Genomic DNA, 144,179 nt, shown 5'->3' on the forward strand with positions numbered 1-144,179 from the left:
CTATCCTTTTCCACCATCACTCTTCGTGCAGGGGATGGCCATACTTCACAACTCCTTGGCTTATTGTTATACAACAAAATGACCTCCTCATAAACTCAGAGGTGAAAGACATGATGACTGAAGCAAAGACCACAATTTTAGGCCTTTATTCCACACTAACACTGGTTGCACACTGAAAACCTGCTTTATAAAGCTTGTTACCAAGCCTAAGGGAGCGTTAGTGATGCCACTAACTCATGTTACTAGTGAAGGGGCACCATTAGTGAAACTAAGGGAAGTTCAATGGGTCAAGCCAACGAATTGACTCACAAATATCTAGATATTTATCCCTAAATTTGCTCAAGAAAAGTAAGGAAACATCCAAAATCAAGATATTTGGAGGATTTCTAATCTAAGAAAAGAAGGCAAATGGGAAAGAGCTGAAAAGAAAAGCAAGTTCATTGCTTTTGCCCTAGTGATCCCTAGGAGGAGCTTCGAAACCCTAACTTGATTGCTATATAAGCAAAGTCAGGGTTATTGTGAAAGGGGTCAGAGTATTTGAAAGGATAGCCCACTACGCTGTTGTGAACTGTCATACACTTGAATAAGTGAGCTGAAAGAGAGAGAGAGAGAGAAGAAGAAGGGGCAAGGGAAGACTGATACAATGGATGGTTGTAATCACTCTTCCGTTATTAATACAAAACTACAGTTGTGTTCCCTGCTCCATGGTGTCGATAACATTGTTCATTGAGTTGTTCATTTTGATACTTGTTTAGATGAGTGGTTTAGTTGTATGCAAATAGATGTCCATTGGGCATTCTCATATTAGTTTTCAAGATTGTATGTTGTGATTTTGTTTTCCTTTCCTTTGTGCAGGAATTGATTTGGAGCCGGCATTGAGGGAGTTCTTCTTGGTTGCATAGCGATCTCCAAACAAATATAGAAGGAGACTTGAGGTAATCCTCTTTCCATACTTTGTTAACTTATATTTGATATATGAACATGTGTATAAATTGGTAGCTTTTGCAGATAATCTTACAATCTGTCAAAGGTCCCAGGAAAGCCTTTGAGGGTATTTTTCATTCTCCATACACCGTGTATTTTACCCCATAGCACTTACATCAGAGCTTCCCAGTCACATTTCCTGCAAGATGATCTGTATTAACATTAAAATCATTGATGCTCCTCTAGACCAGAACAACCTTTTGAGTTGTAATTATAGTTATGCCATGTCATTTGTCACATCCACGATGCATAGTAAGATGTGAATTCCCCAAAATGGAAAGATCATCATCGTTGATCAATTGATGTACTATGACCCCAAAGCCTAGACTTTACCTTAGTCCAAAATTTCCTCCATGGCTGAAAATATGAATGTCTCATCCTTCACTAATGTCTCTCTAGGAGTTTGAAAAGATTCCACTTTACTTAGGGCTTACTATGTTCCACCATCTACCCCTTCTGAGCCTAGATCATCCAATGTTTGCATGCTCCAAGCATCACAAACTTTCCACAAACGGTCTCGTATGCCTTCACAATAGACCACACCTCTATAACCTATCATTCCCAACTCAACCCAGTCTCCCAATGCTACTCTTAGAGGATCATTTTCTTTTGTTGGTGTTTCTCCTAATCCATTTCTACTTGGAACCATTCCCTGATGCCTTAAGCATATCAGATCAGTTCCTCCAGGGCATTATCCTTCTGTTAAGATATCGTTCTTATTTCCACCTCCTAAAGTTTATTCTATAACTACTGTAGCTACATTGAGTCTTCCAAACGTTGCCTTGGGGATCCCAATCTAGTACATTGATCCTCTTGTAAACACTACATCTAACTAACTCAAACCTTACTCTCCTTTGACCCTGATCTAACTTGTTTTTCCTACCCCTACCTTTGCTTCAGTTCCACAACCACCTCAACAAGAGCCTATTCCTGTTACAAAAGAATATGGCGAGGGGGGAAAGCCCAGAAAAAGGGAACTAAAGACAAGGTCCCCCCAATAAATTTAGCTCCTCCTAAGCTTCCAAAGCATATTCCTCCTTGTTCTTTGTGTGAAATTTACGTCATTCCACAATTAATTTTCCAAAACTCCCTCATGTTAAATATTTGGTCACTAATACCTTCTCTGATTCTAACGTTCCCGAGGTCCATGTCACCTTACCTGAGTCAGCCAAGAATAATAGATCGTTACACATAAACCACCCCTATTATTTGTGTGATAATTATGAACATTATTCTCATCATTTCCCATCTCAAATATTTTCATAATACACTTCAAGTGCTTTGTGAATTAAAGGCCGATTGTAGTTTATCCACCACCCCTCTACCTGCGGATTCTGGTCCCACTCCTACACCAAAATAGGAGGTCTCTAAAACATCCATTGTGATTGTTACAAATCCATTTGGGCACATCAACCCCAACTTACAGATCGATACTATTAGGGCCCATCAACCCTTAATGCAGTTGTTACATGCCCTAAAAAAATTAAACATCAGACTGCCTGACTTCCCAATAAGTTCCATCACTAAAAACATCTAGAAACTCCCTCTAAGAAGATCAGTGCAGGTTGACCTTCATTAGGGTGCACTGCAATGCAAACCATACACTTTCAGGATGCTATGCAGTGCACTTGGTCCCTCATTGGCCTGCGCTGGGCGAATTTGAGCGAATTTCTATGACGATTTGAAAAATTCCTTATCCATTGGATGCCTCTAGAATTTTCTCAAGGCTATCCACTCCTTTGAGTTCACATTTGGATGAGGAAGGGAGTTAAGGAACATCAATCCCCTTATCCCTTCTTCCATGGAACTAAATTCTAAATTTAGGAGGGAATTCATTATCACCATTCATGGCATAACTTCCTTCATTCACCTATAAAAAGACCACTCATCTAAGTGATCAGGGGGCTAGAAATTATTGAATTCTAGAGAGATGTTGTTGGTATGATATTTGAGTTGTTTACAAGTATTGTAATGATGTCAAAGTGTATTTCTTGTTGTGAGGAGAGGATCGGATTGAATTGGAGGAGTGATGCTAAATCAGGAAAATTGGGTTATAACTCTTCCTTTCACTAATAAAGTGTTCAAAGCTTTTTCCATGTGCTTGTATTTTCTTTTGATGCTTTCATATGCTTATCATGTACTTGCTTCCATGCTATGTTTAATCAATAGATCGATATCATATGCTTTGATGGGTTCTTGTTTCTGTCTGTGTGCAGGTACTTCTCAAGTCGCTTAAGTATGGAAAGGAGCAACATAATCAGTCAAGAGAGATAACGAACAAGAAAAAGCTACAAGTAGGTTATCTGTTCTCTTATTTTATCTATTGTTTATAGAAAAGGTAGAGAATTCTTTGTACTATTGTTTCTAGACTAAGCTACTAGTCTAGAGGGTTAGGCGTTTATCCAAGACCACTAAAACTTCCCAAAACAAATTGGTGACTCCGCTGGGGAGCGATAATCCATCTTAGTATCTTATCAGCCTCTTAAGACATTTCTACATACTGTACTTGTGGTCTTTGATTGAATTTCAGTCTTCTTTCATTGAAAATTGAGTCGAAAATGTGTCAAAATTGCCTTCAGAATGGATTACTGTCACCAACGCAATCCAATGAAGGACACAGTGCACTACAGTGCACTTCTCGCATAGATCTAGTGTGATTCAATGCACTATCTCTAACTACTACCTACGCTAATCCCTTGAGGGTCAGTTTCCCATCTAGGAACTGAAAGTTTTTGCCATTTTCTCTTGTTTGAATGAGTTTTTGAATGTCAATGATGTTTTGTCTCTGAAAATAGTTTTTCATCTCCTTAGCTGGCCCTAATCTGATTGGATTGATTAATGTTTCTTTAATGTTTTATTTTTCATTATCAGTCCATAGTCAAAGTTAGTTTTTGGTCGATTGAACTTTTTCGAAAGAAAGTGTCGTAAAGTCGTCTTTTCCTTCGAAAATTGAATTATCGTCAAATATTCATTCATGATATATCGATTGATTGATATGTGCATATGATTAGTCTTTTCTTTGAAATTTTCATAATTTCTCATTTCTTTGAAAATGAAAGTGTCGTAAAGTCTTCCTTTCCTTGAAAAGAAATTGTTGCAAAATTGTCATTTTTATGAAAAGAGTTTATTGATCAATTGTGCATTAGTTTTCCTTTTTGTTCATTCACATTAAGGGAAATTGAAAAGAAAAACATACATTGTGCATATTAAAGTTTGTGAATGCTTGGAAAGAATGGTTTAGGGAATTACATCTAGTTTGTGCTCTTTGTTGATTGAGCAAAAAGTACTTGTTTGAACTATCCCTAGTAGCTATGATTTTCATTGTTAAATTGAATGGAAAGAATGCTTATTATAGTATTTACATTTTAGGAATTGCAAACATACATCACGTGGTGAACCATTAAAGGCAAATTCTAAATAAGATCAACTTAAAATTTATTTGAATTTACCTAATGGAGCATTGTCACCTAACGAAAAAAATTTAGAGGTCTAGGCTAGAGACATGTTCTGACGTCGTAAAATTAAGCAGATATCACTAACTTGTCTAAAATACATCCCGAGTGTGATACCTCATTCCACGTATGTCAGTATATCGTAGCTCATCTACGTACATTTGGGTATATAAGGCAGTGTTACAGTATGTAAAGTAATATGGGAATGCTGTCACTGTGCGGTTTTGCATTAGACAGTGCTTATACGGGCTGGGCCTCCACGTACCTTTGGGTATATATGGGAGGATAACTCTAGGTTGCTATCCATCCTTAGGTAACTAAGTCAGCCGCCTTGTACACTATGATACATCGAACACAGCATTTGGGGAGATTGCCTACTTGTACTTCTCAGTTCGTCGGGAGGTGTTCTGCAGTTCATAGTTGCTTGGTCAAGCTTTTGCCTAGATTATCACTCTTTTGTTTTTGTTATGTTACTTTGATTAAAATAAATTAATTGACTGTGGATAACATCCTCCATGCTCACTCAGTTGATCTTAGGTTGAAAAATATGGTGAAAAATCTAGAGTCTACCGATCAAGGAATTCCTTTTGATGGGAAGCCTAGTCCTTTTCCTCCTTTCAGAAATATTGGTGCTCCCTATATCGCTACATTTTCCCTTCCAATATTTACCATTGGCTTTCCAGTATGGTTGTTTTCAACCTCCTTGGTTCAAAATGTCATGATTTCTCCGCAATCAAGTACTCCTCCAACTCGACAAAGTCAACCTCCATTTTATCCTAAAGTTGACCCTTTGCCTTCTTCCTTCGTTGTTTCTTCCTCCCCTTCTTCCTCTTCACTTGGTGAAAGTATTGGTACTAGTAACTATGTGGCTAAGAAGAAGAAGAAAGGGAAGAAGAAGAAGAAGAAGAAGAAGCAAATTCAACGAAGGGGCAACCAAGAAACCATTGCTTTGAATGCAACATCTAATGAGAAATCATCCATCAAGCCTCACAAAGTTCGATATCCATGCAAACTTTGTGTAGGATACCATCTTCTTCGAAATTGTCTTGATATTCCTCAGATCTTAGAAGAATGGTCTTCCCGCTCACATTATCCTGTGTCATCAAATTCTGGAGATCATGGTGGTGACACACCATCAACTAGTGGTAGTAAAGTTCATGGAAACAAGGGTAAAGATAAGTTTCCTGTAGGTTATGTGAAGGGAATCACCCCATTCACCTTTGTCCCTATCTGGATGAAGCCAAAAGAGTGTTGGATACCCATCCTGCTTCACCGCAGTGACTTCCATCTGGTTACAAGAAACTCTCTGTAAATCCTTCACTAGTTGATGAATTAACTGACTCAAATCAATCATCGGTCAAACTCACTGTCTCTGAAAGTGAATCCTATAAGTCTATACTCGACCCAAATAAACAGGTCAAGGTAACACTTGACCCTATTTCACCTTCAGTAAATTGTACCTTTCCCGAAGAGAGTGAATATGCTACCACTCAGGATCTTTTTGTTTCTTCAGATTCTAATGAGCTTGGGGGTAGTCCTCCTGTTCCATCAAGACTGGAGGAAAATCCTCCAGTTCTCGTAACTCAAGGGGTTAATTCTCCCATTTCTATGGTGCCCCTTCCAAGTAGTCTAGTCACTTCCTTTGATTGGAATCGACTAGCAAGATTCTACCTTCCTTCTTATGTACCTTTCTAGATCATAGTACAGGTTTGTAATATGATTGTATCTGGCACTATTATAGATGAAGGTGCATTAGTGAGTATCTTTTCCTCAACTGCTTGGCATGCACTTGGTTTGCCACCGCTTGTGCCTATTACATAGAATCTCTAGGGTTTTAACAGAGGAACTAGTCAACCATTAGGGATCCTCCCTTAGTTACATATTACTTTTGGAGGAAAAATTGTTTATCTGAACATGATGGTAGTTCCATGCCCTTTAGATTTCAATTTACTTCTTGGGCATGACTATGTTTATGGCATGAGAGCTATTGTTTCCACACTATTTCGAGTGATGTATTTCCCGCATGAAGGCAGAATTGTCACCATTGACTAGCTTTCATTTCCTAGTCCAAATATGGCTCCCAATCAACCGTCTTCCCTAAGTGGTCCTTTTATACCAATGGTATCATCCCAACCACAAGTTAATTATGTGGCAACCTCTTACATACCTACACCAACTAACGATCATTTCAATGATGTTGTACATCATGTACTGGGGGCATTGGAACTGGGTCTCTCCTTCATGACCTCTTATGGGTTGTGATCGAATATGCAGATAGTTCTTTCACTGTGTCAACCTTGTTAAAAGAATGAAACAAACCCACGAGGATAGTTCTTGGTCTTATGTCAACCTCATTAAAAAATGAAACCAAGGATATGAGAATAGTTCCTTGTCTTGTGTCAAGCTCATTAAAAAATGAAACAAGGTCCCAAGTTCCAAGTCGAGTCTTTGAGTAGATCTCATAAATTCCCAGTCGAGTATTTCACTTGAGCTCGTAAATTAACCTTTATTCCATCCACCTAATAGCCACGAGTAGTCTACTTAGGTGAATGTAATGAAGCTTTGGGTGAATGCACCTAGTGGTAAAGTTAAGTTTCCCTGTAGGTTATGTGAAAAGAATCACCCCATTCACCTTTGTCCCTATCTGGAAAAAGCCAAAACAATGTTGGATAACCATCCTGCTTCACCGTAGTGACTTCCATTTGGTATAGGAGACTCTACCTTTCATCATGCTAGGGGCATGTAAACCAATCTCAAGCATAGTTTTTCATTTCAAGCTTCTGTAAAAATGAAACTGAATCCAAGCATAGTTTTTCGTTTCGAGATTGTGTAAACATGAAACAAATCCAAGCATAGTTCCCTATGGTTCAAGCTTGTGTAAACATGAACCCATTTCCATTTTAACCCTTTTGATTTCCATTCTATAAGCCTTTTCTATCAGATGAGCCTTGGTTGTTTCATTCCATCACCACCATCTTTTTGGCCAATTATACACTTTCACTTGGTTGTTTACCCTTTTTGAGGAACAGTTGCAATGAGTGGTCTTATTAGCTAGCCTCTTCACATAAATCAACATGTTTTGAGAAGTTCCAACATCACCAGAACCAGTTGCTACCCTAGACACCACTCATTCCTGAAAATGGAGTCCTCTTTAAGCTCTTTTCAGACTCTCTAAATATGAAAAGATTGTTGAGCGCTTGTCCTTTCCAGCTCGTTAAAGGATAGAAAACGATATCTCTCTTGTATTATTTTATGCTTTTTCAGACTTGAGATATTATTTTACTAAAAAGAACTTGTGGAGTTTCCTTCTCGTCCCTTTTCAAACTCTCTAAACATGAAAATGACCGAGTTTTCTTTTTCATTAAACTCATTAAAAGCATCAAATAGCGACAAACTTGTCCATTTAGACAAGATCGAGTTTCACCTTCACTAGACTCGTTAAAGCATCAAATAGCAATGGATTCACCCGAAAGGTGAAATTATACAACAAGAATATGTTATCCTCCTCAAGCTTGATAAAAAATAGAGAGGTATTAGTCAGCAATGACTGGGAAAATGGGAAAAAGCTGAGAAAACTTTATGGTAGCAAGTCACTCTTGAACATGAAACTTTCACCTAATCATCATCACTACGTGAGTTGGGTCATTCAGCTTGATGGTTATCACACCGTTGGTCTACCATACCATCCATTAATTTGTTGTGGGTCAATGCTACCAATTCATCTTAGTGTCACCAACATGTTCAAGAGAAGTGATTAAGTTGAAAACTTCATCCTTTGCAATATCGTAAACCTTCATTTTCATGACCGCCATTCCTGAACCTTGTGTTGTCAGTCGATTCTCATCTCCAAAATCATTTACCTCATTTCGTGTCGTTGATGTGGGATACATCAAGGCCCTCCTGCGATGAGTCGCTTCTTGTCGATATCAACACATTATCCAAGAAGTTGACTTAGAAACACCCCTTCAGTACCTTGAGGCTTGCATACATCAATGGCAGGTTTCTCGCTTCCAGCGATAGGTTGACATCACTAGCCTTTTACCGAAAGACTTTGTTTTGTGTTTGACATCAAATCATTTATTCACACCATACGAAATGTATTGTACTACCTTGAGGGTCATTAACATTATCGATGATTCCTCTTACGTCAGTTAACGACTTACATCATTGGTTGGTAATTGGATGATGTCTTCCCGTGTTTGACTTCAGAACATCTATTCACATGGTTAGACTTGTACTCGAGTGAAATATTGGACGAGATTGAATACCCAGATCTAGTTTCATCCATCCGAGCTGCGACATATTAAGGAGTACTAAATCAAATGTACAATGGCCTTACATTCATGGTCAACCATTGATGGGTCTATATCTAAAGATGACTATATTTGCACATGTAATGAAAGTTTATAAGATGAGCATGGGTATGCCTTCCCTCAGCTAGTTCATGAGAAAAATCAAATTATCATGATATATGTATTGTAATTGATGCAGGTCACCTTCCGTTTCGAAACCTCCTCTCTTCGTGATAAATAATTTCACTTGACATATATATTTACGACTTCATGCTTTAGGGGGAAACTGTTACAGATCCATTTGGGCACATCAAGCCCAACTAACATATCGATACTATTAGGGCCCATCAACCCCTAATGCAGTTGTTACATGCCCTAAAGAAATTAAACATCAGAATTCCTCATTTCCCAGGAAGTTCCATCACTAAAAACATCGAGAAACGGCCTATAAGAAGATCAACGTAGGTAGGCCTTCATTAGGGTGTGCTGCAATGCAAACCATACACTATCAGGATGTTATGCAGCACACTTGGTCCCTCTTTGGCCTGCTCTAGGTGAATTTGAGCGAATTTCCATGAGGATTTGAAAGATTCCTTATCCATTGGATTCCTTTAGAAGTTTCTCAAGGTTATCCACTCCTTTGAGTTCACATTTGGATGAGGAAGGGAGTTAAGGAACATCAATCCCCTTATCCCTTCTTCCATGGAACTGAATTCTAAATTTAGGAGGGCATTCATTATCACCATTTATGGCATAGCTTCTTTCATTCACCTATAAAAAGACCACTCATCTAAGTGATCAGGGGGCTGGAAATTATTGAATTGTAGAGAGATGTTGTTGGTATTAGATTTGAGTTGATTGTAAGTATTGTAATGATGTCAAAGTGTCTTTCTTGTTGTGAGGAGAGGATGGGATTGAACTAGAGGAGTGATGCTGAATCAGGCAAATTGGGTTGTAACTCTTCCTTTCACTAATAAAGTGTTCAAAGTTTTTTCCATGTGCTTGTATTGTCTTTTGATGCTTTCATATGTTTATCATGTACTTGATTCCATGCTATGTTTAATCAATAGATCATTATCATATGCTTTGATGGGTTCTTGTTTCTGTCTGTGCACAGGTGCTTCTCAAGCGGCTTAAGTACAGGAAGGATCAATAGAATCGGTCAAGGGGAGATAAGGAACAAGTGGAAGCTACAAGTAGGTTCTCTGTTCTCTTATTTTATCTATTGTTTATAGAAAAGGTAGAGACTACTTTATACTATTGTTTCTAGACTAATCTACTAGTCTAGAGGGTTAGGTGTTTATCCAATAACACTAAAGTTTCCCAAAACAGTGATACCTCCCCCTAATGTCAAGATGATGGATATTACTACTCCTATTATCTACATGTTGTCATCCATGAGATCAATGCACTGAAACTCCCTTGATGTCTCCTATTGTGATTTTGTTGAACCTTCTTTGACGAACACCTTGGTCTCAACATTGGTAGATATTCCATCTAATTTTCATATGTCTCCCAACCTTCACGATGCATATGTGAACCTTGTCTCTCATGAATATGCTTCAGGTAGCTCTTTCCCATAATGTGGTCTTTCTTCCTCGAGTCCACCCATCTTCCATTCTATTGAAAACATCATGGAAGTTTGACCACCCTTGATTATTCTTAGGATGATATGCACCATCCTGCATACTTCCTTCCACAACAAACCCATGATCCATATGTTGTGGAGTCCAAATACTTTATTCATAGTGAAGTTGATTAGTTTAAAAATGCCATTCCTACACCTAATGCTTTTGAAGAAGGAAATATGGCTAACATTTCCCTTACCATCAAAATTAACATTTTGAATAAGTTGGGGATCGAATAAAACATTATCCCAGGGGCACAATGCACCCAAGAATAAATTAATTCTTATACCAATTTATTCAAGTAATTTCATGATTTTTTCTCCTCGTCTTATTTTGAGATTCTTGGACTTGATCCTGCCATTGTTGAACATCATATCGACACTTGGCTCGATGTCATACCAGTTCACCAAAAATAAAGTCCTATCCATCCTTCCAAATGAGAAGCTATCAAATATGAAATCGATAAGCTCAAGGAGGATTGTTTCATTTATCGCATTGAATACACCACCTCGTTGTCCAATCATATTCCTATTCTCAAGAAACAAGGCACCATCCGTGTCTACACTGATTTCCACAATCTGAAAAACTATTGTCCCAAAGACAAATTTCCCATACCCTTCATTTACTAGTTCATTGATGAGTCTGAGGGGCATTAGGTTCTATCATTTATGGATGGATTCTCCAGATATAACTAGATACATGTATGTTATGTCCATCAACTTCAAACCACTTTCACTAGTCCATGCTGAACTTTCACTTACAAGGTCATGCCTTTAGTTTTAAAAAATGTTGGGGCCACTTTTCAACATGCCATGTCCTACTGCTTTCACAACTTGGCCCATATTATCCTTGCATAACTCGATTATCTAACCTCTCGTTCCAAACTTCACTCACAAAACCTTCATGATCTGTGTACCATGTTTCTACGATATTATAAGTATGACATTTTCCTCAATCCCCTTAACTGCATCTTTTGCAGTCCTGCTGGTCAAATTTTGGGCTTCTTTGTATCCAAATATGGTATCACTCTTTACCTACTCAAAGTTCAAGCCATCCTTGAACTTCCTTCTCCTCATACCCTTCAACAGTTACAAAGCCTCCAAGGAAAAGCTAACTTTCCTCACCATTTTGTTCCTAACTCTACCACCACAGCTGATGGATTTCATATACTCCTTTGATCTAGAATTCCATTTGTTTGGGATGACCAAGATCAATAGTATTTTGATGCCCTTAGACATGCTCTCACTTCTACTCCCTTGATTAGTCCACCTAACTTTGAGAGGGATTTCATCTTGTACATCTTTGCATCCACATATTCAGTTGTGGGGTCCTCATACAAGAAGATTTTGTAGGCACTGAGAATGTCATGTAATATGTTAATAAGATCCTTAATGGTACCCCTATGTCCTATTCCCACTGACAGTCGTGGTCTGTGTTCGAAAGCTTCGTCATTATATCCTTAGGCATACCACCAAAGTTGTGACCAATTCCAACCCCATGGATTTCCTGTTGAGTCGACAAATCATTAGCGGGAAGTACGCCCATTGGATCATTATCCTTCAAGAATTTGATCAGTAATTTGTTACACCCAAGAGTAATAAAGGCTTGGCCCTCACTCGACTCATTTCCAAATTTCCCACCGGTGCCCTTGATCCATCGGTTGATGACAATCTTATGGATGAGCACTTTTTCACCATTACCTCAGATGATCCATGGTATGGTGACATCCTTAGTTATTTGTGAACTAATAAATCCCCCCTGCCTCACTTGTGATGATCGATGACATATTTGACATCAAGCCCCTTGCTACCTCATCCGTGATGATCTTTATCATCACAATGTTGACATTATCCTTCATCGTTGTCTCACCCATGTTGAAGCTGAGAAAGTGCTCAATTCCTACCATGGTGGTGCTTGTGGTGGTCGCTTCTATGGAATGGCCACTGCCCAAAACATCATGTCCACCAGGTACTTATGGCCTTATATCTTTAGTGATGGTATTGGCCTAGTCAAACAATATCCCAATTTCTAGTTATACACCCTTAAGGCACGAGCTCCACCTGCTCTCCTCCATCTAGTTTTCACAGCTTGTCCTTTAGGTAAATGAGATATTGGCTTTATGTAGTGTTGACCGCCATATTCTAATAACCGTAAGTATATATCATTGTCACTGACTATTTCACCTAGTGGGCTAAAGCCATGTCAACGTTTAATAACACCATGGCTATCGCAACCCTCTTCTTCTTTAACCATGTTATTTCTTGATTTTGGGTTCCTAAACAATTGGTCTTTGACTATGGCCACCACTTTGAAGATGAGATATGGTGTAACCTATCTTATCTGTTGGGCTTCAAAAATCAATATTCGTCATCTTATTACCCCCAAGGAAATGACCAAGTTGAAGTTGTCAACAAGATCCTTAAGACTATGCTTCAGTAGACGGTGAATAAGCATAAGACCAACTAGCATTTAACTATTTACCCTTCTTGTGGGCCTATAGAAATGTTAAGGCCTCCATTGGGTTCACTCATTTCCACCTTATTTTTGGAGAGGAGGTTGTTTTACCAATCGAGTACGAATTCCCTTCCCTTCACCTTGCCACCGCACTTCTCTTGGACAACCAACCTTTAGAAAAATGGCTCATCATGCTTGAGCATGCCATTGAATACCATCGTGTTGCATTGCAAACCATTGAAGCGGCCAAAAACCACACCAAAGCTCAGTATGATTGCAAAGTCCACACTCGAACCTTCCATGAAGGTGACCTTGCTCTTGTGTATGACCAAGCCCATGATGTCCTAGGGCATGGGAGGTTTGAACCATTATGGATAGCGCCTTATATCATCCATAAGTGTTTGGGCAAGGGGGAATATTTGTTAGAGGATTCAGAAGGAGAAATCGTTCCCAAACTAGAAATGCACTCTACTGCAAGAAATTTTACCCACAACATTTCCCATTGAAATGTGTGTATAAATTTATTTATTTTTACATTTAGTTAGTTCGCATCCCCCACATTCTTACAAATTCTCTTCTTGCCTCTTTTAGATGGATACATCATCCACACCATATATATTTTTTTTCCAATGGTGTGAGTCGCTTCACCAGGAATCTAGCCTCGATAGCTTGGGCCATTTTCACTCCCTTGCATTCATTAGTCCACTCCAACGACATTTGATTTGGATATGCCACCAATAACTAGATAAAATATGATGATGTGATAGGTTTTTTAGCTAATGCCCTTGACCATCACATCCTTCACCTTTATGTTTTTCTCAATTCCTTGTTACTTGTCATACAATTGAACGGTATTTATCGTTTGCATAATCATGTCATATTTAGAAAATATCTATGAGTTAATATTTAAGTGCACGAATTTGAATCCATTTCATTCACTCATGTTCCTAGAGCATAGAATCACTATGTATATACTATTGCAAATAAAAGTCTAAATTGGAATTTATCACATGTAAGAAGACGTCCATAAACAAATGGTGAACCACAATCATCAGAAAAAGATGCATACTCATCAATATGTATCGTAATACAGTGTTTTGAATCCACTAATCTAAATACATCCAACATGCTCATTTGCATGTTATCATAAAACAAAAATGGAGACCCACATGTCCCTATGGCTAATCACTATCATCTAGAAGCTCCTAAACCAATGGCTCCTTGCCCCCAACCCATGTATCTTGGACTGCCTGACTGGCCATCGCAATGCACCACATGATTCCTCGCCACTCTAAGGGAAGACCCATGAACTCATATGCATATCGATCTTCTAGCTAATGCCACCCACTCTCTGTCACCCCGATCATTAGTACATCACATCTACCTTAGATATCCTCCATTAAAGCATCACCACCTGGTCTCTGTTGTGATGAGGTACCACCATGATCTACAACCCCTGGCGTTGTAGCTTGTCCCGTGTATCCTACTAGCCTCACCGGTGCTATATCTACATACCAAAATTTTTAGAAATGAATACCACATACATATATTTCTTAAACTATCAATTCATAAAATGTATAACAACTTTCACTTACCATATAAGCCCCATGCTCATCCTGTTGGAACTAGTAAGTTGGGATCCCCCTGATAGTTCATGCCAATGTATGTATAATCGTCTATGTATAGTGGCATTTTGTCCCAATGAGAAAAAACTTAGGTCAAAACACTCATCTGACTCCCCCTCCTCCACCCCATCTCAATAGATTCCCCTAGCGGCGCATCGTGGGCTACTATGGCCCCCCACCATGGATTTGAACATGTGTTCAAATAGTTGGGATCTTCTCAAAGAAGAGTGAGAATAAAAATATCCCAAATGAATAGTTATCATTGGTCCTTCATCTGCATAATGTCAACTTTCATTTCAATGACGACAACATCATCTGGGCCCACCCAGAGTAGGTCCCTCCCAAAACACTCTCCACCTGAATCATCTGCCATTCAGTGATATGGTGGAAGGCATGACTACCACAGTTCTATAACACTGTTGTGGTTGTATCTCGTGTCTCTAGCCTCTATAAGTGATTGATCTATATGGTTGTGACCTTTACACAACCCCCTGGTACACATTGACAATCAACAAAATCATTTATATGCCTCCCATTAGGTAGTAAGGGATGTATCTCCCCTACCATTTCCAAGGGAGGAAATCCTTTCAGAAAATATATGTCTTAGATCATGATATCGATCTTGTGCCCTTGTACTACAATGACCTCCTAATCTGGGTCCTAGTAACTCAATATCCTCGATAGCAAGGGCTCACCAACCCTCATCATAGGGTTCTCTAAGAACTTTAGCACGCCATATCGTGCCAACACCAATCTCATTGCTTGATTCCCCTGAATCTCAGCATGGAGGGACTCCAAATCTCGTTCTAGCTACGTTACCTTCAACTTTGCCATACCAGAAAAATACCAATATTTTTCTTCATTCAAGAGTCAAAGGAATCCATGTCCAATACTTAGCTTCAACTTTCAGCAAACCACGAGTCTTGCCCATCCTCTCAGCCTAGAAATCAATATTTTCCCTCAAAATTGTGTTGGACAAACTTGTGGGCCCCATTCTTGTCCTCTAAAGCACAGATCAGGCCCCAAAAATTGTGTTGCGACCATGAATATGAGTAAGAGTCCCTCGCAGAGAGCTAAAGCACTAATCTGAAATTCTAATCCACCAAAAATGGTGAGTAAGGTTAGGCCACCTACCTCCAACTTGCAAATCTTGATTTCGACAGTCAGTTTTTCCACTACAATCTCCACAAGATTTAGGTCCTTCTCTTCCTCTCCATATTCTCCACAACTCACTATGAAAATGAATTGGATTTGGAGGTAATAAGCCCTTTTTATAGGAAAAACCCTAGTTTTTACATCTCCCATTGTGACCAAACCGTAGCTCCATTTGATGAACCGTCAGCAATGATGGAAATATCTCACCAATTTCTATAATGGGTCTCTCTTTATTTTTCGTAATTTGACACTTCAACACGAAGTGATTTTGTCCATAAGGTCTCACTTTGCCACCTCTTCAAACCAAATTTCTTCATTTGATCCACTCATGCTTTGGTACCACTTTACCTTTGCACCGGTGGAATCGTGTGTCAATTTTTTTCATGAGTAACCATCATTTACTCATGTTTTCATGGTCCCCTCCGAGCCTCTCCATTGTGCCAACATCATCAAGTAACCCTTGAATTTAGGAATTTGTGGCACATCCCCTTGTGTCCTGTTATAGTGTTTCATACATCATTGTGTCACATCCCTCCAATTTTACTCCAATTTTGCCTCCATCTCTATTGCTCCATCTTTTCCAAACCCCCATTTAAGACATTGACCATCCCCTCAAGAATCGAGTTGGTCGCTACCAAGTCAATCATCCTTATTATGCTCTGACAAGCGAAGTTGTTAGTCCACCACCCATATTCTTTCTTTCCATCATCATCCCTAGTGTCATTCCATCAATCACTCTATTATGATCCCTCATGCTTTTGTTGAATATTCCTTATTTTCTTAACTTTGGTGGGCCTTCTCCTATCAACCTTGGCACATTTATTCTAGTATAATGGTCTCGAGGGAGTTGTACCATCGTTATAGCTTCCATCTCCGTTCGATTCCTTGGATAAAGAAAATGGAATAATTATTTCTCTTTGACTGAGTTGTTTCTCATGTGCTCAACATCAACTTCTTATCACACGAATGATATTCATACACTTGACAGTTTACTGATCTGGCCAATTGTGCTAGTTATTTTGAGGTGTGCGTGAGATGTTCCAGACCTCATGAAGGGGTGGCCCTTCAGGTAGTCCCCCACATGCCTGAATGCCCACAAATGTTGATCCAACCTCAGATGTAGTCCTATAGATGTGATGGGTTTGGTTTCCACTACTTGTAGCACCCACAGAGCGCATGTCTCCTTCAAACAGTCCATTTAGATCTTTAGATCCCTTTCCTGTTCAGCAGGGCTTCCTTGGTTGTGAGCCCCCCTCACCATGTCATCTCGAGGGGAATTATATCTCATGTACTCAAATGTTATTTTATTCAATCTTGGCCTATGTTTTTCCAAGCGCATTATGGATATGGGATATGTTTTATTATTTTATGGCCCATTGATGCTAGTCTATCATGTACTTTGTAGCTCAGTTCCACATTGTGGGGATCACCATTATTATTTTTACAGTGTTATCTTGGCAAGTATGGGTATGCCTCCCCCACCTCATTTGAGATCATGTATTTCCACAAAAAAGATATTTCTCTCAGTTTAGTAGGTCTCGGCCCCTCCATTATTCGTCCATCCTTGCATTGCTTCAGTTCTCTCTCTCTCTCTCTCTCTCTCTCTCTCTCTCTCTCTCTCTCTCTTTGACTGCCCTTTGGTGTCTGGTTGAAGTGTAATATACAACATATTTTTGTCATACAATTTGTTCCTAACACTCATATGTGTGGGGGAAATCTGTTATCACCACAAAATGATCACCTAGACATTTCTAACTAGGTGGATCGAAATGCACCATGTAGATTTAATTTTACCCTAGTAAAATAACTTTCATTGTGGAAAATAATTTAGTAAACCATTTTTATTAATTTATTTTCTTATTTAAATAAAAAACCTGTGAGAGTAATTAGATAAATTGTTATTTATTTAATTCTCTCTAGGAATAGTTATTAAATCATTATTTAAATACTTGTTCCTTGTCACATTTGACTAAATCCCTTAGGAATAATTAAATAAATCACTATTTATTTAACTCTCCTTACTTCTTTTATTTGAAAAATTGTTAAATCATTATTTAATAATTATTTCAATTTCACACCATTCTTAATTCTCGCGAAATAATTAATAAATCATTTTATTTGTTAATTATTTATAAATAAATATATTTAACCATTTTAAATATGTTTTCCCTCTCCAATAAATATAATAAAATATTCAAAGCTATTAGATCTTGTTTTGGTTAATATTATTTTATTATGCTCCATTTTCGAGATTAACTCAATACTTTGTTAAAAATGGGAGGTGTTTTCATTCATTCTTCACCATGGTCATAATAATTGTCACCATTATCATCTTTTTTCTTTTGAGCTCCCTTTCAAGTTCTCTACATTATGTCTAGGTTTTTCACATTTTGAGAGAGAAGATTAGTTTTCGAAGCATCAAGTACATCAAAGGACCCATCCCATGGAGGGGGACTTATAGACCGATGTATGGATCTCCTTCCATATGTGTTTTTAATCAAATATTTATTCAATTAAAGTCTTTCCATTTGGGTTATTGCATTGGATATTTTCATTCTTTCTTTCTATTCTAGATCATCTATACTTTTATTGCAGGTTTTCCATTTTTATAGTAGATCTGAATCGCAAGAAGCCATCAAATTTTTGTTAGGGTCACTTGTCACCTAGTGAATTAAGTGAAGTGTTTTTGGTAAACCTTCCAAGAAATTTCAGACTAACACAAGGGATGTCGGAAACATGGAGGAAGAAAATAAAAAGTTGAGAGAAGAGATGGAACTACTAATATTTTATGAACCAATAGAAGGGATAACTTGGTAAGAGAAATAAAGAAACTAAAGGCCCAATTACAGCAAACACAAAGATTGTTGTAGGAGAAATAGACTCAAATTGCAACCCTAGAGACAAACTTGAGTACCATGGAACATCTTTCTTTGGAAGAAGTGAATTACATGGAATAATCCAAAACCTACTCCTTGTTTCTCAAGGAGTAGTGCCAATTTAAAATAAAAATTATTGCACAAAAAAGATCTCTCCCTCTATAATATGTTAAGAAATTCATTAACTTTTTCCTTCAGTGTAGCACAAAAGAAAATGACATGTTTGTTGAGTTTTACATTCACAACCTTTTCTTTCTTATTATAACCATAGGGGACCCAAATCCATGTTTGGGAGATACACAAATTATGGACCTAACATCTTTGGAATGGAATGAAGAGGCCAGAGTAGAATAAGTAAAAATATGCTTAGAAATAAAGATGAGAGAACCACTTTGGATCAAACCATTCATCCTCACTTCTACCCATGAAATCATAATAGAGGATTTTGTAGTGATGAAGGTTTACAAAAAAAATGTGGGTAGACTCCATCTACCACCTTGAGGATACCTATGACTATTAGGAAAAGAATTTTCATAGACTTTCCATTGGAGATGACAAGAAATAGCGTACAACATGAAGAGCAGGGAATATGATTCCCTTGATAAGTTGCAGGTCACACTGTAAAATGCCTCTTTATATAAAAGAATCATTCTTGAAACCCAATGAATTGGAATCATGTTTAATCCTCCTTTGCTGTTGGGACTTAAAGAATGTCAAATTCAAGATGAAGAGCCAAGATAATGGCATTACATTAAGAAAAATGTAGGATTTTATCCGATAGGTACAACCACCTCTAACACATAATTGGATGCTAAATAGGTCATGAGAGAAATTATTGACGAAAAGAAGTGAAATGAGGAAGAATAGGTTTCTTAAAGGATGAGTAGTAGTCTTACTAGGGGGGTATGTTGGCCCCCCCAATTAGGTAAAACATTAGGCTTGCCTAACCTTGCTTGGGCACATAAAGGTTGTGTTAAACATTTCCTTTTGCACTTAAGAATGTTTTCTTATATTAAATAAGTTCTTAGGAAAATCCCCTATTGTAAAAAAATCAAACTCAACTGGATTGAAGCACTAATTACTCTTCCCTATAGGTGCAAGGTCACTTAGGGTGCATGACCTTGCTTTTTAGAGAGTTTTGGAGGGAAATAAATCAAAATATGCTAGAAGTAGACAAGTTAGAGGAAGTAATATTTTAGTGATTTTTCAATTCTACAACTTTTCATGTACAAGCAATTTTTTCAATTAATGAAAAACATATTTGGCTTAGACTATTTATGTTGGAACAAGGTCCCCTGGGGTCAATTTTGTAATAGTTCTTGTTATTTTTGAAAAGTATCCACATATTGAGGAGAGAAGCACGAAGGTTGTTATAAGGAAAAGGGGCTTTAGGAAGGTCAAATCCCCTTAGTTTGTTAGAAGGTAAGTCATTTTGTGACCCGCCCATACTTCTGGGAACATGGTATTGTAAAACGAAGATGCTATAAAATGGATTCATAGAGAGTGATAAGAGGAGTCAATCAATGGAAGATCTATGTATGGGTAAGTAATATAAAGCAGAAGAGTTTGTTTTCTGTACTTAGGGGAAGGGGATGGTTCATGCAGTTGTGTGCACAGATACCTTACTAAGACCGCATCTGAGTGCGCAGGCCCCTGCAACTATGTGTGTAGGGAACAAAGATTCTGTGGCAGAAGGATTGAACATAATCAAGACTATTTTGGAGCAATATCTATTTATCTACATGTTTATGTTTACTTCTGCATTTACTGTGAATTCTCTCTATTTGTTTATACTTATCATAAGAAACACTTAATAGCTATGTGAAAGTGGTAGATCTCTTAGATTACTTAATTTTATGAATGTTTAAAGCAATCGACATGGAGTTAGATCTATTTTCTGGAAGTTACTGTAATTCATGCGTTTTAAGGATTAGGGTTCACGAAGGTCGGTATAAAGCCTTAGGAGTAACAAAAACCCATCACACAAACCTCTGGATGTAGAAACCTATTTCTATCATCCCCCAATACTACCTCGGGTGAGACTACAACCTACGCTACATAGGTTGTTTCTGAAAGTGTCAACAGTGTAGGGTTTTTCTTTTTAGCACCACTAACTCTTAACCTGGGTCCATACCTCCTCAAACCAACAAATGGTTCTATTTCCGGGACCGGGATCTATCTAAGGAATGTGTGATGTCAAATAAATGGTTTCCAACTAAGAAGGAGATTGAGAAGTGGACATATCAGAAGTTGCATGAGTTTGCAGCCCAGGAAAACAAGAATTTGTGCCTGTCGAAGGAAGAGTGGTTGAAAAGATACCTATTTATAGACAAACACAAAATTTTATTCTGCTCTTTTTTGTGCAAATTACACTAGTGGTTGTCTAAATTGGCAGGCAGTCAAGGTATGTGGAAGTTGGATAACCCTATTATGTGGACTCCAAAGTTGGTAAGTCACCTGGAAGGTTCAGACAAGAAGATTGTGAGGGTTGTCGATTACTGGATTGATATAATTTTTGGTTTCATTACCGAGTCGCGATCGATACATATATCAGTTATAGTGAAGCAGAACGCTGGTTTTTCAAAAGACCAAGAGGTAAGTATCTAAAGTCCCTGAAAACATGGATTAAAATTCCATTGTGAGAGAAAAGGGTTATGTCCTTGAATTAATGTTTAGAAGAGATTTGATGGGAACTACGCGAAGTGGAAAGACATTCAAAAGAGATATAGATTCAGGTGATGAGTACAACCCTCTGTTGGGAGCGTACGATAATGATGAAGAAAGTAGTAGTCTGAAAACACCTCTAGGTGCACTATAGGCAGTAAATGAGGGTGTCGCGAGAATACCACATCCATCCATTGCACCTCCGCCATCAACTCCACCTCACACACCTACACCTGCACCTCTACCTCCACCTCCACCTCAACTATTCAACATGGAGAACACTACGAAGATGCCCATATTCATAGGTCTGGGAGCAGAAGAACCTGAACAATTTTTGTTTGTAGTGGATGTTGTGTGGAAGTCACAACATATTGCAGATGATGACCTAAAGAAAGCGCAACTAGTTACAACACTACAAGATAGAGCACTAAGCTAGGATATTAAGTATTGTTTGGCTCATCAACATGAAACACTGGAAGAAACAAAGAAAGAACTCAATAATGAATTCAAGAAACCTAAGTTGCAAGCCCAATGAGTGATAGAGGTCAAGGAGATTCAGAAGAAGGTAAATTAGTCCACGTGGGACTTTGGTTAGAGGTTGAAATGTTTGCTCCAGCAGGCTAATATGCAGATCACAGATGACCAACACAAGGACTGGTACATTGCTTTACTATTTCCCCATTTGAGATTGCCACTATCACAACAGAAGATTGGAATGCAAGTGGATTCTCTAGAGATTGCTATGAAACTAGAAGCCTCATATATTCTGGATATGTATCTGGGAGTGCAGCTGATTCAATCACAGATGGATAACTTGCATATGGAGTTGTAGAGCCTCAAAAAGGGAAAAGAAGTCTAGAATGAAGTCTGCATGGAAGTATGGTGTTTGAAATGTAAGGGCCATGGTCACAACAAGGACCATTACCCAGTGTATCAGAATTTCCTTTTTTGAGGAGGACTTCCCCCCTAGAGCAAGAAAAAATCACTAGGCCAAGTACAGGAGTGATACCCTGGTGCACTATTTGTCAAATTAGAGGAAAACACATGACAAACAATTGTTATTTTTTGCAAAAGTTTGTGTAGACTCCCCAACAATCGTTTTGTAATTTCTATAAGTTCGTGGGTCATGATGAGCGTAACTGCCAGAGTTATGAATTGATGATGGAGATAACACTAACATATAGAGCACATATGGAAGCTCATCCTTAGGATCAAGGTGTAACTGCAATGCATGGGGGTTTTCAGGGATGAGGAAGAGGAAAAGGAGGAGGAGTTGGAAGGGGTCATGGCCAAATCATTTGTTATAATTATGGAGAACCAGGTCACTTCGCATGAGATTGTCAACATCCAACGCACCACTCATGCCAATATTATCAACTGTTTTATCATGTCATAGTAGATTGTCCCGTGATCATCACGAATATGAAAGAAAAGAAGACTTAGACTCAGTAGCCTACCTAAAATATCCAAATGATGAGATCAGAACTACATGAAGAGGGTCTTAGTGTTAATATTGTCAAGCGAAGTGGAATAGCTACCAGGGAGGATAAAGGGAAGAAACTAGAGGAAAACATATGGGTTCACAAGGCTGCTAACATTGAGGGTGAATTGAATGTGAATAAAGTAAAGGAAAAATTTATGGAGGCAAAGAGGAGCTTCGTAGATGCAGGAGTTTCTACATCAATGCCTCAAAGTATGCAGACAAAGAAACACGAAGAAGCGAGTAAGGTGCAAGAAACATATCCCTCCTTGTTAGTATCTTTCTTACAAACCTGCATGAAGCTCCCGAGGGACAAAAAATCAATAGAGGGACTGGAAGAATTGATATATAATTGCACCGGAAGGAACAAGCCACTGTCGAAAGAATGCGTAGTACATAAGGTGGGAAAAAGTAAGAAAATGCCTAGTCGCGAAAGGAGATTTACTACCCATATTGGAGGATTCAAAATGGACAAAGTAATTCTTGATTTGGGGTTGGATGCAAATGTTCTACTGAAGAAAACTTGGGAAATAATGATAAGAACAATAGTAAAATGGTCCTTGATCTAGCTGAGAATGACGAATCAAAAAATTATTATGCCTATGGGGCACCCACATGCGGTAACTATGGATATTGAAGGGGCATGCACCATAGCCAATTTTGAAGTGATTGAAGTAGTGGACGATAGTAACTCATACCTAGCACTACTTAGAATTGATTGGGCATTTGATAGAAGCCGAGTATGACATTTGAAAATAAGGAACTAAGGGTTATTGCTCCAATGGATCCACCCGAGGGTGCGAGGTACACTGAACCAGTCTGTGATTATGATGAGGAAGAGGATATTGAGAAAATATATAAGCTTACCAGGGAAATTTATAAGGATGGAAAATTATCTTGAAGTTTAAAAACATTGGTGAATCTCACTAGTCCCTAATATGCAAACTATAAATTTTTTATTGATGTATTTGTAAAATTATTCAAATTTGTAATGATTTTATATATAATCTCTATATAATGTTCAAGATATTTAAGGTAAAGTAATTTTATATTGTAAATTTTGGGAAAATTATTCTTATAAAAAATGGAAATTGGTGAATCTTTTTTTGGAAACATCATGGAAAATTAGCCCACCTACGAATATTGGCCCTTACATGATGAAGATTGGATCAACCCTATGACGGATGGGCGAATTACATGGGAGAAGGACAACTCCTACAATTTAGATTTAGATGTGGAGATCGAACAATGGAAAAACAAGTTGCATGAGGTATCGTTGCTACGATATGAGATACTTATAAATTCACTCTTATGTATATCCATTGAGGTATGCAACTTACTGTATTATGATGGTTTAGAAGATGTCAATTTATTTCTAGATAAATTTGAAAGGGATCCACTAGAGGATTATTGGTTCCAGGTATTAGACATCGCGCTAAGAGCTATGCTTACAAGATGGTGGGGTACACATATGAACAACTTTGCAGATTTGAAGGAATATCAATAGATGATGAAGCTATGGTTTGGGTATGCCAACACCCACGTTACGGAGAAAAATACAAGGAAGGATGATCCATGCAAGCATCTGGCTCGATGGATGAAAGCATGGGAAAAGGAACCACAACCAGAATGGGTTCTTATATTCTACCACACTTTGGATACAATTTCGATGAACTGGTATCTAGAAACAAAGATACAATATGGCACCACTTAATGGGATTTTCTGAAGGAAAGTTTTCTCCTCACATTTAGCTTTGAAGATGGATTTGAATGTATTGACGAAGCATTACAAGAGATGAAAGTTGCAATATTCAGAATTCCCAAAGAACCTATTGCATGTGTACAACCAGATTGGAGTATGTAGCCGTGCCATGCACTCAAATGTTACAGTGAGGAAGGAAAAGAAGATCCTAGGAACATCAATATTCCTGAGTCAGAGGGACAATGTGAAGTCACAGAGACTAAGGCAGGAGTCCTTGATATCTCACAATCCTTAAAGACCAAGTAGGTGAATATTGAATCAGAAGCATAGCTAAAGTTCGCAAACCGAAGCGACTATTGGGATGAAGATATGGTGGAAAAAGTCACAGAGTTATTGCGAGAGTATCAAGACTAATTTCTAACCAAGTTGTCTTATCTGAAAGGGATAGTAGGGGATCTGGGCATCATGAAGATGACTCTAAATTCAGATGTGAAGCCATTGAAGCAACGCTCCTACTTCTTTAATCCTAAGTATAAGGAAAAAGTACGTGAATAATTAAATAAGATGTTTGTAGCCAGGATTATTGAACCTGTCCAGGAATCAGACTAGGTTAGTCCCATGGTGGTTCAGGAAATGAAGACGTAGGGTAAGATTTGGATATGTGTCGACTTAAGAATGTTAAATGATGCTTGTTTCCATGATCCATTTTTGATGCCATTCAAAGATGAAGTGTAAGGAAATGTTGGAGGTTAGGAAGCTTATTCATTTACTAATGGGTTCTCAGGGTACCATCATATCAAGATTGCGCCGAAGGATAGGAGTAAGACTACCTTTGCTTCTGAATGGGCCTGTTTTCAATATAAAGTTATGCCTTTTGGACTTAAGAACGCCCCTCCAGTCTTCTCTATGGTGGTAGTGGCAACCTTCAAGGAGTTTATTCACACATCGTTCACTTTAATGATTGGATTGTGTTTGGGTTAGTTAAGAGACATGTTTCCAGTATTCGCCTCATGATGGATACTTGTCGAAGGTATTAGATATTCCTTAATATGAAGAAATGCATATTCTACATACCATATGGGATATTCTTAGGCCATGTAGTCTGTAAGGAAGGGTTGATGGTGGACCCCTCCAAAATTGCAGAGATTATTAATCTAGAGCTTCCAAAGAATGTGAAACAACTGTGCGCGACATTGGACCATCTAGGATATTACAGGAAATTTATCAAATCATATGCATAGTTCACTGCACCAATGGAAACATTTCTAAAAAAGGATGTGACGTTTTGTTGGGACGATGATTTCCAGAAGAGTTTGGATGTTTTGAAGGAAAAAATGGTTACCGCGCCATTTCAGTGTTCCCCGATTGGAAGAAGGAGTTCCAGGTCCATGTAGATGTATCTTGGATAGCACTAGGAGTTTTACTAACCCAACCAGGTAGGTGATATTGACCATCTGATAGCGTTTGTGAGTAGAAAGTTATCAAAGGCATAAAAGAATTATTCAACCACAGAGTGTGAAGGATTAGAAATGGTGTATGCGCTCCAGAAATTCAGGAACTATCTGTTCATTGCACACTTCAAGATGTACATAAACTGTTATTCTTTGACTTACCTAGTAAAAAAGATTGTGTTGGGGGGGCGGATATGTAGATGGTTGTTGCTCTTTCAAGAATATGAATTTGAAGTAATTGTGAAGCTAGGGAAACTTAATGATGGACCAGATCACCTCCTGCGGATTGAGAATGGTGACGAACCTACAAATTTGGAGGAAGGATTGGCTGATGCACAACACTTTGCTATATGCATCGTAGATGACCATTTTGCAGAAATAATCTAGTTCTTGTCTACAAGTACAACTCCGAAAGGGTATACAACACAACAAAAGAAGGAATTGGTGGTTCAGGTTGCCAATGTATTTGTCATCAGAGGAAACTTATATAAAATGGGGTTCGATGAAATATTATGGAGGTATGTTTCGGAGTATGAGTGACAAAGAATCCTCAGTAAAGCACATGGAGGTGTTGCAGGAGGAAATTTTTAGGGAAGAGCAACAACTCAAAAGATTCTATGAGAAAGACTCTGGTGGCCAACTATGTATAAGGATTCCAAGGCTTATTGCAGGGCATGTGATATCTTCCAGAGAACAGGGAGACTGTCACGAAGGGATGAATTTCCCTTAAACCCGAAGGTGTCATTACAAGTAGTTGATAAGAGGGTGATAGACTTTGTGGGGCCAATTCAGCCACTAGGAAAGAAGACAAGGGCTATACACATCATTACAATGACCAAATATTTAACTAGGTCAGTTGAGTCGCAACCTGTAAAGGATTGTAGCGCAACAACAGCTACAAAGTTCATTTTTGAATATATGCTGTCTCGGCTCAGTCATCCTAAGATCTTGAGGAATTATAAAGGTTCAAACTTCTTAAAGGAAACAATTGTTTCTTTGCTCGAAGAATTCCAAATGTATCGCAAAAGATTTTTTCATATCATCCTCAAATGAATGAAACAATGTAAGAATTTAACAAAATTCTAGAAAACCCCTTAACAAATATTTGCAATGCGAAGCGCAAAGACTAGAATTTTCGCATACCAGTTTTTCTATGGGCATATAGAACTACCTACAACAAGTTGACAGGACAAACGTCGTTCAAACTAGTTTATGGAGAAGAAGTTGTAATGTCAATGGAGTACATCGTGCCAAGTTTGCAGATTTTTGTAGTTATAGACATGCCCAATTGAGATACCACGGAATAACTCCTCGTGTAGTTAGTTGAGTTAGAAGAAGATCGCTTCCTGGAAGGTTTTTAGCAATAGGTGCAGAAGGATGGCAAAAAGGCATGGCACAATTGCCATATTAGACAACACACCTTTAAGAATGGATATTTGGTATTACTATATGACAATAAGTTCACAAAGTTTCCAGGAAAGTTCCAAATGCATTGGGTGGGGTCATACATTATTAAGGCGATTATGGATGGAGGCACAATCCATCTCGTGAAGCTGAATGGGGAATTGTTTCCGAGAAAGGTTAATGGGAGTTGATTAAAGTTGTAGAGGGGTGATCTCGCCAATGCGCAACGACTATATGGATGTGGGGTCGTCTTAGTACTCCAGGCAGCTGCAAGGGAGTGTAGGACTATAAAATACATTGCGAGAAGGATGGTTGTGTGAAGTGATTGGGTTATATGACCAATCAAGGGAAGGCACAAAGGAGAGCTGTGATGAAGGAGTTGTGCTAGGTTGGTGGGCCCTAGCAACCTAGCTAAAAGTTGACTATTCAAAGCATTATAGCTGATTGGATGGTGATATTTACATTAAAGGGAGAGGGGAGGGAGCATTTATGGAGCATATATTTGGAAATATTCCACCCAAGATGCATTAGTGAGAGGAATTTGGAGGGAAAGGATGGGTTTGAATTCAAATTGAGCTATACATACAACATGCCACTCCCCATTCAAACACTTTTCTTCCTGAGAATTTAAATTAAGCTATTGTGCTTTCATTTGTTTCAAGAGAAGTGTTGTATGTCTAATAGGGATTGCAAAAAAAATAAGGAGAAAATTTCACAGCCAGGATTCACCAATTTAACCAATTGGCAGTGCGATCTATTCATCAAGAGAATGACTGCAACTCGACCTGAGATGGAGTCGGCCCAACCTGTACCTACAGAATTGCTACTACAATGCCTAGGTCACCAAGACCTAAGCCATCTACTTCCACGACGGGAGATAAGAAGCAGAAGAAGCCTCTGCAAGCACCAGTGTGGTAATTTTCACACAAAAACCCAATATAGATCTGATAGAAGGGAAAGATGGATCGATCCAGACAACCAACAGAGCCCCTAAACTTAGATGAGGAAGAACTAGCTGAGGGTATTAAGGAAATTGATGCAGAGGAGGTTGAGCCAATAACTTGGCTACTGCCATTTATACCAAAAATAAAATCCATGGCTAACGTGCCCAAGGAACCGAATTTAGCAAAGTTCATGGTCTCCACACCTTTGCTATCGAAGAATGTGTAGTTTTATGGAAATTTGTTAGCATGGGTACCATACTTAAGAATGGAGGATTGGGACGTAGGGGAGGATGCAAAATTCCCATAGTTGGAGCCAAGAAAGTACTTGAGGAAGGTATACTATGAAGATTCGTATTCCACATGACTTGAGACAATGAAATGGGTAGTTGTAGTTGGGTGCACAGGGCTACTGAATATGTTGAGAGTGCCACACTTTACACGTAACACTATAGACACAGTTAGTGTGCATCAACTTTTGATAGTGGTGCATGACGGATGCCTCTAGTTGGGAGGGCCCATCCTGATCACTAATATGCTAATCCATAGACCCACTTTGTTGTTGTATCAAGGGGTGGACCCTGCAGAGGCTTTCGTGGGAAAGTCGTAGGAGAAGAAATTGGTAGATCGAATGAAGAGAAACTTCAAGATGATAAAGAAGTCATGCAGTTATGCTATAAGTTCAATATCAGATGGTGCAGTACAATTCGTTGCACAAATCTTGGTTGGAAAGATCATGAGGAAGCGTCATGATGATGAAGTGTCGATGCCATTATTCTCTTTACTTACGGAGTGCACCAAAAGAGTCTAATGGAATTGGGATCAATACTTGTGTCATAATTTTTTTGAGGATTGCAGGGAGGCCTAGGATGTGGGAAAATTGTTACACTATGAGTGGTTATTATTGTTGATTGCGTTGGTGACCTGGAGGATGCCCGATGAGATTCATTTCCCTTAGTAGGACTTAGATCTACCTGAGGCCACAAATTTAACTTTGATGTGGGCCACTAAAGACCCCTAGCGCGTCATGGAGAGGAAAATATTTTGGGTTTTATTTGAGTCCAAGCTGAGGATGGTGATTAACCAACAGCCAAGGTTATCACCAATTTTTCCCACACAGTACGTCAATGTAGCAAATTTCAAGGGATATTTCCATAATCTACACATCCACACAAAGAAAGACGCCATGCTCACATGGCACAAGTGGCCATACTTGGTCACCAAAGATGATATTCTAGAAGTCGTCGGTAAATGGCCGAGTGACAAGGTGACCCCCTCTGATGTCTGCATGGGAACTAGTAAGGTAGCTGAAGGTGAAGCAGCACAGGCCACAACAACAACAACAACAACAACAAAGGAAAATAAGAAGTAAGCACAGAAGGATTCCGCTAAAGTGAATCCTACAACTAAAGAAAAGGCCACACAATAGAAATAAGTTGCTACAAAGGAGAAAGAAGAAACAAAAGAAAGGGTCTCGACCAAAGATATTGATGTGCCAAAGGAGAATATTGCCACTACTTCATAGGCCACCATTGACCTTGGCAAGTCAAAAAAAGGTGAACTAATGTCAAAGTTGAAATAGAGGATGAAGAAGAAGGGGGTGCAGTCTTGGAGTTCTCCTTCATTGTAAAAAAGAAGCAGAAGAGGAGTTCCAAAGGGTCACATAATAAGCATAAATCGGACAAATCAGCAAGCGCAATGCCTTTGGTCCTCACAGAAGGGGACCTAGATGATATTGGGGATGTGGTCTGCGATGCAATGATGGATCTTTGGGGAAACATTGAAGAACGGTACCACCAAACGTTGCATAAAGTGTGACAAGGCCTGTGGGAAGTGCAACAGGGCCTGTGGGAATTGCAAGTCCGAATAGGTATTATTCAAGCAAGCGTAGGATAGGTGAGCTTGAAGCAAGCGAGCCTAAAACAAGAAAGTAGGTCGAACTTAGTAGAAGAAATCAACATGGATGTCTAAAAAGTATATCTACCAGAAGGGTCCCTGCGTGTCGACTCAACAGAAGGCAGGGCACGCCTCTTACAAATGAAGGACTTGAGTCTAAATCGGGTGGCACTTCATATTCAAACACTGCATGAGTTGAATCAAAGGGTGTCATATGAGCTTAGAATTTAGGAACAATGCACATTGTTGATCATCAACTTCGTCAAAACCAATAATCACTAAATGTTCGAGGAAAAGTCGCAAATCCTCAAGGAAAGGGAGGAAGTGATGGTGTGAAGTCAACAACTAGAAGTAGCAATTGCACAGGTCTACAATGAACTTCCTAAGGTACAGATTCTAGTAGAAATGGCCGCTGCGGAGAAGATTCAGAATCTAACTACCACAGTCAAGGAGTCAGAGAAAATCGGCAAAGCGATATTTGAGTTGCAGCTATAGATCTCTGAGGTCCAACTCAGGCTACAAATGACCACTCCTCCAAAAGTCAAAGAGCAGTGCGAGGCTTCTATTAAAGGAGAAATGGCTACCTTAGAAGTTGCAGTCAAAGGTTGCAATCAGTTGTTCGAGAAAGCCATGGAATTATGGACCTCATTGTAGGAGGATCCAACTCTACAAAAAAATGAACTAGATATCTTGGACAAGCATAGGCAATTCGATGAGATAAGGTCTACAGCGTGAACCTTAGTACCAGGGAAAAGGTTCATGAGACTACAAGAAGGCAAGCTCATCTACTGTGAAATTTATGAGCTACATCGAAAGGAAGCAATAATATCTTCAAGGACGCATCCCTCGGTGGATGAGGCAAGTTAGTTGATGTTTTCAGTCCAGAGCAAGCTGAAGGCAATGCAACAGATGTAGAGAACCATGGGCCCTACAGTCAAAGGCCCAGCCACAAAAAAATTGGTTAAGGATGTCCGTCAGGCCACATCGTAGTGAACAACAAAACTGCAAGTGTTAGATATTTATTTAATGAGTTGTGGGTGAATATCGAGGCACCACCAGCAGAATGAATCAAGGATGAGTCAAGACTTTGTGTTGGGGGCCTGTTGGGACAGAGTTCCTTAGGGTCAATTTTGTAATAGTTTTTGAGATTTTTGTAAAGTCTCTGCATTTTGAGGAGTGAATCAAAAAGGTGATTAGAAGTCAAAGGCACTTTAGGAAGGTCAAAGCCCCTTATTTTGTTTGATGTTAAGTTGTTTTGTGACTTGCCCATGGTTCGCAGACCATGGTATTGTAAAAATAAGATGCTATAAAAAAGAGTCATAGAGAGTCATAAGAGGAGTCATCCAATGGAAGATCTATGTATGGGCAAGTGATCTAAGGAAAAAGAGTCGGTTTCATGTACTTAGGTGAAGTGGAAGGCTCTTGCAGTTGTGTGCATGGAGACCTTGGTAAGTCCACATTTTAGTGTGCGGGCCCCTGCAGCTGTGTGCATGGGCCCTTATAACTGTGTGCGCAAGGAAGAAAGTGTCTATAACAGAAGGATTGAATATAGTAAATACTATTTTGGAGCAATATCTCTTTATCTCCGTGTTTATGTTTAATTCTACAATTTATTCTGAATTCACTCCGCTTATTTGTAATTATCATAATAAACACTTAATAGATGCGCAAAAATGGTAGATCTGTTAGAATGCTTGATTTTATGAATGTTTAAATAAATCGGCACAAGGTTAGATATGTTTTATGTAAGTTACTGTAATTCCTGCATTTTAAGGATTAGGGTTTGTGAAGGTCATTATAAAGCCCTAGGAGTAACAGAAACCCATAACACATACCTCTGGATGCAGAAACCTGGTTCTCTCATCCCTCAATACTGCCTTGGGTGAGACTACAACGTGCATTACACAAGTTGTTGCTGAAAGGGTCGACACTGTAGGGTTTTGTTGTTTGGCACAACTCACTTTGAAATTGGATCTAGAGACCCTCAAGCCAACAATATCTCCTTTAGTGATATGAGTTTCCTTGGGACAGGTACCACCCCTAGTGCTCATGACCCCTTCTCTATGATTACCTTTCATGTGGTTCTTCATTCCTTCAATTTTCACTGTTGAGTATTATTTTATGCATGGTTAATCAATTAGCTTGTTTACGGTCTTTTATTACATAATAATTTTAGGAACTATATGGTAGTTTTAATTATTTATCTTACTTATCTCACATCTCTTTTCATGGATTAAGTTCACTTGGGTTGTTGATTTTTAATTATTGTTTATCATTTCTTTTGTGTTATAATTGTACAGACCCTATTTTGCAGAGCTATAGGAGACTCTATTGTCACCTATTTGGGCACAACACGTATGGTTTTCCTTAAGTTATAGAAACTTCTCTAGGATGTTAACTAGCACACAATGATGAAATCAACAACCTCACTAGTTGTAGGATCTATTGCTAGGATGATAATCTTTGGGTGACAGTTTTATCCCCATGATGATGCCTGTAGGTTAAGGAAAGTAAAATGCGAAGGCCAAACCACTAAATTTACCTAGGTAAATCATGTGATCGAGGGAGTTCAACATCTAATTAACTTTTTCAACAAAAACAATTCATAAATCTATGATTTTTCCTGTGGTAATCATAGGGTGCAGAGATTGTAAATAACAAGAAAATCAATCATTTTAGTTGTGCACATTTAATAAATATATTGATTGGCTCTAGAACCGACAATCATCATCATAATCATCATATATATATATATATATATATATATATATATATATATGAATCATTTTTACATTGTTCTAGGATAGGTGGTACTAAAATATTCACAAGTGGTCAGAGCTAATGAGATTGCATGGTTGAATATTCAGTGATCTAAGAAAATATGGTTTAAGGATATGATGAGTTAAATTGACTATGTAATTTTGGTGCCATGCGAGCTAGTGAAGGTGTGTATGTTCTCGTATAATGCTTAATTAGTTATTGTAGATTATTTGAAGTTGGTATTTCCTCTATTGAGAAAAATGACATAGTATTTTATTTTTTACCTTTTTTCTTTGATCGATCAATGGAATTGATTCATTACTAGAATGGTTGTGGATTACATTGATTATATTTAGTCCTGAATTTGTAATTGTTAAACCCATTGAAGGATTACAGGGGCAAGTGCATTTTCTTCTTTGGTTCCAGCACCAAACTAGATCAATATTTTTAGTTCTTTTGCATAACACTAGTATTGATATAATTACTGAATTTAAATATGATGAATCAATGGTGTATTCATAATGATAAAATATTTGAACTGAACCAATGAATAGATCATAGAAACTAGATTACACAAATCTTGTCCTCTCATTGAATAAACACATTGATTTTTCTAAATGGCCGATTTGTTGAGCCTATAGAAAATGACTAGACTAAGGACAGAGTATGCGCCATTGTTATATCAAATTTGTTTCTTTAGAAGTAAACATTCCATAACATCAATTAATGTGTGGTCCCTAGTGTGAATTAGTTTTATAGTTAATTGTATAAGTGATTATATGTTGATGGTAGTGATGCAATCTTGAAGCAAGTTAAACACTTGGGTTAGACAGTGAATGCAGATATATGTCAATAATGTAGGAAATATAGTGAATTGATATAGGGGTTGTCATTATTAATTTGAAATGGGTGGATTAGTTGCAATAAAAAAATCGTTGTGTGCATATATCAATGCCTTGTTTGTAGCAAACAAATCTAGAATATGGGAAAAGGGATAATTTTTTATATGACAAACTTTTGGTTGTAGATGCTTGACTCTTTTGTAGAATAATTCTATATTGTTGTAACACTATTGTATTTACAAGTAGAAACCTATGAGTTTGATGCCCTTATATTGATTCAAGGTGTGTTATGATCATGCTACCTTGTGTTAGTTGTTTCTCGTCATTTGATGTGCTCATATCATGTAGAGAGATTGTATCCAAGAAATATGTTCTTATTGATTGGTGTACTCTTTGAGTTGATTGGTGAACATAGTGGTTACTGAAGACAGGGATCGGTTTTCTATTAAGTTGATGTTGTTGATCTTGGTTTAATTTTGTATTAGTGAACAAAGGTTCTACGTCCTATTGAGATAGAAATTCCAAATGGGTTTATTTTGAAAATTAGATGAAATGTTGGCTATAGGATTTGAATTCATTGCAAGTGGATCTAATGTGAAATATTTTGAAATGGGGTCCACAAGAAGTCAAATGGTTGAAGCACTCAGTAAGCGAGAAGTGGCTTCCTTCAATTAGTACTAGAGAAATAATAGGAGGTAGTAGACTCCAACAAGTAGGAGCATGCACAATGGTAAAAGCTGACATCTGTGTAACATGTAAAATAATATCTTCTAAATATTAGTAAAATAAGATGAATACAACAATAGTGGTGGTTTTTCCTAGTTGGGTTTTCCACCTAAAATCTAATGTATTTATGTGATGATGTGTATATTGACTTATTGATGTGTTGCACTTACATGGATCATATGCATTTATGATTATATGTTTCCTATGGTATACATGTATTATATAATTTTGATTAGATGCTATGATAGTTAAATTAAGATTCAATTAACATTGTAAAGAAGAGTGAAAATTGGGTCAAAATTCAATTATCATGCAATATTGATTCACCCTCCCTTCTCAATATTTATAACACTCAGTAATTAGATCTCATCTTAGTGTTTTCATTCGAGTCAAAAAGGAAAAATATAAGTACATGTTTCACACATAGTGAAAAACCATCTTAAGTTTATACGAACCTTGAGTTCACAATTAATGTTGAGACCCTTGGGGATTGTAATATCCTTGTTGTGATATTGAGGGCCATCAATACATTGAATACATGGTAGCCACTTATGTAAGAAAGGGAATTATATGGTACTCCTAGCACCCACCATGTGCAAAGAAAACAATAAGTGGGAGAATGTAGGATATGTGTTATATTATTTGCATGACTACCCCAATGTGGTTTACATTTCACTAGGTGTAATATGTAGCTAGTAGGGGACTTGTGTCGAGGTCACGAGGAAATGACCTTGAAAAATATTTGTTGGGTGGTTTTTCTCATATGCATTTGGTGATTTTTCAAACATAGTTTTTTATTTTATTGTTTTTTTGACACGGTTGTTTATCCCATGGTTTTATAGTTTCATGTAAGGAGATATGATTGTATGCTAATATAAGGTAAGTGGATTGGTTTCTTATGGATGCCAACACACACACACACACACACACACACACACACACACACACACACACACACACACACATATATATATATATATATGGTAATGCTATAAAAAAATTATATACTATAAAAATATTTTTGGTTTTCCCAGTGTGGGTTTTCACAGTAAAATGTTTCTGTTAATATGTGTGTTTTCTATTGCATATTTTCCATTTTATTAAGACTATGTTTGAAAAAATTAGCACTAGAGGGTTAAAACCAGCATTTTATACATCATAGCACTTCTTTCAAAGATAAACAAAGATAAATGATTTATCATGTTAGTTGTAAAAGTGATCCCACAAAAAAAATATTTGGTGCATTGGTTTTGGTAATGAGATCGTGAATATTATCAATTCAAATGACTTTAATGATAACACAACAAAAACAGAATTCAAGGTACACATTATGACATTGTAAACTAGATTCTTAGTTATAATTTGAATTCCATTTATTTATTTTATTATGATTAATTTATATATTACTATTAATATTCACAGATCAATACCATTAAAGTATTAAGATATATATAATGTTACAATATACATAGTGCATTAAAAACAAAATATTGTAACATAATGTAACTAGAATCATATGGAATATACAAGGTTGGAGAAATAAACTATTGAAAGTGGAAAGAGAGACATATAATGAATTTTGTTACAATATTATGAGTTAAAGTTTTGAATGTTATTCATAACCGAGTTTTTTTCTCATGTGTTTTAAAGGAGATGATAAGAAAGATCACAATTGTGGGTAAAGATCTAAAAGAGGACAAATTTGAGATTGGTCTTTACTTAAGTTTTGTTTTCTTTAGTATGTTCATCCTATTAGTTTATTTATTATTCACATTATTCATCATTAAATAGTGTCACTTATTCTATTTGTGTTTATCGTCATGAGTCATTTGAAATGAACTTCTTGGTACTACTCTGAAGATTTTAACATTGCAATTCATGTAAAACATATACAATAATGATGATCATCTAAAAGTTTGAGGTGGTTTGTCGTGACTAGAAACAATCTAGATCCATATTAACTATACATTTTTCAATTGCTAAGAGATATGAAATCCCTCAAGGTGAAATCATTTCATCAATTTTTGCACTCAAAACAATCACTACAAGAAAAAAGGTCATTGGTGATGGTCATCTCTGTGACGGACCTTTAAGGTCCATCACCAATGTCACATATGGTGATGGTCTTTTAAAAAGCGTTATTGTATGTATATATAGTGATGGTCCTTTAAGGTTTGTCACCAAATCCATTTTCAGTGAAACTTTTAATGAGGGTCGTTAAAGGCCCGTCACTAATTCTCTCTTTGGTGACACTTTTGGTGAGGATCATTAAACGCCCATCACTAATTCTCTCTTTGGTGACACATCTAGTGACGATATTTTATTGAACCTCGCCAATGCTCTTTTTGGTTACTTTTGGTGACTGTAAAAAAATGTTCATCATCATTGATCATTGTAATGAGTTTTTGATGACACTTCATGCTTGTGACAGACCTTTAAGGTCTCTCACCAATGGCACATATGGTGACGGTATTTAAGAAAATGTTGTTGTAAGTGTATATAGTGATGGTCCTTTAAGGTTTGTGACCAAATCAATTTTCAATGGCACTTTTGGTGAGGGTTGTTAAATTCCTATCACTAATTCTCTCTTTTTTGACACTTTTGGTGAGGGTCATTAAATGCCCATCACTAATTCTCTCTTTGGTCACACTTCTAGTGAAGATATTTTATTGACCTTCACCAATGCTCTTTTTGGTTACTTTTGGTGACGATAAAAACATGTTCGTCATCATTGATCATTCCAATCAGTTTTTGATGATGCTATGTACCTGTTACTATATTTTTTGTCAAAAGATAACAATTTAAGACCACTGTTGTGGAGTCGTTTTAATTATGTTTCCAAGGTCATAGTGGTTATAGTCAGTCAATTTGTTAAGAAGTAATTAGTGTGTATCATTTCCCTCAAGTCATAAGAATATAGTTTTCCTATGAGTCAACACATGATTCATCTCTATTAGGTTTATTATCTAGAAAATTCCCTTTAAATAAAGTTCCACTAGTGTGTGTAGGAACTATATTATTTAATACATAATCAAGCTCTGTTAATTCTATTAATGAGAGAGACCTAACACTCCTCAACATTCATGGCACACCTTAACATGCTTTGGAATAGTACACTAACATTCCTTGTCACCTCACATGTCTTGGAACATCCTTGTACCTGGAACATCTTTGTACTTAGAACATCTTGCCATGAGTAGGATGCCCAAGGACCTATTGGCATGCCCTAGCATAGCATAGCACTCCCCTATCATGTGTTGGCATGCCCTAGCATAGCATAGCACTACCCTATCATGTGTTTCATGCCCTGTAGTCCCTAGCATGCCCTGGAACACCTTCGCATAATATTGCATTGAAAAACATTAGCACTTGGCACACATTGGCACTTGGCATGTATTGGATTAATATATTATTAGTGTGCACAAAATGCCCCTTTTGAAAAAGATAAAGTCCCAACTTATTAACCCTATTATGTGTTCATTTCCATACATTTTATCTCGGTTATTCCTTTTGTTGCCTTGAAACTCCTTAATGCATATTGGCATACTTTGGCACCCTGCACAGCCTAGCATGTCTTAGCACTTGGCATGCCTTGGCACTATTTGGCACATGTTAGCACAGCTCGAAACTACCTAGCACACTCTTGAACTTCTTGACATGCCCTGATATTCCCTGGCATGGCTTACCCATGCTTAGCATACCTTGTCACTCCCTCCTTGGCATAACAATTAACACTCATTAACACTCTTGGACACACCCTCATATTCATTCACTTCCATGCATTTTGAGCTTGTGCTCCATTGTGTTTTCCTAGTACTACCTAACACTCCTCAGCATGCATTGGCACTCTCTAGCACACCTTATCACTCTTCGATATTCTATGCCACTTCATAGCATGCATCACACTCCCTGATGCACATTGGCACTTGGAAAGTCTTAGCATGTTTGGCATGCGTTGAGATGAATTGGTATGCTTTAGCATGGTTTAATATGAAACTTATTTGAGATCAATTATTGGAAACTAGATGAGAAGAAATGGAGGAATATTTGGCACTTAGAATGCATTAACACTTGGCACTTGGCACCTAGTGTTGGTGTGCCTAGCATGCCCCTCATGGAAAAGGTAAATTTATTACTTATTAACCCTATTATGTGCTCATTTCCTTGTAGTTTAACTTGTTCCTCCCTTTTGCTGCCTTGACAGTCCTTAGCATGCATTGTCACACCCTTGTACATCTTGCCATGCCTTACCACAAGGCACATCTTATCTTGCCTTGACAATTCCTGGAATGCATTGTCACACCCTTGTACATCTTGGCATGCCTTAGCACTTGCCACACCTTATCATGTTTGAAATGTCTTTGTACTATCTGGCACATGTTAGCATGCCCTAGCATTCCCTAACGCACCTTGGCAGTCATGATGTCACAACTAGCATTATATTTTTCCATGACTTGGGAACCTTACATTCACTAGAACACCTTGGCACTCCCTAGTTGTCATGCCCTCTGTTATCCTCCACAATGTCCCAGGCTGATGAGGAGATCGACAGAGGTAACCACATACCAAGCTTTTAGTTTGGTAGCTAGCCCTACCAAACGAAAGAGGGCTCTCTCTATGAAATCACAACCAAGATATGATTCGAATGTAAAGGATTTTAGGCTAGATAGCTAGGCTCAGGTGGGTTTTGGAAAATTTAGGGTTTTGTTGTTGGATAAGGGAGAAAAACTAGGTATCTAGGTCAGAGGATCAAAGGGTTACAACAACAAAGATATAAAGGAGCAAGGTAGCATTACTTTTGTGATGGATCTTAGGGTTTGTCGGTGTAGTCAGCTGGATCTGTTTCTTCAACTTGTCCTGATGATGAACCACACTTGTTGGTTCGAAACGCGTCGACAAATGATTTTCCATGTGATTTTCGTCGAAGAATCTCTCTCTAAATTGATATGGATCACAAAAGCCTGAACTCTATTAGAATAAAAAGGTCTTAATGAGCATGAAACATGAATTCATTAAGCAAGAAAGAAAGTAACACATAATGATTTTTCCATCAAAACGGACCTTTATGAAAATAATTATGTTTATAAACTTGTTGTGGCCTCATAATTCTGTCACCAAAACATGGGGGATGACCACCCGGTCTGGACCTTAAGACAACTCCTTTTCTGTTTAAAGTGGTGGCTCTGACTAGGGATAATGGGACCAATTTCTTAGTGTGGGTTTTAAGATGAGAGTGGGTAGTTTATGAGTTCTTTGCAACAGAATAATGATAATGTAAGTGACCTATTCTACAATGAAATTTCTCTAACTAACTTATCCTAATATAAACCTGATTGTTCTTGTGTGATATGCGATCTACAAGGATATATATTTAGCATGTGATAGTAAATATTGAACACAACTAAACAAAAATGATAACATAAAAGACAATTTCTTTGAATAAATAGTTAGCCAAAGGAATTTATAAAATATATCGCATATATGATGAGTTATATATGAAAATCAAAATTTCAGCTAGGCATCATACAAAATTGTAATTAACGGTTAACATAAATAATAAATCTCGCATATAATCCATGAAATAAAGTTTTGCCACTAATTAAATGTAAACAGAATCAATCATACATAGTAATAGTACCATATGTGTGAAGTCCTGCTCATTTGACAAATGACATAGACCACCTTCTTTCTTCAAATCAAATTGTCTCCCAAGAATACAAAAGTGCATGAACAAAGAAAGTAATCTGATATCTAAAATAAACAATCATGTTCCATCATTTCACCAAAGCATTCATAAACTTACAATAGTGCATTCTTTGCAAATGTTTTTGATAAAATTCTGGACCCTTCTCTAAGTGCATGAGAAGGGTATAAATACTACTCTAACTAAATGTGCAAAAATGTATTACACAAAATTTGAGGAGGTTTCAAACAACCTTCCTCCTAACTAGGTAACTAACTCCAAAAATAAACAGAGGCTAAATAAACAAAACTAAGAGGATGACTTGATGTGTGCTAGCTTGTCCTTTAAATTGCAAATATCAGTCATTGGTTGAAGTTTAGGAGGTGGTCCGAAATGAGTCCTGAGCTATCCTATGAAGATCGCATCAATGAGTGGTGGCAACATCCTTTGAGTCGTGTGAACGGAACAATTGAGAGTCATAATCTGGCTATGTGGCTTAACTAGATACTACCAATACCTCCCAGTTGGTCGTGGTCAGTTTCGTAATTGCCTCTCTCTTGACTCCCCACCTTTTCTTGTCAGTCTTTAGACAAAGCAGTTAAATTAGGAATTTCATTTGTATTGCATTCCTTGATTAGATTGGTGGAGAAAAAGATGTGATTCACTGCTTTGACGATGTTCTTTGATACTCCAACTGCCCTTGTGACTGCTAGCTCAACCTTTTTTATTATGGCATCCCAATCTGTAAAGAGAATGTCTTTATGAGTTTCTTCAATTTCAGGTAGATTGGCCTTCTTTCCATCTTCTGTTTCCTGCCACTCAATGAACTCAGAGATTCTAGCATTTAAATCATTAAACTTTGTTCTCTGGTCGATTGCCTTATCTGTCAGTTGGTCACTAGTACTTAGATAGGGAGTAATGTGAGACAACTTCTGGCAGAAATAATCTTTTTGTCTCACCAGAAGGGAATTTAATTCCAGGGCCTCTTTCATGAACTCCTCAATAGTGGGAACATCCTTGTATCTTTCCATGGATTGCATGCTTTTGGCCGATATATCAGCTTCATGGCTTATTTTCAGGACCTCCATGTCTTGCTACAATTGCTTTAGTTGCTCCACCACCTGCCTATTTGCACTTGCTTTCTCTGCCTCGAGCTCTTGTTCAAGCTACACAATTCTCTCCTCTTTATCCCTTAGAAGAGTAGAGACCTTAGTAGCCTTATCCATAGTCGCCAATGCGTATGCTCCCATGAACTGTGATAGTCTAGTCAAGTTCTCGGCCGGATTGAAAGGAATATCCTTCCAGATAATGTCCATGGGATCGTTTCCAGGTGGGACTTCAGGTGCATCTGCCCTTCTCCTTTTTCTCTACCTTCTAACTACAGCCTTGTGGGGAGGGCTATAGAACAAATCAAGTGGAGGTATTTCAGTCACTTTGAGATCAATCTCCGATGTGGGTAGAGCAGGGTTAATTTCAGCATGTTGGGAAGTTGTTGCTTGTTCCTCCATATTTGTAAATTGTCCGTTGAAAGACTTGGGCTTTGTATCTTTATGAATATGTGGAGGAGTTTTGCATTCCTTTGTTTCTTGGGCATTTGAGGCTTTGGGAGTACCTTGCAATTTCTGTTTAAACTAATCCCACTCCTGCTCCAAACTACCACCTTTGGTCTTTGAACCGAATTCTATAGCTTGAGTGCTCATCACTTGCTTCTTAGTTGACTTCTTGCTGGACTCAGCTATGTTGTCGGTGTCTTGGGGCTTCCTTATGTCTAGTGTCTTCTCAGTGTTTACCTAAGAGTCTATTTGAGAGCTAGGACCTCCACTATCAACAGTGATGCTTTGAGTAGTCTTATCCTCGGGTTTTAATAGATGCATTGGGATCACCCGAAGCCTCTCATCTATGAATTCCTGAAATCTTTGAAAATCTTTAGGTTTCAGATTTGCTTTTGCCCATTTGAATGATTTTTCGAAGGATACGCTGACTGTAACAAATCCTCAAAATAATTGTCATCGTGATTGTATGGCTTGAGCTTTACTCCAGTAGTGACATTATATTCCACTTTGTTTGGATCAAATTACCTCTTAGGCAATGTATGAAGCTTGAGGGCTTCCATATGTGCTAATTCCTTAGTGGTGTGAACAAAATTGGCTAAAGAAAAAGAACCGCATTTGACAAGGAAAATGGGCCATAACGACTTCTTGTTGTCTTTGAGAGCTTTAGTCAAGCCCTTTCCCATAGTCTAGTAGGAAATCTCTCTTGCTAATAACTTATCATAAACATATAAACGAAGGAAGTGTGGGTCAACCATGCTACCAAAAACCCTAATATAGGTGAGCCACTCTTCAATAAAATACTTGCCGACAGTAAGCAGGTATGCTGCAGCTTCTTGGGAAAACCTAGGGGTTTTCTTATTGAAAATCATTTGATGTAGGGGCAACAAAACAACATGGAATATCTTATAGAACTGAGGTATGTAATGTGACTCCCATATTTGTTTATAACTAAGATGGATTGGGTAAGGATCTTGTAAGGTCCATTTCCAACCCATGGTTGGAAATGTCGTGCAAAAACAGATAACATCCATAATGTAGGCACTAAAATAGAAGGGAGGGAGGTTATCTAAAAAGGAGGCTTTCTTCTATTGATATTCGGTAATGGTGGTGGCTAGGTTGTCAGATAGGGTGGAATGCCAATTCATGATATGGGAATTATCACAGGCATCAATTAAAAGAATCCATTCAATTGAAAACTTAATATTATTGGGTAGCCCATACAATCTACATAACATGTCTGTTGCATAGTTGTAGGGGATTGCTAAAGAGGCTATAACATACATACCCGATTTGTCATACTTGAATTTTTTGTCCAACACCCTCCAACCTTGAATTATCTTGAAGAGGTCTAGATTCTTCTTTGAAAAGTTAACCACAAATGTGTTGTTGTAGTTATCTTATGGATTAGGTATGTGGTCCATCTTCTTTAGATCCTTTGCTCTGAATGACCTTATCCTTGAATTCTTGAACTGCCTATCTTCAATGATAAGTTTTTCAATCACCCACCTGATTAGAACTGTATAGGGGAGGATTTCAGCCCTTGCTCCTATCCTATGAAGGAATGAATAGGAAGCATCTCTACATTGAAGTTCTGAAGGCCTTTTTGAGTCAAATGTTGCTCTCTTAATAGTGATTTAAGGACGCTCATCCTTCGGCCTATTGTAAATTACTTCCCAAAATGTTGCGCCTCCAGCAACATCACAAACTGTATCAGCAAAGATAGGAGCCATCTCTGTAAACGCATCTTCAACAATGGTATGTTTGGTCTATTTCTACATCACCTTTCTTAGTGACATGTCTTTTGTCACTCGCCTGAAATAGACAAGATAATTCAGTGCAGACGATATCTAGTAAGTAAGATTGAAAACTCTTGTGAATTGACTTTGGATCGTGAGAAAGGTTTTAATGAGATACTCGATTATAACTACCCATAACCAGGAAAACTATTATCCTTCCTCGGGCTGCTAAATATTTAATAACCTGTCAACTTGTTTGTTTTGGTATTTAAAACGTAATTATTCCACACGTTTTACCGGACTTAATCACGCATCGCGGTCTTAAAAATGATACAATATAGCGCTACTAGATGTATTAAGTGAAATGTGATTGCGGGGGTTGCAATATCACATTTCACAAATCATTTTTGGTTGTTCTAATGGCTTGGTCAATTTTCTCGCAAACTATGTGAAGTGTGAAATGACAAGGTGATGTTATCGCAGCAGGAGACTTAATCGAATATCGCAATTTTGTAAAGGTTTTTTAACATGGTCATGTGGGAAAGTGCAATTTGTGATTTGCGATATCGATTTCATCATTACTTAGTTTTGAAAGTTTTTTCTAGGAATATTCTTAGAGTTAGGGTTTTATTATCCTAAGCCTAAAAATTTAAAAGGGTCCCCATTTACAACTCTAAGCCTAGCTATTGTTTGTTATAAATGGGGGGGTTGTTTCATAGTACAACAAAACTTTAATGAAAACCATTGAAGAACTGATGAATGGAAAGAGAAGATCAATGTATTTCATATAAATCTATAACAGAGAAAAAACAACATCAAAAACTTACTACACATGAATTCCTAGATAATAGTTGCAAACTATGTCCTTTGATTTCCAGAAAATGTCCAAGTACAAGTTACAATAGTTCTCTCCTTTGAAATCCAACCCATTCTATCACTGAGAAAATGATACATAAAGATCAAAACAACATCTCCCCACTCTCAGGGGTCAAATCCATGACTCTAGGAACTATTCCATGAGGTGTTATAACCAAACCCTAATGTTTAGGGAAGTTAAAAACAACTTCTACAATTAACTTTGACTCCAACCTCTCCCATAAATGAGGTCAAATTTACATCAAAACAACTTACAAAGACTAAACTCCCATTATTTACATTTACTTTTACCCCTTACATTCATCTACTTCACCCTTTTGACTTTTACCAAAGTCAAACTAGGAATTACAAAAAAGTACAAAGTGAAAATATAAGAAATTTCCAAGTGTGCAACGAGCTTTTAGAGGCAATTTTTGAGTGCCTTTCTGAATTCCAAATCTAGATCTGAAGCCTGCACTATAATAAAAAAGGTCATTGCAACATTCTTCCCAAACACTTCTAGCTCCTTTGGGTCAGTTGGCTTCTAGATGGTCTTCTCGGCGAACTCCCAGATCTTGTTGACTTGGAAGACCAACTTGATCCTTTCCTTCCATGGACTATAGTTGGACAATCCCTCCAACTTGTCCTCATACAGGAGACCAACCTGCAATTTCGACATTGTCACTTACAATGTGACAGATTGGGATGAAATAATTTCCATATATATATATATATATATATCTATATATATATATATATATATATATATATATATATATATATATATATATATATATATATATATATATATATATCTTAAACAGATTATAAAATGTTAATCTTACAGCAACTTTCATGCATGATGTTCATAATGAAATGCCAGGTGATTTCAATTTTTTCCTTGTGTGATAACTCGCTGGAAAGGGATGTTTTTGTTGTTTGGAATGCATCAATTAGATTGAAATCACTTCGATGCTAATAGTAAATATGCTTGAGTTAATCTGTTCTATATATGTTCAACCCTTGATGGGCATGCTATTTCTCCTTTTCTTAACTCATTTTGTAATGATTAATTTGGTTTTTTCCTTTGAAGTTTCTACATCGTTGTTTCTCCCTCTGTTTTATTTTAGTGTTATGAAATTCTTGAGTCTCTTAGTTATTCTCTTATATGATTTCTAACATAATCAGTCATATTGTAACAGAGGGCATCCAACAGAACAAATCTCACACCATTTTGGAACATTTGAGTGAAGCATGGTGTTGTTGGAAGGAAAACATCCCCTCGAAGGTACATGTTGTAATAAAGATTTTAATCAAGCATGACAAATTTGAATGTTTTCTTTATTTATGTTCTTTGTTATATCTCAAGTTTATAAATAAGATAACTGATTTGGTAATTCAGGTGCCTGGCCTATCAGTTCCAATTGAGAATATGATTCTTCGTTATGTAAAATAAAAAACATATTAGTGGAATAATGTTTCTCATTACAGTTGTGAACGTATAAGGCGTAGTGCAACTATGAACAAGATAGTATGTTGGAAAATCTAGGAAAGTTCACATATCTTTGGATGAAAGAAAAACAAGGATCTTTATTTCCCCTACACTATATCGAATGGACAGTTTGTAATGTTCAATATTGAAGAGGTTTATAAATTACTAATCAATTATGTTGATTTATTAATAGGAACAACAACATAATTACTTGAAAAATGGCCCCCATGTAACACCTGAAGAAGTTGTGGCCATCTATACCACTGCAATGCATTGGCTGGAATCGAGGAAAATTCATAATATATTTATACTCAATGGTTCATTATTTTTTTTTCTTGGAAAATGAATATTTATACTTCCATAAAGTTAGCATAGTTGAATCAGCAACTGTGACAAGCTATTTGTGTTATGAAACCAGCTCAAGAAAAGATAGAAAAGATAGATCAACGCCTTAGAATTCAGCCTCTTCGAGGGGGCAACCTCCTTTACATTACATAAATGAACAATTCTTGGATGATACAAATGAAAAGACCTCCTTTCTATATATAGGAGTCTAAGGGGTCATAACATAATCAGAGCCGACATAACAATAATAATGTAAGGGCACTATAATAACAATAGTGGGCTTCTATGTGGCACAATAGTAACAATATGGCCACTACATGGGTACATCAATATAATAAGTGGGTTGTATTAATAACAATAAGGGATTACACTAGTAGTATAGGGGCCTAACATGCCCCTCTCCTTCAAAAAGCGTTGTCCTCAACGCTTGAGTAGTTCTTGATGCTTCTGTATAAAATTCTTGTCCTCCCATGTGGAATCATGAGTAGGTAAGTTCTTCCACTTGATGAGATACTCTGAAATTGATTGATTTCATAGCTGTCGAGTTCTTGTTTCTGTGACTGCTCCAGGTTCCAATATGATTTTTCCTTCCTCTTCAATTTCTGGCAATATTGTTTGAATTGGGATCTTTTGCAACTTTTGAATAAGTGGCCATACTTCTTCGTCCTTCTTCCATTCATCCCTTGCTTCGTTTATCCAATCTGGTTGGATAATAGAAATAGCAAAAAATAATGCTTCCACATCCTCATCCTTGAAGAGTCTTCCCATTCGGTAAGGTCGACATTTTTTAAGTGCATGTAGTATTTCCAACATTTCCTTCTCATAAATAGCTTGCTTGAGATGTAGCAGTAAAAATACCCAATCACCTACATTAGAACATTTTTTACTACGATGTTGATCTACTTGTTGTTTTGTTTGATTTTGCACCGAAGTGGCGTTATCCTTTAAAAGCTGGAGAACTTGTTGTTGATGCTCGATGTGATCTTTCTCTGCTTGAACCTTTTTCTTCTTGATATGTCCTTCTATCCCTAGTGTTTGAGGAGTGGTAATTTCTTCCAATCCTTTACAAGATATGGTCAGATTCATTTCTTGATGCTCGATGTGATCTTTCTCTTCTTGAACATTTTTCTTCTTGATATTTCCTTCTACGTTGATAGTTTGAGGAGTGGTAATTTCAACCAATGAATTACAAGATATGGTTGGATTCATTTCTTCTTTCTCTATGTGATATTTCACCTCTTGCACCTTTTTCTTCTTGATATGTCCTTCTATCTTGAGAGTTTGAGGAGTGGTAATTCTTGCCAATGATTTACAAGTTATGGTCTGATTCATTTCTTCTTTCTCTGGGGTGAGGTCCTAGCGTATATCCTCTTCTTTTGATGTTTCTTGATCCTTTTCTTCCTCATCTTCATATTCTATGTAAAATAATTTCTTCTCAACACACTTATGACCTTTAGTGCATTTGATATCACAATTGTAACAAAGCCCTTTTTCTCTTTTTTCTTCCAATTGTTGTGGTGTAACCCTTGTAGGTTGTGGAAGGCTGGGAGAAACAACACTACCATATTTATAGTTGTGAGGGTTATGCTTCCTAGTTTCCATAATTTTTCTTTCCGATAAGTCACAAAGCCCTTTTACTCTTTCTAATTGTTGTGGTGTTGCTCTTTGTATCCTCATAATGTGCTATCATTTCTTCCGTGAAAATTGACCACGTAACAAGATGTTTACGAGAACAAAGCCCTTCATACCATAAAAATTGATCCGGTTATAAATATTAAGATGCAATACATACCTTTTGTAATAGTGGCACACCATGTATATCAAAATATTGCTCCATCTGAAGTATCCAATTTATCGGATCCTTGCCATCAAACTTCCTCATCTTGATTTTTCTTGATTTTAGGAGCTCGATCTTAAAACAACTGTAACTATGTATTTTCAAATCTTTAAGTTCTGAAATTTCGACTTGTAGTAGCCCTCTGTTTACTCTTTCCAATGCCACCATTCTGATCCAAATTGGATTCTCCAAGAAAGAGTTATTCACAATCTCCCACAGTGACCTGATTATAGACTAGTTCAGTAGAGCGAACTTGTACGACGTGCCACGAGTCACTGTTTTGACCTTTGGCTCTGAAAAATATATACAGGAAACTACAGTCCATCCTCTTTCTATAACTTCTTACAAAATTTCAAGCCGATGCTCAGAGAGAAAGCTATGATGATTTTCCCTAGGTCACCTATTTGGAATGTAATTCAGGAGTCTGCAAAAAGACCAAATTCCTCAGATCATATCTCCGCAAATATCACACGAAAGTCCCTGAAATTTGAACCCAAGGTTCAGCGCGATTTCTTCTCAAATGGATTTTTTCTGCGACTTCTGAAACGTCACAGAAAAAAATTATAGCAAAAATTCCACGATGACCTGTTTGGAGCAGCGAAACCTTAGAATCCAAAGCTCTGATACCAAATGTTATGAAACCAGCTCAAGAAAAGATAGAAAAGATAGATCAACGCCTTATAATTCAGCCTCTTGGAGGGGGAAACCTTATTTACATTACATAAATGAACAATTCTTGGATGATACAAATTAAAAGACCTCCTTTCTATATATAGGAGTCTAAGGGGTCATAACATAATCAGAACTGACATAACAATAATAATGTAAGGGCACAATAATAACAATAGTGGGTTTCTATGTGGCACAATAGTAACAATATGGGCACTACATGGGTACATCAATATAATAAGTGGGTTGAACTAATAATAATAAGGGGTTACACTAGTAGTATAGGGGCCTAACAATTTTCCTTTCTAAGATTATTTTTCCTACCCTTGTTTATCCATTTGTTTCTCAAAATTTTGCATTATGGTATTGTTGCCTATTTCAAAATGTATGAAACTTGGCTCTAACTAAGCTTTACTATCACTATGCATACTACTTTCAAACATGCTTGTAGATTCCCAACATGAATATGCTTTAATCTTGGAAAGTTACAATGGTTGCCTTCTAGCTTCATTGGATGTCCATAGCATGATGGTGAGGACTTCATCACTCCTCTGCTATTCATACCACTTCAAACTGATATTGAATGAAGGTAATCTAGAGGTTTATACCTCGGATCTTTTTCTTGGTCCCCTTGCCATTAATGACTTCCATCTACCTAGTTTGTGTCTATCACCTCTCCCAACCTCCTCCCTACATGAAAAATCCCTGTCTTGTAGTGGATTTATTTAACTTATTATTAATCTCATATTTATAAGAGATTTGTTTCGTACTCCCAAAAATTCCATCATTAAGGAGGTGAGGGGGAACTTAAGGTCCTTCACTTCCTTAACCACATTATTAATCTTAATAATATCAAGACCCGATTCTCCAACAATGGCTTGGTTGGCTAGCTAATACACCAACTTAGTTTATGAATTCCTTGTGTGCGAGAACTTGGAACTTAGAAGGAAACCTTAATTCATTATAAATCCCTCAAAAGCCAACACATATTTCCATCAATGAAACAATTATTGACTCTATCCATTCTGTTCAAGATGAAACCTCGTGGTCAGGGAGATGCTTTGAGATGGATGCTATGTATCTTTTCTTATGATGAGTTTGAAAGAGAGAAACTTAGATTGTGTTCTCTTCCTTAGGTTGTGGGTTGTGAGACATATGCATTGGTCAGGAAGAATGATTTTGAGAGAGAATGAAAAACTACCTCCCTAGCTAAGAGGGAGTGTTGAAAAATTAAGTAGTCATGGTTGAAATTTTTCATTGGAAACATGAAGAAGAAATGCTTTTTTCGCATCTCAAGTCAGCCCTACTTAGCTCCAATACAAGTTGACTCCAAGAAGACATCATGTTTTCCCTACTAAGGCTAATTATCCCTCACATATGCCTATAAATTAGAGCTTGTTGATCCTCATTTCACCATCTATCCAACGCAACAATGAAGTATGGAATTACAAACAAGTTCGGTCTTCTATTACAGAGATATCCAGATGTGAGAAGAGTATAAAGAAGTTTGTTTTTTACTTTGGTTTGGATCTCCTTCAAGGGTTCGTTGACTATAGTGAATTTTCAAGCTTTGGGATCATCTTAATCTCTGTTTTATTGATTATTTTGAGGTTGAAGCTACAAAGAACCTCGCTCTTTTATGTGACATACTCCAGAAGATTGACGAAGGGTTTTAGGGCCAAATTCTTGACAATTCATTAGCAGAATTTTGTGGTAACTACAGTGAGGATCTCAACCTACTTTCACAGTGATTACAAACCCATATTTCATCCTCCTTATGCAAACCCCCTCATTGGATAGAAGTGGATTCTCTCCCTTTCATTGTAAAGACTTTGATTGGGTATCACATTGTTAATTATTTCTAAACAATGCGAAGTATTTCTGAAGCATAGAAACATTGCAATACTTATTTGTGGATAGTTTAAGGCATCTTATCTTGGGTTACCTATTCTACATGTGCAATGCAAGAAGCATCATAAACTCAACATTAATAAAATCATGATAAACATATGTCATGTTTAGCTTTCCCCTAAAGATTGTGAGAAAACAAACGACTACAACTACCCAACAATCACTATATTCAAACTTGGCCAAAAGATGATTTGTGTAAGATGGACATACCAACATGAAAGAGCCTCTTGTATTACAAATTTGTATAGTCATGCCATCACAATTGATAAGTAATGTTGTGTCAAAACTTACACCATCTCCTTCTAGATCCTTCAAAGGAGAGCTCCTTTAACATATTATTGCTCTGTCACTATTTTCCATTGCAGTCAAACATTCCTTAAAATCATACAATAATTCCTAATCTCTATATACATCCAACTAGCACCCTCAACCATCCAACTCCTTATTTTTCATAAGAGGGTTTCTCCTCGAAAACCCCAACACCATTATCAACATCAGCTCGACCTTCCTCCATCACCGAGGCAAGGCTCCCCTTCACTAGTTTACTTAATGAGGGCGAGGCCAATGACACTTAAGATGAAGGACAAGCAAGAAAACAAATTGGAGAAAGGTATAACTTCCGAAACTTTTGAAAACCCCAAGAAAGTCGTAACACATTGTATGTCTACCCCCAATCTCTGGGATGAAAGGAAAACCAAACTCAGAGCCATAAAACCCCAAGAAGAGTTTTGCAACCTCTAACAAATAACCTCAAGTCTTGGGCTGGCTGAAACTAGAAAACCTGAACAATGCGTAATTGGAGTAGGGGTTAGGGCCTTTGAACTGCCAGACAACCACCCTATCAAATTCTTAACTTTGATTTCCAAAGACCTCGTAGGCCTTAAAACTGCGACATGATGACCTTTTGATTCGACTTCCAAATGCAAATGGATAAAATCATTGGGACTATCCCATATTTTTGAAAATGCCCTCCTGCAATGCATAATCCACCAATTCCTCCTTCATTTGGGTCCGATAGTAAGAAACCAACATCTTATTTGAAAAACATATTTGATGAGTAGTTGTGTGCCTTCAAATGGTTTATCATGAGGAATATCTTTGTACTTAAATAATATATATCACGTGGATAAAAGCACATGACTATCATTTAACTTATTTTGTATTTTGACAAGGATATTAGAGCCCGACGTTGTCCACAACCCATTCACTCTTCATCAAAATTATGCCTTGCTCTAGTCTAAAACTCCACATCCCCTTCTTCTCATGCATTTTTTCCATGGGCCTCTAGGGTTTCTCAATTGTTGAATCCCTCTCCCATGGTAGAGATGGTGTAATGTCCTCTTTAGCATTTTGAAAATAAAATAAAATAACATAAAATTAATGATTATAATAATAATGATAATTAATTGTAATTAATAATTAAACTAATCTAGATCCATCTTAACTTTGGATCTACAAAACACCAAGAGGGAGAGATCGAATCTCTTAAGGTGCAAACCTCTTTTAGAATAAAAAGATATTTAATCCCTCTAAACAATTGATAGATCCAAAGTTAAGATAGATATAGATTAGTCATATAGAATGAAAAGAATAAAAAAATTGTGAAAACAAAATAGCTTACAAATTTAACATGACTTCTACATTTTATAGAAAGATATTAAAACATTTATAATATTTGAATAACTAAAAAAAACATATTTATTATATTCAAATATTTTATTATTATTATTATTATTATTATTATTATTATTATTATTATTATTATTAGTTTTTTACATTATGACAAAAGTTTCTGACCCTTACTTAAAATGCTTTTGACTCATTTCCCACTCCACATTTTAAGAGGGTATGGCCAAAACACTTAGATTTTAATAGATTTGAATTTCATTTTCCCACGGTATGGCCAAACACTTAAATTTTAACCAGGTATGGCCAACAATTTGGGCAAACCAGACATGGATAAGATTATGTTAACAACACAATAAAGCAGCGCTGGAGGAGAAAGCCTAAAAATTCTCTCATTGATACACATAGTGCATTGGAGAGTTCAAGTCAGGAAAATATTGTGAAGTGATGAGGGTTCGACAGGAAAATACGACGAAGCGATTATTCAGTTTCAAGAAAAAGAAGATGGTCGTCCAGATGGAGGAGGTCTATGAGAAGGTACGTGTTTAAGAAATTATTATCTATTTATTGTAGTAGCCATGGATGATTAGACTGAGTAGCTGTGATGTAATCTATTGTGTAATTTATTTTTTGGTTGGGTAGATGAACATGCTATAAGGGTCCTGGGAAAAAAAATTGACCGTCACAGACAGTAATAACCCACTAAAAAAATTGACTGTCATGGACACTAATAACTCACTAATATTTTTCCATCAGCATGGATTCATTGGGAAATTGGAAAGTAATGTGGCATTGATGATGCACACTGATTTTAGATCATACCCCTTCATGCCAATGCCAGTAATAATTTTTTATTCAACATAAGGAAGTGGCCAAAACACCAAGTAGATTTGTGGGCATTTTTTGAATAGGTTTCCATAAATTAAACTTGGGAATGTACATAATGGCCTCCCTGTTAGGACACCTCCATTTCATGGAGCCTCCAACAGTGTAACTCCTATCAGGAATAACACACAAGAAATGTTCCTTCTAGGGCTCATCATGGATGCCTTACAATCGAGAGATTTTGTCCATGTATCATAAATTATCGTACAAATACGATAAGTTCTTTTGTGAGAATGATAACCTAGAACGAAGATCTCATGATTCAAAACTATAGGCCAAGCATTAAAAAAATGGATTTTCACCACCAAGGTAATTCAATAATCATGCATTTCCACACATATTCATCACTGTTAGAGGAGGCAATGAGTTTCTCATCCATAAATTATTGTTCTTATTGTAAACATCCTATTTGAGATCAGATATTCCTTTGCACTAGTGAAAGCATTGAATGGATTTCCCAAAATATTGAATGCACTGCTCGCTTGAGATCTGTATTGAATGTTGCCACGCCACACCCAAGGAATCAAATAAACTTCATTCTGGACTTTGGCATTTCAACTTTTTCTCAACGAAGGATGGAATAAACAATGGCATGGCCTACTATCATATTTGAAGCATATAGAACACGTAGATATTTGGGCTTAGTGAAGTTATTATGTGCATATTTTGCAAGTATGCATTGGCTCAAAAGCCATAGAAGAGGGAGGTCAGGTCCATTCTTACATAATTAAAACTGGGTTTCATTCAAACATGCTTGTGGGGAATAATCTTATCAACATGTATGGAAAAAGTGGTATTTTAACAGATGCATGGAAACTATTTTACGGAATGCCTAAGGAGATGTGGTTTCTTGGAAGATAATTCTTGCAGGTTATGCATAGAGTGAGCAGTGTAAGGAGACTGTTTTTTTTTAAATGAAATTGGCAGGAATGAAACCCAATAGACTAACTTTCACAAGCATATTTAAGGTATTTTCAAGCTTAGAATTTGATTAGAGAGATGAATAGGATATTCCTAGGTTGGGTATATCATCGAGGTATTAAATATTTTTGGCTAGATGGAGCATAAGCCAGATAGATTCACATTCGTAAGTGTTTTCTAGATGTTTTCTTGTGGTGTAAATGCCAAACAAGTCAAACAAGTTGTGCTTAGGAGTGGTACTGTGAGGTTTCCTTGAAATTGTTTATTTGAGCGCAACAAGGAGGGGTGGAATTGGATTCGATGACCTTTGTTTCCATTTTTTGCATTTCCACCTCACAAGAGGACTTAGAGAACGGAAAGCAGGTTCATTCTCTGTTGATCAAGTTGGGATTTGAATAAGATCTTTTGGTAGGGAATGCACTTCTTTCCATGTATGGGAAATGTCTAAGTGTATAGTATGAATACTTACTGTTTAAAAAATGGCTATAAGAAACTTTCTTTCATGGAATGCAATGATTTCAGGGTATGCTCAGAGTGGATATTGTGAGCTAGCACTAAACATATTTCATCAAATGCATTTGGCAAATATGAGGCCAAATTAGTTCATGCTTGTTATTCCCAATGTGGGAGTTGTGTTAAGAAACCTTGGGACATTTTTGTCAGATGAACTAGCATATTCTTTAACATGGAGTATCAAGATTGTGCCAAGACATTTGAGATATATTCAGGAGAATGAATGTTAATTTTAGGTTAACATGTTCTTTTCTTAGGATAATTACTTCAATTTTACATATTAGCTCGAATATAAATTCATTTCTTTTCATTAGAAATCACATCAATCATTATAACAATGACAATAACCGAAGAAAGAACATAAACAAATAATGCAAAGGACAATCCAAGACAAGAGGACACATGAATATGGCTCAAGCGAGGTAAAAACCCCAAGATGGGGAATACCATTGATCAATTCTTCTTCTTATTAATGGCAAGTGTTCAAGAGAGAGAGAGGGAACATACAATAATTCAAGGTCAAGCTTGACTAGCAAAATAGGAGAGCCACTATCACTGCCCCCAATCATAGATGCAATTCTGGAGATGATGTCATACTGTAGAAGAAGCTGACTAGTTAGGGCTAATAGATGTCTATCAACAAATTGCTTTAATCGGGTCAACCATTCATCTATCACCCAAGACAACATGAGAACATCATATCTTATGTTTATAGGAGTTGGATTTTTGTTGCTTGTTGGACCTAGTTAGGGCATGAAGCACAATGTTATAGCCATTACAAATACACCTCAAACAACGTATTATACTTGTGACCTCCCTTCATGTTGATTTGTCCTCCAACTTTTAATCTAAGCTTGATCCAGACCCTAAATAAGTATCCATGCCAATCGAAATAGGCCTACATTCTACTAGGGTACTAGCTTGTCTTCTTGGCCTATTGTGAAGCAAGATAAGGTATGCGACCTGCTTGAGAGAGACTTCTTATAGATGCGGATTAATTAGGAGATAGCTTTCATCCCATAAAATCAACCCTAAACACTCCACATCTTTCATTATCTTTGTGGTCATCTTCAGGAATAACTCAGACTTGTAATATAAAATAGAAAATCCCAAAACAATCTTCACACAAGCCCAAACTTGTCTTTAATAGGCTCGGCCTCCTACCAGAGGAACTTGGTCCAACAAGTAGGCCAATCAAGACGTCAATCATGCCATTCCTCCTTTGCTGGAGCTATCTTCCTTCTGTGGCCATTTCATAGAGAGAAAGATGTGTGTAATGATAATGGAGGGGACTTCCTTTTATAGGATTTGGATAGGGGTTCTATTTGATTATTTTACCCCAAACTAACCTTGACAATTTGAACATGCATGGGCCTAATTTCAAAAACACATTTTTCCTTGTCCAAATTTGATGATATTTAGGGTGATTTTGGTCTTTTCAAAAGGAGGAATTCAATGCCACAATTATCTTTTTCCAAGGAGTTGTCCAAAGAGGAATTTGGCCCTAGTTACCAATTTTAACACTCCCTCTCAACTAGGGAAAATTCCTCCTGCCAATCCATCCATTATCATGCCATTTATAAATCATCTCTGCATCTCGCCTCTACTTTGCAGAAAATTGATATAGATAATGAAGAAGAATTGATTGAGAGTGAGTCACAAGCCCTTACCACTCTCCATTGACAAAAGTTAGTCTAGACTTGATCCCAAGTCAAGTTGTTCAACGTCAGGCATCCTAGTCATAGGGAGTATGACAATACATGATGCATCCATAAGTAGTGCTATGGTTCCTATCCACTTTTCCCATATCATTAGCCAGATGAGAGGTACTTCCCATGAGTCCCGGACTACATGGGTAGGATGTATGCTGGGGCAATAACAGGGAAAGAAAAATCACATCCTACTCCCAACCACATGTAGGGAAAGGTCAAAACCATATCCTATAGTCACATGTCACAACCATTGTAGGGAAAGGATAAACCACATCCTACGTGCATGTAAACCACCGAGAGTAGGGAAAGGATGAACCACATCCTACATGCATGCAAACCAATCAATCGTAGGAAGGATCCTACTCATGGGTAAAAGATAAACCATGTCCCATCGATATGTCAACCATAAATCATAGGGGATGAGTATCCTATATGTGGGGAAGGATGAACCACCTCCTGTTGACATGTCCACATGTGACAATCAACAAATGATTATATGCATATTTTACTGGGTTGTCCGCAGGAGAAGGTGAACTGCTCATCCTATGCATATGCCATCAATCGTAGGGGAAAGTGAACCACTCACCCTACATACATGTGTCATTAATCATAACGGAAGGTGAACCACTCACCCTACACACATGTCAACTGTCGTGGGGTATGATAAAGGAGGTCAACCACTCACCTTGTACACAATGCACCTATAGGGGAAGGTGAACCACTCACCTTATGGTTGATCATAGCTCTAAGAAGTACCCCAAGCCCCTAGGAGCCCCCAGAGCTCATTGTTCAAACAAAACCTTCATAGAAGGGTCTTTCCATGATTCCTAGCCTCCCTCTGAAGAAAGATAATATTGACCTTACCAAAAGGCTTTGTGAGGATGTTGGTAATTAACACATCCATCCTCAAATAATGGAGCTTGATTTCTCCTTGTTGTTCAAAAAAAATCACAGAACACAAAATTCTCTTAAGGACGGTGCCCATTCTGCAATATAAAATGGTGGTTTTCAGCATGTGCACAAAAGGGCTCACTAAATATTTTTTCAACTGAGTGGCTTCATAATAAGCCATGCTTACTCAAAGAAACTGACTTTAGTCAATGATTCATCTATGATGAGGGCAGATCCCAAAATATATAGGAACTATATGTTCTCTTTCTATTCCTCTTATTGTCAGCTCAGTTAATATGGAATCTTGGCTTCCTGGCAGAGTACGTCAAACCATAGGTTATAGGACAAGCAACTATCGATATATGAGGCTCATCCAAAGATTGACTCAGAGTCTATATAGAGCAAGGCATATGATAGGTGATTATCAAGAACACCAGGGATCCCACAAGATATATATATATATCTCTATATATATAAAATCAGATTAGAAACTTCTTCATCTTATCAGATCTTTAAGTGCAGGAAATAGTGTATCAAGGCTAGTTTTCCATTTGTGAACGAGAGGGATATCATCTACATCTTTGATCATGGGTCCCTCTAGATATCGGGAAAGTAACTTTCCCAAATAATCATTGAGATATTTGACACCTACTGCTTCTCTCGTCATTATTCCTGTCATCCATATAGCTCCCTCTAAATCCTTGCTTCAGATGGACAATCAGTATTTTATCAATATGTTTCTCGTCTTCATTATCATACCAAACCTCTTCAATACACAGGCAAACTTCTTTCCATGCTCATACCTCAACAAAAGTCTATCAAATAGAACCTTATTACTCATATTACAAATATCAATGACAATATAAATATACCAAGGGTCTTAATCCTTAGAATGGTTTTCAGGCCTGATTATCCCATAGATCCAGAGTTCTAGCCTTGATCTTAACATTTTTTGTCATTTTCTAGGTATAACAAGGAAAATAAATTTAAAACAAAATATATATCTGATATACTAAATTTCTTCCAAGGAAAAATAAAGTGGCCAATAGTCAATGCACTTCAATTGTTAACAAGAAACTGATTTCCACCCTCTAGGTTCGGATGCTTGCCATCGAATGATGGAGATGAAAGACAGTGAATACTAGCAGTAGCCTAGGATAGGTGACAAGGTGTGATACAACTAAACTCATTTCATAGGCTAGAGGAAGACCCAAAACTAACTTCTGTCATAAAGAATGTATGATCGTGAGACAATATTCAGGTGTACACATATTTATACACCTTTAGGGATGTTGCTTTTAATGATGCTATTCGAGGGCTATGAGATAGATGACTGATTCTTCTCAGAACTGAATGAGGATTGATACTTCTTCATGCCTGAAGATTTCTTCCTTTTATTGCCACTCAATATTCACTGATAACTATACTGTAGGGTTTTAGTATAGATTTTATTCAATATCATCACAATAAATAAGATTCCATAAGTCAGCTTGATTGACATAAGATGTTCAAACTGTGAATCTATATATCTATGTTGATCATGATATTGATGAAGAAACACATCAATAATCTCATATCCCATGTATTCATACTGTCTCCACAGGTCAACGTACATTGAACAATATGAAGCAAATACCGTCTCTTCCATCAGCAATGCCTCTCACATAGCTCTGTAGTTTGCACATACTGGTCTCTCCACTTAGAATCAATGCTAATCCGTATCGGCATCATTCAATTCTTCAAAAGTTGATGAATTGGATATTGACTTCCGAGGTTGATGTCTCATCTAAGATATTCATTTAGTGATGATTCTAAGCACGAAGGGGATCCTTTGGGTTTGAACAATCTTGATTCTCAATGCTGCAAAATTCCATAGGATTAACTTCAGCCAGTGAACAATTTTGAATTTCCTTTCTTCATGAGATATCAACGATCATTTGTTCACAAAATAAGGTCCAATGTTGCTACTGAATAACTCAAAAGGTATTGGTTAGATAGGAGGGTTGAATAGGTCTGGCCGCTTCTACAATACTCAGTTGATTGACTCAACAATAAAACAATTCAAACCCTCAATGAAAGTCTTCAGATAATGACTGTGTTAAAAACTGGGTAACCAAAACACAAGAGTTCCTTGATATGATAGCAGATCCAGCCTCAAGAGATGCCACAAATGATTGGAGATAGGCTTGAGAATTGGTTGTAAGATATCAACAATGATCCTTTACTTTCTTCTTTAAGGGTTGAAACAATAGTTCTCTAGAACTAATCAAGGAGGTTGAAATACTTCAAATAAAGGATATGAAGGTTGAAATATTCTTAGAAATGTCCTGCCACAAGCTTGCCCCTTTCATTGATTGAATCAAACTTATAACTTGAATATTCTTAGAATGTAAGAGCCTTAGGTCAATCCTGGCTATAACCTAGTCTTGCACAGGGATGCCTACAAAGATGAATAGAGATCTCAGCCATCATTCTTGTTCTAAAACAAACTCTTGACATATCCATGCTTAGGAAACCAAGAGTAGGTTTGAGGTCTGTCCTTTGGAGGAAAGAAACAACTACATCAGAACTACACACACTCCCGCAAGAAATTACTTTATGACTGCAGGGAACTTTCCAAGTTGCAGAATTGTGCCTTAACAGAGGATTGAGCTTCCTCCTTTGTTGGTACAGAATTCGGATCCCTCCAACAATACCAAAACTTAAAGAATAATACAGTGACAAATTCTTGTTTAGAGAGATATGTAGACACTGGCCAACAAGGATTAATACCCAACGAAGATCCCTCACTCAAAAAATAAAGCAACCCAAGCATAGCCTTATAATTTTTAATTGAATTTTTGCCAATTTCTTCCACAGGTACATAAATTTCATCCTTCACTCTGTTTCTAATTAATTTAAGCATTATTTTGCTTCAAGAAGCCTCACCTTCAGATTTGCAGAGGAAGAAATCATGGAGACTTGTCAACAACCTTCTTTTAGTGATTGCTTCCTTGCTTGGGCTTGTCCTTACCTGACAATTACTTCAATTTTCCATTTTAGCCCTCAACCTTCTTTTAGTGATTTCTTCCTTGCTTGGGCTTGTCCTTACCTGACAGTTACTTCAGTTTTCCATTTTAACCCTTTTATAAATTCATTAATTTTAATTAGCAATCACACCAGTCATTATCACATTGATCGTAATTGAAGAAAGAACATAAACGAATAATGCAAAGGACAAGCTAAGACAAGAAGATACATGAATATGGCTCAAGCCAAGGAAAAACCCCAAGATGGAGAAACCCTTGATCAATTCTTCTTATTATTAGTTACATCAAGTGTTCAATAGAGAGAGAGAGAGAGAGAAAGTACAATAATTCAAGGTCAAGCTTGACTAGTGGAATAGGAGAGCCATTATCACTGTCCTCAATAATAGATGCAATTTTGGAGCTGATGTCATACTGTAGAAGAAGTTGACTGGTTAGGGCTAATACTTGTCTATCAAGGAATTGCTTTAATCAGGTTAACCATTCTTCTATTACTCAATATTACATGAGAAAATCATATCTTATGTTTATAACAACTGGAGTTCCATTGCTTGCTTGTCCTGGTTAGGGAATGAAGCACAATGCTACAGCCTTTACCAGTACACTTCAAATAGCCTACTATAGTTTTCACTTCCATTCATGTTGATTTGTTCTCCTCTAGCTTCTAATTTGAGCTTGATCCGGACGCTAAATAAATCTTCATGCCAATCAAAATAGGTATGAAGTCTGCCAGGGTAGTAGATTGTCTTCTCGGCTTACTGTTAAGTAGGATAAGGTATGTGGCCTGCTTGAGAGGGACTTCTTGTAGATGCATATTTCTTGGGAGAGATTTTTCACACCATAAAATCAACCCTAAAAAGTCCAACTCTTTCATTATGTCTGTTGTCATCTTGAGGAATAACTCAGACCTGTAATATGAAATAGAAAAGCCCAAAATAGTCTTCAAACAAGCACAAAATTTCCTTTTACAGGCTTGGCCTTTTGCCATAGGAACTGGTCCATCAAGCAGCCCAATCAAGATGTCAATCATGACCTTCCTCCTTTGCGGGAGCTATCTTCCTTCTGTGGCCATTCCAGAGAGAGAAAGATGTGCGATAAGATGTGTGTAATGATGATGGAGGGGACTTCCTTTTATAGGATTTGGAGAGGGGTTCAATTTGATTATTTTACCCCAAGATGACCTTGACAATTTGCACATGCGTGGGCTTAATTTCAAAAACATATTTTTCCCTATCCAAATTTGATGATCTTTAGGTCGATTTTGGTCCTCTAAAAAAAAGGAATTGAATGCCACAATTATCTTCCTCCAAGGAGTTGTCCCAGAGTTGCGGGGGAGCGCCACCCCTCCCCCTCGAACCCGCTCCTGAATCGCACTCTGGGTGGGAGCGGCTCTAGATCACCTCAGGAGCGCGCTTCCGAAATCGCTCCCAGATAGGAGTGATTTTCAGGAGCACGCGCCCGAATAAAAATTTCCGCTCCCTGCCATTTTCGGGATCCCTGTAGGGAGCGATTGCTCCGTCACTCCCGAAGCGAAATTTGAAGCCCGAGAGCGATCGGGGAGCGATCGCTCCCGATCACTCCTGAACATTAAAAAAGCGCTCCGGGAACATTTCGGGCGGTGCCGAGAGTGATCCGGCGGAAAAAAATTCCATGGACCCAAAAAAAAATGTTTTAAAACCCCAATGGGCCTAAAGAAAATTCATTATCATTTCATTGAGTTGAGTTTCTTGGGGAGCAAGAGAAAAGGAGCAAGGAGAAGCGAGGAGCAAGCGCCGAGGAGCGAGGAGCAAGCCTGCAAAGAGGTAAGTAACTTAGTAATTTAGTTAGTTTAATTTAGTTAGGTAGTAATTTAGTTAATTTAGTTTAGTTAATTTAGTTTATTTCGTTTAAAAATCATGAATTTAAATTAAATTAATAAATTAAATTAATTTGCAGATTCAGAACCCTTCAAACATCAAACACCATGGACCTGGCTATATTTCTTGGCATTTTCCTCTTCTTGGTCCCTTTTATGGTTATTATGGTGCTGGAGAGTAGGAAACATAGGGGCCAAAATGAAGAGGGGGATGAAGAAGCTGGAGAAAGTCGAATTGATGAAAACCCCGGTGAGGAGGAGCTGGAGGAGGGTGAACATGACCGTCAAAAAACTAAACAAGACCAAACCCCATTGTGGAAATATGTTAACAGGGCTGAAACAGGGAGAGGGGGTGGAACCACTAAATTTTATTGCCCCCATTGCAACAATGATTACAGAGGTTCATACACCCGTGCTAGAAGACACCTCTGTGGGAAAAGGCCATGGGATGGAGACAAACAAATAGGAATCAAAACTTGTCTAGCGGTGTCAGCAGCAGATAGAGACAAATACATAAGGGAAGATGAGGAATCCCAATACAAATCAAAAAAATCAAGGGGTTTCTTTGAACCAAGCTCACAATCACAATGAACTCCTTCAGCATCCTCCCAAGGCAGTGGACATGGAGGCATAGGGTCATCATCTTTAAGGCATAGAACCATATCAGATTTGCTTGATGAGGGGTGTAGGAATGATGTGGATTCAAAGGTTTACAGGTTTCTCTATGCATGTGGGATACCATTCATTGTTCTTCGCTCACCTTATTGGCACGAAATGTTTTCTGCCATAAATGATGCCCATAAAGGATACAAGAACCCTGGGTATGAAAAGGAAAGAACCATTGGCCTTGATCATGAACAAGAAAAAATATCACATTATTTCAATAGAATGACAAGTTCTTGGACTGACCATGGGGTGTCCATTTTATTTGATTGATGGACAAATGTAAAAGGCAAGCCATTGATAAGTGTTCTTCCTATGTCTATTAGTGGTCCCATCTTTCTAACTGCACATGATTATTCAAACAAGTTTAGGACTGCCATCAACATTGCAGAAGCAATACTTGAAACAGTTGACTGTATTGGGCCATACAATGTCATCCAAGTCATCACTGATAATGCTCCTAATTGTAAGGCAACGGGAGAAATTATTGAGGATAAATACCCCAACATATTTTGCTCTGCATGTTTGGTTCACACATTAAACCTTCTGATGCATGATGTTGTCAAAAACAAAAATGCACAATACCAATGGATTGGTGATTTTTACAAGAAAGGCAAACAAATGATAAAATTTATTACAAATCATACCAATACCCATGGCCTTTTCCACAGTCACTCGAGATTGGAGTTGTTGAAGATTGCGAAGACCAGCCTTGGTAGCTATTACCTCACCTTTAGGTGCCTTTTGAAGGTAAGAGAGTCATTGGCTAGCATGGTATCAAGTCCACATTGGTAGGTATTAAAGGAAAGGGCTACAAATGCAGCTGACAGGTGAGGTTTTGAACTGGTGGATGAGGCCGCTCTTGATGGTCAGTTTTGGACAAGTGTGAGGCAAGTATTGGATTTCACCAAGCCCATTTATCACATGATTCGGTTTGCAGATATAGAGAAACCAGTGATTGGCGAGGTGTATGAGTAGATGGACACCATGTTGGGGGAAATAAAAGATATTTTTCATAATAGAGATCCTGACTTGTACAAAATGATTCACGATTGTGTGTGTGAATGGTGGAATAGACTTAATCTTCCACTACATTGCTTGGTGTATATCCTTACACCAAAATACTACTCTACATCTTGGTTAGGCCAATGTGCACCAGGAGGTGGGGTTAGGACCAGACCCCATTTAGATGCAGAGGTAACTAGAGGATATTTGGAAGCATTAGAAAAGTTAGTACCTGACAGGGAGGAATGTACAGCTGTGCACCTTTAAATAGGGAGATGCTTCAGTGGCACTGGTTTGTATGGTAACTTCCATGCAATGGACGACAGAGATAGATTTGATACTCTCACATGGTGGGAAACAAATGGCGGCCAGGGACTTTTGCCAAAATTGGCAAAAAAGGTTCTTTCACAGGTTGTGAATACTTTTTTTGCAGAGAGGTGTTGGAGCACCTACAACTACATACATAATGTGAAAAGAAACAAACTCAATGAAAACCGAGTAGAAAGCTTGGTTTATGTGCACTACAACTTGAGGTTGTTGAGTCATTACTGTGATCGGGTTTATGAGGATCCCACATATAAAATTTGTGATAATCACCCAGAGGATGACAATTTGGAGGATGACATTGTACATCTTGAAGAACTAGAAGAGGAACTTGTAAGGGATGAAGATGAAGCAGCTGCAGCAGCCATGCCACCTCCACCTCCACCATCCAGTAGTAGTGCTCAAGGTCTGAGTCTTGTTCCTTTGTTGTCGCCACCTCCAACTACACCCTCACATGGAGGATCTAGTTCTGGTCATCGGTCTGTGCGAGAGACTCCTAGAAGACCAACACGACCTGCTCATACTCCTGGAGACTCTTGTGGCAAGGGCCACATGTAGATTTACAGTTTACTTGTCTTTTTTAGCTTCTATTAGACTTTAGTTTTCATAACTGTTGAGTTTTGAGTCCTTGACTCTTGACTCTTGACTCTTTCATATCATAATGATATTTTTTGTAAACAATATATCAGTGTGACAATGAAAATTTGAAGTTTGAAGTTGGGCCTTGGCAATTATAACTCGTTGGTAATGATTGTGAATTATGAATATGATGCTTTGTGAAAGACTAAAGTTGTTTCATTTCATTTCATTATTCATGTTTCATTTTATAAATTTATAACATTGCATATCATGTTAACAGTTAGAAGTTAGGACTTAGAAATACCTAAGATATTACTTCTTGTAATCGTTAAACTTAGTTACTTAGCTTACAAGTACACCTTTGGTGATCAATGATGATAAATGTTATTGAATTTTCAATTTGAAAGCTTGAGGTTGAAACTTTAAGATTGAATTTGATGAATCATGATTCACGAGACCCAATATGTTGCAGTTGTAATATGTATTTTACTAACTTGTGGACATGGTCGATGACGATTATAATTTCTAGATGACTGATGTGATATGGTTCAACGATCAATCTATGTTTTTTTATGTTTTTTATGTCTAATTCATTATTCTACATGTTTTTGTTGACACATATGTATCAAAAATTAATATATCTATATATCTATATATATATATATATATATATATATATATATATATAAAAAATCGCTCCTGAATTCGCTCCTAAACCGGGAGCTTCTGAAAATGGTCGCTCTTGCTCCCGCTCCCAAGCAACATTGAGCTGTCCAAAGAGGAATTTGGCCCTAGTTGCCAATTTTAACAATGAAATAAAGTTGGAGAACTAGAATCCATTTATAACATGTGCAAAGAATAGGAGTGCGTGGAACCTCAAATTATCTAGAAGTGAAAATGATTTATGAGCAACTACTTAGGAAATTGGTGGAATGTTTAAGTGTGAGGCCATCTTCTCATGCGAAAGAAGTTGCAAAGTCCTGGCCTAATGTTTGAAGAACCAGCTAAGGATTTAAATAAAATGAAAGCACTTCCAGCTCCTGGCTAGGGATGATGCAAAAAATGAACATGAGGAAACATAGAAGTTAACACAACAGCAAGAGGGAGAAAATTTTGCCCTTAAATTTACCAGTCTACTAGCTCATTTTTCCCATAATACATATAGTTTGGTTTTCTCAACTAATTAAAGTACTCCTAATGACAGTAAAGGATTTTAACACCAAGACAGGGGATGCTGCTTATACAATGGGAATAATTAAATTGTTGCTTGAGTGTGTAGAGTTGTTGTATAGATCAAAAGTTGGGTAAGTGAGGCTCAGGGATGATATACAAAATACCCATGGCTATCCTTTTCTCATTTAGTTTTGGTTTACACTATAAGTATATAGCTCTCAGCAAATCGGATTGAACAATTAATCTTAGTTGATTCATGCAGTCACAAAAAAATACATCATCATTCAGTTCTAATGTTTTATGTGATATGACAAGGAATCAATATGCTACTAGGTAGGGTGAATCACATCCAAACCTTTCACCATCACTATCTTGATTGCTTGATGTCCTTATAAATTTAGCTCTTATAGGTCCTGAAGAAAATGTTACATCACTGGTGGGAAGATCCTCAAAATTTGTTAATAGTAAGCCCACTGGCATAGAAGTTGTCCATTTACTTTTTCTAAGGTTGGAGTAAGTGAACAGAGAAGGGACAAAAATATAAACAATAAAGTGAAAGATCAGGAAGCAGGCATAGGTGCAAATCAATGGACTGATTGGTTGGTGCACAAGCTGACTACTGAGGTGCATTCCTATTATTGGTTTGACCACTTCTCAGAGGAAGATGACTTATGTGGATATATGAAAGATGGATAACTTTCCTCCATTTCATGACATAGGGCACTGCACATTGCTAACAGTGATGTTACTTTGAGTGACAAATATCTTAAGTTTTCTAAAGTGGTTAGCCAAAGTGATCATTCACAAACATAGTATAGATTTCCATTTATGATTGCTCATGGTATATGTCGGGAAATCTCTGTAGACATGTTATTAAGGCTGGTATGGTTTGTCACAATTGTCAAGTGGCTAGACCATCAATTGCTATGCAGATGTATGATCAATATCTTCATGGTTTGTTACAATGTCCACCAAATGGATTAACTATTCTTGACCATGATATAGCACTATCCATTCATATGTAGTAGGATGTTCAGATACTATTTGGACATCTAACCATAGAGGCACAGACCCTCCACTTATATCATTTCTTGGGAAGTGTGTTTGCAAGAAGAGTAGAACTAAAGGTAAAGTGGGTACTGCAGAAGATAATAATGTTGTAGTACATGGGAATAGAGTTTTCACTGATGGTAACAATGAAGCAATTAGCCACAAAATTATAATGATGATATTTGTGAAGATGTGAACTGTTACCCCTCAAATTTTCATAGGTTTTGATTAACTGTTATGCATGTTTTTGTTAGAGATTTGAGGGTCTTGATAGACACATTCGATATATTAAGTTTTCATGATACCCAAGAAGTTTTCTATGCCATAAAAAGTACTATTCTTTCCCCTCTACAGTGAAAGCAGGTTATGATGTTTGTGGTTGTTTTTTCCTTGGGAATCATTATATTCTTGTTGGTATAAACGCTGGTGCACTGGAAACAACTTTTCATAGGAGTTGGAAATTAATAATCATTGAGATATGGTGAAGTGGATGCCCAGTGGTCAGTGTGGGAGCATGGCTAGGAACGCCATATGTTGTCTTTGATAACTTCTAGCTTAAGTGCTTTGATAAGAAAGAAAACAACCCAACAATTTTTAGGTTACAAATGTCCACAAAATATTTCTACAAGTATAGCATGAGACTGTATGAGATGTATAAAAGATGGCCTTTGATGTGGATACCATTCATCTAGAGGCAACTATTTGTTTATGAAAGCTTGTTTATTATCAAATTCAATAGTGAGGCATGCTCATGAGGATGAGTCTTAGCCATGGTTCACTGAGGATTCCTAAGCCAACATGGTTAGGTGGCTATTCTTGAGTTGGAACTGAACATTATTTATTTCACCTCGAGAATGAGAACACTTTGTTGGGTCATCAACCTTGAGTTCTATCCTCTAAGGTACAAGGGTACTGGTGGAAGCTTGATTGCAACTTCAAATTGGGTTTCTAATTCAATTTTGGAACAAACATTTTTCAATATGAATGTAATCATTAGCACTTTCATTTCATTCTTAGTTGTTGGGGCTATATCAGTGAAAGTGCTTTGTAATGATTGTTATGCCTGAAACAAAGGGTATTTCACATGAGGAAAATGAAGGGATATTGCAACAGAAAGGAGAATTTTAGCATTAAGGTTTGAAATAAGGTTAACTCAAAATTTTCTTCAAATAAAAAACCCTGAAAGACAACGGTATTGCAGAATAGCCCTTAGACAAAAAAATGTAGTCTACATATGAAGTAATTTGATTTACAGGGATATAATATCCTAAAAACCATGTTGGAGATCTTAGGAACAATTAACTTGATATTTACACTTGATGAATTGTGGGACAGACATTTAAAGAAAACTTCACAGAGATCAGCAAAAACTCAAGTGGATGAATACAACTGGAAATTTCATGGGAAGGGAGTTCATATCAAGATTCTATTTTTTATGGATAATCAGTTAGCCAAATGACTAGTAGAAACTGTGATAGAACCCTAGATGTTGTTGGAAGAAATGAACACAATTGTATCTTTGAACATGAATGGCATGCCAAAATGATCATTGATGAGATGGAATATGGAAGGTCTCCCAAGGCAAAAAAACATGTTATCCTCTCCTAGGTGATATGTCTGATAACGGTGGAAAATTAATGCATATAGCTATGCATGTCACAAATTTTATTTAGGACCCAAGTGATAAAGGGTACATGTTCAATGTGCACACCTATAATAGATGGTTGCATGGCTATGTCCACGAGTATAAAAGGAATCTTTTAACCAGGTCAACTATTTCTTTGTACATGCATGCTTCAAATTCACTATATTGTCAGGTAGTCCTATATTTCCAAAAATGGACACGATGTTCAAGCATGATTTCGGAAGTATGATGATGGCATAAGAACAGATTTTTGAGAAAATCAATATTGGGTATCGACAATAGAGTTTGGATCTACATTTTGATAGAAGAAGCATATTCTTCTCAATGCTACAGTTGGAAATTTAGCATAAACTTGACGCTCAAAGCATCATATTAATGCAAAAGGATTCTTATAAATTAAGTTGGTGAACTCAAGTTCAAACTTCAAATTCTATCTTTTCAACAAGTAGCAGAATAAAATGGACTCTGGTCAAATAGCATGTAAGAGCAGTCCTAATCCGAGTGTAAAAGCTAGAAGTCAATATATCTGGAAAATTCCTCAAGGGAGGATGATTTCAACCTTGATTAATTTGAATCATTGGGGACATGGACATCTAAATAAAATAGATATTTGTTCCTGTGAAAGTTCTGGAAATGATATGCTGAGAATTCTCCCCCTCAGGCACGTGCTACAAATAGCGGTACAAATGGTCTTTTTGCTACTGAGAAGTTGGGAACTTGTGAAAAAACTTGAGGTGCAAGTGTCTGCAATTTCATATTTTCAGAACCCAAATATGATAAACATGCAATAATCTTCATAGTATTCATATCAATGAGTACATTTACATTTTCAAATGCAATACTCCTTGTGATAAATGTAGTAAATTAGTTCTTTAGAGCTCCCTTGGTTCAGGAAAAATGATAGAAACTATTGATTTGAGTCCATCGACCATTTCCTTGTCTTTGTTTGGAGCTTTCCTTCCATTCCCAAATTTATCCAAGTAAGCCTCGTTGTATACTTTGGATTCAATGAATAGGCTAAATAATGCAAATGGGTATTCCATATGTCCCATATATTGATAATTATCCCCTTAATGGGTTTCATACAAAAGAGGGTCCCACTCCTCAAAAATCTATTGAATTCTTTCGAACATACAATCAATATGCTCATAAATGTCTCCCAATGTAGGAATATCCATATCACAAATTCGTATCAGATCAACTATGGCTTCAATATGGAAAAACAACTCAATCTAACACCAACAAGCCTTACTGAGAATGATAGTTCCGATGTGCATTGCTTTTTTAGTGTTGGGAGATCTCCATGTTTTGCTACTTTCGTCATTGCTACTAGATTATTTGTAGGGCTTGCTTCCATTGGACCTGGCGTTGGTCAGGGCACTGTTGATGGCCAAGCTGTAGAAGGTATTGTGAGCCAAACATAAGAAAAAGGTAAAATATGAGGTACCTTACTACTAAGTTTAGCTTTTATGGATGCTTTAACTGTTTATGGACTAGTTGTGGCCCTAACCCTTCTTTTACGAATCCCTTTGTTTAATACTAAAAAAAAATATCCCTACACGTCGTAATTACATTAGCATTTCTCGAAGAATTTCCTTGTTCAGCTGCAGGAGAGGTAGATTTGAATAATTAGAAAATGAATTATTCTTCCTATAACTATACTTCGGTCGGAAATATTCATGACATGTGCGGCAGGTAAGGGAGTGGATAGGGCAAGCAAAAACTTTTTATCCTTATAAAAGACCTAGGACTAAGTTAAGTATCCCAAATATTCTTATCCAGAACTAGATAGGATCAAATAAAAAAAGAACAAAATTATGTAGAACATATCCTTATCTATGAGGGGAGAGTGTATGAAAAATGTAGTTGATCCTTTCATTTACTTTAGTTTTTGGTGTTCCACTAGGGTTTTCCGATCAAATACCAATATTTTAGAAACAAATATAATAAATTCAAGTGTGGTGCTTAGTGTACTAATCTATTTTGGAAAGGGAGTGTTCGAGTTGTATATTCGAATAATATAGTTGGTCCCAACGAGGTGCACTTTGGAGATAGAAAAGTGCATAATCTTAATGAATTACTTCCGAACTGGGAATAGAGAAGAACTATAGAATTTCATAATTGATCGGGGAATGAACTCCTAGTTTATACCAACCAATGAGGGAGGACCACTAGAATGGTTAAATCTAAACTGTTTGAAGTCTAATACCACTGTGTCAAGATGTGATGGGTTTAAAGGCATAGTTGGAGATTGATCTGATATATAAAATTCATATCAGTGGAATAATTTGAACTATTTACCCATCCAATTTTAGTTCCAATGTTGAACTGATGACCTAAACATAAGGGAAATTATTTGATAGAACAAAAAGGAGGAGGCACAAATTAACTAATTGAACAGAACGATTCAATTTTCATGATGGAAGAAGTGGAGAGAAAAGGGGAAACGAAAACAAAAGCAACACAAAAATTTATTTATAATTGCAAATCCCTTTTGTTGAAGAGCCCTTCGGAGATCTCGGTCTTTTATAAATTGATTCTAATCTTCCGTAAATGGAATGGAAAGGGAAGCCTTAGTGTGAAGGGAACATCTATGTTCCCAGGAAATAAAAAAGAATTGAGCAGGAGAGCCAAATGAATCAAACAATTTGTTTTCAGTTTTGGAAGAGATTATGAATTTGTGAAATTTGTGAATAGATAATCTACTTTCATTAAGTAATCTATTAGATAATTGTAAACAGAAAATATTGAATACTATTATGAATTTGGGAGAACTATGTAAAGGATCTATCAATCAACTCGAGAAATCTCGGTCTCGCTTAAGGGAAGTGGAAATGGTAGCAGACAAAATCCGGGTAAATGGAGACTCCCAAATAGAACGAGAGAAATAGGATCTCACCAATAGTGCTTCTGCGAATTTGGAACAATTAGAGGATCCCAAGAATGAGACAGTTTACTCCGAACAACAAAGAGAAATTGACTAGATCCTACAACAAGTTTCTCGTCAAGATTTACTGAGAGCTATAGGAAATTGGTTGGAACTCCTCATCTTGGCATTCCTATCATGCCTTGGAATTGTCTAGCATGTGTTAGTACTTCATTTGTAAATAAATGAAAACATCATTTCATTAACAGAGACAACTAGTTATTTAAGTTGTGCAATCTATGTCAATTAAGAATAAACAAGTTTTCTTGTTTTGGTCCTTGGAAATGACATTTTGGTTACGCTGGACAGTTAAATCATACATGGCTTTGAACATATCAGATTGAAGATATGCAACGGACTATGATGCATAGCATGAATTTGTATGGGTATGAGTAAGAGGGTTTTTCTCCAATTAACACTGCTCCACAAACCCATCGAATCATAGCATAATTTCAGTCATTTGATTCTCCAAAATATGGTTATGAATTAGCTCAAGCACCCAAGGTTTCTTATTTTCCAAGACTTGAGTTTGCCTTTCTTAAGAGTTAATCCAAACAGCTACATATATATTATCTCAATTGTTATCTTTCTAGCATGTACTCCTACAACATGTAGCCAAATCACATCTCAAAAAAACCATCAATATTAGAGTTACCAAGTCATAAAAACCTTTAGTCATGATATCAAATGCTACTACTTGATTCCTCTATGAGCAACATCCCTTTACTTGGTTTATTTTCACATAATACTCAGAGTTCCCTTTTCCATGCTCTTCATCTTGAAAACATCAATCAATATGTTCCTGAAACATATCAATCAGTAAGCTTCAACATCGTATTCATCAAGGTCTCTACATCTCCCTCTGAAGTTATCATGGCTCATTTTTATTTTTCAAGATACCATATCGGATGTTGATCAATATCACCAGGTTTTATTCACAACTATCATGCTTCTATACATTGAGTACCCATATCGAAGAGTCCTTATTTCATCTAGTATTTAACCAAGGCATACCATGCACATGATTCCAAATATATTTCTACATCTATCTCTTCCTACCATATCTTTGAATACATGAATTCTACTTTCTAAAGAAGATATCTTATCTGAAGATGTGCATACCTCTTTCCTTAATTTTGTCATCTAGTCAACTTCTTTCATGAACTGCTCTTTCTTTGAAGAAAATTTCTATGATGTGGTTCCTTTCTCAAGATGATAAAATACTTCAACTATGCCTTCATGCTGCAACTAAACTAGTAAACTTCTTTGATTCTTGCATCCATAATATTCCATACTGCATCCATAAACTTCTAGTGGAATATACTATTTCCAAGATTCTTCCATATATTGAAGAACCTTCTCATCAGGGATCCTTGTGATCATTTCCTGCTAGAAGACTATTTCTATAACATGCTATGCCTGCAAGAGGACATCTCTAAGGTAAAAGAATCTTTGTCAATGTATCATCAGTGAGCAATTTTGCCTGTTGTAGACAAGGCAACGTCCTTGTCATTGCTACAATGATATGAAACATAAATAAGGATCCTTTCAAAGGGAAAAATGGTGGTTGTTGTTGGGTCGTTAATATGCCATTATTATTATCACTTTTGAACACTTATCCCACCCATTTCCACTATTCTTCATCATATCATTTGTTATAATTTATCATTTAAATCCATTTTATAAATGATTTATGCTCTCATGGATGAATATTATTTATTCTCCTTTATTTCTAATAAATTGATGATTATGCATTATTTTATCAATGATAGTTCTAATAAGTTGGTTATAACATTATTCACCATTTTTAGCCTCCAAGGTAACTTCCAAATTGAAGATTTGATTTTTAAATCTGCCAACTCAGAAATTCGCTGGTTTAAGGAGTGACAGTTTTGTGGTTGAGATTCTGAGCAAATGAAGATGAATTTGAGAAATCTGGAACATGGGTTTTGTCCAGAACGGGCCCAATTAATTTTGATAACGCACGGTTTGCCCAAATTCAGCTTGTACAGAGAGAAACGTAGGGTTCTTTGAGCACGATTTTCTCAGATTTGCTGTTGCGGCCATCCTCCAAATCTCAGCTGCAAACCCAAATTCGTCTTGCTTTTGTTGAGAGATGAAAGGAAATATATTTTCTTGTTGATCATCTGGTTAGAATCAACCCAAATTTGTAAAATAAATCATGTTGTAATTATCTATGTTATAACTGCTCTCTGATCTTTCTCTATTTAAATGAAAACAAAGATCAGAGAGGGGGAGACTTCAGGATGACTTTGGGAATTCGAATGATGGAAGAATGATAGAAAAATGATGAAGAATGATGGTGGATTATCCATGACAGGATAGGGATTGTTGCATGCTGTAATTCTCAAGCATTTGCTATTGTAATGATTCCACAATTTACTGATTAATACATGGTTTGGGAGTTGCTGTTCATTCTGTTCATCTGAAAGTAACCCAGCAACATCCGCTGGTGGCTAAGGGCCCAGCCTCTGGTGGAGTACGCTGCTGCCGCTACTGTATAGTATATTCTTTTGTTTTATGCGTGGTTTGCTTATCTTTATTGCTCGGTAATCTGATATGCTTTTCATGTGCTATTCCATGCTCTGCTACGATTAATTCATTAATGGTTCTTTCAGGAAATCCATGTAGTGACTCTGCATTGTATGAGTGAATCTTTTCAGAGTTGATTGCGTGTTATTAGTCTAAACCAGCTATTTCTATTACAGAGCATTTGTACTGAATATTACTGTTATTGGATTCATTTGAAATCCTAATTATTGGAATCCGAAAAGTGATATTATTCTATTTGGAAACATAGTCGTATTCACCTTAATCGTCAGATTACCATATTAGCGTGTCGTGTGTATGTATGGTTGATTCTTGCTAATTCATCAATGAGTGTTGTTCCATAAAGTACATTCCATCCAATTTTCCTTAAAAGAGAAGATTGTTATTTTATTGCAGAATGTGAGTTTGCTTCAAGTTTAGTTCTGACTCGTGAGACTTAGTTTATTTGATTGCTGTTCCATTTTACTTTCTGCCATTCCATTTACTTGCAATTGTTGCTTTGGTGTGAGAGAAGGTCTAAAGCTGTAGTGAGTCAGCAAGTCGCTGCTTAGCTCCCAGATCTTTGGTCCATACTCTATTTTACTTTCCATCAATTTCTAGAGGAATGAGTTATTGCTACTGTATCCTCGATTGATGGTTGTTTGAATGAATGATTTGGTTTAGAACATTTCAGTTTCTTGATGTTCCAATTAGATTTTGTTTCCAGCTTTCATTTACTTTCATATTTTAAGCACTATACTACAAAACATTACTCTTGAGTAAATAGCCGCCTCAGACTGAGTACACTCTTGAAATAAAAAGTCGTCCCTGGGTTGATAATTAATGTGAAGGTAATTAGAGGTGAAAAAGACCCTTTTTATCGCTCCACATTTTGGCGCCGTTGCCGGGGAGAGTGTAGCCATTTCTAAAGAGTAGTGTGAATCTGATGAGTGCCTACTAGGGAAGAGTTGGATCTTAAAAACAGAAGGTAAGAACCTGCGTACGGAGCATGTAAAAGCCCTGCTCCCCCGTCCGCTTTCCAGCAGGACTGTTAAAGAACCTAGGGTAGAAATAGATGTTTGAATTTTTGTGTGAATGATTAGGAAAAAGATAGAAATTTTTAAAAGATGAATCACATGATCTCACGCAAGTGGTGATGTAAGCACCACCCATTTCACTAACTAATTGACATGAACATTTGAAGAAGGAGCCTCAAAGAAACACATGAAGAACATCTTCTATTATGGTAAGAAATGGCTCACGTTTCTACTTTTGAATTTCCTATCAAAGATCTAGGAGTGACACAAATGCACATAATTCCCCCATCTTTACCAAATTTTCATGGTTTAGCAAATGAAGATCCAGATACATTTTTATTTGAGTTCGAAATACTTTGTAGAGGATATGATTATTGTACTAATGATCAAAGATTGATAGTGTTTCCTCTTACTCTAAAAGGAGCAGCTCTCCGATGGTTCATGAGCCTTGGTGGGAATTGCATCCAATCATGGGAGGACATGGAGAACATATTCTTGAAGAAGTACCAAGACTATTGCAAATCCAATGAAGATATTTTCGGTATGATACAAGGGGAAGATGAAAGTTTGGAGGACTATGTAGATCGATTTCAATACAACCTTCAAAAATCAAAATATAAGCATTTGGAGAAAGAGATCTTAAAAACACTCCTTCTTAAAGGAATAAAAGATGAATGTTTAGAAATCTTAAATCTGATAGGAAAAGATGATGTTTTCCAGTTATCATATGATGATGTTTGTGAGTTGTGCATAAGGTATTCAAGAGGAATCTCCAAGGCTGGTAAGAATTCTAGAGATGTTTGTTCTTTCTTTTCCAAATCTGCTACAAGAATAGGAGACATAAGAGCTGAAATCAATGTGTTATTTGAAAATTTTAAAGTTGATTTTATTAGCTCTCTAAATGAAAAATTGGATGTTTTGCAGGTTCATAAAAATCAAGAATTGGATGAAGTGTTTTACCCTCAAGACCGAAAGGAGCATCTCATAGATACTCACTCTTCCTTATCTAGGATGGAAGTAGCATATCAAAGAGGTAAGGAAGCTACAACAAGGTCAAAACCACGGAAATCATGGCCTACAGGTATGGTTCAAAACACTCCGTCTCCACTTTGTTACTTGCATAATCCATTATGGAATACTAATGTGTTAGGGCAGCCATGTCAATCTCAATATAACCACCAGCAATTTTCTCTACAAGCTTGGCATGGTTCACCTTATGATTGCATGACTACTCTCCCCCATCTTGTAGCACAAGCACATTCTCCATATTCTCCACCAGCTCTTCCACAATATCTTGCTTGCCCATCAAAACCATTCACACAACCCAATCAACCATATCATCAAAATGCTCCATTCCTTACACATTTTCCTGCTCAACTAATTCCACACCCTCACCATAATAAACCAGTACAACATACTTACAATGTTGAACTGGCAAATTTACCCACCCTTCCCACCCATTCTATCTCACATGTGTTATTAGAGAAAACCTACAATGAGATTCAGAATGTTTTAAATGCAAAAATTGTAGAAGCTATGGAAGAAAATGAGGTTTCTTTTACTATGCATCAACAAGCTATTTTAAAAGCTCAAGAACTTCATGATATGATGGCTATGTGAAATCAAAAAAGTAAAGGATATATTGAAGATTGGTTTCACTCCATCATTTGTTTGCAGCATCACTCTATGCTTCAACAATTTTTGATACCATTTTTTGAAGGGAAGTTGGCTTCTCATACCCTAATATCCATTAACACGCATTTTTCAAATTTGGGTATGTGCATACGTGAAGCCTTATTTCGAAAATGGCTTCACTGGAAGTACTCATATACGTAGTAATATTCATTTTTCAAATCAAAATAGGTTAGTGAAGAAAATAAAATAAATAAAGAAATAAAACAAACACTTTTTTTTATTTTTGTAAAACTAGTTGTTTCTTTTGTTGCAACACGCTATCGAAATCAACATCGGTGATAAATATTTCAATCTATTTGTGTATGTAGATGAATCATAATAGAAATAATAAGTTCTACAAACACTCATTTTCATTTTTATCACCAAATGCTTGAATATCATTTTTTGGCTTGCGGGCTTGATGAAATTTCTGGAAAAACAGTCGGGACAATCATGTTTTGAGGGACCAAAAGTGAATATTTTTAAAACCTGTTTCTATCCTAAGTAGCCCTTGATGTCTACTTTCTAACTCAATTTTAACCACTCAATTTGGATTTGAAACGAAAAAGTTAGAACCAAAACATTGACCGGATATCTAGCGGGCAGCTCAAGAACAGAGTTGGGACAGTCAATTTTTGGAGGCCTAAATGACCATATTTTTAAAACCTGTTTCTATGGTAGATTCCCCTATGAATATAGTTTACAATGCAATTTTAATCACTCATTTTCGATATCGTATGGGGAAGTTATGCTTAAAATACTGACTGCTTATCATAAATCAGCACCCTTAAAACTATGTCTTTTCGACTGTTCCTTACAATATTTTGCCTATCAATTCTTCTTGTCTTCAAAATATGTTTCTATTGGAGATAAATAAATTAATATACTTTCATTTCCAATTTGAATCATTTGAATCCTACATCAAACGAAGAATCTATGCTTGAAATATCAATCGTTGGTCTAGATTGGGTAATCGAAAATGACTCTATTATGCAGGTTGTTCTAAACAAATTTGACATATCATAGAATTGACTTTTTAAAACCTATTGCTACTGGAGATAACCCTTTGAATTAGCTCTCATTTTGCTTTGGAATCACTCAATTTCGATGAAAAACAAAGAAGTTGTGATTAAAACACTACAGGTTAGCATGATTGGCCATTGCTCTCCTGCAAGTGATAGATAAATTTTACTTTGTTATTTTCTTAATGGATTTGTTATACAGGGTAACTACTTGTTGTTTTTTGCATAGTTCTTGGATTAGGGGAGCCCGATCACCTCTCTTTCTCCATGATTTAATGTTTTATTGCAGGTAGACACTCGTTTTTTGCAGGTCTTGGAAAATAAAGAAGTTCAATTTATGGATGAGTGAGTTTTCAAAAGAAATTTTAAATGAAACAAAGGAATTTCATCCAACTCATTATCCAACGGATTCATAATAGAACAAATAAAGAATTGATTTTGATTTGAAGATTCATGTCTTGTCACTACTGCCAAAACATTTTTTAAAAAGATCATTTTTTTACATAATATCATAGCTGTTGTAACTTAATTTAGTTATTTACATATTGTTTTTAAATAAAATGTTGTTTCTTTTCTAATTTCTCTTATATTTTGTATTTCAGGTGTTGCTTCACTCAAAGTATAACTCATCCTCAGCATCAATGCCGTGAACAACTAATCTGTTTTTTTTGCATGTTTGCATTTTATGATTGTCCATTTTGCTGTTCTTTTTTTCACGTTTTGCTGTTCCTTTTCGAAATGGGACAGCACTTCTGCACTTTCACGTTTTGCTGTTCCTTTTCGAAATGGAACAACACTTCTGCACTTTCACGTTTTGCTGTTCCTTTTCGAAATGGAACAGCACTTCTGCACTTTCACGTTTCGCTGTTCCTTTTCGAAATGGAACAACACTTTTGCACTTTCACGTTTTGCTGTTCCTTTTCGAAATGGAACAGCACTTCTGCACTTTCACGTTTTGCTGTTCCTTTTCGAAATAGAACAGCACTTCTGCACTTTCACGTTTTGCTGTTCCTTTTCGAAATGGAACAACACTTCTGCACTTTCACGTTTTTGTTGTTCCTTTGCGAATGGAACAACACTTCTGCACTTTCACGTTTTGCTGTTCCTTTTCAAAATGAAACAACACTTCTGCACTTTCACGTTTTGCTGTTCCTTTTCGAAATGGAATAGCACTTCTGCACTTTCACGTTTCGCTGTTCCTTTTCAAAATGGAACAGCACTTCTGCACTTTCATTTTTGCTGTTCCTTTTCGAAATGGAACAACACTTCTGCACTTTCACGTTTTACTGTTCCTTTTCCAAATGGAACAACACTTCTGCACTTTCACGTTTTTGCTGTTCCTTTTCAAAATGGAACAACACTTCTGCACTTTCACGTTTTGTTGCTCCTTTTCGAATGGAACAACACTTCTGTACTTTCACGTTTTGCTGTTCCTTTTCGAAAGGGACAACACTTCGACAATTTTCATTTTTGCTGTTCCTTTTCTAAAGGAACGACACTTTTAGTTCTTGCTGTTCCTTTTTCCAAAGGAATGCCATTTGCATTTTCACACTTTTTTTGTGTGTATTTTTGCTTTTTTGTGTGCATTTCCTTTGTTGTTCCCTACAAAGAATAACACTTTTTGAGTGTTTTTGCTGTTTATTCAAAAAAACAACACTTTGGGAGTATTTTTGAGAGCAACACTTTTCTTCCTCTTGTGGAATTATTCCTAGTTCATCTCAACCACATTTTCCTGATTCTCTTTCATGGCATGAAGTACACTACTTTTATGAGGACAAGAATTATGGATTCTATTGAAGCGAGTTAATATCATTCACGTTATGATCTTTAATAGGACAGCTCCTTGATGATAGATTCTTTTCAAAAAGGGACACAATTATTTATATACTACTTTACTGCATCTTTTTCTGCTGTACATGATACTGATTGATCATCTTAATACCATGCTGGTTCCACCCTTTCTGGTTATAATCTTCTCTATCTGTAATAAATGAGATTATGGGTATATTTTTTTTATATTGACATGTTCAACTTCTTCCGCCATTTCTGCTCTTAAGGAGTACTGAGCCTCCCTCTTTTTATCATCAAAATGTGTAATAATAACAAAATTTTGTTCGCAGATGGAGGATAGGGGGTCTCATTACGAGCCAGCCTACCATGTTCATAAGGTTGTAACAGAGTGACATTCCCGTTATGGCCACCACACCAAGGTTATGATCCATTGGATAGCCAAATTATCCTTGGAATAGGAGGTCTCATCACGAGCCGGCCAGATCACTTTTGCTACATCCCAGTGAATGGCAGTGTGATTATCTGGTTACCACGCCAGCACACTGATCTCTTCTGTAGAACAGCACTGTAACTCTCCATTTATAAATTGAGGATTCTGGCTCATATGGGTTAAAAAGCAACCCTGCCGAGGCTATGGACGCCTGCTGGCAGCAGCGGCTCTGCTTATGGTATTGAAGTTATATCTTATCGTCAATTATTATTATAATACCCTTTTCTTATTTTTCTTTTTATCAGAGAAGTTATTTCCTTAACTTTTTCCCTGTTTTGAACCTTTATGCATGAGAAATTGTTTTATGATCAATCGCATCATTTTCAGCTAGAATACTTTCAGTAAAGCATCTTATTGACATATTTTTGTTCTTTTTCTCTTTTTCATCACTTATCATCAATCTAAAGCATCCTATCTCTTATTCATAACTATCTTTACACACTTTGCTCTCAATATAACCATAACTTTCACCGTCCTATCATTGATATGTGTACTCTCCTACTGTATTGTTCATTCCCTTGCCTTTCCATCAGCACAACACCTCTCATATGCTTTATGGTCATGGAATTCATTTTCCAATTGGAGGGGCGAATGTATGCATTATGGGATTGCATGTGATATGATTAATGCACTTTGCCATACCTTGTTGATTTGACAACATATTAGTATTGCATGTATACATAAGTTTTTCTAATTGAAATTTTGCATGCATTTTATCTGTTGCTATTCAAAACTAACACTATGGATTCAAGAACATTGTATGCAAAATAGCGCTTTGTTTACAGGAAAACAACAAGAATGGAGAATTTTATTCGTAGCATGACCACACTATTGCACTTCACAGTAGAGGCTCGCGAACGTGAACAATTCTTCAGACATGATGTGCTTCCCTGGATTCCACCTTTTGCATCACTTTCAGCACCAACTCTGCCTACATCAGCTTCAACAACTGCCAGTCCATATATGTCATTCCACATTTTTGGAGGTAAAACTTGAGGTAAAATTGCATAGTTTTCTAATTTATTATAAATTTAGGATAATCTAATGAAAATCCATTTTGAGCATTATTTGTCATCCTTCATTCCACATCTTTACCACTTCCCCTTTTTCAGCAGCATGTCATTTTCGAGTGTGGGGGAGTGTTCCTTTCATTCATTTCTTTCTTATGACCACGCCATTCATATTCTTTATCATCCATTGCTATTCTTATTTACTCTCAACACCTCCCTTATTCCATGTTGTTTTACACCAAGCATAGAATTCAACAGATAGTAGCTACCACCTCTATTTGTTTTCTAGCATCGCATGAGGGCATGCTAATTTTTCAAAGAGGGGGAGGAATTGCTACGCATGATGGATGTTTTCTATTTTCTTTCTCATTTAAGGCATACAATTTCAGTGTAGAAATTGATTTCCATAATATTTTTAAAAAACTATGAACTCAATTCTTGTGATCTCTAGGAAACACAAACATACTATTAAAATACACATACGTAGATAATTGCAAGATAAATTGGTTCATAAAAATTTTGGAAATCATGCACTCTCACCCACAGCCATTTTGTCTATATCTCATGATCCATGCATCAAAACGATCTGATTTTTGGATCATAGAAGCCTTCATATATTACAAATCTACTTGCAACATTTCAACAAAATCTGGTTTGTAGTTTTTGGGAAAATGGTTAATGAAGTTTGCTGTTATCTATGTCATATTTTGCTGCAACTTAATTGTTATGCCTTCATCAAGATTACTAAAATTGAATATTCATTAATTAAGGAAGCATTCATTTGTTCTCAAATTTTTATTGCTTGGTTAACACATGGTTTTTGTCTTTGGGTTGTTTGAGGACATGCAATATATTCAGTTTTCGTTGCATGAGGACATGCAACATATTGATTGTGGGGGTATGTTGGGTCGTTAATATGCCATTATTATTATCACTTTTGAACACTTATCCCACCCATTTCCACTATTCTTCATCATATCATTTGTTATAATTTATCATTTAAATCCATTTTATAAATGATTTATGCTCTCATGGATGAATATTATTTATTCTCCTTTATTTCTAATAAATTGATGATTATGCATTATTTTATCAATGATAGTTCTAATAAGTTGGTTATAACATTATTCACCATTTTTAGCCTCCAAGGTAACTTCTAGATTGAAGATTTGATTTTTAAATCTGCCAACTCAGAAATTCGCTGGTTTAAGGAGTGACAGTTTTTCGGTTGAGATTCTGAGCAAATGAAGATGAATTTGAGAAATCCGGAACATGGGTTTTGTCCAGAACGGGCCCAACTAACTTTTGCAAAGAACGGTTTGCCCAAATTCGACTTGTACAGAGAGCAACGTAGGGTTCTTTGAGCACAATTTTCTCAGATTTGCTGTTGCGACCATCCTCCAAATCTCAGCTGCAAACCCAAATTCGCCTTGCTTTTGTTGAGAGATGAAAGGAAATATATTTTCTTGTTGATCATCTGGTTAGAATCAACCAAAATTTGTAAAATAAATAATGTTGTAATTATCTATGTTATAACTGCTCTCTCATCTTTCTCTATTTAAATGGAAACAAAGATCAGAGAGGGGGAGACTTCAGGATGACTTTGGGAATTTGAATGATGGAAGAATGATAGAAAAATGATGAAGAATGATGGTGGATTATCCATGATAGGATAGGGATTGTTGCATGCTGTAATTCTCAAGCATTTGCTGTTGTAATGATTCCACAATTTGCTGATTAATACATGGTTTGGGAGTTGCTGTTCATTCTGTTCATCTGAAGTAACCCAGCAGCATCCGCTGGTGGCTAAGGGCCCAGCCTCTGGTGGAGTACGCTGTTGCCACTACTGTATAGTATATTCTTTTGTTTTATGCGTGGTTTGCTTATCTTTATTGCTCGGTAATATGATATGCTTTTCATGTGCTATTCCATGCTCTGCTACGATTAATTCATTAATGGTTCTTTCAGGAAATCCATGTAGTGACTCTGCATTGTATAGTGAATCTTTTCAGAGTTGATTGCGTGTTATTAGTCTAAACCAGCTATTTCTATTACAGAGCATTTGTACTAAATATTACTGTTATTGGATTCATTTGAAATCCTAATTATTGGAATCCGAAAAGTGATATTATTCTATTTGGAAACATAGTCGTATTCACCTTAATCGTCAGATTACCATATTAGCGTGTCGTGTGTATGTATGGTTGATTCTTGCTAATTCATCAATGAGTGTTGTTCCATAAAGTACATTCCATCAAATTTTCCTTAAAAGAGAAGATTGTTATTTTATTGCAGAATGTGAGTTTGCTTCAAGTTTAGTTCTGACTCGCGAGACTTAGTTTATTTGATTGCTGTTCCATTTTACTTTCTGCCATTCCATTTACTTGCAATTGCTGCTTTGGTGTGAGAGAAGGTCTAAAGCTGTAGTGAGTCAGCAAGTCGTTGCTTAGCTCCCAGATCTTTGGTCCATACTCTATTTTCCTTTCCATCAATTTCTAGAGGAATGAGTTATTGCTACTGTATCCTCGATTGATGGTTGTTTGAATGAATGATTTGGTTTAGAACATTTCAGTTTCTTGCTGTTCCAATTAGATTTTGTTTCCAGCTTTCATTTACTTTTGTATTTTAAGCACTATACTGCAAAACATTACTCTTGAGTAAATAGCCGCCTCAGACTGAGTACACTCTTGAAATAAAAAGTCGTCCCTGGGTTGATAATTAATGTGAAGGTAATTAGAGGTGAAAAAGACCCTTTTTATCGCTCCACAGTTGTTACCATGGAGTTCACCATGCTTTTACAACCACATTTTTTCTTAACGGTGAAAGTGGTTATGTGTCACATAACTTTGTTTGAAGGACAAATATCCATATCATAAAACAGAGGCAAGCTTGAAATGCTTATTCTATAGCTAGAAGTATTGTTATGACATTGTTCACAACTTTTAAGTACTTTGTTGAAGGACTTCAAAATGATGTAAAAGTGATTTAGTGGGTCAGAATGTTCAATGATGGGTATTATTGTGAGATTATTTGCCCAACATGCTCCTACTAAATTTAAAATGGGCTTTTTTGTTTATTGTTTGGGCCAAATATTGTAATAGTGGCACTAATGGATTAACTATGCTAAAAGGTCACTTTCTTATTAATTTGACCATGAATATCTCTTTTACAAAGCAATATTTCTTAGCTTTGTTTATGTTAGTGGTATGATAGGAACATTTCTACAGTCTCTTCACTGAATTTCTTATTTTACATTTATGCTTTTTGACAAAAAAGGGCTAAAATTTTACTCTAGCTAAATAAGGATCCTTTAAATAACCTTCTAGTTTGGTTCTTTTTTGTTCCATATAAGCTTGGAAAAGTGTCATGAATTTACATTGAACAATGTAATAATCTAGTCTTCTCCAGAAACAATCAAGCCAACTATTTAATTTTGAAAATTACCTACCAATTCTGGACATATTCTTCGAAATTTCTATGCTGAAGGTGTTGGATTTAGGTAAATGATGCAGAATGCACACCTACAGTTCTATTGTTCACCTATTAGACCAGTGAAAATTATAGGCAAACTTGGAAGGGTTGGACATGTTTGTTCCAACTATACTCTTATTGGCCCACAATACATATATTCATAACACATACCTACAATACTATTATTCACCTATTCGTCTAGTGCATATTGTAGGCAAATTGTTAAGTGTTGGACTTCGTTGTCTCAAGTTCACACACCAACACTAAAGATGCAACATATTGTGTGCATCCTTAGATATGTTTGAGATTTCAAGCTAACTATTTAAATAAATGCATGTATAAAACTTCTATATTAGCAAAATAACCATCAATATTTTTTTCAAGAATTTTGGTCTGAATTCACAATAGTATGCTAAAAAGTGTCATTTCAATGTCTGGAAATTAGGATATATAAATGTGAGATATATACTCTACATCTTTGAGTTATCTCCTTTTCAAATGTGAGCTTTTTTAGGATACATGTTAATTGTTTCAAGTTATCTTATGAATGCTTTTGATTTTCAAACTGCAACTAGTTTGTAGTTAAACTAATTAAAGCTTTGATTACAAACTTATAGTTTACAAATCTCTTTTCTAAATCTATTTTCTTGAGCAAATTTGTCTTTTTTACTTTAGGTATTGTAGATCGCTACTACGTGACATATGTTATGATATAATTACCTGGATAAATAGACATAAGTGTTGTACAACATAGCATTTTTTAAATATAAAGGAACAGAATTTCCAAATACAAAGTTTATTAATTAAGAACATCTTTTAGACTTCTTAGCTATGTTATGATTATATTTTGGTAGGGGATTTTGTGTACACGTATATTGTGTTGTCTCTTTGGTTTCTGTCGGGTAACAACGGTTAATAAGGAATGTGTTCTTGAGGAAAAGGCACACATCTTATTTTACTATTGACAAGAAACTCCATGGTTTTCAAGCATGGCAACAAAAATGCAGATGTCAGTGGGATATCCAAAGTCTGTGTGGGATGAATTTAATAGTAGTGATGATTTTGATTCCTTGTCAGATAAAGAATGTCACAAGCCAGGTGGAACTGGAAATGAAAGGTTTGCTTTGATGGTGGTGGCTGGCAGCCATGGTGACGTCCATCCAGCTGATGGGCCACATGGTGGAGGAAGTGGGCCACATGGTAGAGCGTCGATGCTAGAGGAAAATGAATGGGTGTGTCCAATTGTTGAGGAACCCATCTCGGATGAATTCGAATGATCTGACGTGGTTGCCAGGTGTCTTCTGTCTGGTCTTTTTTGTTATGTTAGTTCTATTGGAAACTGTCTGGATATTTTTTTCATGGTAAAACTTCACTGGTTTTTGTTGTTTCTAGGCTTAAGGACTGATATCCCATCTGGTTTTTATCTCTACGGACTGGTTTCCCCAATAGTGGGGTAGTCTAGATATACTCTGAAACACTATGTTATACTCTGCTGAGGCTTGGTCCTCTCTGTACATTTTTGTTTTATATTAATAGGTTAAACTAACTTAGAAAAAAATAAACAGAAGAAACTCAAAAATGAAGGTGAAGCTATTTCTTTCTGTGCAACTCAAAATTTTTTATTTGTTGGTTGTTGTCATGTTTTGTGTGCGGACTTGTGAAATTCCAAATTCCATGTTGGTTTATGTGAAGGGGGTATATATATATATATATATATGATTTCCGGAGATCTGTGTTACATTTTCACATAAGTTTAGATATCATTCAGATATCTAAACACCAAACAACAACATTTAGATTTTTCTTTCACTCAACTTATAACATATTGCATCTGTATTAATCAATTATATTCTTCCATATTCTATTCGCTTATGACATTTCCTTTGCAATATTTGGTGCATTTGCTAGTTATAGGTCATTTATAGGCTATAAATGTCTTCAAAGTTTCACTTCTAATTGAGTATTCAACTGAACATATTGATTCTCTTATACATAACTATTTTTCTCTCCACCCACTTTTCACAACTTCCATAACCATTAGGTAGGGACCTGTAGCTTTGATGCTTCTTTGCTTGTTTAGTAAAATATTGTCGAGACTTTAATTTATTGAAAGTTGTAGAATTTACAATTTATGAAGTTTCAAAGTCTAACTTTTAAAAGTCTAATTCTTTAAAAAGTGCCACCTCAATGGAAGAGCACCTGCTTTACAAGCAGGAGGTTGGTGGTTCATTCTATTATGCCATGACATCCATATGGAATGGCGATGATCAATTTTTGGTGACAGAGGCTTTTTTGACCATCACCAATGAGCTTTGGTGAGATTTTTCGACTCTCACCAAAATATGAAATGGTGACGGTCAATGAACGCCACCATATATACGCATCAATAGTGACAACCCTCAAAGGTCTATAACCATAAATCATTGTTGTTGATATGAAATGGTCATGGTCAATGTCCATCTTTATAGTCATTATTTGTGATGGACCTTGAATGTCACCACAACACCTATACTTCTGGCAATGTAGCTTTTGGTGACGGTCAACAAACGACACCATATATATGCACCAATAGTGACGGCCATGAAAGATCCATCACAATAAATCATTGTTCATATGAAATGATAATAGTCACTATCTGTCATTATAATCAATATTCATGACGGACCTTGAATGTCACCATAACACCTATACTTTTGGCGATGCCACTTTTGGTGACGTTTAGTTTTTGGTGACTGAGGCTATGGTCCGTCACCATTTCTCATATGAAATGGTGATGGTCACTATCCATCATTATAAATCATTATTGGTGACGGACTTTGAATGTTATTATAACACCTATAGTTTTGGCAATGCCATTTTTGGTGACATTCAATTTTTTGTGACGGAGGCTATGGTCTGTAACCATTTCTCATATGAAATGGTAATAGTCGTTATCCGTCATTATAAATCATTATTAGTGATGAAATTTGAATGTCACCAGAACACCTATACTTTTGGTGACGTCACCTTTGGTGACGTTCACATTTCGGTGACGAAGGCTCTTTTGACCGTCACCAATGAGTTTATGGTGAAATTTTTCACCCCTCACCAATGTCCTTTTTTCTTGTGGTGAATGTTTTCACTTTTAGGTATTTGATCCCTATCAATGAGTCTTGGTAAAACCTAAATCAAGATGAATATAGGTCGGTATCTAGTGCATGACTATTACTTCAATCTCTAAAATTACACATTATTAGAAAACCATGACTTAGCTAAGACTTATAGACATTTCACACAAAACTTAACTTATGAAAAATATTTCATTACCTAGAAAGAGGATTTTTTAATCCCATGATTGTACAATTTTGTTTCTTTTGTTATTTGGTGATTCTCAATAGATCCTACCAATTCCTATTTCCATAGGAAAACATATAAGATAACTGGTTGGGAATTTATCCAATTGAATTCCTAGGATGTTATAAAAATTTACATAGACCCTAATTTTTTACTTGAGAATATATATATATACATATATCTATATATATATATATATATATATATATATATATATATATATATATATATATATATAGCAAGAATTCAATATGTAGCTTCAATATCCTCATAACTAATCACTAGTAGCTTAGGATAGTGAAATTTACTAAGACATTATTGAAGCAATCTTAAGAATTAAATATTAAAGGTACCCCCCTTAATTATATGTTCGCAATGTGTATCAACTAAGAAGTAGGGATTGATGCAAAGTTGATAACATATCTAAGTCTTCAATATGATACATGTGGTTTTAAATCACATGAACATTTATAAATACCAACCCATAAAATTGCAAAAAGTGGATGCCAGAAAAGAAAAATTGGGAAAATAATTTCCTATAAAGATGAGTTTGATAACTAGTACATGTGCACTGATGTGAAAATAGAATGAGAGAAAATCATCATGAGAATCGAATTGGTTGTAATTATAGCACATACCAAATATTGAAAATGCATGACAGTCCAATGTGTTGGGTGGAAGTGAAAAATAATCACATATCTATGGCAAAGTCAAAATATCGTCCCTATTGTTGGTCTAATTTAGTTACATAAATTAGGACATAAATCTTATCAATCTATGAATTTGTAAACTTGAAAGCACATCATTATATATGAAGAGATAGTTAGTGATTTTCCCTGTTGTCATCTGGTACTTAAAGAGTTATATTTCTTATTCTCAATTCTTAAGAAATCAAAAGTTGTAACTATTGTGATTAAACTAATCATGAAATTTTAAAATGATATTTAAACAAATATGAGATGAAAACATGAATTATAGCTAAGTCATTACAATGGAAGATTCAAACTCTGAATTGAAAACTTAAAGAAATGTTCAAGTTAATCAATCTAACAAGAAAGAAACTAATAATTTTTTGTTTAGACTACAAAAGCTTACACTAACCGAAAAATAGGGTGCGAGAATATAGGGCTAGGACTACACAATAATGCTTATTTCACTTACATAGGTTATTGAGTAAAGAACAAATTCTAAGCACACATGCTTGAAATGAAAAACTACTCTAAAGTAGTAAAAACATAATTAATTTAGGTTTAATAGACTGATTAGGCATTCATTAGGGTCCCTTAAGGTAGAAACTCTAGTTGTAGTGTCTTTGTCTAACTCCCTCAAGTGGCTCAAAGACTTGCAACGATGTCTCATTATACTACTCAACCTTTTACTTAATCAAGAAACACTAAACTTGAGTTTTAAAAGAAACAAAACTTGTATGTAAAGGAAAATAATACCATTATTAAACAATGAAACAATTAAGGTACCATGAATGAACACTAACACTACAAGTAAATAGTGAATATATTAACAAAAGGAAGTTGTAGCATCTAGTATATAAATAAGGAAACTAATGATGAATGTAAAGAATGATCAATTACCACATGTAAATATAAGAATGAAAGAGGAACCACAAAGATATTTACCCAAAAAAAAAAATACAACAATCTATAATATGCATAGGGAAAATAATGGTGCATAGGTCAAAGAATGGGGTCATCGAAGCCTCAATGTGTACACAAATAAACTATATAAGTTTAACAAACTTAATGTTGTTGCACATATAAATGAAAGGAAAACTGGTATAGAGCTTTATGAAAAACTCTTATGAGCATTAGGAATTAAATAGAATTCAAAAATTAGAACTACTTGATCCTCTCAAGCTTCACTTGTTTATGTATTTATATAATACAAAGTGAAACTAAAATGGTAATATTATCAACCTAACCAGCTAATATTTATTCTTATCATGTATATAGATCAAATTTGACCTCTCAAGTGGCCAAAATCATCCAAAACTTGACCTTATGAAATGAGGGTAGATTTTCTAGTTGTAACAACACATTTTCTCCTAGGTAGTCATGTTGACCAATTCAAAGTATTCTTCATGGAACCAATAGGACATGATTCATTTACGGGAACCAAAGAAAAACACTCATTTCTTTATTTTTTCCCAGCATAGTTCCATATATCTCAACAAATCATAAATTACCATAGCATCTATTTTCCTGTAAAATATGGAAAAAACAATTTGACAATGCATAAAAATTGCCAAAAATAAAATAAAAAAATACAAGATAATGACAGAAATACCTTTTGAGTGGTTCTATTGATTATAATTATGGCAATATTGGTGGATGATGGGTTTATTATGGCTAGAATGATGTTTATTATGATGGTTGTTTTCACAAAAAATGAGGACCAATATTGAGTCCTCAAGCAGATGTTGCTGCATGTTGTCACGCACAAAAATGTAGTGATGAGACTGAAAATTTTCCCCTACTTCTTTTACAATTACATCCATATTGTATGTACACTTCCTCTAAATTTCTTATCTTGGTCTTTGCATGAACACTCTCACCTTCAAGCTTCTATCCTTGACCTTTAATTCCTTCTTTTGTTGGTATCATTCATAGGGATATTTGGAGATCATCATTTTTTCTTCCTGCAATCTCTTAGTCTCCTATTTGCTCCAAAAAGTATCTAGGATGCCTCCTTTTTATTTCTTGGGAGTGTTTCATAGTACATAATCAAATTCTTCCTCAATTGGCGACACTTGTTATTCAATGAATAAGGGTTCCTTCTCTACTAATATGTTTAATTCTTCACTTGTTTCTTTACATTTTGAGTGTTTCCCTCCTTTAGCTTTAAGAGACTCAATGTAATCATATAAGACTTATTGATAATGCACAATATCTAATGTTGAGGTTACTGGTGTGGAAAATTTAGTTAGTATTTTTTCGATGTTGACAATAGGTCACTCCTATTGATTATTATTACCTTATTTTTTCATATCTCTCATTATTCTTTTGTTATACATGACAATTTTTTTCTTAGACTTTTATGTTACTTGCCTAGGATGTGGTGTAGGTGGAGGAACCTCACAGAATTCTTCTTTAGCACTACTACTTCAAATGAACCCTTTATTAAAGTGATTCTCAATGAGGAATTACTCCCAAGTATTGTCTTGTTTTTGCAACTATTCTCTACTATCATTGTAACAAGACCACAATGATAGAGAATCCTTTGTTCATTCTTGGGTAGTCTTTGAATGCTCTTAGTCGTTTTTGTAATGCTATTCAACAAGTAGAATGGAATATTCATAAGATTTTATCCCTTGAGATGTTGTAGTAGTATTATATGATATAAAAATATTATATTATATCTCCCTCCAAATGTAATGAATTTTTTTAATCAAATAGACTAATTATTTCGATGGTTGCTTCAATGAACTACTTGGTATTCCTATATTCCAATCAGTTTTTTTCTTGGACTTATTTAAGCACGGGCCCATGTTTCTTCCTTCAATTGTCTCTTCATGAACCACTTTTCTCTAGATTGACCTACCCATGCAACTTGTTCAATTGTATACGTAGATATATCTATATTCAAACATAATTATAACTTTCCCCATAAAAGGTATGGGAAAAGCCCCTTGTCGCCTCCATTGCGTCCATTAAATTTATCAAGGAACACTAACTATGCCATTTGTTTGAAGAAATTTAAAATTTATGGCTGAAATTTTGGTGTTTTAAATTTAGCCTGATCCACTCTTATTTCCATTTCTCTAAATTTCTATGTATACCCTGTGTGAATATTCTTAGCTATCAAATTTGAGTTTGGAAGAGTTACCTCCTTTGTTTCAAAACTAGAGAAAGAAAAAGATAAACGTTGTTGCTACCATGACATTTCAATAGACATAAACAAATTCTAAAATTACAATTCAATTTCGTTATGTCACAGTTTTTTGACTCATAAATTTCATGTGGTTTCAAATTGAGCATTATGAATTATGCCACTTAAAATATTTTTTATGAGAAAGCTTTTGATATTCAATATTTTTTCTTGGAAATTCAAACTAATGGCATACCTAAATTTTGATTTATTCCTTTCACTATTCTCAATCTCCTTTACTCATAATCCTATTCATGTTTTCCCTTTTTAGTGTAGACAAAAACTTTGACTTGGTGATTAGATATCATTTTGAGAAAACCTTAGCGAAATTTGTTTGATTTGGATGACAATTGATATCCATAGTAACTGCAACATAAGTGAAATCAGGATGGTAGAATATAACTCAAACCAAGGATTTTTTGGTTTTGAAAAGTATATTCTTGCCAACAAAATGTGACTTTCTAATGTTTTATGTGACATTTTTTGAAACCATTTTATGAGTACAATTGAGGGCAAGTTTGTTGAAATAACCATATTTGTCAAATGGAGTAATGATGAGGCTTATAGGGTAGTGGAGTAATAAGGGTGTTTAATGTAGTGATAGGATTGTAAATTTATGTAGAATAATAGATACAATAGTGGGTAATTATTGAGATAATATGAAAAATAGAATAGGCTTTTTAACAAATAAGCTAGGTTTTGATACTATAAAGGTTATGAGCAAATAACCTTAGCCTATTATAATAGGATAATAAAATATGTTTTATTGGAATTATAAAACAAATTTGAAAATTTTGGGGTTAGTTATTATCAATTATTTTAGGATAACTTTAGGATAGAGGAAATAGATTTACAAAATGTATTTTCATTCACTCTTAATTTGAGGTTCTTAGCAAATGTAAGGCATTGAAAATTACTTAACATGATTTTCATAACATAGGAACAATGTTGTTGTTACCTCCATGATTCTTTTGGGCTTTAAATCCTTCATTTTTATATTGATTATATTCATGCTTTGATGATAGTTACACACGTGCTTTCTCTCTTCCACTTGAAAACGAATTTCTATCAAAATTATTGACATTGATATTTTACATTGTAGGATTGATCTTGGACTAATTTTGGATTGATGTTAGATTGACCTTGAAATGATCTTAGGATTTGTAGGAATGAATGACCCCTTACAATTATTTTCACTTCTAATTTGTATTAGAAATTAAACTCTTGGAGACTTCAAAATATGATATTACCTTGTTATATAGAAAGGTTATGCTTGTAAAAATATATTCACAATAGTATTTGTGCTTCTTCAAAAGGAAATATTAAAACATTTTCTATTTTGAAAGTACTATTTTTGACAAATATGTATCCACCTTTTGAATAGATTTTCATATGTCTCTTTTAATCCTAATGATGAACCACATATGATTGTTATAAATGTCAATACAACCAATATTTATGCGATGGGGCCAGAAACAAATTCTACGCACAAAAATAATCGAAAAAGTCTAAATTTTGAAAATATTAAAACCTCATAGAAATGATTGGCAATATTAAACAAAATAAAAACAACTTGGTATGTATTTTATTGAGAACTTTATTTTCCAATTCCTTTGTCTTTCAACAAAACTTTTAGTTTAGGTTTTGTCATGAACTTAGATTTTCACAACTAAATTTTTTTATTTTTTCTTTATTTTTTGATATAGATATTTTTATTTCCTTTTCCTTAAAAAGTCAATTTAGGATGAGAGGCATGTGAGTACGTTATGAAACCATCTCACAAAAAGATAGAAAAGATAGATCAACGCCTTAGAAATAAGCCTCTTCGAGGGGGAAACCTCCTTTACATTACATAAATGAAAAATTCTTAGATGATACAAATGACAAGTCCTACAAATGAACAATTCTTAGATGATACAAATGACAAGACCTCCTTTCTATATATAAGAGTTTAAGGGGCCATAAGATAATGAGATTTGACCTAACAATAATAATGTAAGGGCACAATGATAACAATAGTGGGCTTCTATGGGGCACAATAATAACAATATGGGAACTACATGGGCAGAACAATATAATAAGGGGGTTGTACTGATAACAACAAGGGGTTAGTAGTATAGGGACCTAACATGCCCCTCTCCTTCAAAAGGTGTTGTCTTCAACGCTTGAGTATTTCTTCATGTTTCTATATAAAATTATTGTCCTCCATGTGGAATTTTCAGCGAGAAAGTTCTTCCACTTGATGAGATACTCTGAAATTGATTGATTTTGTAGCTGTCGATTTCTTGTTTCTGTGACTGCTCCAGGTTCCAATATGATTTTTCCTTCCTCGTCAAGTTCTGGCAATATTGTTTGAACTGTGATCTTCTGCAACTTTTGAGTGAGTGGCCACACTTCTTCGTCCTTCTTCCATTCATCCCTTGGTTCGTTTATCCAATTTGGTTGGATAATAGAAATAGAACAAAACAATGCTTCCACATCCTCATCCTTTCTTGAGAGTGCATATACAACAACATTTTGCTTCCCTTTTTTGTATATGATTTCAAAGTCATAACCTAACATATTTGTGACCCATTTTTTCTGTTCTTCTAAAGATAATCTTTGTTCTAAAAAGTATTTAAGAATATCATGACCAATTTTTACCTCGAAGTGTCTTCCCATTAGGTAAGGTCGCCATTTCTTAAGTCCATGTAATATTGCCAACATTTCCTTCTCATAAATAGCTTGCTTGAGATGTAGCCATAAAAATACCAAATCACCTACATCAAAACTTCTTTCATTGCGATGTTGATCTGCCTGTTGTTTCATTCGATTATGCACCAAAGTGGTGTTATCCTTTAAAATTTGCAGAACTTGTTGTCGATGCTCGATGTGATTTTTCACTGCTTGAATCTTTTTCTTCTTGATATGTCCTTCTATCTTGAGAGTTTGAGGAGTGGTAATTTCTTCCAATGCATTAAAATATACAATCGAATTCACTTCTTGATGCTCGATGTGATCTTTCACTTCTTGATTTTTTTTTCCTTGATATGTCCTTCTATCTTGATAGTTCGAGGAGTGGAAATTCTTGCCAATGCTTTACAAGATATGGTTGGATTAATTTATTCTTTCTCTGGGGTTGGTTTCTGGTGTATATCCTCTTCTTTTGACGTTTCTTGATCCTTTTCTTCCTCCTGTTCAAAATCAATGTAAAATAATTTCTTCTCAGCACACTTATGCCCTTTAATGTATTTGTTATCACAATTGTAACAAAGCCCTTTTTCTCTTTTTTCTTCCAATTGTTGTGGTGTCAAACTAGTAGGTTCTGGAAGGCTAGGTGAAACAACACTTCCATATTTATAGTTGTGATGGGTAGACTTCCTTGTTGCCATAATTTTTCTTTCCACTTTTCTTTCCAACTTGAATGGATTCTCCAATGAATCAGGTTCCCAAAGACGAACCTCATGTTGAATCCTATCCTTTAAAGTCCCTATGGAGACATCAATCCTCTACTTCTCTGGAATATCATTTTCCCTTATATTCAATTTTTGAAAGTCTTCAATGTCCCATTGAACACTTTTTTTTGAGATTTATCAATTGGCTAAAGAAGGTGTTTCTCTTTGTATCCTCATAATGTTCCATAATTTCCTCTATGAAAATTGTCCACGTAAAAAGTGGTTTACAAGAACAAAGCCCTTTATACCATAAAAATTTATCTTGTTCTAAGTACGAAGATTAAATATGTACCTTTTTTAGTAGTGGTACACCATGTAGATCAAAATATTTCTCCATCTGTAGTATCCAATTTATCAGATCCTTGCCATCAAAATTCCTCATTTCGCTTTTTCTTGATTTTAGGAGCTCACTCTTGAAACAACTGTAAATCTGTAATTTCAGATCTTTAAGTTCTAAAAGTTCATCCTGTAATAGCCCTTTGAGTTCTCTTTCTAACCCCACAAGTTTGATCAGAATTTGATTCTCCAAGAAAGCGTTATTCCCAATCTCCTAAGATGACCTGATTATATAATGTTTTAGTAGAGCGAACTTGTACGAAGTGCCATGTGTCACAGTTTCGACCTTTGGTTCTGAAAAATATACACAGAAAAATCTAGTCTGTCCTTTCAGTAACATAGCTAGTACCTACTAAGGTGTACCTTTTAATCTTTTGAAGTACTATTAAAAGGTCCTATGAAATCAAGAGTCCATTTCTCAAAATGCTCCACAAGAATTTGCAATTATAGGGTCATTTAATCAAAATATATATATGAAACATACACATGGATATGAGGTGAAAACGAAAGGATAAATTAGTGTGCAAATTGAAGAAGAGTTAGTATGGCTTAAAACAGGATCCAAGGAAGTGGAATACAAAATTTGACAGGTTTATGTTTGAACAAGGATGCACTAGATGTCACTCTGACCATTGTGTTTATCTTAAAAACAAAAATGATGGAAACTATATTATATTGTTATTATATGTAGATGATATGCTTGTTGTAGGGTCTAACATGCGGGAAATAAATGTTCTCAAAGGAAAATTAGCAAATTCATTTGCAATGAAGGATTTGGGAGATACAAAACAAATCCTTGGTATGAGAATAACTAGAGATAGGAAAAATTTCAAATTAACATTGTCTAAAAGTGAGTATATAGAAAATGTGTTGGAGAGATTTAATATGCAAAATGTGGAAACAGATAGTACACCTTTGGCTATCCATTTCAAACTAAATAAGGAGATGTTTCCAAAGACTTAGGAATAGATGGATTATATGTGTAAAGTTCCATATGCATCAAAATTTTCATGCCTAATGTATGCAGTGGTGTACAAAAGGCCTGATATTGCACATGTAGTGGGAGTTGTAAGAATCTATATGAAAAATCCAAGAAAATAGCATTGGATGGCAGTGAAGTGGATTCTGAGGTATTTGAGAGGTACCACAAATATGGTAGGTGATAAAGATTATAGGAGGAGCACCATAGGGTATGTGATTACTATAGGTGGAACAAATGTCTATTAGGTTTCAAAACTAAAAAACATTGTTGCACTTTCAACAACGAAAGAAAAATATGTTGATGCTACAGAGGCTAGTAAAGAAATGACTTGGTTAAAAAGGTTTATGGATGAATTGGGAAAGAAGCAGGAGATGGGAAGTTTATACAGTGATAGTCAGAGTGCCATTCATCTTGCAAAAAACTCAAAATTTCATTCCAAGACTAATGATATACAACTCACATACCATTTCATACGATTAGTGTTGGAAGATTGACAGTTGAAGCTCGAAAAGATACACACTAGCCAAAATCTTGCAGATATGTTAAGAAAAGTTGTAACTAGGGAGAAAATAAGATTCTCCTTAGTTTCAATTGGTCTTCAAGTATGATGGTGAAGATGAGAAATTTTGAGGTCCAAGTGGATTCATTTTCTGGTAAGTGAAGCAACGATGGATTTAATATAATCAGTCTCCAAGTGGGAGATTATTAGGTGTGGGGCATGATTATCTTCCTAATTGTTCAAATGTTTTTCGTTTTAGTTGTGCTAAATCCTTGTTCTTAATGGGGCATCAAGGTCACCTATTTAATCACTGTCAAGGGGGTTCAAGGGGGGTGATGATGACTTTTACGATCCCCCCCCAGCATGGCTTCGATGGCAGAACCCCAAAAACTAAAAATAGATGAAAGTTTTCCTTGTAAAATAATGCAATTTCGTAGTCAATATTTGTCATTCATTAGGTAGATGATATGATGGTAGAAGTTATGTTAATTTAGGGTTTTTGGCCCTAGAATGGAACCCTCAGTTCATATGAGGGAATTGTGTTCTAGTTGTGTATTATTATTCTGAGTGAGAAAGAGAGTGGAGACTGTGTGAGAGCAAAGAGGAAATTACAACGGTTTTGTTGTAGGTTGTATCTCTTCATTTTGTTGGATAATATAAAAGGAACGTCTAGTTGTTTCTCTATGGACGTAGCCCAAATTTGGTGAACCATGTATATATGTGTCTCTCTTTCATTATGTTCTTTTGTGCTTGTGTTTCCATAATATTTTTTATATTTCATTGTTTTGTTACTTAATTTATAACATTCACAATAATTTTTAATTGTAGCTTCATTTCATTAAAATATATTGTTGACAACTCTCAAAATCATTTTCATATTTCCTGGCGTTTTTAAAAACAATTGACCAGTAATACCCTACATGAAGTATTTTGTATGTGGTTCTATTATCTACAAAATCCCACCACAAGGTTAACCATGACAAAATTTTAAAATATCTAAAAATTACTCTTCTATAACACATATTTGAATTATAAAACATGGCCCTATGTAGAAAATATCTCCATTGATCCATAAATATCTAGAACTTTGTTTAATTATGTTTCTCTTTATTTTTTTTTGTGTAAAATGTGGTGGTAACTTTCCTAAGGATAAATAAATTGATTAATTAGAAACCATAGATTTTTAATGGATATAGAAAATAAATATTGATATGGAAAACTATTAGAAATTGGAACAATCTCACCAGAATTATTAATATGAGGAATAAGATTTTCCATTTGATTTCCCCTTCCAATTTGATCTATTACAATAATATTGAATTCATATAGTAATAAAAACCATCTTGTTATTCTACCATTATTGATAAGTTTATTCGTCAAATACCTAATAGAGGAATGGTTTGTAAGGATAATTCCCTTGTAACCAATGATATAGTGTTGAAATCCATAGATAAATACCAACATCTCTTTTTCAATAATAGTATAATTGAGATGAATTGGAGATAAACTTTCACTAATGAATTAGACAGCATAGGTATGAAGATTCCCTTTTTGGCTTAATACTACTCCTACTACTAAATTAAATGCATCTATAGAATATGAAATGGAAAATAAAAATTAGACCCTCCTCATATTGGTTTTGTAGACAATTTTTCTAAAGGTTCTTGAAAGAAATTTGATAATTGGAATCCTAATAAAATTTGACATCTTTGGAAAGAAACTTAAACAATGTCAGAGCTATTTTACTAAAATTTTCTATAAATCAATGATAATATCCTAAATAAGGTTAGGATAATCCTCACATCTCACTAAGTTGATTGTACTGGCAATTTAACAATGATTTCAATTTTAGCTAGATCTGCTATTATCCTTGAAAAATATAAATGATGTTGCAATATAATTCCTTCAATTAGAAACATAATTTGTTTTTCATTTCTAATGGATAAATTCGTTTCTGTACATCTTATTAGAACTGTTTCTAACTTAATCAAATATTTTTCAAAAGCATTCCCATATACTAAGAATCTATCCATGTATACTTCTACACATTCATTTATAACATTAGTAAAGATAGCTAAGATTTTCCTTCAAAATTTAATTGGTACATTACATAGGCCAAATATAATACCTTATAAGCATATGTCCCCTAAGGACATGTGAAAGTTCAATTATCTTTGTCTCCAAAAGCTATATTCATTTTATTGTAGCCACTAAATTCATCAAGGAGAGAGGAATACTTATTCCAAGTTAATGTATCTAGGACTTTTCCAATAAATGGCAGGGGAAATTCATCCTCGAATGTTTTTTTGTTTAATTATTTATAGTCATAATAGATTCTCCATTTTCCATTTCGAATACATACTACAACCAGAGGAGAAACGTGCTAAATATTAGAGGTATGATAGCTAAAATATACATTTAATAACTTTTGAAGCTCTTTCAATATCTCCTTTAACATTGGATTGATTCATCATAGTGGTTGTTTTTGGCCCAATGGATACAATGAGAGGGGGGTGAATCAATGTGAGATAAATTTTAATATTTCACAACATTTGATAATCAAACAACCATATATAAATGAATCATAAGAATCATGCCATCAACTATAACAATGGATCATCAAGCTACCATCATATCAATAACATATTAAGAAGCCATCACATCAAATAGAAACACAAGATGTTTTAGGTGGAAACCCATATAGGAGAAAACCAACAATATTCTTCTTCTCGAGGAAACTACCCCCATGAAATGCAATATTCCACTTGCAACAACCTACAACTTGATTAAGGAACCAACATTGAAAGGATGCAAACAACTTATAACTATAGGCTACAACTTAATTGAACCACCAAACTTAAAAGCATGCAACAAAATGCTCATTGTAAGCTACAACTTAATTAAGGACCCAACCACGATGATGAGTGAGAACCAACTTGGTCTAGGCTGTAACATGATTGAGGCTCCAGCTTTCTCATGGACCTATATTTCATATCATTTTAAAACTAGATACACTGTCATCATATATCATTGAATCATAAGTATTGTCACAATCTACAACCTATAATTCTTATCACTACATAGTCATCAACCTCTATCACAATTTGCAACACTGCCACTGTAATAACCTGCAACCACTGTCACTACACCCACTATAACTAGTAGAACCAATATCACTACAACCATTATTGTTACAATAACCTGCAACCACTATCGTAAATACTGCCACATATTTTCATGTTGTTACCCATACTCTACTTCTACCAATTCATCAATCTAGTCACTCAAACCCCTTCGCAATACTTGTTTTCAATATGTATTCAAAAACCACTACAAGTTACGCATAGTTCCTCAAAACATACAAAATAGATTATGGTCTTAGAATAAGAGTGAAAAAGGCATCATACACCTCCAGCTACATCTATCTCTAACCCCTGGTCACCAATCTTATCCTTGGACTCGATTTGGACAAATAATGCCCTAAAAAACTCAAAATAACCATATAAAACTTTATAGTAGATTAAATGTGCTACAAATTTCCCTTTCTAATAACTTTAGATAGAATCCCCAAACCTGGTACTAGTGCTACAATTTGTACACTACTACTATGTTAATCATGTGACAAAATGAAAACCATTATTAGGAATAAAATATAAATCCACCTATCACCTCGTAAGGGTTGAACCCGTGACCTTTTATGTGTAGGGCACACATCTTATGAACTCATCTTCCTCAATGTCACTTGTGATTCCATGGTGTTCCAATTGTTTTGTTATACTAGTGCTCTAACTAAAACCATTACTCTACCAAACCTTGCACATGTATTCCACATCGATGAATCATGGCTTTTTTCATGCGACGAGTCCTTCATGGCTCAATTCCATAGGGTTAAAATTACTCATGTATGTATTTATATGGCTATGCTACTAATTTACGATGCGTAATAACCTCTGATGTTCAATGCAATATGGTCCACATTTCTTATGTGTAGATTTACATAACTATGCTACTAGGTTCTCACATAAACTGAACTTTGTGTCTCATCCTAATAAGGTTGTGTTATGAAACCAGCTCAAGAAAAGATAGAAAAGAAAGATCAACGCCTTAGAATTCAGCCTCTTCGAGGGGGCAACCTCCTTTACATTACATAAATGAAAAATTCTTGGATGATACAAATGAAAATACCTCCTTTCTATATATAGGAGTCTAAGTGGTCCCAATACAATCAAAGCCTACATAACAATAATATTGTAGGGCACAACAATAACAATAGTGGGCTTCTATGTGGCACAATAGTAACAATATGGGCACTACATGGGTACATCAATATAAATAAGGGGTATAACTACAATAGTAATGGGGTAATCACTAGTATTATAGGGACCCAACATGCCCCTCTCCTTCAAAAAAGTGTTGTCCTCAACGCTTGAGTAGTTCAGGATACTTCTGCATAAAATTCTCGTCCTCCCATGTGGAATCTTCAGCGGATAAGTTCTTCCACTTGATAAGGTACTCTGAAATTGATCGATTTCGTAGCTGTCGAGTTCTTGTTTCTATAACTGCTTCCGGTTCCAATATAATTTTTCCTTCTTCGTCAAGTTCTGGCAATATTGTTTGAACTGGGAGCTTGTCGCCTATAACCTTCTTTAAGCATGAAACATGGAAAACTGGGTGCAATCGAGAAGCTGCAGGAAGCTCCAATTTGTATGCCATAGTACCAATCTTTTGCAACACCTTGTACGGACCATAATACTTTGGTGATAATTTATTATCCTTCTTAGCTTGCTTGAGGGACATTTGCTTATATGGTTGTAGCCGTAGGAATACCCAATCACCTACATCAAAACTTCTTTCACTGCGATGCTGATCTGCCTGTTGTTTCATTCTATTCTGTGCCAACACAAGGTTATCCTTTAAGAGTTGGAGGACTTGTTGTTGATGTTCGATGTGATGTTCCACTGCCTGAACCTTAGAATTTTCTCTTAAATATGATGTGATGGATGGTGGTTGATACCCATAAAGTGCCATAAATGGGGTCATTTTTGTTGCTGTATGAAAGGAAGTGTTATACCACCATTCAGCCAGAGGCAACCATTTGACCCATTGTGTCTGTTTATCAGATACAAAGCAACGAAGGTATCCTTCCAAACATTTGTTTACTATCTCAGTTTGCCCATCAGATTGAGGATGATAAGATGAGCTATGAGCTAACTGAGTACCAAGACAAGAAAATAATTCTGTCCAAAAATTTCCAGTGAAAATGGGATCTTTGTCACTTACAATAATCTTTGGGTTTCCATGTAGCTTTTGAATTGTTTCCATAAATGCAGTAGAAACTGTACTGGCTTTAAATGGATGTGATAATGCACAAAAGTGTGCATACTTGGTAAGTCTGTCAACTACCACCATGATGACACTCTTTCCCTCAGACTTGGGTAAACCTGTGATAAAATCCATTGATACCTCCTCCCAACGTTGGCTTGGAATGGGTAAAGGTTGTAATAGACCCGGTGTCTTAATTGTTTCAACTTTATTTTGCTGGCAAACCAAACATTCTGCCACAAACTTTTGAATATCTGATTTAAGGCCATCCCAAAAAAATTCCTTCTTCACCCTGTGGTAAGTTTTTAAAAATCCTGAGTGCCCTCCTAAGGGAGAAGTGTGCAATTCCATAAGAATCTTTTGTTTTAGCTGGGAATTCTTACAGAGGTATAAGCGATCTTTGTACCATAACGAATCATTTTTCCAGCTAAATGTATCAGACGTACTGGAATCTTGTTGTAGCTTTCGAATAAGTGCCCATACTTCTTCGTCATTCTTCCATTCCTCCCTTGCTTCATTTATCCAATCTGGTTGGATGATAGAAATAGAGCACAACAATGCTTCCACATCCTCATCCTTCTTGAGAGTGCATCTGCCACCACATTTTGCTTCCCCTTTTTGTAGATGATTTCAAAGTCATAACCCAACATCTTTGTGACCCACTTTTGTTGCTCTTCAGAGGATAATCTTTGTTCTAAAAAGTATTTAAGGCTATCATGATCTGTTTTTACCTTGAAGTGTCTTCCCATTAGGTAGGGTCGCCATTTCTTAAGTGCATGGAGTATTGCCAACATTTCCTTCTCATAAATAGCTTTTCTTAGAAACTTTCCCTTGATTGGACGACTTTCAAAGGCAATGGGTCTTTCATCTTGCATTAGAACAGCACCAATTCCATTTCCTGAAGCATCACATTCCACAATAAAGGTTTTTGTGAAGTCCGGTGTAGCTAAGACCGGTGCTTGGCACATTGCCTCTTTAAGATGTTCAAAGGCCTTTGTTGCTTCCGGAGTCCATGAAAATGCATCTTTCTTCAATAATGTCGTTAGAGGTGCTGCTATTCTCCCATAATTCTTAACAAACTTGCGATAATACCCTGTCAACCCAAGAAATCCGCGCAAATGCTTTATGGATGTGGGGATTTTCCATTCCTTAATGGCTTTAATTTTGGTAGGGTCTACCTTAACTCCTTCATGAGATACAATATGACCCAAATATTCCACCTCCTGGACTCCAAAGAAACATTTGGATCTTTTGGCATATAATTGTTTCTCTTCCAATAGTTGTAGCACCCTGTCAACATGTTCAACATGATCCTTCCAAGACTTGCTGTAGATAAGTATATCATCAAAAAATACTAACACAAATTTTCTAAGGAATGGTTTGAAAATTGAATTCATCAAACCTTGAAATGTTGAAGGTGCATTGGTAAGGCCAAAAGGCATGACCAAAAATTCATAATGACCCTCATGAGTTCTAAATGCCGTTTTCGGAATGTCTTCAATCTTCATTCTGATTTGATGATATCCTGAACGAAGATCCAACTTGGTGAAGTAAATTGATCCATGCAATTCATCCAGTAATTCATCAATGACAGGAATGGGGAACTTATCTTTAATAGTGAGCTTGTTGAGCTCCCTATAATCCGGACACATGCGCCATGATCCATCCTTCTTGTGCACCAATACTACTGGAGCAGAGAAAGAACTTTGACTCGGTTGAATTATACCAGCCTCTAGCATTTCTGCAACCATACGTTCAATTTCACTTTTTTGGACATAGGGATATCTGTACGGCCTGATGTTTGGAGGAACACTTCCTGGAATCAGATGAATAGCATGATCATGATCACGCATAGGTGGGAGACCTTTGGGAGTCTCAAATACCTTGGAATGATTGTCCAGGACTTTTTGGAGATCTGGAGAAATAGATGATTCTAATGTGGAAACATCTAGCGAACATAATTGTGCAATTACACCCCTTTGCTCCTTTTTTAGAAGCTTTGTCATACCATTAGAGCTGATTATCTTTCCTGGTTTCCCTGCAATACCCCTTAATTCAACTTCCTTTCCTTCCACAGAAAATTTCATGAAAAGTTCTTGAAAATTAAAAGCTATTGTACCCAAGGATTGTAGCCATTGGACTCCTAGTACAACATCAGCACCTCCCATTGGAATGGAAAGCATTGGGCTAGTCAATACATATTCTCCCATGGATAGCTTGATATTATGGCACTTTCCAGAACAATTTATTGTTCCTCCATTTGCAATCATCACTTGACACTCTGGTGCTGGATATAGGAAGCAATTCAATTCTTTTGCTACCCTACAATGAATAAAATTGTGGGTGCTTCCTGAATCAATCAACACTATTACCTTTTTCTTCTTGATTTGTCCTTCTATCTTGATGGTTTGAGGAGTGGTAATTCCCGCCAATGCATTACAAGATATGGTCGGATTTATTTGTTCTTCATCTAGGCTTTGTTCCTGGAATATATCCTCTTCTTTTGACCTTTCTTGCTCCTTTTCTTCTTCCTCTTCACAATCTATGTAGAATAATTTCTTCTCAGCACACTTATGACCTTTTGTGTATTTTCTATCACAATTGTAACAAAGCCCTTTTGCTCTTTTTTCTTCCAATTGTTGTGGTGTCAACCTTGTAGGTTGTGGAAGACTATGGGCAACAACACTTCCATCTTTATAGTTGTGAATGGTATGCTTCCTAGTTGCCATAATTTTGCTTTCCATTTTTCTTGCTAACCTGAATGCCTTCTCTAATGAATCAGGTTCCCAAAGGCGCACATCATGTTGGATATTATCCTTTAAAGACCCTATGAACACATCAATCCTATGCTCCTCTGGAATATCTTTTATCCTTATGTTCAATTTTTGGAACTCCTCAATGTGCTCCATTATTGAACCCTTTTGTTTGAGATTCATCAATTGGCTAAAAAAAGTGTTGCTTTTTGTATCCTCATAATGTGCTATCAATTCTTCCGTAAAAATTTCCCAAGTGATAAATTGTTTACGAGAACAAAGCCATTGATACCATACAAACTGATTTGGTTCCAAATATAAAGTTGCCATACGTACCTTTTGTGTGTTTTGCACATTATTGAGATCGAAGAATTGCTCCATCTGTAATATCCATGTGGCGGGATCCTTGCCATCAAACTTCCTCATATCGATTTTTGGAACATGGTGAGTCTTCGATCCAACATTAGCGTCTATGGTATCATGATTAACATTTCTTTTGTTCTCATCATGAGTTTCCTTTACTACCTTTTTCACCATTAGTGACACTTTCTTGTAGGAACTTCTTCAATTCTTCCATATCTGTCTTCAAATCTATCTTCAAATCTGCCATGTCTCTCTTCAAATCTGTCTTCAAATCTATCTTCAAATCTGCCATGTCTCTCTTCAAATCTGTCTTTGAATCATCCATCTTAGCTTCCATGCCCTTTATCTTAGATTCCACGCCACTTATCTTAGCTTCTGTTAGCTTTTGTGATCGTGACATTTGTTGCACTTGTTCTTGTAATTTTGATATATCACGTAGCATTTCTTCTTCTTCTTCATGAGTCATGCTAGAGCTTTTAGGTTCCTTACTAGGTGTTTGCATTTTCTTTCCTCGGGGCATCAGTTACCGATAATAATTCTTTACTATGCCCTTTGAATTCCTTTAAACCAAGCTTACACAAAAATTTAAAAAAAAACTACACACCTTTTTTTCACTTTATAGACGCCTGATATTGAATCTGATGTGTCTCTGTAATTTCGAATCATCCAGTTCTGAAATTGCTACCTGCAGTAGCCTTCTGCATCCTCTTTCCAATGCCACAAGTCTGAGCCAAATTGGATTCTCCAAGGAAGAGTTATGTGAAATCTCCCACAGTGACTTGCGTTTAGACTGGTTCAGTAGAGCGAAATTGTACGATGTGCCACGAGCCACTGTTTCAACCTTTGAATCTAAAACACACATACAAGAAACTACAGTCCGTCCTCTTTCTGTACCTTTTTACGAAATTTCAATCCGATCCTCAGAGAGAGAGTTATGACGATTTTCCCCAGGTCACCTGTTTTGAATGTAATTCAGGAGTCTGCAAAAAGGCCAACTTCCTTAGATCATATCTCCAAAAATATCACGCGAAAATCTCTGAAATTCGGACCCACGGTTCAGAGCCAATTCTTCTCAAATGGGTTTTTTTTGCGACTTCTGAAACGTCACAGAACAAAAGTTATAGCGAAAATGCCACGATGACCTGTTTGGAGCAGCGAAACCCTAGAATCCAAAGCTCTGATACCAAATGTTATGAAACCAGCTCAAGAAAAGATAGAAAAGAAAGATCAACGCCTTAGAATTCAGCCTCTTTGAGGGGGAAACCTCCTTTACATTACATAAATGAACAATTCTTGGATGATACAAATGAAAATACCTCCTTTCTATATATAGGAGTCTAAGTGGTCCCAATACAATCAAAGCCTACATAACAATAATATTGTAGGGCACAACAATAACAATAGTGGGCTTCTATGTGGCACAATAGTAACAATATGGGCACTACATGGGTACATCAATATAAATAAGGGGTATAACTACAATAGTAATGGGGTAATCACTAGTATTATAGGGACCCAACAGGTTGACTCTGCTTGTATATGTCTATTTGGATGTAGATAGAGCTATCATGGCTGTGATACCAATATTTCACACCAATAAACCATCATAGTTCATCATAACTGCGTTGACACTACTCATATATATGGTGTTAGCATCAATGATGTAGTTGTTGGACGTAGTGTTCTCGGTTGGCATTCATGTCAGCCTTGTAGTAGTACAATAGCATGGGATGTAGTTGATATTATATGCATATGTTTTGTTGGTTGTAGTTCCTATTGTCTTATGTATGAATCCTATGGTAGATGGAGCAACTTAGGATGTGTATGGATGATGTGACATTAACTATGATCTAGTTTGTGTATTGTTACAAATGGACTTGTTGGTTTGTGCCACTGGTTACAGATGGTTTTTGTTCTAAGAGGATTTTGTCATATGTTATGCAAGATTTTATGTTATGGAGTTCCTTTTCTGGTTGGTATGGAAGAGTCATTGTAGGGTATGCCATTGATTCTTTAACAATTTCTTAGGTGATTGGAGAGTTGTGGAAGAAGGTTGGTAGAGTTTTTGTGTTAAGGTTATATATTTTCCTTCATAATCTTCCCCAAATGCACGGATTCAGTCTCATGCATGTGGTTGTAGGATTTTAACCACACGGATATCATCTTATGGGTGAAGTTGCAACCGAGTTTTCCACGATTTTTGTATGATGTTGTTGGCTGAATTATTATTAGATCATTACCTTGGTATTTGTATGTGTGTGGAGAAGGTTTTCACCTGGTATTGGTTTGGATATTGCCATGGTACATGTGTCCTACGTATTGACATAACCATGGTAGTTTTTTGTGGTATTGGTTTGGATATTACCATGGTACATGTGTTCTCGGTATTGGCATAACTATGGTATTTTCCTATAGTATTGATTTGGATATTACCATGGTACATGTGTCCTAGGTATTGGCATAACCATGGTATTTTCCCATGGTATTGGTTTGGATATTTGTGGAGATTATTTTACCATAAACTTATGGGAGAATATTTATTTTTTTATCTGATGGTATATGAGTGTGCTACAATTCTTTGTATAGGATATTGTACATATGTAGTTGAGTTTAGTGTGTGCCTATCAGATATTAATTTTAGATTTAGATCAGTGAGCCTACTGGGTTGCTCATGTTGAACAGGTATGAGAGGCCATTTAAAATGCATGAAACACGGTTTGCATGGAGGTGTTGAAGGCATTGAGGCTTCATAGTTGACAATTTGTAGACAAGGTGGGGCCCTTGTACACATAAAATTAGAAAATGAAGAAGAATTTTCCAGAGTCTAGTACTGTTAGGCAAGGCCCATTGGTTGTGGTGGGTTCTAGTCGATGTGTTTTCCTAGAGTCGTCAAAGAAGATTATTTCTATCTAGCATTGCTATCAGCTCTCATAATAGTTGAATATTCAAACTAAATGGTGTTAGCTCTTCCATGTAAAAAAAAATTCGACACTTACTATAATATTTGAGCATCAGCAAGAATAGGTGGTTTTTTTCCTTGAAGTGGGTTTTCCACTGGAAACATCGCGTCCTTTTATATGAATGGTTTATTGTTGATTATTCATGGTGTTTTTACTTTTCTTATACAATGATTCTACATGATATATATATATATATATAATTTTTTTTGATGTTGGCTCAATAATAATTCAAATTTTTGGTTAAAATAATTACAAGTTACAAAATCACAGTTACTATTGATTTACCCCCGCTCCCCCCCCCCCCCCCCAGACTCCACCACCCTCAGCAGTAATATCATTTCCAACAATTGGTATCCGAGCCTGGTACCTTCTTGTGTAGCTTCATCGCTGGCAGGTAAATCATGGAGAGGACCGTAGAAGCTATAGTTCTCTTTCGTGATGGGTTGAATTTGGAGGCATATTTTATATCTGTTAATGAGAACATCTTTCTACCAATTGAATATGTTTTGCATGATGAGGATAATGAATAAGCCAGAAGAATCATATTGAAGGGTTTATCAGTTCATGATTGTTCTGAGCTAATATATTGTCAAACAACCAAAGAAATGATGGACCAATTGCATTGGATCTATGAAGAAGGTGGGTCACATTATGTTGAAAGAGTTAAGGACTTTTGTTGATTAATTAATGAGGGACATTTTGAATATGATTCTCTAATATTTAAACTTACAATTGAAAACAAGATCCATAATAAAGTACTCCATATTTGTGATGAGAGGGAGAATGAACTTAAAGAAGAAATTATTAGATTGAATCAAAAATTAGAAAAGATTAATAATCAACTATCTCAATATAGAATGTTGGAGAAAATCACTGGAATTTTAGATTAGATTCTCATCATTCAAAAATATCCTCTTATCAAGAATAGTTTGGGTTTTGAATCATGCTCCATGAAGGAAAAGGAGAAAGTAGAGGACAACCATATTGTAGAAAATCACAATTCCATCAAAAATCAATTCAAGCAAATCCTGAAGAAGTCGCATCAACAAAGGAGATCAAGAAAGAAAATAAATTATCAGCAACAAAAAAGTAAAGCATATCACGAGTACATGCAACACTTCGGAAAAGCAAGGAGGAAGAAAAGTGTTTATGGTTTGACAAATAAAAACCCATGGTATCTAAGTTTATTTTATGGGTACTGTTTTCTTGCAATAATTATGGACATCATGTTGTAGAATTTAAATATTTTGCAACAAAACAAATATTGGTGGATAACTATTGCTTGAAGTGTGGAAAACATGACCACAAGGCTCTAGCTTGTAGATATGACATGATCAATCCTACAAAAGGATTAGCTCAACCTTTTAAGATGAGGAAAATATGGAAGAGAAAACATGAAATACAAAAGGCTAATATCACTGGACTTTTGAAGGAGAAACAAGAAGTTGCAAAAAGATAACTAAGGGAAACCCGACCTAAGGGGAGCATGACACAAAATGTGCATAATTCTAGGGGGATCTCCAAGAATATGAGGTTCGATCAATTTTATTAAAAAAATCATAGGTTTTTTCTTAATAGTTCACCTTTGATCTATCTATGGTTCTATTGCAAAAATCTCATGCGTGAATAATATAGTTAGACTATTCTAATATGTCCATTTTGAGTGCTTTCTAGTAACTGCAATCAATGGAGAAAATTAAATGTGATTTATATTATAGTTAGTATACTGGAAAATAATATCACACAAAAGATGCATCACAGAATAATAGAGAAAAGTCAACATATAATTGCAGAATTTGAGATTAATATGCCAGTTCATGATGAGATAAACGAGTATTTTGTTTTCGAACTAAATAATCATGCAAATTTTGTAGATTGATAAAGTATTGGGAAAGATGGTTGATCTAACTGATGAGATAAAAAAACGAAGTTCAATTTTGATGTGATCCCAATGAGAAAAACGTTTTGACATGGCCCAAAAATGAGATAAAAGAACGAAGTTCAATTTTGATGTGATCCCAATGAGAAAAACATTTTCACATGGCCCAAAAATGAGTAAAATGGTTTTTGTTCAGGTCAAGTTTGATTTGGTCCAAAAATGTTCTAACGTGGTCCCAATGAGTAAAGAATAATTAATTATAGAAGTTGCTAAAGTTTTTTTAATCTAGACACTTTATTTTCTGCTCAATTTTGTTTTCCAAATATTATGGAATAAATCTAAATGGTACACAATATGTTTTGATCTGGTCAAAGTAGTCTTGGAGAAACTTAATTGAGGATATCCAACCGAGTTTTTTCTTATGCACACTTTGTTAGTTACATCGATCTAGAATTAAGGGAGTGTATGTGCATAGAATACATATATCATGTCTTATCATCCAGAGTCGTGTAAATCCACAATTTGTAGCTCCTACAAATAGATTTTGAAGGAGGCAGATGGAAATTTTCAATGTGCTCGACGCTTATGAAAGGGAGAAAAATATTTCTTATGATTGTTATGCTTGAATGTTGTAGGGTGCACAATTGAAGAAAAATGAACTTTTGTGCATGAAATTGCCTAAGTTCTTAGAAAATTATGCCAAGGATAAAAGCCATGGCACAGATTTGGATGATGAGAACTCAACAAAGAATGTCGGTGTCAACATAGAAGTGAGGAGGATTTTAGACATAAGTATATAAATAGTTGAAAATCCTTGAATGATGAGCCAGGGGATAGTTGGATTAATGCATTAATAATAATGTAAATAATTTCTGACATTATACAACAATTGATGTGAGTTGAAATTGGAAACATTAAGCCAAATTCGTGGATTGATTTATTTTCCTTTAAAAAATGAGAAGGTGGCCTTCTTTAGCAAATTCTGAAAAACCAACTAGTCACAATTCAGTAACCTCTGGAATTAACTTTATAGGCACGAATAGGGAAGGTTATCTAGAATGCATGAGAAAAATTGATAATTGATGGTGTAGGGATTTTCAAACCAATGGTTCCAAAGAGACACGTGGGCATTTCCACAAAAAAAGATCTGGTTTAGATAGTTATCTAACTATTCATCAAGGAATTGGGCTTATTAATTTTGAAAGAACAAAAACTATGGATAGGTTTATGTCCTCATACGGAAGTGAGTGTGCTTGTGCAAGCACTGGGACAAGGATCAAAATCCATGGAAAGGATCATGCAGGTTCAGATTTGTGGGTATCGCACACAATGGGAATCCTTTTATTTTGGTGTTGGTTGTGGCCATGGAATGGTGGTGACCCCTGGCCATGGGTAGTGGTATCTTCCTCCAATACTTAATCTTAGACTTTATTAGTGTGGTTTAGTTCATTTGGATAGAAGGGATGTGTGCGTTTGGACGAAAGAGGTGGTGCATTGGTGAGTCAAGTGTTACAGTGGTTGCACATTTTAACATGTGTGTTAACAGTCTGATTTAATGCATTGTGTGTACCCAAGTTGTGAATTGACACTTGAACTGGTTGATGATGGATGTTGGAGAAATGATGAAACATTATAATGATATGATCTGAGTGTTTCAAATGATGAAATAATTACATATAATAAGTAATCAAGGGGACATTGATTGTATTGTTGAGACTATAGAGTTACCTGGCCGAATCAATGATGCACTTGAGTAATGTGAGTTCAGAGGAATGTGATTATATGACCAAGAAGTTAGGTGTGTTGTATAGGATTCATGTTGGTGTTGGACTTTTATTCTTGCTGCTAATGTTGTTGTGATTCTAGGGCTATATTATAGAGAATATATCTATTAAGATATTGGTTGTTGTTGTTAAAGTATTGGATGATAAAGAGATGTTGTTTTTGTTGAAGCAATTCATTCATGTGGTTTTCATTCTCACTACTAGGCCACTATGCATTTGTCGATATGGTTTAGTGGTTGTAATAAGCATGCATATAAAAGTTTTGATGCAACTATATATGGTATAGGTGGTCATTGTCATGTAAATATTTTTCAACCATGTAAGCACATTTTACTGCAAAGTTTTTCTTAGTTGAGTTAGAGAATATCATTAATGTAGCCTCATTTGATTAAGTGATAGATGTAAAAGTATGGTCCATGGAGTCATTTGAATGCTATAGCCTTGTAAAATGTTTATGAAACCTTGTAACACTTGTTCAAATCTTATGGTCATGTCATGTCAAGTCGTTGGTGATAAGCAAGTAGAGTCGTACATTTGTAATATATTCTTATTAAAACCATATATGAGTTTTTGTCCGGCATATGTATGAATCACGGTTTATGGAGTCAATCATTTGGTCAATGAGGCATAGCCTTCAGCAAGAAGGATTTGATTGCAGAATGATGATGATGATGATGCTCAAGGGGAGTATGCCTTATATTTTGTTTCTGCTCAGATGTTGCTACTTGATATGAATGGTCATGATTGTTGATTTGTACGTTTTGTTGCACCTTGATTTTAGGAGTGAGTGTTGTCATGTTGGTTCAAGAAGTGATGTTATAGTTGTGCTACTGATTGAGTTTGTTATTGGTAAACTACACACCTTTTTTTACTTTGTAGAAGCTCGATATTGAATCTGATGTATCTCTGCAATTTCAGATCATCCAGTTCTGAAATTGCGACCTGTAGTAGCCCTCTGTGTCCTCTTTCCAATGCCACCAATCTGATCCAAATTGGATTCTCCAAGGAAGAGTTATGCATAATCTCCAAAGATGACCTTATTATAGACCTTTCCAAAAGAGCGAACTTGTATGAAGTGCCACGTGTCACTATTTCAACCTTTGGCTCTGAAAAATATATGCAAGAAACTAGAGTCTGTCCTCTTTTTGTACCTTCTTACAAAATTTTAATCCAATTCTCAGAGAGAAAGTTATGACGATTTTCCCCAGGTCACCTGTTTGTAATGTAATTCAGGGTTCTACAAAAAGACCAACTTCCTCAGATCATATCTCCTCAAATATAGTGCAAAAAGCTCTGAAATTCGGTGCTGAGGTTCAGTATGATTTCATATCAAATGGGTTTTTTTTTCACTTCTGAAACATCGCAGAAAAATTTTTATAGGGAAAATGCCACGATGACCTTTTTGGAGCAGTGAAACCCTAGAATCCAAAGCTCTGATACCAAATGTTATGAAACCAGCTCACAAAAAGATAGAAATGAGAGATCAACACCTTAGAATTCAGCCTCTTCGAGGGGGCAACCTCCTTTACATTACACAAATGAACAATTCTTGGATTATTCAAAGGACAAAACCTCCTTTCTATATATAGGAGTCTAAGGAGTGACAATATAACCCAGCCGACCTAACAATAATAATATAAAGCCACAAAAATAACAATAGAGAGATTCTATGGGGCAAAGTAATAAAAATATGGGGACAATAAGGGCACAACAATATTAATAAGGGATACAACTAGAATAGGAATGGGGTAATCACTAGTATTATAGGGACCTAACATACTGAGTTACAATGTTGTTGTTTTTACTAATGATGTTGATAGAGTGGGTATTGTTTCTCATGTTATACTATTGTTGATGCTCATGATATCTTTATTTTTTGTTGTTAAGTTGAGTGTTGGTGTTTATGCTTATGCTTATAATTTGTTGATGTTGTTTTGATTGGAGAGTGATGTTGATAGAGATGGAGTTGGTTAAGATTGTTGTTACTACGATACATTTATGAGTTTAGTGATGTTGTCTACTCTATATTTCTGCTACTGATAGTCATAGTATGTTGCTACTATTTGGGTTTCCTTGATAGTGTTGCTGATTTAGATGGAGCTATTACTTGATTTTGTTGCCAGTATACATATGTTTTGCTACTACTTCCATGATATGGGGTCTTGTGTTATTGTTGTTGTTTATCGTTGTTGTCATACTTCCATGAGGAGTGAGAGGCTGTAATGTTTGTTTTTGCATTATGATTGGATCTAGCTCGTCTGCAGGTGGAGTTATTGTGTTTGCAATATACTGTTTGATGACTTTTTTCCTTTTCCATTGATTTCCAAGGGGAGACAGCCAGGAGATTGATTCTTCAGATGTTTTTTGTATGATTTAGTTGGGTTTGCCATCACTACCAAAATGGGGCATTGTTGGCATTGATGATGTAGTTTTTGGATGTAATGTTGTTGTTTAGCATTGATTTCAACTTGGAAGCAAGATGAAAACAAGAGATGTAGTTCATTGTATATGCATATGTTTGACTGGATGAAGGTGTTATTGGCGTTTATATGGATCCCATGGTAGATGGAGCAGCTTATTATGTGTATGGATGATGTGACATGAGCTATAATCGAGTGTGTATATTGTTACAAATGGACTTGTTGGTTTGTGCCATTGATTACTGATGTTTTTTGTTGCAGGTGGCTTTGGTCAAATTTTATGGCAGATGTTATGTTATGGAGTTTTTTTTTTTGTTTCTATAGCAGATGCATTGTAGTGTATGCCACCGATGCTTTGACAATTGTCTAGGCGCTGGGAGGGTTATAAAAAAAGGTTAGCAAATGTTTTGTGTTAAGATTCTTTGTTTTTCCTTAGAATTTTCCCCAACTATATGGAGTCAATCTCATGTGTATTGCTGTAGGATTTTAATGACACAGATGTCGTCTTATTGGTATGGTTACAACTAATTTTTCCATTTTTTTAACATGCAGTTGCAGGTTCAATTATGAATAGATAATTACCTTGGTATTGGTGTGTTGTGGAGCAAGTTGGCATGTGGTATTAGTTTGGATATTACCATCGTACATGTGTCCTACGTATTGACATAACCATGGTATTTTCCTCAATTATTGGTTTGGATATTACCATGGTGCAAGTGTCTTGTGTATTGACATAACCATGGTATTTTCCCATGGTATTGGTTTGGAGATTACCATGGTACAGGTGTCCTAGGTATTGGCATAACTATGGTATTTTCTTATGGAATTGGTTTGGAAATTGGTGGATTGTTTTGGCATATACGTGTGAGAGAATATTAATTTTTTTATCTGATGGTGTGTGAGTGTGCTATAGTGTTATGTATAGAATATTGTACATTTATAGTTGACTTCAATGTGTGGCTATCAGATATTACTTTTAGATTCAAATCAGTGAGGTCATTGGGTTTCTCATGTTGAGCAGGTTTGAGAGCCCAATTTGAAGTGCATGAAATGTGGTTTGCATGGAGGTGTTGAATGTGTTGAGGCTTCATATAAAATAATGAGTAGAGAAGGTGAGGGACTTGTAGCCATAAAATAGGAAGAGGAAGCATATTTATCTAGAGTCAAGTAGTGTTTAGTGACGCTTGTTAGTCGTGGTGGATTTCAGTGGATGGCTAGTGTTCGTAGATTCATGAGAGAAGAGTATTTCTATTTGGTATTTCTAGTAGACTATCATAGTAGTTGAGTATTCTAGCTAATGGGTGTTAGGTCTTCCATGTAAAAAATTGTTCAAAAGTTAATAGAATATTTGAGCACCAATAGTAGTGAGTCAATTTTTGTAAGAGATTTATTAGGAATTTGATAAATAATAAGTAGGTGCAGTAAGAACATAATAAAGTATCACACATAAGAAACACACATGAACACCGAGATTTAAGGTGGAAACCCAATGTGGGAGAAAACCGTCGTTTTTTTCATCTTAGTCTTGAAACATTTTGTTATATAGAATTTATACCTGCAGATAAGTATATCTTCCCTAAGTGGGTGGTTACACTTAGAACAACTGAATTAAAGATGTTTAACCTTTTCCTACAATAAACATATAAGATAAAGGAACCTACTTGTGATCCTTAACTTCCTTTGATCTCCTTTGAGTTTCTCCTACCGCTCTCGGTCAAACTGAGTCCACTCAATTGGTACCTACCAACATAAACAGAAGACGACAACAATCAAAACATATGATCTATTTATTGTAAACAAATGGAATCGAAAAAAATTGAACATACATTCATCATAGATATAGAAAAAAATATTAGAAAATGAACAAACAACTTTATTGATTGATAGAAGGAGAAGTTACACCCAATGTGGTTCGATCTCGTCTCGCTCATCCAGCTTAGTCCAAACCCTCATCACACCAATAGAAACATCAATCTAGTAGCATAACATTATTTGAAAATGATTTCAAGTCTATAAACCAACAATATTTCTCTATAATATCCAAGCTCCAGCGCCCTGATCACTATGATCAGTGGTCAATTTATAGGGAATTGCAAGTGGTTCTATCATAAATAGGGTACTAAATGGTTTTCCATAATTGGATAGTTAGTTTCCATGGAGAAAGGGATGAGAGAATAGAGGATTAGATGATCCATATCATATCCAAAGATGAGCTCATAGGATGAGATAAGAGCTAGGCATCCTCTAGAATGTTCTAGAATCAACGAATATTCCCATAATCCTATGCCAATTTCACTCATCCTCACCCACCGTGGACTTAAGTGGGCTTAAGTGGTATGCAACGTAGGTCTGAATGTGTCGAAATATGGCAAAAAGAATATTCCAATTTAATTTTCCCTTGAATTAAATTGTGAATTAAATCGAATTTAGTCTTAACAACTACTTGGAAATAATTAATTAATTTATTTTAAATTAATTAGTTGGAGAAATTCAAGTTAGAAGTCTTTCTAAATTCATGCAATAGTTATCCCTTAAATTAAGGAGATAAGATTGAGTTATATTTGAGTTGTAATTAGTTAACTCAGTTTACTGAGTTAAGTCTAGTTAAATTAGTTCCAAACTGTTTGAGGAACTAATAGTGAGTTAACAGTCAGTTGATGCACTAATGCACTCAACTAGTGCTACTCTAGTTAACTAAAGATTCCCTCACTAGAAACTCATGCATGTCTATTCTGAGAAAGACCAAGTTGAGATTAATGTTCAAGGATAGTGTACTATAAGTTGCATGTGTTTTCTCATGGAGAAAACTCATGCATGCAGTGAAGGATTTATCCTTGAGGATTGCGCAGTTTTGAAGGCTTGTTTTTCCACTTGGTAATAGGCTAACCATCCACAAGGGACAACGGAAGGAAATAGGAGCTTGGAGGGTAGAGAGGAAGGCTGGAGAGAAGCCAAGATTGCCTGTGAGCATCTGTGAGGATTGTAGTAAGAGATGGCTAGCTGTGAGAGCTAACGCTTTGTATAATTCTTATGTATTTCCAACATGTGTGATAATAAAATAGTGTGGGGTTTTTATCTGAGACTTTCCCCAAAGTATTTTCATGTGTATTGTGCCATTGATTCTTCTTCTTCTGGTTATATTGTTCAGCTCGATCTTTAAGCTTCCGCAAATTGATAATAGAGGTAGGTTATAGTATTCTGCTTTGATTTATATTGAATTATCAGGTTAATCTATCACATATTTTCTACATGGTATCGGAGCTGTGAACAGTATACTGAGAAGAGAATTTGAAGTTTGAAGTTTGGGGTTGCAGGTGCAAATCGAATTCATATCATACTTCAAGGCTTTCCAATGGCGTTCTATGGCTTGAGACTCGAGTATGCCTTGGAAGTTAGCTCGAATTACATAGCACAGAAAGATAGAATGGAGGATGTATTAGAAGCCAATGGCTTGAAGGAATTCATTGATCAAGAAAACCCAAAGCCAGCTTCAACTATAGAATGGAGTATGTATTAGAAGCCAATGGCTTGAAGGAATTCATTGATCAAAACCCAAAGCCAGCTTCAACTAATGCACAAGAATTGGTTGAGTGGAAGAAGTGTGTGCTGAAGGCAAGACGAGTCATCCTTGAGGGAGTTCGAGACCATATTGTCTCGAGTCTCCATGGGAAGGATACTCCATTTTCAATGTGGAAGAAATTAAAGGACCTATACCAGAAGAGTAGCGATTGTTGAGGCAAATTAATTACCTATCATTTAATTCTCAACCTGGGGGTTTCATAAAACTTGCGAAGCATGCGTGCACTATATATGCTAGAATTTAACTTTCAATGTAGATCAATCTAACTATGAAACCGAATAATGAAAAACCAAATTCACCTATTCTAATTCAACAATCAACTCAAAATAAATTATAATACAATTCTAGTACAACACGCGGAATTGAAATCTTAATCTTTAAATCTTGCAGGAATTGAAAAGCACACCACTCTTTCATAAATGAAAGAAAAAACAATCATTCTTAACCTCTCACACAGGAAAAGGTATGAAAGAAAATAAAAATAAATGCTATTAACTTGTAGGTAGAAAGCAAATAGAAATAATCACTCTTAACCTCTCACATAGCAAAAGGTATGAAAGAAAATAAAAACAATTGCTCTTAAGTTCTAGGTAGAAAGAAAATAGAAACAATCACTCTTAACCTCTCACATAGGAAACGATATGAAAGAAATAAATCTTAATCTATGAAAGCAATAAATCTAAGTCTATGGAAAACAATAAATCTCACACATCTTTGGTGGCCAATCCAAAAGGATGAGAGATGATAAGTTGAGAAGCTCCAAATGCAAGCATAACCAAATCAAGGTGAACATCACTCATGAGCATGGTGCCAAATCCAAATTCCATATTCAAAACATGAGCATTTCCCCAAAATTACACATGCCCTCAAAGGAAAAGGCTCTCCTATTTATACAAAAACATAAGAAGCTACCCTATTTAATGAGAATCCACTAAAATCTCATATAGTTACAACCAAATAGCTCATAATGAGACACATATCCCCTAGGTGTATCATAGAGTTCTAATTCAAATAGGAAATGATGAGAAACCTCATAGAGTTACAATCCAAATAGGACACATATCCTTCTTTGACCTTTTATCCAAATCTCCTTTGAAGGGAATTCGAATTTGAGCATTGGAGGCCACATAAGGGTGCCTTGGAAGCTTCCAAATAACCTACGCATGTCATGAAACTAAAGCCACGTATATAGATACATGAAACCATGTTAGTTTCCTAGTTGTTAATCATAAATTCACTTTAAACACATTAAATAAATAAATTTGGTAAATAAGGATCCTAACCCATATATTTATGAAAATGGTGGCCAATGAAAGGTTATATCGTTATGGAGATGTGACATGTGAGTGAAATAGTGGCAATAAAGGTGAAAGTAGATGTCATTTTGAAAACATTTTAGAGGCCCAACATACCCCCCAACTAGAGAAATTGCATGTCCTCATGCAAATATTGCATTAATTCCTTTGATTTGCTTGCAACGTCTTTGCTTTTGAATAAGCTTGGCTTATATCATATGCCCTTAAACTTTGCATTTGACAATTTTATTTATTTTTGCAAAGTATTCATTGTCATACATTGAATTGCAACATGTTTGGTTGGTTCTTGTGTTTCAACCAAATTCTAATTGGTATTGGTTCTTGTGTTTCAACCAAATTCTAATTGGTATTGGTTCTTGTGTTTCAATACCTTGTTTCTTTTTGTTGCAACAAGATTCATTGAACATATTTAAGAATGCATATTTAAAATCAGCCATATAGTGTGTTCTTAATTTAGATATTATTTGCAAACCATATAACTTTTTGAACCATAATGCAATCATAATTGATTATGAAAAGTATGTTAGGATGAAATGAAAATGTGTGATGGTGTATGATATATGAATATGAAATGATGTCCCTTCCCCACAACTAAAGATATGACAATGTGAAAGAGGAAGTGAGGAATTTCCCAAAGTTACAATTTTAGAATTTTAAGGAATTAAATGACTAAAAATTAGAAAACCACATAACTTCACTTACCTTCAATGTGCATGAGTTATGGAAACTGAAGGGTGTTGCTGCTTCTGGATCATGGAATGAAATGTAGAATTTATCTGCTTCTTGGCTGCATAAATGGTGGATGAGGTTGTGAAGCGGATTCTTTCTTTCTGCTGCTAAATCTGTTGTATCTACTGCAAAATTTTGAAATGATATAGTCTTCAATCGCTATAAAACTGATGGTACAACTCTAGTAATGCGAATAAATGTGTTGGTATCGAGCACACAGATAGGTCATTGGATTACCGATCATTGATGAATGTCGTTAACCAATGCGAGGCAAACTCGCCATTAATGTCAACGAGTGCCAAGGTACCTAAGTACATCTTACGAAGGGCGAATAAATGAGTTGATGTCGAGCCACTTGCAAGATCCAACGATCAAGGCACATTGATGTATTCCCATGATTATTGGCGAGAGAGGCTGTCATTAAGGCATACAAGCCTCAAGGTACTAATGAGGACTCTAGCCTTGGACTTAGATAATGTGTTGATGTCGCTAGGCCAAGGCTTGTTATAAGGAAGGCGTTAAGGAATCCTCTATCATCTAACGCGAGCATGAAACAATGATTTTGAAGGACTATGAATGGAAAATTTTGCAGTGGATCAAGGTTTATTTAATGGAAAGGAAAATGACAAGTGAATGGAAAATAAAAGGACAAATCAACATGTAAGCGAGCTGAATGTCTTTATGAAAATGGGTTATGAGTTAGTGAAAGTAAGGCAGGAAAAAAATGAGCAGTGAAGGAAAACGAGATGAGAATTTTATTGACTGACTAAGTGAAATGCAATGTGACTGCAAAGGAAATGAGATGAAGGTTTTATTGACTCAAGGAGTATGGATGTAATGGAAAAGTTGGCATTTGAAAGGCTTGCATCTGGTAGATCTGATATGTATTAGCATGTGCTCATGCATTGATGTTTCATCTCTGTTGCTGCTCTGATCATTTGATTGTGAAATAAATGTGGTATTTGCGAGACACTATTTGCTTATTGTCATCTATTCTTCCTCCTGGAACCTGCAAAAAACTAGTACTTCTTCTCCAATGGATTGTAAAGTTATCAAAAAAGAGAGGTGATCAATCACTTTGTTAATGACATTTACATAAAAAATAAGAATCGGTAGTGCCTCAAGTTACTTGTTGTTTCTTTTCAGCAATTTATTCATTCTTTATTGTTTCAAAATCTAATAATAGCTTCCTCAATTTTTAGATCTCGTCGAGATCTTTCCAACGATGCTTGAATCATCGAATTCCGATGTTGTATGAGAAATTTATACAGTTTTGAAATTTTTATGAAACAGTGAAAATTGTCATGGAAATGTGGCATGGGAACATGATGCTACAGTGAAAGATGATGTATGCAGATAAAATGGTTAGAATGCATTATTTGACAAATAAATCATTGAGTTAAATGCATAGCTGCAGAATTGTTTTCCAGCTGCAGAATTGTCAATTAGCTGCAGAATCACTGTTCAGCTGCAGAATTGTCAATTAGCTGCACAATCATTGTTCAACTGTAGAATGTGCACAGTTTCTGTAGCTAAAATCTTGAATAAACGACCCGAGTCATTAAATAACCAAAAATGAATTTAAAGAGAAAGAAAAAATGTGTGATTTATTGGAGCCAAAATCCAGTGATAATTGCAATGCCTCTTGTAAGAAAAATTAACAATTTTTTTTTCAAAGAAAAAAATAAGTATGAAATAGACCTTTAGTTTGAGGAAGTTTTGATCATTAAAACTGACTACAATTCACTCAATTTAAACATTCATATTTTTCAACACTTTTGTGTAACTTCAAACCCAAATTCTGTATTCCAACGCAGTCCTCTTTTACAAAACTGGATAAATTTCTTTACTTGTTCAAGATTCCAAGCAGTGCGTCTTTGGAAGGCATAACTTCAGTAAATATATAAATATAGTGAAAATGCTGAGCAAGTGTTTTAGTACTGAGAAAGAACCAGCGGAGTGGGACAAGCAAGCAAGAGTGAATGTAAAACCAACGAAAAAGATTTTCTAAGGCTCAAGAGAGATGAGGAAATGCGTGCACATTTTGAACACCTGTGTTGTGTTCAAACAATTCACTATGTATTAATTAGAGACCGTTTTTACTCACACAGTCAGTGAAACAAGGTCATGAATAATCTCTGATTTCTCTCAAACGGTTGCGAAATTGAGGAAACCATTTCTGGGTTATCTAATTCACCATATTCTTGAAAAAACTCATGTCTCGGTTTTCCTAAATTTCTTTTCATTTGGCTGGAAATTTCATTTAAAAATCAAAGTTTCTCAGTTGTTACACATTTCTGGCAAATGCTCAGATAACTGTTGTGGTTGAATTTTTTTATTTTGCAGGTTTGTTGTTGGTTTCCATCAAGAAGAGTCTGACCAGGACCTGTCCTCACCTCCTTGGTGTACTATTTCTTTTTCTCCCTTCATGTGGGCAGTGCTTTTATGGACCTTCTTCTCAGCAGATGCCTTGGCTTTTTCCATTTTCTCCTTGGTTGCAGCAGTAGCATTTGATGTTGGGAGGTGAAGATATTACAGATCCTCAGTTGATTACCAGATTCAGTAAACGAGAGTCATAGATCCATATACAGAATTGTTATGTTTTCAATGATTTGAATCCTTTCAAGAAACAACAATGGTTCATTGAATTCGCCTCACATGATCCATTAGTTGAACCACAATCCAGAAAATTATAACAAGAGCATCGTTATTGTTTTATGCAAATATCGGGATCAGATTTGAAAACAAATATGTGGTGCAAATAAATATTGAATTGCAAGCAGAAGTTGAACTACATAAATCCAGATGATTACACTGACATGCAGAGTATATCAGTCAACCAAGCCTGAGATCTCGATGATATATGTTTTATTCGTAGGTTAAATGTCGAAGCCCAACCATGGAAGCTTCGACCAAATGCTTCAGTTCCGTTTCTCAACCTCCGTTTTTTCAAAGCCACACATAATGTTTGCATCAATTCGTTGTCCTGACAGTTGGTTTTATCATATGTGCTTTATTAATTTTGTTTGTTTTGTTTTCATTTGTGTTTTTATATTTTTTTGTCTATGTTTTTTTAAATGAAATTATACATGTTATATTTCCAATTTTTTTTTTTAAATTACATACATATTTCATTAAACAAAACAAAATAATAAAAGTGCATTTGGATTTTTTTTATTGCCTTGTTTTGTTTTGTTTTTGTTTTTTTGTTTTTTCTTTAATCAGATTTAATTCAATCAAATCATGAAAAGAAATTCGCTGTAGACTTTGCATCCTTTTAGCTAAATAATTTTTATGATATACTAACAAAACAATTTCTTTTTCTGATCCTGCAGATCACATGAAGTGCAGAAGGAGAGCATACTATTAAGATTTATTTTGTTAGCATTTGTTACAGGGAAAAGTGTCTATGCAGAACTGCTAATCCCACTAAGGCAGGTAGCTACCTTAGAAACAAACAAAGTAAAACTACTTTCGTTTTCCTTTATGAAACATAGATGAGAGAAGAATATAGGAGACCAACCTCTGTCTTGCGCTTGGTTCCTTGTTTCGATTCCTCTCTCTTCTGATAGTCCTTTCCTACTTGCTTCCTTGTATACCCAGCTTCACAGAGTACCTGTAGAATCAAATCAGCATAACACTATACGAGAACATGGATCTATTATCGTAAACAACTTAGGATCAGATGTAAATTGACCATACAAATGCACAAAACATAAATTACACAAGAGTATGGAGGAAAACTTGAATAGCTTTATTGATAATCAAGAAAGAGCCAAGACAGTTACAACCAGTTGTTCTGACCCAACATCATCCTCTCAGCAAGTAAGCCATTCTTCACCTCATGCAAAGCTTAGATCACCCAACACTATGATCTTGCCTCAAGAAACCAGCAGCAATTCCTTACAAGATGCAAAATTCCAGCCCCTGGATCTCTGGGATGAGGGATCCATATATAGATGTCTGTAAAGGAGATGAGTCAGCTTGTGATTTGATTAGTGTCTTCCCTCTGATAGTTCTTGCTTCCACTTAGAGATTGATGATATCTTACTCATCCTTGGTCGAATTCAGAGAGGCAAGTGCCATAGGAGAAGTTTCTGGAAGATTCCATGCTTCTCCACCTCGCGGATTGACACTGCCATTTGTCTTTTCTCGCCCATCGCACCCCATAGAAGGGTTTTTTCAAATGCAATGCACCCACTGAGTGTACTTAGGTGAGATGCAATGCACTTTTCCTATGGAGCAGGTGAAATGATCCAGTTTTGACCAGTTCTGAGTAGTTTTTCATGGAGAACTTCTAGGAGAAGTTGTAATCAGTTGACCTTGTTCCTTTAGGGGTTAGAACAACACTTTTAGGGACTTAGGAGCCCTTGGTTTATGGAAATTTTATGCTTGGGGTTGCAGTGCCCAAAAATGTCTATAACAGTTGCCCCCTAAAGCATGAGGTCGTTAATCTTTTTTGATGTCGGGTGAAATGCTTTATCATGAAGATCCAAAGTTCCTTCAAGCTGGGAGGAGACCTGTAATAAGATACAATACAATACATTATCTTCATAATATTTTCATGATCTAGCTAAGGCGGGCATTCCCATGCTCAGCTTTATAAATTCATTTTCATGTACATAGGACAGACAATCGTCTGAGTGTAGACTGATGATTTTGGTAGAGCCATCATCCCTTTGATTGGATGATTATCTGTGCAACAATGATACATGTACATTTGACATCTTTATTTCCCTAAATATATATCGCAGCCCAGATCGATGAAACTAGATCCGGGGTCTTCAATCTCGTTCGATCTTCACTCAAAGTACAAGTTGATCCATGTGAGAGATGTTCTGGAGTCGAACATGGAAAGACATCGCTTGATTACCAGCCAATGATGTAAGTTGTTAACAGGCGTGAGAGGAATCACCGATAATGATAATGACCCTCAAGGTACTACAGTACAATTCATGTGGTGTGAATAAAGGACTTGGCGCCAAACACCACACAAAATCTTTCGGTAGAAGGCCATTGATGTAAACCTGTCACCGGAAGTGAGAAACTTGCCATTGAGGCATGCAAGCTTCAAAGTACTGAAAGGGGTGTCCCTAGATCGACTTCTTGGATAATGAGCTGATGTCAACAAGAAGCGATCCATCAGAGGAGGGCCTTAGTGAATCCCACACCAATGACACAGAAAGGAGCAAATGATTTTAATGGAGGTGAAAATGGTCTGGTGATATAAGGTTCATGGTGGCGGTCATGAAAGAATGGAAATGTATTGCAGTGGGTGAGACACAGGCGAATTCTCTGAGTGACTTCTCTTGAACATATCGGTGACACTGACATGATGGATTGGTAGCATTAACCCCAAATGTGGATGGTGTGATGTGACCATGGTGATGTGACCAGTGAATGAAACAACCCAACCTAACTTGGATGCGGAGTGAAAGTGTCATGTTCAAGAGCGACTTGCTACCAACAAAGTTTCTTCAAGTTTTCTTCCCAATTTTTCCCCGGTCATTGCTGACCAGTACCTCTTTATTTTTGTCAAGCTTGAGGAGGATCACATATTCTTGTTATATAATTTTCCCTTTGGGCAAACCCATCGCTATGTTTTAACGAGCCTAGCGATAGTGAAACTCGTTCTTGTTTGCTATGGACAAGTTTGTCGCTATTAGGTTTTAACGAGTTTAACAACAAATATAACTCGGTCCTTTTCAGTTTTAGAGAGTTTGAAAATGGACATAAAGGAAACTCCAAAAATCCTTTTTCGTCATCTATTCCCTTAAGCCTGAAAAAGTATAAAACAATACAGAAGGGTGAATTTTCGATACTTTTAACGAGCCGAACAAAACAAGCACTCGATATTTTTGTGTAATAATTCCTCAGGTCCAAAAAGATTAAAATATAAAGGAGGGATAGCACTTTTGGTCCCTTTAACGAGCTAGAGAGGCCAATAGCTCGGCAATCTTTTCATATTTTACGAGTTAGTTGAAAAGAGCTTAAAGGAGACTCGTCTTTGAGGAACGAGTGATAAATTTGGGTAGCAACTGATTCCAGCTAAGGTTTGGAATTTTCCAATCACGGCAATGTTACAAGGATGGCTAATAGGATCACTCTTCGCAGCTGTTCCTCAAAAGGGGTAAACAATCAAATGGAGGTGAATGATCGGCCAATACAGAGTGGAGGTGATGATGAGAACACGACCAAGGCTTTAAAGGATGAAGTACTACATTCACGACGGTTATTTACCGGAAATTTGTTCATTTTTTAATGAGCTTAAACGTTGGGGGAAACATTTGCTCATTGCTTATGTTTATTTTTTAACGAGCATGAAATCCGTGTTAAAACTGCTCGATCAATCCAGTCATATAATAAGAATGTCTCATATATAAAAATGACATTATTTCAAAGCTTTTCCCCACATCCTTTCTTTATGCAAGTTAGAAATGACCAATCCTATGAGTTTAAAGGTTTATAGGACCTACAAAATTAAAAAATAAATGGTCGCTCTTCGCTTGCATGCCCCCAGGTATAGAGACATAGAGTTTCAAGGTTACCTCGCAATTTCGCAGACAAAACATTTGTTTTGCCAAAAAGGTCTACCTCTTTCAGGTTACCAAAGATTGTTCTATTCACAGCACAAAAAAAACACTTCTTCGGCGATGTCTACCAAAATAGACAAAGGCGAGTGGCGTAGACGCCTCCACCCACAAAATTTTGACGAGGGAATCTTGTTCTAGTCCAACCCCCTTTTCCAATTGCGGACGGGAGTGTCAAACTAGTCATATATCCTTCGTGGAAACCTACGCTATACTTGACATTTTCCTTCCAAAGCAGACCAGGGTGCATGCCCCCTAGGTTTCAGTCATGTCTCCCGAATTACTCGCGCTCATCAGTTGGACGGACTAGAGATTGATGAGACATTCCTTGCATGAAAAGACCATTCAGGGATGGTATATGACTATTTTCTATGCATGAACCGGGGAATGAAAGCTGGTCTACGAGCTTGACCACTCTTCCTTTGTGCGGACAACACATTACTCTAAAGAGTGATGAGACAATGGCTCCCATGCAATAAATATAGTCTCGTCCAAGGAGTAGATTATAATCCAGGGGTCCTTGGACTACCATTACGTTCATGTGAATAGTTTTCCCTCTCAATGTTATGGGCACATTGGGAAGGATCCCTAATGGTCGACTAGTTCCTTTATCAAAGCCTGTTAGATTTCTCATCTCAGGCAAAAGCGATGGCAAACCAAGCACTTTCCAAGCAGTTGAGGAAAGGATACTCACAGAAGCCCCTTCATCTATGATGGTACTGGCCATAACCATTCTATATACTTGAGCAATGATTCGAAATGGTACACTAGCCAGTAAACGGGGTTTTCCTAACTGATTCCAGTCGAAGGAAACAACTATGTTGCTTGGAGGTGGGATCGAATAGACGGCTTGGTACGAATCTGACGAACTTCCTTCCTGTGGTAAAGGAATGGGTAAATTGCCCCCATGTTCATCGGAGTCTGTGTTTACAAAAATAATTTGGACGGTGTCATCCTTGTTTCTTCGGTGACTGTATCATCTGAAGATGGAACCTCTGAAGGCAAGACCAGGTCAACTGCCACCTTGACCTTTTGACTTTTGTCTGGTATGTGTTCAGATGGTTTATCTTCAATGATAGATGCTTCGGCCGACCACCTGGGCGGGTCAGCTGGATTTTCAACTAGCGACAGACTCGGCAAGAGTTTCTTATATCCAGGAGGAAGTCGTAACGATGAAACAGGACGATCGTCCAAAACTCTTTTAGCCTCGTCTAAGAAGGGACAACGGTGGATGGTGTGATCGCCTTCACACAGTTTACAAGGAAATTTTCACTTTCCTTTTTGTCCAGGGACTTCACTTTCACTAGTCGACGGTGTGCTTTCAACATGATCATCAGAGGTTGACGACACCGGGTTGTGCAAACGAGGAGACCAGTTCCTTAAGATCTGAGGGATGCAAGGACAATCTCTATGATAGTGGTCTCCTTTGCAAATGACACATGGTGATTTAGGCCTGGTTGGTGCAGTGTGTGGATTTTCACTAGATGATGCTTAGTTGCCCATTTTCACCTTTGGCTCCATCTTCTTCTTCTCTTTCTTCTTCTTTTCCTTCTTCTTCTCTTGTACTTGATTTTTGGCTTTACCAGCCTCATCAAGTGAAGAGGAAGGAGGAGAGGAAGAATTAGATGAAGTAGAGGGTTGGGGGGTAACTCTGGAATTGTCTAGTTGTTGACTCGATTGTTCAGGAATTGCGGTGTTTTGAACGATGGAGGTTGAGAAAACCCATACGGGCAAGCCGATTGTCAATCCTGGAAGCGACAATGTGGCCATATGGGGTGCACCAACATCTCCCCAAGAGGAGAAAGGACTAGGATTTCCTTCAAGGGGAACTCCTTGTTTGGTGGACTCCATTCTCTCAACCTAAGACCAACGTAGGAAAGGTGATGATTATTCCGCTTAAAATAAATTTTAAACGCTTTGACACAACTTGTTTTTTCAATTTTAAAGAGTCGAGGAAAAACAAAAGATGACTCTAGTCACCTTCGATTTTTAATGAGCCTTAAGTGACAAGTGCTCAGATGGACCTTTTCCGTTAAAGAGTCTGAAAAGGAACGAAAGGGACTGCTCTGGAAATCTAGGCAGAGGGATTACTAAACCAATCGCAAAACTACAGAATACTTTTTACGGTACGACAGTCAATCTTCCCGAATGCTGTGTTCAGTGAATTGCGATCGACAGGGAGGCAAACACGGCTTCCTATGGATAAAGGATTAAGCCTATTATGGTCTCCAAAAATATACTCGACGATACGTGGGAGCACAAGTTTGTACTGGAACTTATCGTCTCAAAGTGGAGGAATCACCCAACCAATAGTGAGAACAATAGTTGCTAGGCTTTACGACGCCGGAATACGTCTCTAGCCTAGACTTCTAGATGTTGTGTGTTAGGTTCCAAAGCGTTGTTAGATTCATTAAATTTATTTTATAGTTGATCTTGCTTAAGAAATTTTCCTTTCAGGTTCACCGTGTGATGTAGATGTATAATTCCTAAAATGCAATCTAAGATGATAAAAAATCTTTTTATCTTCTTTGTGCAATGAAAATCCTAGCTACTAAGGAAAGAAAGACAGAATTCTTTCAACAAAGAGCAAAGAGCACACACTATATGCATTGTCCTAAATCAAACCAATCAAACATTCTAAATGCAAATGCACATGCATGTATTTGTTTTCAGCCTTCTTAATATGTGAATGATAAAAAGAAAGCTACTGCGCAAATATGAATTACTTTTCAAAGTGACAATTACTAACAAGCTTCTTTTCAAAATCAAAATGAAGACAATGACAAACTTTGCGATTTGGGAATGAAAACTTGCTTTTGACACTAGAAAAACTACTAATTCAGATCAAATACAATAGTAACAGGGTAATTGACTATCAAGAGCAACTAGACTCTCTTCTATGACTGAAAACGACACTTGCAACACTTTCAAATCAAGAAATGACAATACAATTACGTTACTTTTTGAAAAGGAGAACTGAAAATGACTCAACAAATACACAAAAACATTTACAGTTCTTTGCATAATGGAGGTGGAATAACAGCAAGGAAAGGGGTTTCAAACAGAGGTATACTTACTACAGGAAGAAAAACTCTTGAATAGATCTGAAAAGAGTGAACACAGAAACCAAAATTTAGGAACAATGCCTAGTCTGATTAGCGCACCTGTAACACAGTGAATTTGAAATGCAACACACCTACTACACTTGAGAAGTGCACTGAATTTGAGATTCACAGAACAGACAGTGTGTTGGACCAGAAACGATACTTTGATTGGGTTCCGGGTCACAGTTTGCAGTTTAGATCAGGGATTTTGGTCGAGAAAGTGGTAATCAGTAAATCAACAACAGGGGTAGATCTAAGGAGGTTACTAGAGCCACCACAAGGGCAATTAGAGAGTTTGTAAATTAGTTGTTTAATTCATAAACAAAACCCATAGATTGACTGAAGTGGCATTTATCTACTTTGCATTTGCATAGAAAATGAAGTTCAAAAGCTACCTGGCTCAACTTCAAGCTCTGTCTGTAAGTTTATAAAGTAAACAAATGTAGATAAACAAACAACCTAGTCGCTCCCCAGCGGAGTCGCCATTTTGTTACAGGGAAAATGTCTATGCAAAACTGCTAATCCCACTAAGGCGGGTAGCTACCTTGGAAACAAACAAAGTAAAACTACTTTCGTTTTCCTTTATCAAAGATAGATGAGAGAAGAATATAGGAGACAAACCTCTGTCTTGCGCTTGGTTCCTTGTTTCGGTTCCTCTCTCTTCTGATAGTCCTTTGCTACTTGCTTCCCTGTATACCCAGCTTCACAGAGTACCTGTAGAATCATAGCAGCATAACACTATACGAGAACATGGATCTATTATCGTAAACAACTTAGGATCAGATGTAAATTGACCATACAAATGCACAAAACATAAATTACACAAGAGTATGGAGGAAAACTTGAATAGCTTTATTGATAATCAAGAAAGAGCCAAGAGAGTTACAACCAGTTGTTCTGACCCAGCATCATCCTCTTAGCAAGTAAGCCCTTCTTCACCTCATGAAAAGCTTAGATCACCCAACACTATGATGTTGCCTCAAGAAACCAACAACAATTCCTTACAAGATGCAAAATTCCAACCCCTAGATCTCTGGGATGAGGGATCCATATATAGATGTCTGTAAGGGAGATGAGTCAGCTTGTGATTTGATTAGTGTCTTCCCTCTGATAGTTCTTGCTTCTACTTGGAGATTGATGATCTCTTACTCATCCTTGATCGAATTCAGAGAGGCAAGTGTCATAGGAGAAGTTTCTGGAAGATTCCATGCTTCTCCACCTCGCGGATTGACACTGCCATTTGTCTCTTCTCACCAATCGCACCCCATAAAAGGGATTTTTCAAATGCAACACACCCATTGAGTGTACTTAGGTGAGATGCAACACACTTTGCTTATGGATCAGGTGAAATGATCCAGTTCTGAGTAGTTTTTCATGGAGAACTTCTGGGATAAGCTTTAATCAGTTGAACTTGTTCCTTTATGGGTTAGAACAACACTCTTAGGGACTTAGGAGCCCTTGGTTTATGGAAATTTTATGCTTGGGGTTGCAGTGCCCAAAAATTTCTATAACAGCATTGTCAAGATTTTATCAATCGATTCCTTCGTAAATTTTGCAAAAATAAAATGAAAAGTCTTGATCTCATACCTTAAATTATTGTTTTTGATCTTCTTCTTGTTCTCAACCATTTGTTTTATTGCAAATTTTTCCTACAAAGGGTTAGTAGATGGGTGGTTCTTACTGCACCAAAAAACATCAATTTTATCCTAAAAACTATAAAAATTTATTTTTATTTTTCCTACCTATTTAAATTTATTTATTTTTTATTTTTAAGTATATTCATGATTAAGCCATTTACGAATTAGAATTTTTGAAATGCTCATATCCCAACTTGAAAAATGTACCTGATTGATTGTAAGGATATGCAAAATTGACTTTACCTTTCGATTTGCAGCAAGGATCTCTTGAAGAATTGATGAATATTGTGGCGTAACCGCTTCTTGATACCATTCCTCAATGTAGTCTTTGGGCTGAATTCTAGAACCTTTGTCCATAAATGGTTAGTAAAAACAAAAACACATAAAATACACTCTAAAATGAAAGTTAGTTCCTATGCACACTTCCCCAGCAACAACGCCAAAATGTTGAGGCAAATTAATTACCTATCATTTAATTGTCAACCCGGGGGTTTACGTAAAACTTGCGAAGCATGCGTGCACTATATATGCTAGAATTTAACTTTCAATTTATATCAATATAACTATGAAACCAAATAATGAAAAACCAAATTCACTTATTCTAATTCAACAATCAGCTGAAAATAAATTATAATAAAATTATAGTACAACGCGCAGAATTGAAATCTTAATCTTTAAATCTTGCAGGAATTGAAAAACACACCACTCTTTCAGAAATGAAACAAAAACAATTATTCTTAACCTCTCACATAGGAAAAGATATGAAAGAAAATAAATAAAACGATCTTAACTTCTAGGTAGAAAGAAAATAGAAACGATCACTCTTAACCTCTCACACAGAAAAAGATATGAAAAAAAATAAAAACAACTGCTCTTAAGTTCTAGGTGGAAAGAAAATAGAAACAATCACTCTTAACCTTTCACACAGGAAAAAATATGAAAGAAATAAATCTTAATCTATGAAAGAAATAAATCTAAGTCTATGAAAAACAACAAATCTCACACATTGTTGGTAGCCAATCCAAAAGCATGAGAGATGGCAAGTTGAGAGGCTCCAAATGCAAGCATAACCAAATCAATGTGAACATCACTCATGAGCATGGTGCCAAATCCAAATTCTATATTCAAAACATGAGCGTTTCCCCAACTTTACACATGCTTTCAAAGGAAAAGGCTTTCTTATTTATACAAAAACATAAGAAGCTACCATATTTAATGAGGATCTATTAAAATCTCATATAGTTACAACCAAATAGCTCATAATGAGACACATATCCCCTAGATGTCTCATAGAGTTCTAATCTAAATAGGAAATGATGAGACACCTCATAGAGTTACAATCCAAATAGGACACATATCCTTCTATGACCTTTTATCCAAATCTCCTTTGAAGGGAATTCGAATTTTAGCAATGGAGGCCACATAAGGGTGCCTTGGAAGCTTCCAAATAACCTACACATGTCATGAAACTCAAGCCACATATATAGATACATCAAAACATGTTAATTTCCTAGTTTTTAATCATAAATTCACTTTAAAGACACAAAATAAATAACTTTGGTAAATAAGGATCCTAACCCATATATTTATGAAAATGGTGGCTGATAAAAGGTTATATGGTTATGGTGATGTGACATGTGAGTGAAATGGTGGTGATAAAGGTGAAAGTAGATGTCATTTTGAAAACATTTTGGAGGCCCAACAATGACCAGAGAAAATTGGCGCTCAAGGATAAGCTTTGAAGAATTAAGATGGAGAAGGGTGATACCATGTCCACATATCTGAACAAGCTCACCACCTGTAGAGATGAGCTTAGCAGTGTGGGAATAACTTTCTGATGATGATATGGTGAGCCTATCTTTCATTGGCCTTCCAAAGAGTTGGAATAGCTACCAGGACTCTATGAATGGAAGGGAGAAACTGTTGGATTGGGAACGACTGTGGTTGGATCTTATGCAGGAGGAGATCAAGAGGAGCACACGAGATGGTTCTTCATCCAAGATTGATGATGAAGAAAATATGGCCCTAGTAATTAAGGCAAGGAAAGGAAAGGAAAAGGCTTCCCATTTCAAATCGAATTATTCTCATGGAGGGAAGAAGGGTAACATGTCTAAAGTAAGATGCTTTAATTCTCACAATATGGGACATTATGCTACTAATTGCCCATCGAAGAAGTCCAAGAAGGGATCCTCGGAAGGATCGGAAGGTGAGGCATTAGCCTATCAGTTTGAAATGGACTTTACCCTCATCGCATGCATGGTGTCATTGATGATGGGTTGTGTCTGGTATCTTGACAGTGGAGCCTCATTTCACATGACTGGTGATTAAAAATTATTCAGTTCCTTGGAGGAGAAAGACCTCAAGATGCTCATAGAGATGGGTGAGGACGAAAGGTATAGTGTTTCAGGAGTGGGCACAATTGCTTTTCAGAGGGAGCATGGAACTCCTCTCACCTTGACAGATGTGATGTATGTGCCTGGACTGAAGAAGAACTTGGTATCAGTCGAAATGTTGGAGGACAAAGCTTACGATATTTTCTTCAGTAAAGGAAAGGTGTTCCTAAGACACATAGCCATGGGTCAGACCAAGAGGATAGGGATATGGATGAAGAATCTCTATAAACTAGAGGTAGATTATTGTGCAACATTGAGTATGAAAGCAAAATTGGTGCAAAACCAAGACATTGGTGAGTTGTGGCACAGACGGTTGGGCCATTTGCATCATGGGGCTTTGAAGATAATGCTGCAGATATCTACAGGACTTCCCAAAGGTGAACTTGAGAAATTTGACACATGCAAAGGTTGTGCCTTGGGAAAGTACATCAAGTTTTCCTTTCATGATCGAGATAGTCGAAGAGAGGCTATCTTAGAGTGAGTTCATATAGATTTGTGTGTACCATTCTCAACGGCATCCATAACGAAGCAAAGTTATTATCTGATTTTCATTGATGGCTATTCTCGTAAATTCTGGATTTATTTCATGTAGAAAAAGGACCAAACTTTCACAAAGTTTTGTGAGTTCAAAGATTTGGTCGATAAAGAGTCAGGGAAGAAGATCAAGGACTTGAGAAGTGAAAATGGTGGAGAATATGTCTCTCAAGATTTTAAGGACTTCTGTGTAGCAGAAGGAGTCAAACGAGAGTTGATGGCACCTCATAACCCACAACAAACTGGGCTGGCCAAGAGGATGAACAAAACTATTGTAGGGGAAGCATGGGAAATGCTGCATGACTAAGCTCTAACACTTCACTTATGGGTTGAGGCATGAAACACAATGGTCTAATTGCAAAATAGAAGCCCACATTTCATACTTGGGATGAAGACACCAGAGGAAGCTTTCTTTGGTAAGAGACCAAATGTGGGTCACTTCAAGATCTTTGGCTCATTAGTATATTACCATGTGAAAAAGGATGCACGGAAGAAGATTGAGCCAAAAACGAAGTTGGGGTTATTTGTGGGGTACATTGATACACCTCACAACTATCAGGTGTACTTTCCTACCAATCGGAGGACAGTGGTTCGCATAGATCTCAAGTTTGATGAGCAAATGGCCATGCGAGTTTCCCTTGAGAGGGAGCTCCAACTATAGGCTGTGGAGGAACTATTGGTTCCTAAGGAGGAGGAGCCTCAGACTGATGTGGAGCAGCCGCATGCAGAGTTCCAGGAGTGGAGACACCCACTCAAGTAGAGTCTTCCAGAGATGGACGAAAGTGCACAAGAGAAGCTGACAAATTCTTGGAGGATGTGAGAGAGAATGTGGGATCACCATCTTCTCAGTGTAGACGGAGGAGGTCACCTCAGAGGTACACTAGAACATGGCCCTTGCTAGGGAATATGTTGAGACTGAGCCATCTTCCTTCAAGGAATCAGTACTGATTTGAATTGATGCTATGGTGAAGGATTATGACTCCATAGTCCGTAACATTGTTTGGGACGTGGTTTCGAGACCTAAGAACAAGTCATTTGTGAGTTCTCATTGGATTTACAAGGTAAACAAAGCTACTGATGGTAGTGTGGAGAAGCATAAGGGAAGATTTGTTGCTCGTGGCTTTTCACAGGTTGAGGGGATTGACTATGATGAGACTTTTTCTCCTGTCGCAAGGTGCTCATCTATCAGATATATGTTGGCACTATCAGCACATATGGGTTTGAAGATCCATCTGATGGATGTGAAGACTCAATTCCTCAATGGCTAGATTGGGGAATAGGTGTACATAGAGCAACCAAAAGCTTTTGAGACCTTCGATCATGAGTCACATGTGTGCTGACTCAAGAGAGCATTGTACAGGCTGAAGCAAGCACCTCATGCTTGGTACACCAGGATAGACAACTACTTCACCGGGTTGGGTTTGACAAAGAGTGAAGAAGATGCGAACCTGTACGACATCGTGGTGAAAGGTAAGCTATTGATCATCGTACTTTATGTTGATGATCTCATATTGACTGGTGATGATCAGTTGATCATGTCTTACAAGGAGGACCTTGCAAGATAATTCGAGATGAAAGACATGGGTCTCATGCATTACTTCCTTGGCATGGAAGTGTGGCAAAAGGATGGGGAGTTGTTTGTGTCTCAGGGAAAGTATGTCAATGAGATACTCAGGAGATTCCACATGGAGAAGTGCAAGCCCATGCAGACTCCTCTAGTAGGTAACTGGAGGAAGGAGGCTACTACTTCAAGAGAAGTGGTAGAGGATACTGTGTACATGCATCTTGTGGGTTCATTGATGTACTTAATGTACACACAACCATATTTGTGCTATGTGGTGAATTAGCTGAGTCAAGCGATGGTTCAGCCTACCAAGATGTTTTGGAAGGCAGCAAAGCATGTATCGAGATACCTCAGAGGCACATCTCAGTATTGATTATGGTACAGACGGACAGAGGGAGTGAAGCTACAAGGCTTCACTGATGTAGATTGGGTAGGGAGTCCATTAGATCGGAAGAGCACATTAGGATGGATTTTCAACCTTGGGTCAGTAGCAGTTTCTTAGTACAGCAGGAAACAGAGGTCGGCTGCACTTAGCTATACAGAGGTAGAATACATGGCTGCAAGTCAGGAATCATGTGGGGCCATCTGGATGCGGAAAATCCTAGTTTGTTTGTTTGATCAGAGGATGGATCCAACTATGATCTATTGTGATAATCAGAGTCGTATCAAACTATCTGAGAATCCATTATTTCATGATAGGTCCAAGCACATCGATATCTGGTATCATCATCTCAGAGACTGTGTAGCGAGGAGGATCATGTTGCTGCAGTATATTTCGACAGAGAAGCAAGATGTTGAAATTTTGACAAAGGCATTGCCAAAGTGTAAATTCAAGTTGCATAGAGACAAGATCGGGGTGGAAGATAATCCCTTTCTTGTTGAGAGGGAGTGTTTAAATATAGCAACAATAATATTCCAATTTAATTTGTCCTTGAATTAAATTGTGAATTAAAATCTAATTTAGTATTAATAGTTGCGTGGAAATAGTTAATTAATTTATTTTAAATTAATTAGATGGAGAAATTCAAGTTAGAAGTCTTTCTGAAGTCAATAGTTATCCCTTAAATTAAGGAGATAAGATTGAGTTATATTTGAGTTTTAATTAGTTAACTCAGTTTACTGAGTTAAGTCCAGTTAAATTAGTTCCAAACTGTTGGAGGAACTAATAGCGAGTTAACAGTCAATTGATGCATTAATGCACTCAACTAGTGCTACTCCAGTTAACTGAAGATTCCCTCATCAGAAACTCATGCATGTCTATTCTGAGAAAGATTCAGTTGAGATTAATGTTCAAGGATAGTGTACTATAAGTTGCATGTGTTTTCTCATGGAGAAAACTCATGCGTGTATTCAAGGTTTCATCCTTGAGGATTGCACAATTTTGAAGGCTTGTTTTTCGACTTGGTAATAGGATAATCATCCATAAGGAAAAACACAAGGAAATAGGAGCTTGGAGGGTAGAGAGGAAGGCTGGAGAGAATCCAGGATTGCCCATGAGCATCTGTGAGGATTATATTGAGAGCTGGCTAACTGTGAGAGCTAAAGCTTTGTATAATTCCTATGTATTTCCACCATGTATGATAATATAATAGTGTGGGGTTTTTATCTGAGACTTTCCCAAAAGTATTTTCATGTGTATTGTGCCATTGATTCTTCTTCTTCTAGTTATATTGTTTAGCTCGATCTTTAAGCTTCCGCAAATTGATAGTAGAAGTAGGTTATAGTATTCTTCTTTGATTTATATTGCATTATCAGGTTGACCTATCACAAATCTTCTACAGAATGGGCCTACCTTCTATGCAGAGTAGTTTCCCCTGACCAAGGGTGCAGTGGTGTCCCAAGGAGGCATTTCAACACGGTTTCAAACTAAGAAAATTTCATGGATGAAAACACTCAATATGATGACTTTTCTAGGGCATGTATCAATTGAATTAGGGTTTGATGAGCCCTATTTGTAGTGATTTTATTTTGAGGGAGTGATGCCAAAATAGATCTGCAACAGCTGCCCCCTAAAGCATGAAGTAATAAATCATAATGTTGATCGATACACTTTATGATGTGATGAGGAGGATCTAAAGAAGATGGTGACTTGCATCAATTACAATACATAATATCATGATATCTTTGAATTTTTCATGAATTGATGAGGGAAGGCATACCCATACTATACATATAAACTTTTCATTACATGTACATAAATTAGATAGTCATCTACAGATATAGATCCATGACTATCTATGTAAAGAAATCGTATAGATGATTTATTACTCTCTTGAAATTGCAGCCCGGATGGATGAAACTAGATCCAGGGTCTTCTATCTCCTTCAATCGTTTACTCAAGTATGATTCTAACCATGTGAAAATGTGATCTGGAGTCGAACATGGGAAGACACCGTCTGATTACCAGCCAATGATGTAAGCTATTAACAGACGCAAGAGAAATCACCATTAATGATAATGATTCTCAAGGTACTACAGTACATTCTTCATGGTGTGAATGGATGTTTTGACATTGAACACCATACAAAGTCTTTCGGTTGAAGGCCTGTGATGTTAATCTATCGCCAGAAGTGAGAAACTTTCCATTACTGTATGCAAGCCTCAAGGTACTGGAATGGTGTTTCTAAGTGAACTTCTTGGATAATGTGTTGATGTCAACAAGAAGCGACTCATTGCAAGAGGGCCTTGATGTATCCCCCATCAGCGACACGAAACGAATGTAATGATTTTGGAGACAGAATGTGACTAATGACACAATGTTCAGAAACGGTGGTCATGAAAATGAATGTTTATGACTATTTCAAAGGATGAACTTTACTGAGTGACTTATCTTGAACATGTTGGCGACACTACATGAATTGGAAGCATTAACCCAAAACCAAAGTTATGGATGGTGTGATAGACCATAGGTATGATAACCATCAAGTATATAACCAAACCCAAATAGCCACAAAGATGAAGTGAAAGTGTCATGTTGAAGAGTACCTGCTACCATAAAGTGATTTATCCCTTTTCCCATTTTCCCAAGTCATTGTTGACCAGTACCTCTTTATTTTTTTAACAAGCTTGAGGAGGATAACATATGCTTGATGTATAATTCTACCCTTCGGGTGAATCCATAGTTATGTGATGTTTTAATGAGTCTAGTGAACGTGAAACTTGGTCTTTTCATGACAGACAATTTTGTCACTATTTAACACATTAACGAGTTTAACAACAATGAGAACTCGATCCTTTTCATTTTTATAGAGTTTGAACAGGGACAAAAATAAAACTCCACAAGTTCTTTTTCGTAAATTTATCTCTCAAGTCCAAAAAAGTGTAAAGTAATACAAGAGAGAACCTATTAACCATGTTCGATCAAGATATTCATTTTTCGTAAGTAATCTATCTCAATCCGGAAAAGGGTTAAACTTATACTGAGTATATGTTGTTTCCAATCTATTTACGAGGTGAAAAGGATAAGCGCCTAGCAATATTATCATATTTTGAAAGTCGGAAAAGAGCTTGAAAGTAGACCCCCTATTTTTATTTTCTTTTAACGAGTCAGAAAAAGAAAATACTCAGTAATCTTTTCATTTTTTACGAGCCAGAAAAAAGCTTAAAGGTGACTCATCCTGGAGGAAAAAGTGGTATAAAGGGTAGCAACCTATTCCGGTGATGTTGGAACTACTCAAAACATGTAATGGTCAAGAGTCTGGCTAATTATACCACTCATTGCAACTGTTCCTCAAAAAGGGTAAAACAACCAAGTGAAAGTGTATGATTGGCGAAGAAGATAGTGACGATGGAAGGAGAAAAACTAAGGTTCGTCTAATGAAAGAGGCTGAGAGAATGGCAATCAAGAGGGTTAAACTGGAGATGGGTTCATTTTTACACAAGTTTGAACCATTGGGAACTATTCTTGGATTTAGTTTCATGTTTACAGAATCTTGAAATGAAAAACTATGCTTGGATTCAGTTTCATTTTTACACAAGCTTGAAATGAAAAACTATGCTTGTTATAAGTTTACATGTCCCCAACATATTGACTCAATTCGAGGTACATGCCCCCCAAAGCTTCTGTTCATTCAGCTAGGTGGACGGAATGAAGGTTCACTTTTGAAATTTTGGAAAGACTCGACTGGGATTTTACGAGATCTTAATCAAATACTCAATTTGGAAATTCATTTTTAATGAGGTTGAAATAGTAAAAGAACTATCCTCGAGGCCCTTGTTTTATTTTTTAATGAGCTTGACACAAGACAAGGAACTATGCTCACATCCTTTGTTTCATTTTTTAATGAGGTTGACACAAGATCAGGAACTATCCTCATACCCTTTGTTTCATTTTTTAACAAGGTTGACACAAGACCAAGAACTATCCTCATACCATTTGTTTCATTTTTTAACGAGGTTGACATAAGAATAGGAACTATCCTCATACGTTTTGTTTCATTTTTTAATGAGGTTGACACAAGACCAGGAACTATCCTCATACCCTTTGTTTCATTTTTTAACGAGGTTGACACAAGACTAGGAACTATCCTCATACCCTTTGTTTCACTTTTTAACGAAGTTGCCACAAGACTAAGAACTATCCTCATGATTCCTTGAGGTTCTCATTAGATGGGAGAACAATGCTCTGGAAGGGATATGTAGCAACGAATCCATTAGAGAGATCTAGTTCCAATGCCCCTAGTACATAATGCACAACATCAAGGAATTGATCGTCAGTTGATGTAGGCATGGAACGGGTTTCCACATAATTGTCTTGTGGTGGGGAAGATACCATTGGGACAAATGGAACATTTAGGGAAGATGGTTGACTGGAATCCATATTTGGATCGGGAAATAAAGTTGGTCAACAGTGACAATTTTGCCTTCATGCGGGAAACACATCATTCGAAAGAGTGTTGAAACAATAGCTCCCATGTCATAAAAATAGTCGTTCCTAAGAAGTAAATAGTAATCTACAGGACCTAGGACTACCATCAAATTGAGATAAAAAAAAAATTCCCAAAGGAATAGGAAACTAAGGAAGGATCCCTAATGGTTGACTAGTTCCTCTGTTAAAAGCCAATAGATTCTGGGTAATATGCACAAGTGGCAGCGAACCAACTGTTTGCCAAGAAGTGGAGGAAAGGATAATAATATATGCACCTTCATCTATAATAGTGGTTGATAAAATCATATTATAAACCTGTACTATGATTTGGAAAGGCACATAAGAACGAAGACGACATCCTTCCAATCGATTCTAATAAAAGGAAATGACCATAATACTTGGAGGGGTTACCATAAGAATGGGAGAATTACCCCCTTGAGTTAAGAGAACATGATGATTTTCCTCTTGTCTTCTTGGATCAGGAGGGTTTCCTCCAAGCTCATTGGAATCTGAAGAAATGAAAAGAACCCGAGTGGTATCATACTCACTCTCTACGGGAAAGGTATGATTAACTGAAGGTGAAATTGGGTCAACTATTTCCTTGACCTTTGATTGGTCAGGTATAGACTCATGGGATTCACATTCAGAGTGAGTGGGTTTGACCATTGGTTGATTTGGGTTAGTCACTTCATTAGCTAGTGAAGGATTAAGGGAGAGTCTCCTGTAACCAGATGGAAGTTGCTGCGGAGAAGCAAGACGGTTATCCAACACTTTTTTGGCTTCATCCATATGGGGACAAAGGTGAATGGGGTCATTCTTATATAAATTCCCACTGTAGATCACATGATAATGCAATATACTAAAGCAAAATACTAGATCTACTTCTACAATCAAACTTTGCGGAAGCTTAATCAATTTGAGCTAGATCAGATTGAACACATATAACAAAGAAGAAGAAATCATACACCTAAAACACAAAAGAATACTCTGGGGAAAGCCTCAACTAAAAACCTTGATCTCTATATTATCATACAAGTGGAAATATGTTCAGATTACAACAAGAATCAGCTCACAAGCTATCCTGATCTCTCTGCAATCCAACTGCTAGTCATAGATAGCCAAAGGCTTCTCACAAACCTTCTCCTCTACCCTCCAAGCCTCCTATTTCCTTGCGCAGTTTTCCTTGGGGTCTAGTGCTGCCACCTATGTGAATTTGCCTCTTCACACACTCACCCACCTATGATCTAATTGTGTAATCCGAAAGGAATTGAATCCTTCTACATAGATGAGTTTCCTTTATATGAGAAATTCATCCAACTGATAGTACACTGTCCCTCCTCTGATCTCAACTGGGTCTCTATTTGAACTGACATGCATGATTCATTTATGGGAGAATATTTAGTTATTTGAAGTGCACCATTTACATGCATGCAAGCATTAACTAACTGAACTCACAATTAATTCAACAAACTATTTGAATTAGTCTAACTGGACTTGACTTAGTTAACTGATCCAACTAATTACAACTCAATATTACAACTCATCCATATCTCTTTAACTAATGGATAAATTCCTCAATTAATGGAGAAACTGTTGCATGTCCCCACATAGACTTCATGTTTAATTTTCTTTAACTAATTAACTCAAGATGAATTAATTAATTATTTTACAAATAGTTGCTAAGATCAAATTCGAATTTTACTTCACTATTTTAGTATAGGGATTGACTAAAATAGGAATCTATCCCGAACTGCTAAAAATAGCAATGTTATTTTCAGCACTTCCATTTTTCATTCATTGTTGCTTAGTCTAGCATTGGTACTTGAACAATTATTTATAGCAGTGCTATTTTTAGCACTTATATTTTTAGCATTTCTTGTTGCCATTTTCAACACTCCCACTCAACAAGAAAGGCTTCACCTTGAACCAGATCCTGAACCTTTGGAATGTTCTTCATGCAACACTTCTTCCAAGTGTGGATGCTTTAGCAAATCTAGAAACAAAAAAAACTCCCAACTAACCTCTCCGTTGGGCTATAAACATACTCTAATGCTGAAGATCCATATGCTGCTGACAAGTGCTCCCTCTCTGACCTCTGAGCTATTGCAAAACTCTATGCATCTCACACCATTGCACACCTCTCTGTGCCATCCTGCACTGGTGCAACACTCCTGTGCCTCTTGCATTGTTGCAGCTTGCTAGCTCTACACAGTCTTGAGACTCCTGCACTATAGCTCTCTCTACCACTCTATCCGCATCTGTCTCTACCCACTCAACTAGTCCTGCTACTCCTCGTCAAGGCTCCCATAACAAAGTCAAATCCAAAAGGTTGGGTACCTCAAGGATCGAGCCCCTATTTTAGCCTTCATGGGATGACCACTCCACATCGCCCCACCTCCCACTTGGAGGTATGGGTGCATGTGATCACTTTGCCCACTTGGCTCAAAATTTCCCCCTACTGGAGGTCTTTGCATGAGTGGATGCCTCCACTCTGTCTCCTCTCGACTTCCCCAATTGTGGCTGCTCCACAACCTCCTGAATTTGATGTGCTCCTCCATAATCATCTGAGACTTCTCCTGTGGCTGCATGTTGAGAGGTAATGTACTCTCCCTGTCAACCACCAAGTCTCCATCAGTTGCCTTGCTCCTCAAGGCTTTGCATGCATCTTGAACCTCAAGAGCATATAGGTTCTTGACTCGTGAACTGATCTACTTCACCTGTCTAGTGATGATGTGTCTAAGGAAAAACTTTCCCTTACTCAAGACTACATCATAGCCTTTTTCTTCCAAAATCGCGATTGACACCAAGTTTTTCTTTAGTCCTGGTACATACTTGACATCGGTCAAGGTAATGCGAGCTCCATGCTCCCTTTGAAAAACAATTGTGCCTACACCTGAGGCACCATACTTTTCATCATCACCCATTGTGATCTGCATCTGGAGATCCTTCTCCTCCAAGGTACTGAACAAACTCTTGTTGTTGGTCATGTGGAAAGAAGCTCCACTGTAAAGAAACCAACCATTTCCCACCATGGATGAAACCATACATGCGAAAAGTGTGAAATCCAACTCGAACTGTGAGGCAAGTGCCTCACCTTCTAATCCTTCCAAGGATCCCTTATTGGATTTCTTTAGTGGACAATTTGTAGCAAAATGTCCCACCTCATGACAACGAAAGAATTGCACTTTTGATTTTTCAAACTTCTTCCCACCATGGGAAGAACTCGAATTGGAATGAGAATCCTTCTACTTCCGTTTCTTTGCCTTACTCGCTAAGGCACAATTTTCGTCATCCTTCTTGGATGAAGAAGATCCATCTCTGGTGCTTCTTCTTATCTCCTCCTACATCAGATCTGACCAAAGTCATTCCCAATCTGGCAATTTTTCTCTTCCATTAACCAAGTCTTGGTAGCTATACCAACTCTTAGGAAGACCAAGGAGTGCCAGACTCACCATGTCATCATCAGCGGTCGTGATCCCTACACTTCCAAGCTCATCCTTGTAGGTGGTGAGCTTGTTTAGATATGTACATATCATGTCTCCCTTCTCACACTTGATCTTCCGAAGCTTATCTTTTAGTGTCAACCTCCTCTAATCACTGCTATTATGATATAGATCTTTCAATATTTTCCACATCGAAAACAGTGTCTCCTTCCCATGGAGGCTC

Source organism: Pinus tabuliformis, chromosome Q, assembly GCF_031772625.1.
Source record: "Pinus tabuliformis cultivar Carrire ecotype Pingquan chromosome Q, CPIR1, whole genome shotgun sequence".
In the NCBI taxonomy this organism is placed as follows: Eukaryota; Viridiplantae; Streptophyta; class Pinopsida; order Pinales; family Pinaceae; genus Pinus; species Pinus tabuliformis.